We start from the raw sequence: 113,642 nt of genomic DNA, 5'->3' as shown, positions 1-113,642 counted from the left end.
TTATAATAATAAATCAGTAGACTCAATCAGTAGCACAAAAAGAGTTAAAAAATATCACGTTTATGACACATACTACTAAGTAAAGCGGCTACCAGAAGTAAAACTATTCACAGTAAAATTCAAATCATGTGTCCTCTATACGTGACTTAGATTTGCCACCGCATTATATGTATGCCGACAAGCTGATCAATGCGGTGAAGGAGTAAGTAGGCTGCTCGCTTGTGTTATTCCGAAAACGACAACCAACCCACCGCCCAAATGAATGGTAAACGTGTGAATAGCGTCAGTGGAAACCGCAACCTACTTTAGAACTGACTTTGAATAGCAACATGTTCACTGTATACGAGAACGTGTGTATGCCTTCTGAAACTCACTCACGCGCTGAAACATAAAACTAGTACACGTTACTTTTTAAAATAATTGATACAAACACTCCAATGCATATGAACATATATAGCATGCAATCATGTTTCGAAACTGCCTCTGTTTTCTACATTGTATACATACGGTACCCTTTCTTTTGATCATCGGTTTACACTGCACATAAAACATAGTTTATTGGTTTCAGTACAATCTATATTCTGTGTCTTATATACATACATACATACATACATACATACATATGTAGTTTTGTTGCATCTTCGACACACACATACACAAATACAAATATACGATCAGATAAAAGGCTTTTGTGATAACGAAGAAATTACTGAGTGACACGCAATCTTATTTGTGCCTTCAATATTCAAAGGAACTCTTAGTACAGTTGATTTATTATCATACAAAATATGCTATACATGCAACCAATATTGTCCTTTATCTCAAATCATTCATCCCCATGATCACAGCAGGGTATACCCGTCGTCAGTTTTTACGATGATCAATTATATAATGTCAATATATCAGGATATAAAACACAAATGAGTGCAGATAATTCAGGCTTGGTGTCCTGTCAACGTCGGTAAACATAAATGTATTAAACATATGCAGCATGCAAGAGCATTTTGGCACCCAATATGGAAGACATAGTGATCGTCAACACTTGATTAAAAATAGATTTATTGTAGATTTATCAAATCTAGTTCAGATTGATTCTTTCAGTAAGATATCCGGACAGACCACACTGGTCAACAGTAGATGTGGTAATAAACAGGGAATGAAATGGGCTGTGCTGTGATGTCAAACTCAGCCTTATCTCATCTCTCCCCGTCAGCAGCTGGTCAACGACATTGGCGCTTCCTGGTTCTGTTCCTATGTGTACAACATACAGAAGGCCAGCCTTGGGGGACGTAAACAGGTCCAGCCAAGACACGGTCAGTCGGTGTCCACTGCGGGTCACAGACAAGTGTCCAGTTCCTGTTACAGTAAGTAACGACGACACACGACATTGGAGCTATTTCTTCGCAACCTTTTAATAATCGATAACTATTGATCGACATGATTGATAAAATGAGCAACGATGACGTCAAGATACCAACCTCGCCACCGTTCCCTAACTATCCGATGCTGCTCGGGATCCCTTCCAGCCTGGAATCCCCAGTTTTCTTTAACAGTGGTCATCATTAGATAGATTGAATATCGTTTAAGTATATTTTAGACACAGCTTCATGACAAAATAAAGGCTCAATGTTTAACATATGCCGTCTTTTTAAACCCTCTTGCCACAACTTAAGTAATGTATATGCGAGTAATATTCATGGCGAAAAGGGAAGACACAGTCACATTGTGCTACATTTAACCAATATGTAAATGAGCCTTAGGAAATTTGGTTGAGCGCTGTTTGCTCGGGATTTCAATTGCATCATGGTATGGCAGCATATTATGAGATGAAAGCCTAAACTGTATATGCTGGGTATAAGGCTAATATAACCAATGATGATAGTCGAGACGAATCTGGCATTCGAACCTATGGAGATCGGATCCTGGCATTGCTAAGGGAGGCAACCCTGCTCATTGATAAGCAACGACGTACCAAATTAGGCACTCGATCGTCCCCTTTTATAGATACACTTTACGAAGGAAGCAGCAAAATAAGTAGACCCCAGAAACACTTTTTGACTATTTGACAGTTTGAGTGCTTGTTGAATACTCACCTGATGCTGCTGGTGGTTTGCCATGTACTGTGAAGTTTAAAGTTGTTGTTTTTCCCAACGGTATCAAGTTCGTCCACTGGGAAACCGATAACCTGATAGGACAAACCCATTTATAGGCTTAAACCTGCCAAGGTAACAAAGCTGTAGTCCAGATGAGCGGGAACAGCACTCATTCTTGCAAAATTCTCTCCTTCGACACCAACCTGAAATGTGAACGAAAATATATTTATTTATTTATTTTGTATTGTTGTTACAAAATAGCACACATGCATAGTAGCAACATTTACCATTATGGTACAAGTATTCTTTGTCAGAGCAGAAATGTTTGACTTACTACAATCAACTTTACTCTGCTGCCTGCTTCACCCCACCGTAGCCTGACTTTCTCCTGACTCTGGTGACACACATCCCGCTCACTGTACACCGACTGACTTTCTCTCAGGATACTGAAGCCTGGAACTGATGTCTGGTTCCTCGCCTGGATCACCTCAACTCCATCTGACGTCATGGCCGCCACCAGTCCTGCCTTGTTGAAGCACCGGACTGTTGTGTAGACTGTCATGGACGATGTGTGGAGCATAGAGCTGATGTCATGTTGACGTGTGGACTGACCTGTGGATACCCTCTCAAACTGTTTTATGTCACTGCTGCCTCGTGTTCTCCCTTTAACATACGAAGAAAGTATAGTTTGACGCCTTAATTAATAGTCCAGTAATATGACGACTGGGACACCAAAAATGGGTTTTACACATTGTACCAATGCGGGTAATCGAGCCCAGGTCTTCGGCCTGGCGAGCGAACGCTTTAACCACTGGACTACCCTGAACATCTATGATTATAATGATAATAACTGAAGAAGGATGATTTTGGAATCAAAGAAACATATCTACTTATCCCGTTTTTTTAATCGTCCTGTTATAGAAACAGTATAGTGGTACATACCAATGGCCCATTCACAGTGTTCAACACCAGACTCCCCATCAGCGAGACGCCAGTTGACCATCACAACATGTGATGTCTGATAGTCTTCATCTGAACCTGAGCACAATGCATACAACTTTCATGGTAAGAATAATATATAGAGAAATAAACACGCAAACAAAGCACTTACATAACGGAGATCAAATATATACTAAATTATACCTTCGCCATCCTTGACAAAACCAAACATTGGTGGAGTCATGTCGACAGTGATCGGATCCGAGTATGTGAGTCTTGTGAGATCAGCGGCATTCACTGCTTGGACAGTAATGTAAAGACTGTCCTTGTGGGTCAGTTGCAAACCAGTCACAGTGGATTAAAATTGCCTGCCTACATGTTGGTATGTTTGAAGCTGTGTTCCTCCGGGAACAGTGCCTGGACAATCGAAAGAAGTACACATATATAAACTATTATTGTTCGTATATGTTGGTAAGGATTGACATCCATCATAATGACTCAAACAGGTCACTGCGTATTGGGCTATGGGGTATGTTGTGGCTAGTAATTCATAACAACTGTATATTAATGACGTTAAATCGACAATTGTGTACTATACATATATATGAATTCAAATTATTTTCTAAATATCTCAGACGAGTCTTACCGATCACCCACTTGTACTGTGTAATTGGAGACTGTTGGTCCACAAAGTGCCAGGAAGCATGTAGAGATGACCAGTGAGACAGGAACACAGAGTGGACCACCAGATGCTCCTCTGTATCCACACTGTCCGGACCAGCAACATAGTCCACAGTCTGAACACTCACATGGTCCAGCACAAACTCCATCATCCTGGACGATGACGCTATGTTCAGTACTGCACTGGTATCTACGGCTGTGAACCTGTATGTGTGTTTGTTCCAGAGGACGACTGAGTGATCTCCGGCAATGCAGGTGCCTCTACAGAGGTTAGGGTCAAGTGTAAAGCTGAAGACTTCACTGCCTATTGTAACTATTGTATCAACCGACCTGTGGTTGTTGGAAACAGTTTCTGGGTATCCAGCATGCAGAGTCAGCTTGTACTGCCTCCCAGTCTCAAGACCAAAGATCCTTTGGTGAATTCTCCCACTTGATGGACACAAACATATGTCCGTCTTTAGGTAAAGGTGATTCGGGCGCAAGTACCTTGATACAGGACGTTGTGTCAGTTTCCCACGATGTCGGTATGACAAGGTTGCAGCGTGTGGTACGACCAGCAATATCGTCTACCTCGAATGATGGGTTCTTCACCAGGTTGTTTCCCAGATATGCAATAGCCTTAGGTTCGGGTGGAGAAGTGTCGATGACAACTCCATCAGACACAACTACATCAGAGGTATGACCAACCGCATCTACAGCATACACCTTGCTCCAAACTCTTGTACCTGTAAGGACATCAAATGCGATGATCATTACATTGTTAACCAAATAGAATTTTAACTTTCAGCCTCCAGCTGAACTTACTTTTCGAAATAAAACATAATATTAGTGTACTAACCGCCTGAGACTGGAGACGTCGGTGGCATCTTCATGAATGTATGCAGTCCAGTATCCAACCAGCCCATCACACTGCAGTCTGTTGTGTCGTTGACTGTTCCCACACACTAGAAATACTTGATAATTGTGGAGTCTTTGTCAGAGAAGCCGCACCAGGAGGCAGACACTTCAAAAGGCGAAGTATGGCAGTCCTTGTCGTTGATGTCTGCACAGAAAGACAAAATCCTCACTTACAAATCTGGATTTAGGGGAATCAAACGATTGTATTTAAATGCATTGATATGAAAAGTGCTTCTGTTCGACCTATAACTATCATACTTGCAAAACCGTACCTATTCCATCGTTAACTCTGCCTGTCACTGGAGGTAGGACGTCCACCTGTACACCATCAGAGTAGGCCCAGCTGACCAGTAACTGGTGGTGGTTAGGTCCCCTGAAGCGTCGATACTGTGACCTTGAATAGAAATATAACATGTAGCTGCGGAAAGAAATGAGCTTCACGAACACGACTCATCATGTCTGGTATTGGAAAGGACATTGCAAAGAACCTTATTCAGCAGCTAAACTATGCTAGTTGATAGTATCTATGTTACCCCCTGGCGTGGTGCTGATGTGGGATTTGTACTTCAAGATACCATCCTGATTCTCAAGGAACTTGTTAATCCAGCTGATGGAAACTTTGTCTCTCCGTTTCTGGATTATGTTACCTCAATTATGTTACCTGAGATATAACAATAATGTGGATGCTTATTTAAACATATATGCATGAACATATATATAAACATGATTAATTGTGACCTTTTCTCAATTATAGAACATGTTACTTACAGCGATTCCTGTCTTGTGTGTCACAGTAGGAGGCGATGTATCGATAGTTAGGCCATCTGACCTGAAGATGTTGTATGTTTCATCATCATACCAGACTCTCACAAAGAAGGAATAGTTCATCCCAGGCACCAGAAATCTACCTGCAATGACTTCGTAGCTAGTGTATTGTTTAAACACAAATTATACTGCATTGGACAAATGAGTGTATGGGCTAATACAAACGTGTTTTAAGATAATAAAGAAGGCTGCCTACCTGATTCTAAAGATAAAATAGCTGTTGTTTGTTGCCCTGCATCAAACCAAACTACCTCAGTTGTGACGTCAAATACTCCTTCCGGTGTGTGTTGATCACTTTCACCAATGCTGTATTCATATCTACGTGACAAAAGCAATGACCATTGAAAGAATGTTGAATGTTGTTTCATGGATAACACCTACATAGCAGCGGTCCGTAAATAACCATACCAGAGTCCATACCAGGCAGCTCAGCTGCTTGACCACAATCCACGATCAGGTCTCCTGGAGAACACAACAATCGAAATCGCATACCGCTACTCCGATTGTAGTAGGTGAGGTGAGGTGAAATGGGGTTTAACTTCGCGTCCAAGATTATTGCACTTATATAGCGACGTGCATGCACGTGTGTGTGTGTGTGGCTGCTTGTACTAGTCCGGACTGATGCCGATTTATAGTGCTAGCTATCTGAGATACCATGCCGCAGTTTAACATGAATACCCCACTCAGACACAGTAAACTGACTCCGAGCCGACCAGTCCTTGTTTTAGCCCCTTAATGGCGAGCGCCAGACAGAGTAACAACAAGTACCATTGTTTAACGTCTTTTGGCATGACGCGGTCGGGGATCGAACCCCGGACCTTCCGCTCTCCGGGCGGACACTCTACCACTAGACCACGGAGGCGGTCCCGATTGTAGTAAGCATGTTTGAGCATCATAGTATAAGAGGATCCACTCAGCTTGAAATTATTGCGATAAATCATATTATAATATTGCAAGTTTGATATTATATATTTACAAGTATCAAGGCAGATAAACAACAGACGACAGTGTACCGTGTAACAGGCAAACTCTGTGACGTGACAGACCAGGCCGCAGCCATGAAAGTGATGCACGGAGAAACGTCTACGTCAGTAGAGTCAGTTAGAAACGTGACGTCAGTGACGTCGATCACAGTGATGATACTGTTGTTTGACCCTGTTATAATATACATAGATACTAATTATATTCATATGACGTCAACATTACCCACATTTGAGTAATCGTTCAAAATATAGTAACTGTTACAGGTAGTCACAAAAAGGATGCATTTTTTGCGAGTATTATTAATTTGAATGTACTCACTAAATATATAAGTAGGAAAAGTTGAAAGATAGTGGTATATTTGACAAAATTTCCAAAAGATACACAACTCTGCTGGGTGTTGTTTACAAGCTTTACTGGGTGAACAAATACCACCCTGCACAGCACAGACACAGTGCCCCTCACAGTTGTAGGCCTGGCACCTCCTCACCAGCCACAGAGAAGAGTCCGCCTCCAGGACCAGTTCAGCGTGGTAGGCATCACTCTGTAGACCAACCTAGGAACAACATCAGAAGAACACTTAAATTCTTCATGATGATGTCTTCAATATATTTTGTATTGTTTATACTAAGTTTTAACTTGACAATACATTTGATATATTTGCGCTGGGTCACACTGATGAAGATGGTGTTGCAAGAAATAACTATCTGTACAGGTCGTGTATTTCAGATCACATCGAAAAAATATATATGTACAATTCATTGTATTTTACACACAACATAATACTTTGATAATACCTTGTATGTTTATTTCGATTATATAATGGTGTAATATCTGACAGGAAATTGTTGTGAATCCGATGCATCTTAATATACATTATCACACACTTCATAGAGGTACTCGTATCTAAGGATGGAAACACTGCAACAAACCTCACGTGAAATTCCTTTTAAAGTAATAATTTAATAATGACAATACACATGTCACATTTACTCATTCTCTAAAACATTACGTTCGATGGTATCATCCATCACTCACTGATGATATGGGTCTGTGTTAACAAACATTCATTACATGATTGCATCAACTACCCAATGTGTATTTGTGAGGAATCGCAGTGTCAGCACGTGGGAATAACATAGATAACAAATGCCGGTTAAAGCGCAATATATACAAATGTTAACAATGTTTCAGTTTCAGTCCATTGCAACACACCCCATTCACAGCCCAGATAGCTAAACACATTCCCGACACCTGGCATGTTCTCAGTAGATAGCGTGAAGTACTGGACAACTCCTTCGTCTCCTGTCTGTGCCTGATGTAGCGTGAGCAGTCTCTGCAGCAACGCCGCCCTGAAGTATACGAATGTTTGTGTCTTGTCACAGTTCGTCTGTGTGTGAGTGTATGTGTGTGTGTGTGTGTGTATGTGTGTGTGTATGTGTGTGTGTATGTGTGTGTGTGTGTGTGTGTGTATGTGTGTGTATGTGTGTATGTGTGTGTGTATGTGTATGTGTGTGTGTATGTGTGTGTGTATGTGTGAGTGTATGTGTGAGTGTATGTGTGAGTGTTTGTGTGTGTGTATGTGTGTGTATGTGTGTGTATGTGTGTGTATGTGTGTGTGTATGTGTGTGAGTGTATGTGTGTGTGTATGTGTGTGTGTATGTGTGTGTGTATGTGTGAGTGAATGTGTGTGTGTATGTGTGTGTGTATGTGTGTGTGTATGTGTGTGAGTGTATGTGTGTGTGTATGTGTGTGTGTATGTGTGTGAGTGTATGTATGTGTGTATGTGTGTGTGTGCGTGTGTGAGTGTGTGTATGTGTGTGTTTGTGTGTGAGTGTATGTGTGTGTGTATGTGTGTGTATGTGTGAGTGTATGTGTGTGTATGTGTGTGTGTGTGTGTATGTGTGTGTATGTGTGTGTGTATGTGTGTGTGTATGTGTGCAAGTGTTGATGCGTGCGTGTGTGTTTGTGTGCGTGTGTGAGTGTGTGTATGTGTGTGTTTGTGTGTGAGTGTGCGTGTGTGTGTTTGAGTATGTTTGTTTGTGTTTGAATGTGAGAGAGAGTGAGTGTGTATGAGTTCGTGCGTGCATTTGTGTGTGAAAGTGTGTTTGCACGTGTGTGTGCATGTGCGTGGTCATGTATGTGTATATGTTTTCGTTCATGCAACTGCTTTGCTTGTCTCTTCCAGTGTAGATAGAATTTTGGCAAGAGGTGGTAGAGAACGTACTATGAGCTACGGTATATCTGATGCATGTTAAACTCATATGGTTACTGTCACAACCATAAGCAAATACCTTATTGAGATCTGTCTTGAACTCCTGAGATCCTACTGATACAAGGTAATGGTCTATTCCAGAATGTAGATCAGAGAAGCCAATCCAGGCAAGGTTTAGACTGGAAGTGTTCCACGTCATCCAGCCAGACTCCTGACGCGACAGTCTCTCTGCATGGTCAGTCTCTATGGCAAAGGTGCCTATATTGTTTTGAAATAAATTAGTGATATTAAGTACATGTATATAGCAAAGGATCATATGACAAGACACAGTGGTAAAGTAACTGTACCTGTGCCTGGTTTAGAGCTGTCAACCAATATGTCGCCTGTGTCCGCCGATATGCAGAGGCCCGCCATATTGCAAGCAGTGACTACCACCTTGTATCTGCTCCCATCATGTAAAACAAGTCCAGTGTAAGTGTATTCTTCTATCGAACCTGGAAGCTGTGTGATGACAGGGAAAGGTACTGTGTTTCTATTGATGACTCTGTGCCGTTAAATTTCCAGTGTAAACTCAGGGCTGACTGTAGTGTTCAATACTGCCGACGCAAGGCTTACCTTCATCGTTGGAATAGTTACTACTGTCGGGCGCTGTCATCGACCACAAACCCATTAGACGTAACCTCCACATAAGATCCTTGAAATATTTTAAACCCAAATCAATTGGCATCGTGCTGCTGACGTACATAAACAATAGAAAGTTTTCAGAATATTTGGATATATAATTATCATCGGTACCTGCTTTGTTAAAAGCTTGGACAGTGCTAAATAGCTTCTGGCCCACTGGTAGCTGCTGATCAGGTGGCATAATGTGGAAGTTGGCCTCCTCCAGGCCTGCATTCCTTGTCGCGAGAATCTCGCCACCCCCTGGTGTTGTCCCTACACGCCATTCATAGTGGTCTAACCCAGACTCAGGATCTTGAAAGCCTCGCCACTTGCAACCGAGGAATGTCCTGAAACATATTGTTCTTGGCTGTTCTTTAATTATAGTTTAAATATCTACACCAGTCACATATCACCTTCCCATTGATCAAACATTATACTAAAATAATACACAATGATATTGTAAACACCCGTTGAATCAAGCCTCTTTCACCTGGCCGCCTGGAACTGTATGTCCACGTCACCTGAGCCATCCTGCACTGTGCCAGTAACTGTCGGGGAGGTGTCCAGGATGACACCGTCTGAGGTGGAGGAGCTGCTGCAGAGGCCTGCCGTGTTACAGGCTGTCACTGTGGTGAAGTACTTCACTCCGGGGGAGTGCTGTATGTGCTGGAGGCTGATGTCTGTGAACACGAAGATGTATTATTGGCTTCATTTAACAAAGCATCAAATGACGTTCGGAATAATAGTCCAGAGTGAAAACGATGTAAACATGGTTAAGTGAATATACTCTGCTTACTGGGAGTTAATCCATATTCCATCTCCTCCAGGATATCATCGCATCCTGCACAGGTCCCGACCTTCACCTTGCACACAGCTACCGGGGGGTGTGGGTCATCAAAGCCTTCCCAGTAGGCCCCCATCTCCGAGGTACTGGTGATGCAATCCTTGTCTTTGTCACCAGGTGTGGCAGCTCACTGTACTCCGTCAAAGACGTGGCCAGTAGATGGAGGCGTGGTGTCCACAACCAAAGGCCGTGACGAGGACAGTGTGTACAGACCTGCACCGTTGAAGGCCTTGATAAAGGAAGATAGATATGTAATATGTGCATATGGCACACAGACATCGTCTATGCAAGTGAAACACATTAACATAAAGAATCTACCGTTTCATGTACAGGGGGTTAACTATTATAAATATCATTGTTATCATTTCAACAACTGATCATTCTACTCTAAAAACACTATCAATGTTCATTAATCATGCTATGTTAATTAGAATAAGGACTTTAAGACATATATGCAAGCATAGCAAATATGAAAATAGAATTGTACTATGGGCCTGTGGCTTTTGGGTTTGGAATAAAACATATCCTAATATCCTTATTCAGGATGTAATATAACAATCTTAGGCACCCACCATTTATTATTCTGAGATGTGGGGAATAGAGACAGTGTGTTTGTGGTCACGTAATGACTTTGCTGTGAAAGGAAAAGCCGAAGACCATATTTTTCACAGCCCATTTCTTCGGGCTATCCATCAGATCCATCGAACAGTGAATTTATGGATTAAAAACTGAGGACAATTTATTCTCTCCAATTGTTTGTGGAACACATTCTTTTCAAATAAATCAGTGTACCCCTTAAGTTAATAGATTACCCATGTACAAGGATATTTACAATTTTATAGCTAACCACTGTGTTACATTATGTATAAATGTTACAACATGGGTAACAAACAAATGCTGCATTTAAATGAACACCTTAACAGATACATAGTATGAGTGTCCGTCCTCGACGTTGTGGGACGTATCAACTCCCAAACATTGCTGCTCTGTCAGCACAAAATCTGACACATCTGTGTATGCAGGTCTGGTACCCATAGCAACACGGTATTCTTTCACGCCACTTTCCTGGTCAGAGAACACATTCTTCCAGCTGTGTACATTAGAAATATACCAGCAACAATGCCTTTCAAAAATTTCACTGATGATTAGCTTTCATTAAGGAGATGAAGAAGCATACACATTTTCTTTAAACTATTATTTTCCAAAATAAGATGTTCAATAAAGACCTTGGGGATAACTGGGACACTTACAATCCAGATGCATTTTCTTCTTGTAGATTATTATTTCACTCAAGATCACGATTCTAAATAGTATGTGACTGCGTCATATGTAATTTACTTCTTTGGAAGTTGTGGATACATACATATATACACATATATTAACATGTTTTTGTAGCTTGTTCAAGTGTAATGTAATCAGTTATAGGTATAAGTTTCTGTTTAACATTCAAGATTAGTTTATGTTGTTTTCTTGGAAACATGTATACCACTGCCCTACTTCCAGAAACTTACGAATTTTGGGTAACTTTCGAATGACTTGTAGAATTATTCAGAACATTAAGATATGGTGCTGAACAAATGAAATATCACTTTTACCAGACATTTATAAAAGTGGATGTAATGTATCGTTCCTCCACTTGTATGTGTTGTCCAGTTAGTACTGGAGGTGTGGAGTCGACAAGGAAACCCTCTGATACAGCAACTGTTGTTTTGTTCACAAAATCTGTAGCTGAAAATAGATTAAATGTTAAACGACTGCACATGCCTTTAGCACAAACGTCAAAGCATGTTGAACGCACACAATAACTTATATAGCATGGTAAATCAGAGATCTGTTTGACCAATGGCATGATAAAATGACTAGCATAATATATAAGGACTTTACCTTTGACTGTCACATAGTATGTGCTTCCAGTGTTCAGGTGCAAACTGTGTAATGTAACGTGTTCTGCTGAACCAACATTCGTGAATACTTCAACATCCTCTCCCCTGGGCGTCGAGCCTGAAACACACGAACAATGTTAAGTTCCTCTTATTGCAGGATTGACGATGGAAATGAACATGACTTCAGGAGTAAATGATCAGGTTGAACTGTTCAAATTAAATATCTCTAAAAGAAGTAACCGGAACAGCTTTTCGGAGAAGCGTTTAGAACCTAAAGCAACTACATAATTTGAGATCCCTGTAGAATGCGGTGCCCTCCTTTCTTCTTTAACATCCGTGAACCCTGTCCACGTTGTCACGACCAGCAATGGACAAATGGAAGCCTACAATTGACAGTTAATTTAGCGCTGATAGTTGATAGCGATCGACAATTGTAAGCCAGGACTTACATTATTACTGATTAGCAATGGGCAGTGGACATAGAGCAAGCGGGGGGCCGGGGTTTATTAGCACTGATAAGTAATAGGATGGAAATCCATTAATTCTCTTTTTATGTGTATCCCTTCTAAATGCCATTGAAGGACTCGTATTGATATCCATTAAGTGAATAACACTTCCAATTGGAAGTGGAGTAAAAAAAGGGAAATGCGTTTAACTGAAGTTTCTTGTTAATGAAACCAGAGGCACGTGGCTTTCCCAAAACTAGACTGTGAAAATGCCTTTAGATTCCTACTATGTAAGCTGGAGGCAATGTATGTAGGCATTCATCAAACCGACGGTAACCGTTTCATGTTTAGTGGCATGTAATGACTTCATGAATGGGGGGTTAGGGGGAGCTACTGTTTTTCTAGTTGGTTTAGTTTCACGAAACAGAATTGATATATCGAACAGATAGTGCCGCACGTTGTCACCTGAACACAATCCCCGGCTCGTTCATGTGTTTGCATCTTAATGCTACGTACAAGGAAGTTGGCCAGTTATACAATAAGAGCCAAGACACTCCATGTGACTTCTTTTTTGAAGAACCATAGACGCGTAGGCATAAATGTGACCACATAAGTTACAACTGCCCTATTTTATCGTAGCGGGAGTTCGGGTACTTATAACAGATCCGTCATCTTTGTTTACTTTTCTAAAGGTAAAAAAAGAATAAATTGATCTTTGGCGTCGTGAAGCCCATTACTCCTGTCCCCGGCCGTGATATTGCTGGAATATTGTCAAAAGCGTCGTGAAACTACACTCACTTACTCACTCACTCACTCATGTTCTGGACATTACTGCAATGTAAAAGTACGACTGAACATGTTGTGTCGAGAGCAGAGTTTCAAACTCGTAGGCACATGCAGAGGTTGCGTCTGCGGAGAAATATGAGGTTCGGTTGTATTATTGATGCATAGGACGAACAAAATGTGATCACTACCCTCACCACCAGAATATAACTGGACTATCCTGCTTATTCATATTCATGGTCAATCGTCAGGTCGAGATTATTTCCCGTGCTTACCAGTAGAACTTCGGAGATATTAATGCCCCACCAGCTTTTACAAGTTTATTTGTTATATTATTGTCAGTTTATGGCCAGTAAACATAGTATTGACACAACCTAAAACATAGATAATTTCAGATTCAAACGTTATTTTTCCGAGTGATTCCTGAAATGATGCTTGCTTCTTCTCATCAAGATTTGTGTGACAGATATTTTTAACGGAATGGGTGTTAGCCGTGTTTGGAAGCAGGGTGATTCATGAGTCAACTCAAAACTTGATACTGGCAGTAAATAGCATGTAAATGCGTTTGTCAACGATGATAATACTGTACCAATTCCCTTTGGATCTCTTCAAACTTTCTTTCCTCCAATCGGCTATATATGGGATGATATGTTCCTAATTGGATCTATTCTCAAGACAAAGTTAAATATGTATATACAATATTTGCAAACACATTAACTAGCTTAATCAATTGTTCACAATTAGCTGGCAGAGTTATTTCAGTGTGGCCAGTATCTAGCATGTTCCAAACACGAACACCCTAACAGCGATTATATGAAACACTGGGGATACTGATGCCCTCCTCCAGCTAGGTCACAATTGCTGTACTCACTCAAGTTTACAGAAGACGATCACAAACATCCTTAATGTAATCAGCTATAATTATATAATGAAGAAATATTGATATGCATCCAACTTTCAACAGCCTTATCAGTGTGTCATGCCTTTACTGTAGAATATGTTTGGTGTCTTTACACCATGTAGTTACACGTTGCTAAACTGTTTCGTAAAGTAAACCAGTTATTTTTCTCGCTTATTGACACTTAGCATGTGTTGGACAAATGTTAGATGTTATAATTTTAGTAATCTCTTATGTGTTGTTCGTCAAACAACATAAAATGTTTCTTTACATTTGTTGTACGTATTTTGATCGTCTTCGTGCATGATAAAATGTGTCACGTTTCTACAGACATATCCTCGTCAGTAACTGAACTTATGTCTGCTACTTTTCCTTTAGCCTGGACATAACACCAAATGCTCTTTCTGCCAAAGGTGTCAGGTTACTATTAACCTTTCCAGCGGTACTGTTGACAATATCAGGTGAGGTCAGCATGACCTACACTGGTAACATGTGAAAACAGGGTCATCAAATATGTCGTGATCTGTATTGTTTTCAGTATATTTTATCTGAAATGAAACGTCAAGCTATATTATTTCCTCAAATTATGCTTTCGTTCTCGATGTCTCGCTTAATGTTAATGTTGAGTGCAGGGCAGGGCAGAATATATAGGGGAGTGTTATAATACCTTTAAATCTGTTGTCACATCAATGACGTCAGGTGATGACAGTACATTATCAGCAGGTGAAGACTTTGGGAACCTATTCTTCCTTTTACAAGAAATATGGAGTTGATCCCATAAACATCAAGGAAGCAATGATAATGGATCATCATCATGGTAACCTGTCCTGGTCCTACAGAATAACGTTGTAATGGTGTATCCATATGTATATAAGTATACCAATTCAGTGATATATGCTAGACATTCTTCTTTGACGGTATAGCCGCTTCCTTCAGATTAATAGTTGTAAAATAATATGGTTAAATATTTGTATAATACTTAAAATCTTAAACGATATTATATGTTAAGTAGTGCTACATCTAAACTAAACCATTCATTCATTCATTCATTCATTCATCTTTGTTCATGGATCTATATTTCCTATACAACGATTGATACAATATTCGTTGAGGCACCCACGCAACTGTGCATTGTCAAGAAAACCTTGCGATGAAGCTTGATCATGACACACGTGCAACATTCCACGTGACTCACACAATATAATTACAGACTACAAAGAGTTCTGGTTTATTTTTGCTTTCAAATATTTTCAAAAAGAGAATCTTTGTTAAGTATGAAAGTAGGGAGGTGTTTTAAGTAAGTGAGTGAGAGAGAGAATTAGTTTTACGCCGCTTTTAGCAATATTCCTGCAATATCACGGCGGGGGACACCAGAAATGGGCTTTACACAATGTACCCATGTCGGGAATCGAACCCGGGTCTTCGGCGTGACGAGCGAACGCTTTAACCACTAGGCAACCCGACCGCCCCGTTTTAAGTAAGGGACTATCCTCGTAACTATTCCTTAGAAATAATTGTTCTCGTCCTCTGAGGGGCCTCGGTTCAATTACTTGTAAGGAATGGTAGAGTTACTCGGAAATTCCCCCTGCAACATGTTTATCTGATCGTTACAATCATGTTTGTTTCACTGAGATGCACAAGTACATTTAGTGAAACATAGGGTATGTGTTTGGTGTCTTCCGTCATCATGAGTACATGAAGTGAGCGAATATGTGTATGGGATCGATACTGTAAACTGTAAACATCGAGCTTCAATGAAAGGAGTTTTATTGCAATAAAAATGTAATAGAATACAAATAACATGCCATGTAAGTATAGAAACATAATAATCCACCATAAATATCCACTGTTCATCAGCCCCCGTTTCTAGTCTCATTATGTGTCAGAATCTGCACGCGAAAGAAGCCAAGAAACGTTTCACCGGAGCGGCATATTATGTGTGTCATTTGCATCACACCAAATGAATATATGTGTTCGTATAAGCATAATTGTTTATTCAATGAAAAATACTATTCAAATTATATAATTGTAGTATGTGGAAGGCCATCAAAACGTCGGCGTCAGTTATAACATCAACCAAGGTTATCAATTGCAGCAGGGCAGCGGGTGTAGCTATATAGTGAAGCATTATTTCGAACAAAAAACAACCACTTGCATTCAGTTCAAACTTATTGTTTGTGTGTACTGAGTCGGTAGACCACATGTATCAATAGCGCTTAAAGTAACATATATAGCATCAAGTTTCCGATATTTGGAATTCAAAGTCAGAGTCATCTCGTCGTCTTCTGTTAACAGCCTGTCGACAATTTCGGCGCCCCCAAGAACTGTTCCAACGTGAACTTCATACTTGAGGTCGTCCCAGGGTGAGGCGAACACATTCCGCCAGGAGACGGTCAGTTGGACTCCAGTTTTGACCACAGACAAATGACCAGAAGCTGTTGGAATATGTAAAATATTGTATATATTGACAGTAACAACCCACAAAGCAAACTTGAAGTTATAGGGTATCAACTTATTAACAACATGTATTTTATTGAAGTCCTACAGCATTGATTTCAATTACTAATACGAACGAAATGTGATAAGCCATTTGGTCAGATGATGCGCCTCACGACGGTTTTCGAGAAATATAATGTGAGACAAGTTCACAAATGCAATTGTTTGAGACATGAGAAGATACTTTACAGCTCTACACACACACCTGCTACCAGTGGGGAAACCCCATGCATGGTGAAGTTCAACAAAGTTGTTTCTCCTTTTGTTTCAAGTACATCAACAGGAAAGCTGAGGACATGATATGTCGATCCACTCTTTAGAGTTACACCCGACAGTGTGGCAAAGGTGTAGTCCAGATGGACGGGGACAACACTCTGCTGTGTCCGCTTCTCTCCCTCAATACCAATCTGAAACATCAGCAACTTTGAACAGTTCTAATGGAGCAACTACACATGTACACAGAGGTGCCATTATTGACGGTTTTCGTTTTCATGTATTTCGATCTCGAGATGACATTTCACATACCACAACTGTTTTGAAATTGCTGCCTGCTGCATCCCACCGGAGCCTGACTTTCTCCTGACTCTGGTGACACACATCCCGCTCACTGTACACCGATTGACTTTCTCTCAGGATACTGAAGCCTGGAACTGATGTTTGGTTCCTCGCCTGGATCACCTCAACTCCATCTGACGTCATGGCCGCCACCAGTCCTGCATTGTTAAAGCACCGGACTGTTGTGTAGACTGTCATGGACGATGTGTGGAGCTTAGAGCTGATGTCATGTTGAGCTGTGGACTGACCTGTGGACACCCTCTCAAACTGCTTTATGTCACTGCTGCCTCGTGTTCTCCCTTTAACATACGAAGTAAGTATGGTTTGACGCCTTAATTAATAGTCCAGTAATATTACGATTGTGACACCAGAAGTGGTCTTCACACATTGTACCCTACAGGGGTTTCGCCGTGCCATCATCTATAATAATAGTACACTCTTCAAAAAAAGAAACGCATAGTTAAAAAATAAGGATATTTATTAAGCGGATGTAAAAGTATCTACACAGAATATGCGTGAACACAATCAAATGAAATTAGACACAGTGATCGACAAATGCATTGTCGTCATTATCAGCATTAATTCAGTTCAGTCATTGCACATGTGTAGCCACAAGGGGGCGTCATGGTCAGTACCTGGTCACACCACCTCTTGCAACCGTCTCTGCTCGACACCTCTTTGGCACAGATTGCACAAGTCGTCGGAATTCTTCGTGGGGAAATCTTCGACATTCCTCATGTAAGGCCTTGGCGAGTTGTGCCAGTGTGTGGGGACGCTGGTGACGTTGACGGACGCGTCGATCAAGTTCGTCCCACAAATGTTCAATCGGGTTGAGATCAGCCGATTTTGACGGCCATGGGAGGACAATGATGTTCTCATTAACGTGCTGTGTGGGGCCGAGCGTTGTCATGTTGGAACAGCTCCCTCTGGCGGTCCAAAGGAGGCGAGGACGCAGAATTTGGTCTATGTATCGGTTTGCTGTAAGGTTGCCCTGGACAACCACCAACAGTAATCTACCCGTGTAGGATATGGCTCCCCACACCATGACACTCCCTCCACCAAATCGGTCCACCAGTGGAACGTAGTTCGGCGCAAAACGTTCATGTCGACGTCGGTATGCACGTTGTCTTCCATCCCGTCGTTGAAGAAGAAAACGTGTATCATCGCTGTACCAAACGCGTCGCAAGTTCCTGAGATCCCATGCCTGTATACTGTTGCACCACCGGAAACGTCGTTGACGGTGTAGACGTCGCAAGACAGGTCCAACTTTTGGTCGTCTTGCTCGAATTCCCACTTCCCTCAGACGATTTCTGATGGTTTGGTCGGAAATTCTTCGCATACCAGGCACTTGTCCTGCAGTGTCCGTTGCTTTAGCAAATCGATTCCGAAGGTGACGCAACCGGATGTACCGACCCTCAGCAGGGGTGGTCTCTCTTAAGTCTTCCACTTCTGGGTTGATCTTGAGTCGAATTAGTGCGGGTATATCGATCCCATAGTCGAGATATGGTGCTTTGGTGAACGTTGAAGTGTCTTGCAACGGCAGACTGGGACTCCCCTGCTTCCAAACGTCCAATGGCGATATTTCGGTCAGCTGCTCTTAATCTTGGCATTTTTCGATCTCCGTTCACGTCAGAAAACTCGTAATGAACTGATGAATTTTGTACCGTCTTTTATAGTCAATGTCTCTACTCTTGTTTCGGGTAGCCTAGTGGTTAAAGCGTGCGCTCGTCAAGCCGAAGACCCGGGTTCGAATCCAGACATGGGTACAATGTGTGAAGCCCATTTCTGGTGTCCCCCGCCGTGTTATTGCTGGAATATTGCTAAAAACGGCGTAAAATCAAACTCACTCACTCACTCTGACACTTTGCACGTGTATTGTGCTGAAAACTTGTTTCTGAAAGCAATTTCCGTGCATCCTTTGCATTTTTGCTGATAAACGTTTACAAAAAACATTTTGAGATGTGTTTGCGCACAATGCACAACAAACATGATATGATTAACGGGAATCAAACATAAGAAATGTGTCTACGATTGCTGGGAAAAAATAATCTAATTGGAGTTCTGAAAACACCTATGCGTTTCTTTTTCTGAAGAGTGTATAACGATAATAACCGAAGAAGGGTGATTTTGGAATCAAAGAAACATATCTACTATCTCACAGCTGCTTCGTGTTCTCCCTTGTTCGTAAACAAGAGTCGTATCATACATACAAAATGCAATTTGTTTTGATATAAATGAATATAACATTGAAATGACGACATTACAATATATACAATGTTCAATTGTCTCCCTTTAAATCAGATCCAAATCACAAATTGTGATTTTGTAAAGTTTTTGGGATCTGAATACACGATAGATCTATGAAGTACAATGTAAATTTAACCGGTGATACTGGTTGGTGCAAAACACCTGCTTATTATCATTGTGATCTGCAAATATCAGGGTTACGGTCAAATATTTATCCCAGGATATAGCAGTCGTAATAAACGTTATATTGTCTGCATTGTGACAACATGATGTTTTCTATCAGAAACTGACCTGTCGAAATGCCAGTGCATGAGCCACTACCAAGGATCTTTCATTCCATCCTCCACGCGTCAAACAAAACAGAAAAACGCAAACTTTTAATTTGTTGCCATTGACATTAACTACATACCGATAGCCCAGTCGCAGTGTTCTACACCTGATTCTTCATCTCTTGCTTGCCAGTAGACACCTACCACAGCTGATGTCTGATAGTCTTCATCTGATCCTACAGAAAGCAAACCGATAACACTCATGACAATGCGTTTTACCATGAAGTAGTTGAATTACTATATCATCATATACTATAAAATCGTCTAATTATTGCATTTAATGCAACTTCAATACCTCAAGAGAGGATGTAAACCTGCAGGTTATTTTTAATTCAACTACGATTTCAAGTTTACCATCAAGCCCATCACTGATGAAGTCGAACTGTGGTGCGGTCATGTCTACTGTGATGGCATCAGAGAATGTAACTGTGGACAGCCCCGCGGCATTCGTTGCCATGACAGTAATGTAAACAGTAGCACCATGGGACAGTTGCAAGTTAGATAGTGTTCCCTGGGTTTCTCTCCCTACGTCCGTGTAGCCCTGTACATGTGTACCACCTGGAACTGTGCCTGAAAGATCATGACCTTTCGACTCGACGAACGCACAAATGAATTTAGAATGTGATATGATAAGTATATATATATATGTAATGATATATATGATGCTATGATGTCAAATACACTTCTATATATGGGAAGAATGTTCTCTCCTTTTAGATCATCAGCGCATAACTATTATGATGTGACATCATTATTTATTAATTATTATTCCCATTCTAGTTATTACACACCAAGGAAACATATAAGCTAAGCTGAAAGACAGTTCCCGTGCATCACTGACAGTGTCAACATGTTATCATGTTATCATGTCATCATTACACGGTGGTACATATTATATTTCAAAATCTATAGACGTAAGGAAAAGAACTCTAATTACCGATCGCCCACTTGTATTGTGTGATTGGAGACTGTTGGTCCACAAAGTGCCAGGAAGCATGTAGAGATGACCAGTGAGACAGGAACACAGAGTGGACCACCAGATGTTCCTCCGTATCCACACTGTCCGGACCAGCAACATAGTCCACAGTCTGAACACTCACATGGTCCAATACAAACTCCATCATCCTGGACGATGACGCTATCTTCAGTACTGCACTTGTATCTACGGCTGTGAACCTGTATGTGTGTTTGTTCCAGAGGACGACTGAGTGATCTCCGACACTGCAGGTGCCTCTACAGAGGTTAGGGTCAAGTGTAAAGCTGAAGACTTCACTGCCTATTGTAACTATTGCATCAACCGACCTGTGGTTGTTGGAAACAGTTTCTGGGTATCCAGCATGTAGAGTCAGCTTGTACTGCCTCCCAGTCTCAAGACCAGAGATCCTTTGGTGAATTCTCCCACTGATGGACACAAACATATGTCCGTCTTTAGCTAAAGGTGATCCGGGCGCCAGAACCTTTACACAGGACGTTGTGTCAGTTTCCCACGTTGTCGGTATAACAAGGTTGCAGCGTGTGGAATTACCAGGAATATCCTCAAGCTCGAATGATGGGTTCTTCACCAGGTTGTCACCCAGATACGCCAGAGCCTGACGTTCAGGTGGAGATGCATCAATAACGACTCCATCAGATACAACTATATCCGAGGTGTAACCTACAGCATCCACAGCATACACCTTGTTCCATAATCTTGTACCTGAAAATATAGATGATGTGATCAGTATTACCGTATATCTAACATAAGTGGCATTTAAATATAATGTTCCTATGCATATTCACTAACCATTTACGAATAGAGAAGAAAGCGACCTCCTAGAAGATGTGTGCAGTCCAACATCAATCCAGTCCATCACACTGCAGTCTGTAGTGTCGTTGACTGTTCCCACACACCAGAAATACTTGGCAATGGAGGAGTCTGTGTCAGAGAATCCGTACCAGGAGGCGGAGATTTCATCAGGAGATCTCTGGTAGTCCAAGTCATGAACATCTACATCAATATAATGTAATATTTCTTGTAAATGATACAATTTATATCATGCATTAATAACATACTTGGAGAGAGGGGGCACAGGTGGCCCAGTCGCCCAAGGCGCCGTGATTCGCTGTGCAGAGTTGCGTCCCTTGGGCACGCCGATTATGTTTCTAGGTTTGTCAGCACTATACCCGTGCACGTGGGTTTCCCCGAAATGGTAAGCGTCTGAGACTCCTCGGGCTTTCCTCCCACATTAAGCTGACACGCCGTGATATAACTGGAATGATGTTAAAAGCGGCGTTAAACCCAACTCATTCACTCACTGAACTGAACAAATGTTTTCTCATATTACGAACCTGGTCCATCTTTCACTCTGCCTGTCACTGGAGGCAGAACGTCCACCTGTACTCCATCAGAGTAGGCCCAGCTGACCAGACCAGCCTTGTTGTAAGCTAGGACACTGGAGTAATAGACTGTGTTTGGATGTAGACTGAGACCTGTTGCTGTGTAACTGGTGGTGGTCAGGTCCCCTGAAGCGTGGATACTGTGACCTGAATTGTATAGTTCATAACAATATGTTATTCATCTTGTAAGAATAAAGCCTTTCTCTTCGTTCAATTCAATTTCACTATTAAATCAGTTGAATACAATTATACGAACAAATCAATAATGTGGAAAATGTAATGATCCAATACCTCCCGGTACTGTGCTGATGAAGATTCTGTATCTGTTGATGCCGCTCTGGCCCTGAAGGAACTTGCCACTCCACTGGATAAATAGAGTTCCATTCTGTGTCTGGAAGTCTGTGTCTTTGGTCTCAGTTGGATGTACAAGCTCCTTTACCTGTGGTAAACAAAGCAGTGTTCAACCGACATACATCCATTCACTCACTCCAAAGTTATAGCCGAGCCCAACTGTAGATATAAAAGAATAAAACAATTACTTACAGCGTTCCCCGTTTTATCTGTTACTGTAGGTGGTGCTATTTGGATGAGGACGCCATCCGATTTGAAGATGATGTAGGTTTCGTTATACCACGCCCTCACAAAGAAGGAATATTTCACTCCAGATGTCAGAAACCTGCCTGCAAATCATTGTTTATTATACATTGTTTTAATTCAATTTGCCTGTTGAAATGATATAATAAATGATGTATTAAATACATTGATACACACTTGAATGCCAATATACCTTAAACACGAGCACGTCTTTGTCGCGTAAATAACTACCAAAATAAATATACGATGCATTCTCACCTGTAGGTAATGGCAAAATAGTAGATGTTTGTTGACCTGCATCGAACCAAACTCTTTCTGTCGCGGTATAAAACACACCGCCTGGCAACGAACCACCACTCTCTCCTATACTGTATTCATATCTGTACAAAAGGAACATTATATAAAATATATTATATCTATTAGGATGTATTTTCTGATCCACATATTTATTTACTTTACACAGTATGCATCATGTATGTCTGGAAACACCAATTACCGCGTAACAGGCGATCCTCGTGACGAGTCAGACCAGGTGGCGGCCATCACAGTGTTGAACAGACTGACGTCGACGTCATTAGAACCCCCCGGGGACATGAGGTCAACAACGTCGTTGATAGTGATGTTTATCTTTGCTCCACCTACATGCAAAAAGGATTAAATTCCATTCATATCCTAACAAAAGAGGTTGATGAAGAACATGTAGGATTTTAGCAGTTAACCCATTTATTTCTTCCCCCATCCTCCTGTTTCTGTAAACATGTTACGTGTTGTGTACACTCGTCACTGGACATATAGCTACTAGAGCCCTGAATACAATGGAACAGTGTGAAATGTGATAGTTCTACTACCAAATGAGTAAAGTGAAACATTAAGGCTCATCATCAGTCCAATTGCTGTTGACAAACCTGTTTTGTGTTGTGTACATGCTTTACTGGGTGAACAAGTACCACCCTGCACAGCACAGACACAGTGCCCCTCACAGTTGTAGGCCTGGCACCTCCTCACCAGCCACAGAGAAGAGTCCGCCTCCAGGACCAGTTCAGCGTGGTAGGCATCACTCTGTAGACCAACCTAGGAACAACATCAGAAGAACACTTAAATTCTTCATGATGATGTCTTAACTATATTTTGTATTGTTTATACTAAGTTTTAACTTGACAATACATTTGATATATTTGCGCTGGGTCACACTGATGAAGATGGTGTTGCAAGAAATAACTATCTGTACAGGTCGTGTATTTCAGATCACATCGAAAAAATATATATGTATATATATATGAGCAACAGTGGATACAATCATGCATTGATTACGGCATATCTTCACTTCAAAAATGTCTTAGGATAGTGTCAAAGTACCTACCCCATTTACACCCCAGATAGCTAAAAACACAGATCCTGACGACGGCAGGTTCAGAGTGGGTATTGTAAAACTTTGAAGAATTCCTTCATCGCCCCTGTCCACGCCCGTGGTACTGTGGAAGACCTTTTCTGGTAGTTTGCCCTACAATAAATACACGTTTATGCATGTACAAGGCATATCAATTCTTTTCACCTTGAACAATGGCACCGTACGACACTGTGTGTGTGAACTACCAACTTCTATTTATGCATCATGCAATCATAGTTTTAGTTTTAAGAAGTATCTCACGGTATTGAAGTCTGTTCCGAATGCTTGAGATCCTACTGATACAAGGTAATGGTCTATTCCAGAATGTAGATCAGAGAAGCCAAGCCAGGCAAGCTTTAGACTGGTCCTGTTCCATGTCATCCAATCTGGATGATGACGTGAGAGTTTCACTGCGTGGTCAGTTTCTGTGGCAAATGTACCTGCAGAGGAAATAATAGCTACACTTTCATCATCATCACCAGCAGCATCATTATACAATTTTACGACCGCCTCCGTGCTCCTGTGGTAGAGCGTCTGCCCGGGGAGCGGAAGGTCGGGGCTTCGATCACCAAAGGACGTTTACATATGGTACCTGTTGAACCCCTGTCTGGCGCTCGGCATTAAGGGGCAAGAACAAGGACTGGTCGGCTCGGAGTCAGTGTACTACTGTGAGTGAGGTATTTATGTTTAAATACGGCATGGTATTTCAATGGGCGAGCGCTATGAAATTGGCATTTGTCCGGACTAGCACAAGCAGCCACACAAGTGCAATAATCTGAATCGTGATGTTAAACCACATTTCACCTTACCTATACGATTTCTCATTGCAATAAGATTAGCGATCTGTTCATTGTGTCCGTAACACAGTCATACCTGTTTTTGGTTTAGAGCTGTCAACCAAAATGTTATTTGTATTTGCTGATGCACAGAGACCCGCCATGTTGCATGCAGTAACCTTCACCGTGTATCTACTGCCATCATGCAAGTCCAGGTTCACGATGGTGTATTCTCGAAGTAAACCTGGTACCTGGATTAAAACGAACATGGATGAATATATAAACATGTAGTATTTCTGTGTTGAAAGACATTATGTACTGGTCACCACTCAACTTGGCATTCCCACAGGACGTGATGATTAGCTATAGACGGCACACTGTATACCGATAGCTGAATGGCAAATATGTTCATGACAAATACAGCGTTATGTTTATACTAATGTGTTATTTATGTGTCTAATGATATCAAGCACACTGAAAATAGTTTTCTGTTTTCAATTGCTTCCAAATATCAACAAACATGTGCAATTTGCATCATGTTTCAAATTATATCTCTATGTTCTTTTTCCATAAATGTCTTCATCTCACAAGCAATTCATATACAAACGCTGTGTATATAGAACATGTTTTCTCAAGAACATAAAACATCCGATCCAAGAGTCTTATCTTCCCAAGTCAAATTGAAAAAAAACAGAGCGAGAAATCAGAAACATCACTGGATGGCATTTTTGTCAAATCAGTTAATAATGTGTAGAAGATAACCTTACCTCTAAATTATAACTATTTATCTCTCCCAGCTGGTGCGATGATAAGGAGAGGTAATGGCGCTTCATGAAGGAATCAGCATCCTGGAACTCCCAGTGTAAACCCAGAACTGTCCGACTGACTGTCGTGTTCGGAACAAGGGACATTAAACTTTTCACTGCCGGTCGCGTGACTACAATGGGGGCACTGTCATCCACTAGTACCCCATTAGACGTCGCCTCTGAGTACAGTCCTGAAACATGATGTATTATAATTATGTGTGCCAAGATTCTAAGACACCCTGCAACAACTACAGAATCGACTGCTTATTTGAAACTAAATCATCATACCTCCTTTGTTGAACGCCCGGACAGTGTTGTACAATGTCAGTCCTACGGGCAGCTGTTGATTATGTGGTATGGTGTGAAAGATGACCTCGCCCAAGGCTGCATTCCTGGCTGCAAGAATATCGTCAGCTCCGGGTTCTGTCCCTACAAGCCATTCGTAGTGGTCTAATCCTGATTCAGGGTCGCTAAAGCCTCGCCACTTGCACCCGATGAATGTCCTTCAATGCATAACAACTTTCTGCAGACACTGCATAGCTCAGTGAAAATCATTGATATGACCGGGCAATGCAGAACTAGATCATCTACAGTAATCTGGAAAAGATGCTTTATTCTAAAAAACAAATGTTCCTTCTCACCTGGCCGCCTGAAACTGTATGTCCACGTCGCCTGTGCCATCCTGCACTGTGCCAGTAACTGGCGGGGAGCTGTCCAGGATGACACCGTCTGAGGTGGAGGAGCTGCTGCAGAGGCCTGCCGTGTTACAGGCTGTCACTGTGGTGAAGTACTTCACTCCGGGGGAGAGCAGGATGTGCTGGAGGCTGATGTCTGAAATTGAATCATGGCGATATATATTCCTCAGATTTCAAAATACCCATAATTTAACAGGAATTATGAACAGCCCTCACATTGCTTTAATCCTGTCTTGGACTCATTCATTGTGTCATCACAGCCTGCGCAGGTCCCGACCTTGACCGTGTACGTGGCAACACTTGAATGTGGGTCATCAAAGCCTTCCCAGTAGGCCCCCATCTCTGAGACACTGGTGATGTAGTCCTTGTCTTTGTCACCAGGTGTGGCAGCTGATTGTACTCCGTCAAAGACATGGCCAGTAGATGGAGGCGTGGTGTCCACAACCAAAGGCCGTGACGAGGACATTGTGTACAGACCTGCACCGTTGAAGGCCTGGGAGGAGGAAATAAGTGAATAAATTAGTGGTTGAGGCCTTCCGATCATTTCTTATTTAAGATTAACAAGTTTTCACTTGTACTTTAATCAAAGAAGAATGTCTAGATCTGTTCTTAAATGAGACAGATGATGAAGCTACAATCCGGCAAAGGATTTATCTCGTAGTTTTTTATTTATATATTCGACTTCGATATGCATGCTTCATAGAGAATAGAAACGTTCAAAAGCTACCTTCACAGTGATATAATAAGAGTGACCATCCTCTATTTTGTTAAGTGTGTTAATGTCCAAACACTCCTGATCGGTCGTTATGTACTCGGAAACATCTGCATACGCATGCCTGGTACCCATAGCAACAGTGTATGCCTCAGTTCCACTTTCTTCGTCTGAGAAAACGTTGTTCCAACTGTGGGATATAAATAACGCTATACAAGTTTCAGGAAATAGATGTCCAATGTCAAAGATTACTGCAATCGATCAGTATTTTCCTCGTACTGGATGTGAAAGGCAAAACTTGCGTCATCTTTATTGCATGCTTTGTCCTTCATTAAAGTTAAATTAGAATCTGATTGTTTTCAATTTAATGTTGATTGGTCTTATACATAATTATCGGTGAATATATATTATGCCAAAAAGGAAGTTGAAATGTTTTGTAAAATTATTATTCTGAACTTTATGTTTTTACAAATCAAGAGTTATGCATGTAAGGCAAATGTTTTTATGTATATACAAGCATAGTTATTCTTATGTCTTGTGTTCATTAACAATGTACGTATCCAAGATTGAAAAAGAAAAGACACTTGCAGTGAGGATTTCACATCAATGTTATTGCATTGATCTGGTCAAACACTCATGTAATATGTTTATTAAATGTTAATCATGTCTGTACGATCATGTTGCCATAGTAGTATCAAAACGACGGCCTTCTTAACTAATGCAAAGTTGTAGAAAATGGCAGTTGTACCTCAATCCTTAGTAGTTCAGAGACATTGTAGTTTCTGTTAATTTAGGTAATGTTAAACAAATCCAAATAGACCTATCAAGAACACATGCAACTTATATATGTAGTGTACGAATATATTACAAATGTAATTCTTGACAATTAGAGAAAACAATTATTAGACATATCCTCATAAATGAAGATAATTTTCTTATAAAACAACATGATACTATCAACTGATCCTGTTTTCCTTCTATGTGTTCATTGAAAATACTTTTAGTTTACTCTGTCAACAGTACCAAACATGTATAAGATGTGATGTAATGTATCGTTCCTCCACTTGTATGTGTTGTCCAGTTAGTGCTGGAGGTGTGGAGTCGACAAGGAAAGCCCCTGATACAGCAACTGTTGTTTTGTTCACAAAATCTGTTGCTGAAAGAAATATTGTAAACAGATAAGACAGCATCTTTCACACACAGAATTCACTCAATGTATTCCCAACATTGGTTATTGATAGGTCATCCCATGAGTGAAGGTGACACGTATTGATTCACTGGTGTCACCCATGTTAGAGTTTGAGTGATAGTTGTCAATATTGTCACAATAACCACATATTCATTTTTTTTCAAACCAGATAAACAAGGTTATACTTTGTCTACTGTCAACATACCTCTCACAGAGGCATAGTGTGTACTTCCGGTCTGCAGATTAAGTCTGTGTAGAATATACTTGTTCACAGATCCAACAATAGTGTGGGTAACCACATCTTGTCCACCAGAGATGGTACCTGGAGATAGAGAATGAAAGACATTTATCTACTCTATCAGGAATGTAATCCCTGGTAGTTAAGATAGTTTGGGAATATATATATATATGTGTGTGTGTGTGTGTGTGTGTGTGTGTGTGTGTGTGTGTGTGTGTGTGTGTGTGTGTATTTGATGTTGGAGGCATTAATAAAACGGAAATGAGTTCACTGAATTGGTTGGTTTATTACCTATAGCAACTTCGTAATAGGCAATCCCAGTAGTGTGAGCAGAGAAACTGTCCTCTTCCACATCAGTAAAACGTGTCCATCTGATCGCAACTTCTGTCCGGCTGACCTGAACATGTTAAATGCTATTGAATACCAGTACTATGTCAGAGTAAAGGTGCGGGTAGAACGCCTGGATGTCCGCTCAGTGGGGTTTAAATGATCATCACCATTTAGCCGAGTAGTTTAACCAGGGGTCCCAAGCACCTGACTCTTTTGAACTACATCTTTTTAATAAAAAACATTAGCACATCGCTCTTTGGCGATAAGGGTAATGAAATGTATGTATTCAAATTCCAGCAAATATATAATTTAATTACGATTTGCCTTTATCGATTGCCCTATTTCTCGAGAAAAGAGTAATTGTAACTGCCAAATTACTTTCAATTTACAAAAAAAACCCGCTCATAACCGGATTAACTGTTAATCTTGTTGGTAACTCTGCCATTGATTCTTCCATGTACCTCCATATAATTTCTGCTCTATGTCCCCATGGGAGAAGAATACATTCGTTCTCAAGTTCTCGGTGATGTTTTCGAATCCTGCTGGCGACAGGTGTTTTCCGTGAAATTGTTCTGGTATCACGGCATTTGGTAGAAAGATGTTCCAATATTGCCAAGTGGTCTCACACTAACAATTCAGTTTGCTAACGCACAGTCAAAATGAAAGGCACCATGGCTTATAAGAACCTAACATACCTGGAAAGTCCCCTCTGTAAGGTTTTCAACCTTCACTGTCCCCGGTGTAGGTGGAGTAAGATCGACTGTGATGCCGTTACTGCAGGCGTTCACTTCAGTCAGATATGACGTCCACTTCTCGAAACGAGAGTTCTTCTCATCGGCGTGGATGCACACATAAAATCTCTTGCCATGTTTGAGGTAGGACAGCTCTGCAAACTCGACGTTGATGAACTCGTTGACTGGTAAAAAGCGAACGACAAAGGTTTGAGTGAAAAACAGAATCATCTTAAACATCAACACTGCCCGTGTATGAATAATCGTTAATACACACACTCACCTGTGTGTCCACACCTGATGACATCTGGCATGCTACAGGGATCAGTGACGGTCATCAGACTCTCTCTCTTGTAGTGAGATGAGGGGTCCACCTGGTCACCTGACACCACTGCCCACGTGTAGTTCCTGTGACGTAGAGTCGGCCACACAGCAGACAGGATGTTCTTGTATGGGGTGTAGTCAGCATCATGCCAGTGACTATTCTGTTCTAGGCTTATTCCATGACCGACATCTTCTTTGAGCTCCCCTGTAATCAATAATTAAGGTACTCATGCGATGTTACACTGACCGAATATACAATTTATTGGCCATAAATTATATATTTAATGAAGTACTACTATTTTCTGGAAACTCAGCATAACTACTTACCGATAACATCTAGGACAATTGCGGACACGATATTTGGAGGATCATATGCTGTACAGTCTTTGACATCCGCTGACACGATCGTGTATAAGCCAGCTTGGTTGTAGCCCCTCACTGACACTCTTCTGCACTTGGTAAAGTCGAGATGCTGGGGTAGGGTTATCTGGAACTTGATCTGAGGAAAACAAATCAAATGAAGATGCATGTTCATAAAAAGATAATTAGTTAATTTCAAGTGATGAAATACTGTCCACACAAATTGAAAATCAGTGTGTACCTTATCAATGCCTCCGCTGAAAATGGTTTGTTCATCCACCTCCTGCCAGTTGATGAACATGTTGTTGTTGTGGCTGTTATCTGTCAGTCCCCACTCGTATCTGTCCATGACGTCATAGGCTTCTGATAGAACCGGTATGTCCGGATCACGGAACCGAGACATCATCACCTGGATCTAAAAACGGATCAAATATACAGCATATTAAAATAGCACTTTCAGGGTTGAAAGAAACGGAACGCTAGTAGCATGTGTAACTTGCCTGTGCTTGTCCATCTACAGATTCACGGTACGTCAGAGATATATTGCCTGGTGTTGGGGGATGCGGTATGACAGTCACGCCGTCACTGTAGATGGTTTTAGAACATACGTTAACAACACAGAACTTGAGAGCAGCTCTGTATGTATTCCCTGCTTCTAGAGATAAACCGCCAATTACAACCATCTCAGATGATCCAAGAGGCTCAAAGGCTCGTTCAGTGTCCCATAAGTCTTCTGTGAGAATAAAAACGGAATGGTATAAGGATAATGGTATGTACTATTCAGATATTCGTTATGCGTGTACTTGAAAATCATAACATTAATCACCATATTTTATAAGATGCATGCACTGAATGTTTAATGGCTGTTCACTTACAATAAGTCTGTTTTGACATTTACAATGTTGATTTGCAAGCTCTCCGGTGTAGAAGAAAGTAAATCATACATAAACAATGTCCATTTCAATACTGCCGACATTTGATACAGTTTAAAGCGTTATTCGGGTAAATCAAGAAGTGAAACTGTTTTTTATAGTAATAGACCTAATGTCAACCGCGACAGTGTATGAGATGCCATAGTTATGTTGCGATCATTATTTACCAGTTCGAGCAACTTTCTTTTGCAAACTCCACTTGGCATCAGGATAACTGAGCCAGTTGCTTCCATTCCAGCGGGCCGCATATGTTGATGTGGACACTTGATATATATCATCTCGTGAACAATTCTGTGTAAACAACATGGATACATTTGTCATGTCACAAATAATATCACAAGTGTGGTGACGACGGGGATGAGAGGCTTTCAGTTTTATATATCATCAGCAATATTTATATCAGCTATATAGCTATCAAGCTATCCAAACAATATTTTGAACAACGACATAATTACATGAGTGTGAAAAACGCACCAGTTTGCATTTTCAAAGAGACCGGGGGAAATACGCAAAGTTAATACTGACTGAAGTTCCGTAAAATCAGTATTAGCCACATATCACAATACCTTCTGTAGTGACACTGTTCGTTGGTGCTTTTCGCGAACACCTGGTATCATCGCTATTTCATAGTAATTCATATACGCATACTCGTGATATAGTCGGAGTTGTACAATCGACTCTGCTTTTGGTAGATATTTCTTATGAATGCGAAAAGGGTTTTATCGCTTTTATTCGGAGGGATACAGTGCCTTCAACATTTAGTGTCGTGTTGATAAGCTAACGTGTTGACATAACGTCAAAGGATGATAGACTGTGGCGTGTTAAAAAAAATGTGGCGCATAAAATCTTTAATCACATATGCGATTGGTATGGAATCTTGCATATTTCACCTCGCTTACATCGAGTCATAGGCATAGTAACATCATTTTTAGCAGCTAAGCTCGGGCACTGCAAGCTCTGTCCTGTCCTATGTAGATTTTACACACAACAGAATCAGTAAAGAGAATATCACCGTGCACGCACCGTCTGGTTCACTGCACTTCGCAAAGCAACCGTAACTGAAATGAAAGAAGACAAAATGCTATGTGTGTGTGGTTAGTTAAGTACCCTTATACATGTATGTAAACTGTTACCTGCCTTGCAATCATTATACAAGGGTGTTAAGTGCAGTGTTCGAGTGAATGGTTTCTTTACTTCCTGGTTCACGGTAAACCGTGGCTTAATTAAAACAGGGGTGTTTGTTATCTCCCTTGCTTTTTAACTTGTTCATAAATGATTTATTATATACTCTCAACAGTCTTAATATTGGTGTTACTGTAGACAATTTTAATATTGCAGCATTAGCATATGCAGATGATTTAGCATTGCCAGCTGAGAATGAAGCTGATCTCAGTCTACTGTTAGATGTTTTACATACTTGGTGTTGCACAAATAAGATAGAGATCAATAAGGAAAAGTCTAAAATTGTCCATTTTAGAAATCCGTCTGTCATACAGACGAAGCATGTTTTTAATGTCGGAAATATGATTTTAGACATTGCTGCTAAGTATAATTATCTTGGTCTACTGTTCACAGACCACTTAGATTTTACTGCAATGGCACGTTCAGCAGGGAAGTCTGCTAATAGGGCTTTGGGCCTGTTGATATCCAAAGTTAAGACAATAGGCGGTATGCATTTCCAAACCTATTCCAAATTGTACGATAGTATGGTGTGGTCTGTTCTTGACTACGGGGCGGCTATCTGGGGTAATTATGATGTGTCAGCAATAAATGCTGTACACCATAGAGCCATTAGATTTTATTTGGGAATCGGCAAATACGCCCCTAACGTCGCTATAAATGGGGACATGGGATGGATACCGCCTGTTATCAGACAGTGGAAAAGTGTAGCACGACAATGGTGTCGCCTTAAGAATATGTCTAGTAGGTTAAACAAACACGTGTTTAACTGGGCTGATAGATACGCTCTAAATGGTTGTAAAATTTGGAATGGTAGAGTAAGAAAGAAGTTTACTAATATGGATTCAGGACATCTATTAAACGCTACAGGTTTTATTGATAAATTTTCTGTTTATACACAGGCTGAACAATGGTGTAAACATGAATATGTTACCCGTTGGAGTGATATGTTAAGAAAGGAAGAGGGGCGAAATGGGCTTAATAAATTGAGAATGTATCGATGTTACAAACAAGTATATGGGACAGAATACTATGTTTCAAATAAGATGCCCAGAAACTATAGATCGGCACTAGCCAAGTTTAGATGTGGCGTGGCTCCTATTCGAGGTGAAACCGGTAGATACGAAGGTGTACCTGTCAACAACAGGAAATGTTTTCACTGTAATGACAGCGTAGAAGACGAGGTCCATGTTTTGTTTCACTGCGTATTATATGATGATATCAGGGCAACTCTTTTTAATGAATGTATTGCTAAATCTTATAATGTTTTAGATATACCTGATATCGACAAACTTTGTTTAATTTTCAGTGACTCCAGTGTGTGTTTTATACTTGCCAAAGTCTGCTTTTTAATTCTTAATCGTAGAAAACATCTTTTATATGGATAACTTTTTACTATATCATCTTTATATCATTTATGTATAAATTCTGTGATAATTCGTCTCTCATAATTCTATTGAATGGTTCTGTACATTTTATCTATGTCAAGTTGTACAAAGCTGTTTTATGTATGTACAGAATTGAGACGTTAATAAACTATTGTCTGTCTGTCTGTCTGTCTGTCTGTATTTGCAAATTCAACTGATAGAGAACCGTGTGCAAAGCTTGAGGTTCCAGTGGATTTTATCTCCCAAAATATTCGAGATCTGTAAAACATCATGCGTTTTTCACTATTTTATAAATGTATCATTCTTGATATACATTAAAATGAACTTATAAAGTGACTATTGCTAATTATAAAGTTAACAACACTTATCTTTAGAAGAGACTTTTCTGCAGCTTACAAACAGTCATGGCTTTATTCATTTCTCCTCGAAAAGGTTAGAATTACATATTAAATGTATGTTATTAGTTTTGACTTCATATTCCTGATCATTATCATGATGTTAATGCATTAGAAGTAACACAAACTACAATACTACATTTCAGAATTATGTACATGCGACATTTTGAACACAACTTTTCGTAATTCATGATAACGACAACTAATACCAGAATCACCGCATCCTGGCCCGTCTCTGACAGTCACATCTGTGACATCAACATCTGGCCTGATGATCGTCACGCCGTCAGAGGACACCGTCATCTCTCCTCCACCTCCAGCCGCCACGACAGTCACAAAATACTTCTGAAATTTTCCAGATGCACCATTTTCACGTACATATATTACAGTCAATGTACAAAAATCAGTCAATGTAAAACATGACTAACATTTTCACTTATTCAATCAACACAAACGCAATTGTCAGTTTACAATTATTTTCCCGTCAAAATGACTAAAAGTTATTAAGGAAATCAAATGGGCTTTAAACACATCACAATAGATTAGTTATGGTAGGGGAAGAAGCCAAATAAAATATAAATATACATTGACTTACGTTTTATTTTAATCCTATCAGCTTCGTTCACTGGGTGATGAAATAGTGCTTAAAATGTTTGGAATGTACTAAAATAATATAACACAAGAACAAAGAAATGTAAAATGACTGAAATATTTTGTCGTTTTAAAAATTGCCTAAGGTTTCAGTCAGTTTACACATTGACTGTAACACATGTACATGTTGCAATCCTGTATAAAATAGAAAAAGCAATGTGCAGGTGTTTCAATGAAATACTTCATATTGATATTGTGACTTTACCAACCTTTTTTTCATGTAGGCCCAAGCCAGTGAAAGAATGAAAGGTTGTGTTTCCAACGTCCACATGTTCCTGAATGTCTGTTGCAAAAGGTTGAGACCCAATTCCAAGTTTGTACGTGATGGCAGTTATTCCATTGTCGAATCCATACCATCTAGCTCTTAAAGTTTGTGTTGATATTTGGTAGTCAGTGTCGTCCATACCCTGAAAGCAAAGATATATATATGCCATGGCACACAAACATGATACACTGATGTTTTCAAGAGAATATAAAACAAACATCAAAAAGTTGCAGCCATTTTCTTACAACAATAAATCTAAGTGACATACGTCTATTCTAAAATCGTCTCAGCTAAAGTTTTCGCCAGTTCCACAAAGCGAACTTAGGGAGATTACAACTTTACTAGTTCTTAAGTAGCGGATCTTAACTAAGATCGGAATCTTCAACAACTGAAGATACGAAAGTTGCCACTGGAGTGGCCTCTCTTCATCAAGTTTAGTCGACGACGCATTATCGAAAATGCCCGAATCGCAGACCTGTGTCGGCGTCAAACGTGTTCGTCGCAGCAACTTCCTAGCATGCGAGATCGCTGTCCTGGTTGATGAGGTGGCTGTTCATCACACTAACAGAGCTTCATCGGCTCTACCGTAACTATAAGCTGAAAGGCAGCGTATGGGTCAACGCAGTCCCGTAAACGTCACCCAACTCAACGGAAAACCGCCCTTGCCTTACTGGTGACGGTTCATTGCTGGCTGGTGTCTCCTGATGCTAGTGGCCCCTTGTAGTTTTCTTTGTGGCCTGTGGTAGACAGGACTTTGGTGGCTTCCCACATGATGTTATGGTCTTGATTCTTGAGAAAAAGCAGATTTCAGGTCTAGTTTCAACGAGATTGTTTATCGGTAAATGAAACTCACGGCCAATTCTCAAACAAGGGCGTTCGCCTGAGTTTACTTGCAATTGCCACATTCGGGTGCATCAATATTACAATCTTAAAATTATGAATGTTATCCGATTTGGTTACACTGTGTGCAGAAATAAGAACGTTGTAACACTTTGCATACACTGTCTACGTTTTTGAAACCGTGACATCATCACAGTGCGGCATTGCGCGGTAAACAAAGCCAGCTGACGACCAGGCACCATGAGGGTTAAGATCGATTTTAGCGATCCTAAGTTGGTCCGGATAAACTTACCATTTTGATTTTAACTTAAACTCTCTTCGTTAAGATTACTTTGTGGGACGGGCGTCCGATCGTAATAAACAATTTAAGATCGCGTACGTAGTTACAATGAGCTAGGCCCAAAGATCGCTTTGTGGAACGGGGCCGCTGCTTAGCATAACACAAAACATACATCAGTCAAAGTTGTACTTTTGATACATTTTCGTCTTTGTATTTGACGTATTGAACAATCTCCAAATTTGTATAAATATGGGAAATACAAAATATGCAAACGGAAAATAATGGAATTTTAAATATATGTACTTATATGTAATCAAGATACAGTGCCCTTTCGTCAGTAAAATAATCCCACAAAACAACCAATTAGTGGAGTACACAGTGTTGTGTCCAAGGCTTTTGTTACACAAGCTTACAATCAGGCCTCTCGTGAAATGACTTCTCCATAGCTGTAATCACTGACGTTATACATAAAATGTCCATCATCGATACAATGAAAGCTGTAAGTATTTTCCACATATTATTTAGATTATGGATCCATGCATACTATTTAAAATCATGTATTAACAACACATAGTATCAACCTGGTTTTTCCGAAACAGATTAAAAGGACTTAACAAGTTCATTAAAGGACACCTTTACGTTTGGCATAATCTAATATGTAAACTCACACCCACGTTCGTTCATCCTGTATGTAACCAATAACGTGTAAATAGATACACATACGTTTATTTCAAACAAGGATTCTTCTCCAACTGGAATGACGTCTTCAACTACACCACGTAACGGCAGCATGACGTCGTGGACGTAGGGCTCAGACACTGCCACTGTGGACAGCCCTACTATGTTGGTGACTCTGACCGACACAAAGTAGGTGTGGCTGTGGTGGAGATCCCAGTGGAGGTCTGTGAGGGCTACAGCTGTACACGTGGGTGGAGACGTCAGTGTACAGCCTCCTCCCGACTGCAGCGCCGTGAAGGGGATAAGCGTCGACTGACCGTCCTTAGATCCTGACATACATAATAGAAGTTTAATGGCAGCTTAATAGAAAGGTTTACATAAGATGAATGATACTGGAGAGATAATGACAGACCTACATACCTACTGCAACCTCATATTGTAGATACTCAGTATCGGTGAAGGCTGTCACTGGCCAACGTGCTATCAAGTAGTTGTGTCTCAACGTCATCGTCATTGATCCAGAAAACAGAGGGTATGTTGTATGTACAATTACGGGGCCCACAACCTTTAACGGAACAAGAAATACATGTATTAGATTATTCCGTGAAGATCCGGGATAGAAAAGGTCTTCAGCGACCCATGCTTGCCCTAAAAGGCGACTATGCCTGTCGTAGGAGGCGACTAACGGGATCGGGTGTTCAGGCTCGCTGACTTGGTTGATGCATGTCATCGTATCCCAATTGTGTCGATCGATGCTCATGATATCAATCACTGGATTGTCTGGTCCAGACTCGATTATTTACAGATCGCCCTCATACAGCTTGAATATTGCTGAGTGCGGCGTAAAACAACAAACCAACCATCCAACCATTTTAACATATATATTTACACTTGACGGCATAAGCTTAAAGAACATAGAAAGTATATATTCTTTATAAAACAATATTTATTCTTTATGAACAATACCATGGATGACATGTGTGTGTCCTTACTCTGATGGTTGAGGCACCAGCTTTGTTGATGGCCTTGATGGCTATATAGAACTGCTGCCCCTCACTGAGACGAGGATGGTAGCCCTGATACTGAGGATGATGATGAGTGGACGTGTAGGGCAGGATATCGGGAGCTGCTTCACCAGAAGGATCTGACATCAGCCCCAGCTCGTAGTCATAGATACCGCTCTCTGTGTCACTGCCAGTCCAGTTTACAAAGAGCTGGCAAAGAAACAAATACTGAAGTGCAATGCGATGCGGAGGAAAATATTGTTACTGCACAGATATAATGAAATACCTAACCATTTCTGCTGAATGCAAATAATGAAATACTTAAGTGAGAAGCGCAGGAAAACACTTTTACTGTATACAACAAATCAGCCTCAAGATAAATAAGTGTACCGTGTGTGCACGAACTTCATGACTGCTCACCTGATGACATAAGGTACTCACATGGTGTTCTCTGTAGACGTAGAGTGAGTTGATGAAGGTGGCGGGCAAAGCGGGGAGAGATTCACAGTCAGTGTTGTAGAGTTGCATCCCACTTCCGTTGTTGTAGCGATGTATTGGAAACAGGGAAAGCTTCCCGTCATCTACTGGCGTGGCCTTGGCACTGTGGAGATACCAACATTGAAACACATTCTCGAATATATAACAAATCACCTTGTGCCAGCCAAACAGTAAACAGTATATATGTACCTGCAGCTCTTATTTAGAGTGACTATCAGGGTACGTCTTCTGTGGGTGTCGATCAACCACACATCCCCAGCTGATGACTTGACGAGGCCCTCCACCACTCTGGAGTCTCTCACTGCCACCTCACTGACACTGGGTGGGGTTGTGTCTACGGTCACTCCGTCAGAACACACAGGGTCGGATGCTTCCAGTGCTCGGTTGTAGGCCACCACTGTCACGTGATACTTGCCGACAGAGGGCGCTGTCCAGGAGGCGGATGTGGAATAGGTTTCAGTAACCTGCATACAAAGGTTATATGAACATAATTCGAAGCATTCATTATTCCAAAAATGCGATATTTACAAGCAAGGGCAATGCTATTTCATTGTTTACCTCCAATGAAGATTTATTTAATCCAAAGTCGCTTTCTTGGAAACAGTTTGGGCTAAATCTATATTGATAGAACTTGACTCCACTCTCTGTATCAAAGAATCCGTCCCAGTGTGCATGGAATTCAAGGTTGTGCTGGTAGTCCACCTCTGGGTTCCCCGAGTGACCATCGTGAACAGTGCCAGGGTTAGGGGGACTTGCGTCTATGGTCACCTGGACAAGAACGTGAAGGAGGATGATAGGAGCTAGATGATGGACATTGTGATCAAAAGCAAATGCTATACAGTTTATACATAACTGATACGTATGAGTCATCCAAACCTTCCACTTACTTTAAACTCCATCTTTGTTGTAAGTTTGGCGTGGTTTGTTACAGTGACCTCTAGATGGTAGTCAGAGTCGTGAGACCCCTTGCTCTTGTCACTAAATATTCCTCCATGTGAGAGACTTCTGTCTACTATGGTGGGCTTCACTTGGAAGTGACGATGGTAGCAGCCTTTGGCTGGCGTGCAGTAACAGTTAGCTCCCCTGGCGGCACCAGCGTAGGTGTTCTTGCAGTCAGAAACTGACTGATTGATAAAATAATGATATCAATAATACGTTTGTAATTATCATTTTGACACCTATAGATGTGTATGTTTCAAAATTCAAGTTAGCCTGCAATGTTAAATATGAGTTAACAACTATATGCAGTACTCGGGCGACACAGCTAGATTGACACAAATTGCCTTACGCTTGTGTTCCCTTGCGCCGTGATGTGCTGCACTCCATGCACGATGTCTCGACCCCGGTATTTATCTACAATCCGCCATGACACTGCCTCCAGGCCGCTGTGCTCATCGTATGCAACCCACTCCATTCTGTAATTGTATGGACCCATTACCATGAAAACACTTCATGATTGTTCTGATATAATTGTGCAGTGCACGAGTGAGTTGGAAGCATGTTTACCATGTTGAATATTAATTTATTGATACCATAACATGCCAGATTGATGAGGGAGGGGACTTGTGTCCCCGATACTTTTATATGTAAAAAATAAGACGACATTAAACAGCGAATGCTGTAATAATAAGAAAAGAAACATGCGTCATTTCGGTGAATTCCTCTACGCTGTGAACACTAATGTTGAGTCTGTCTCCTCTGGTGAGCCACAGGTTCTCTATGACTGGAGGTGATGTGTCGATGTGGACTGTCACATTCTCTTCTTTCAAGTCCGACTTGATGTCATAGGCTCGAATCCAGAAGCGCACAGTGTCACCATCGGCAAGTGAGGGTGTTATAGTTTGTGACTGACTCAGACCTTGACTGACGAACTCCTTATTAACTGGGGGACTGGTGATGGACCATCCTCCTTTATGGTCAACTTTGTATGACGACAAGAACCGTGTTACACCTGTTGAATAAAACTGTGACTTGTTTTACCATTAAATGTAAACTGACAGAATCAGCATGAATTCATGATTGACAGTATAATAATGACATAATGCATAAGATAAACCTCTAGGGACAAATATAGGGTACCATAGCTGTGTTGGATACATTTCAATAGAACCCATCTGTTCTATATTTACAAGCTTGTAATATGAACTTACCCTGAACATTGTTGATGGCAGCCACACTTCTGACACCCTCGTTGTCATCATAGTCCGAGCCGACGCCACCACTGGAAGCCACCCCATGGAGCCACTTGTTGCTGTGATGTACTGTGTTGATGTATCTGTTGGTCCAGTCCACTGTCACTGCTGATGATGTCGTTTGCCACTCTGACGTTGCTGAAGATGCAGTCGTCACACGGAGTTGTTTATTTGACTGAGTTGTGACAATCGACGAACTATCATATATCAGTATCCGTCTGGCACTTCTGTGATTACCTGCCTTGTCATAGGCAGACAGGACAACTGAGTACACGCCCGCCGTCGTTAGTGTGTAGTTGTTTGCCGTCTGAAACATAAACATGTGAAACATATATCTGTAACTTCAACAAGTAAACACCATACAACGACGTTCAACTTTCAAGTGAACAATATCTTTGATATCATGTTGGTGTTAAGTTAATGAGTTTCGAAATCGAATTATGCAGCTGAAAAGTCATGCTACTTATCATCCCCAAGACAGGTCCTGGAAACACAGGAACACCCACACGAACACATATTCACACGCACGCGACCATATGCTTGGATTTACATTGCGAATGTAACTTATCACCCATGATTTAAACTGATCTACAACAATGAATCTCTCACCGATGAGCTGGTCAAAGTGGTAGTGTCAACCCGACGTTTATCTCTGAGTTCATCCCCAACAGCGTGGAGTTCATACACCTCCCTCACAAAGTGGTCAACACCTGCATCATCATCTACCCAGCCACTCCAGCGGAGGTTCACAGTTGGCTGAAACAATTCATTGAGTCTTTCTCGGTTGTATAAGGAACTTGGGTAGTACAATGTGATCATATACAGAATAAAGTCTCTTTTTTTGTCATAAAATTATACTTACAGACTTGATGGCATTGGGAGCAGTCAGCATGCTGCCAACACAGGCAGTAGAACCAGTACAGTGATAGGGTTCCACCAGGTCAATGGTCATAGTAAAGGTGTGGGTCTGTGTAGCACCGCTGTAGTAGTGGGTTGCCAGGGTCTTAGTCTCCTTGTTCCGGACATTAACATACCCGCCATTACTTGTTGCATAAGAGAATTCGATACTGAAATACAAAATCCCAGTTATTATATGGGTCTGTGTAGCACCGCTGTAGTGGTGGGTTGCTAGTGTGCTACTCTCCTTATTCCCGAGTTTCACATACACTCCTTTACTTGTTGCGTAAGAGATGTCAATGCTGAAATGTTTTATAACACACTGGTTTGAAAAAGCTAATGATGCTGAAAACTTAATTAAGGTCTAGCTATCCCGTGGGGATCTCGGGCAGAACGTAGGTCCAGAGCACCATTAATAACACTTATATCAGGATCAGGATCCTCATGGAAACTGTAAGGCATGTGTTGAAATAGGTGTACACAAAAGTCAAGGTAAAAATGTCTGAATGCCCATTCGATGGATCACAGTCTAAGCTGTATGTAGTCACGTACAAATGTTTTCTAATCAAATGGGGGGCACGGGTGGTCCAGTCGTCTAAGGCGCTGCGATTCGCTGTGCAGAGTTGCATCGCTTAGTCACGCAAGAAACCTATGAGTCGCCCCGATTATGTTCCTAGGTTTGTCAGCACCACACCAGTGCTCGTGGGTTTCTCCAAAATGGTAAACGTCTGAGACCTGCATCACTTCGGGCTTTCCTCCCACATTAAGCTGACACCCCGCGATATAACTGGAATAATGTTAAAAGCATCGCTAAACCCAACTCACTCACTCACTCACTGTAACAACATGTATCTCTCCCTACTCACGCGTCTCTGTGTTGGAAGGGTAGAGGTAGTACAGACGCCCCTGGTGAGGTTCCTTCACAGGTGTACAGGTCTGTGTCCGGGCTGCTTCTGCTGACTCCTCCACAGGTTACTACTTTAGTGGAGACAACACCTCCACCTAGGTACACCAACAGATGAGTCAGATGAGGGAATAATACAAGTCAGAAATGTGTGCGTTGGCACTTATCAGAGCAGGAGATAAACCCAAAAACATATCGGGAGGGGAAAGTGGGAGGACGGTGAGAGCTGGACGAAGTGAGGGGGCAGCTGAAACAGTGGTCAGTGACGTCACTTTATTCATCGGGAAAGACGTCCAATAGCAACATGTTTCTTACAGATTTTCATTACTGTTCAAATTCATAAGCAGTTACATATTTTCCATTGCATAGTCTCTATTGTAAGACAAGTACTAGTTAATCTACGAATGAACAGATGTTTTCACTCTGTAATGAATATTGGAGAGAAATGATCCTATGTTTTGTGATCTCCGACAAACCTGTCTTTAGTTTGAATGTAGCAGAAGCACTGACAATGCCCACTCTAAAGCCTTCAATGAAACGATGTCCGGCAGGAGGAACTGTTCTGTACGCGGCTGTGAACTTGTAGTACATGCTGGAAGGGGAGTTGATGTTGGACCAGCTGGTGGACTGAGATGGACCACTGTTGATGTTGGGAGGTGCCTCGGCCACGTCTCCGTTGCTGGCGGTCAGTCGCAGGAGGTTGGAGTTTATTGTCGGCTTCGCTGTAACTGTAACATACGTGTACAAATATACGAACATATATCCACGTCTATAACAGCAATTATATCATAAGCTATGTTGCTCTTAATTTACAATGTCTTTGATATTTACAGGGTCAATGCTCGGTGGCAAAACGCCAGAGACAAAATCGCGTGAAACCACATTAGTCAATCCATGAAGTGTCAGATAGATCTCACTTGTCTGGCAGTGTCTTCCTGTGAAACCACTGGAGCAGGCACAGTTGCTGGCGTACTCGTTCCTGCAGGTCCCGGGATAACACCAGGTGCTGTCACTCCGCCAGGAACATGCCTCTGCGCAAACAAATGCAGGATTTATGATAGACTTTGGCATTTTTCATATATATCTCAACAGCTTCGTGAACGTGAATGGTGGGATGTATTAAGGCAAGTCATAGAATTTACTCACTGAAACAGGATTTCTGGTAAGAGGAAAACAAATATGTCCGATATCAAGCGGCGTAAAACTACGTTTTTTCACTCACTAGTGTTAATTGGGTAGGATTGTGTTTGTTTGAAAGTCTATGCGCATTAAATGATATGAAAGTGCTCAGGTAAAAGTGTATGCAAGTTTTACAGAATGACTTTAGATGATCCCCGAGAAGATTCCTACAGGTTGCGAGTATGTTTCATTGAAACGACAAATATTAACAGTAGATCCAAAATTGCAATGCAACCTCTTAAATATGTTTCCCAACAGGTTCTCGTATTTACTCACGTATGCATGATCTCCTGTCAGAAGATGCCACATATGCCCTGTGTCCTGCCTGCTCCGACACGAACCCCTCACAGCGACTACACACCTGGTTGCTGCTGCTGGTGCACGTCTCTAGGTCGCAGTTGCTGATGGCGGTGCATACTAGAGATAGGAAGAGTATCGTTATCACGTGCGTGATGAGAATTAGACAATGGTAAAGGCGACATGCAATAATTTTATTTTGGGGAAATATGATTCATGAATTTCATGATTCATGAACACATACTTACTTCTGCATCTTTCATTGCTTGGGAAAAAGCCTTCATAACAGTTGGTACAGATCCCCGGGGAAGTACAGCTCCCCCCACTCTTGTACTGTGTCCTGCCATTGTTGTATACGATGTGCGAAGTCCTGTAGTCGATGTTGCAAGCATCGGGGTTGATCTGATTGTCACATATAGCTGCAATATGAAATTTAAAAGATTTATTGTTGCATTATTTGTCATTGAACATGAAACCAGATGTATCCTTTATGGTAATATGTGCTTATCTAGGATTTGAATAAGTGAAAGGTTGTAACTTGAGCAAATTGCATTAGTGAATTTAGTGAGTCTTAGGACAAACAATTGTAAATAACAATTGACATTTTGTGTTTAAAATACGTTCGACGATCTGTCCAAATTTAATTGCCAAGGTATACATATCATCATTTAGATAACAATTGCAGTGAGGTCAGACGTTGCTTATTCAAAATAGCATAATTCGCTTACAATGGGGGCAACTTCTGTCATCTGTTGTTTTGTACCCTGTTTTGCACTCAAATCTCTTGTCTGTCCGACGCCTGGTCGTAAAAACATGTTATCTTTAGATGAGTGTTGATGCTACTGTCAACATACATATGCACATCATATCTATACAATTAGTGTCTAAGTATTAACAGTGTTAACATCATATTGTTTAACATTCTAATTAATATTTCTGCAAAAGATTACTGTTAAAGATCATTTATCAAGGAGGCCTAGTAAGATCCGGAAGATATAAATCAAACATATATTCAACCAAAAAAAACATTATGAATAATACCAATTGTGTTTAAGTAATGTAGTTGTTTACCTGTATCTTGTGCACCGACCCCACTTCCAAAAACCACACTTCACTGTGTAACGCGATGACCTGTACGTTGTAATCGTTTCTACATTTTCACTGAAAGGAAAGTACAAAGACGATATGACATGAACACGAATAAAATGTTCCATTTATCACCGAAGAAGATGTCTACAAACATAGACGAATTTTAGTGTTTACCTATAAGGACAGCAAGTCGTAACAGCAGCGGGATCTCAATTTGTCGAATGACGTCAACAATTGTCAGCTATGACGCCGTTTCTAGTGTGACCTCACGTTACAATAAGATTCGAATGACGTCAACATTTCCGTCCGGGTGACGGAAACAATACACTGTAATCTCGTGTGACGTGATAACCCTCGGGCACATATCATTTTTATGAACCGTAATATGTTTGCCCTCGTAGGTAATATAACTTGGTATTATCTTAAAATCCTGCCTCAAACATAGATTTAATATCTTTATGGTGAAATACCCACTTATACAATAAGGAGTGAGTATGGTTATACGCCGTTTTTCGCAATATTCCAGCAATATCACGGCGGGGGACACCAGAAATGGGCTTCACACATTGTGCCCATGTCGGGAATCGAAGCCGAGTCTTCGGCGTGACGAGCGAACGCTTAAACCACTAGGCTACCCGACCGCCCCTACCTATACAAGAGCAATCTAGTAAATGGTTTGACTCGTCATAAGACCAAGGTTCCTCAAGATCTCCAAAGTAAAAAATGTCCTGATAATGAATCCAAGTGAACCCGGACTTTTCTTTACACCTTTTGGTTAGTCGTTGGTTTCGTTGATTTTTGTTATTGTTTGGTTATTGCCGCACTCAACAATAGTCCAGTCTAGACCAGATCATCCTGTGACTAGCATTATGCGCATGGATGTACGCAATTTGAATACGATGACATTCATCAACGAAGGCAGCAAGAACGACACACCAGATCCCGTTAGTCGACAAGCAGGCGTTGCTGAAGACTAATTCTGAACGGGATTTTCACGGGGTTCTATAGTGAGTGAGTGAGTGAGTATGGTTTTACGCTGCTTTTAGCAATGTTCCAGCAATATCACGGCGGGGGACACCAGAAATGGGCTTCAAACATTGTACCTATGTCGGAGATCGAACCCGGGTTTTCGGCGTGACGAGCTAACGCTTTAACCACTAGGCTACCCGACCGCCCTCACGGGTGTCTATACGAAATGCATATATATTCATGTTCGTTAACCAAATCTATACTTTAGATGTCGCAAATATGATGGACAACGCCTTCACCAATATGAATTAATTATTTCGTGACTTCGAACAAATAGTTATTTTTTGTCAGTGATTGAATAATTACGTCAACATGGTTTTCTGCAACAGTGTGACGAGTAAAATTATGTTGTCAGCATGTTCATCAACACAATTACTAACTATATACTTTGAAATCTTGTCAAATACAGAAGTGTCTTCCTACTATCTGAATCATTATAAAGGTACTTTCATTGAAGTTACATGTGCACATATTTGTTTTAAATGTTCACAAACAGGTAAGTGAAAATGCATTGCAAGTAATTAATGTTCTTTTCCTAAAGTTGTATTATCAGGTTACAGTTTTTCGAAGCAATGTCGACTGGTAGTCACTTTTATGGACTGGTATGGCTAGTTGCTGCCGCAAACGTACCTTTCACTTCCGATGCATACTTCTGTATATAATATATAATCTTTGCTTGTAAACATATTTAACACAGGTTATGCCTTTATGAGACAACACAAATATGGTGAGTGTTATGTAATATACGTCAATCTAGGTTTTCCAACAGGCATACGATTGAGAACAAAACAAACATTAAAGTATCTAATAGAATTAGCATAAATAAGGGCATGAAATCCAGGTCTAATCCAACAATGCCCAACTCTTTTAAATATACTTCAATGGCATAACAATATATTTCGACCGACCCGATGCTACGTGTTATGAGAAAATATAAACAATGTTCATTTTCTGTAAATTCATTTTTCAGTTTTGATTCATTCTGGTAACAGGACAGACATTTTTTGTGTACAAGTGTTTCTTACCAGAGACAGATATAAGTAAAAGTGTGAATCTTCAAAAATCATTTTATTCCATTGGTTAGAAAGGTAAAGTACAATATGTAAAAGAATGTTCATATTTTTTTTCTTTAGCAACATGAAACAATAATTGTGAACAATCCAAATATAATATAATGAATGTGTGGCCTGCGTACTGTCTGTTGTCGTTCTCATACGTTGTAGTGATGACATGAACATACATGAACACTTTCTCAAACATGTGTGACGAGTTGGGACTTAACATATTTCTTTCGTATCTTTGTCACCTGTCGCGATTCCCAAATTGAAACATTATGTTAACCAATAATTCTGTACGTAAAGGAACGTAGTGTGCAACCAACAAACAACCAACAAATGGTATACAATTAACAATGGTATTACAAATAACCACGAATTACTGCACAACAATGACAATGGCAGTAAACAATAGAATGGTCGAACAATGTTCAGTGACAATATATAATATGATGGCAGTGGTCAGTGTCAAATACAAAAATAGACCAGAAACAAGACTGATGATCTCAACGCTGAAGAATACAGGGATCAATTGCAATTTCTCCATCCAGTTGCTTTGGAATATGGATACACCGAAAGGTTACATATATATCAACATACACCACTGCCGGGAACTGATGTAATAAACTGACGTCCAAAAGAAACTTTACCAACTGAAAATATAAATTTCAGACAAAGTATAAAAAAGTTTTCGATGAAGTCTATCTAAAACACATAACCTAGATACAACAATAGTGTATGCAGACAATATTAATCGTCTGTTACATGTTTGCGAAATAACACGACTCACAGTAGAACAACGTGAACGAGCCTTGGGTATGGTACAGATGGTAGCCACCCACGCCCATATTGCACGAACCTTCGGTTGCTCCCGTGTTGCCGTTACCAACTTGATGCAACGTTACAGACAGACAGGGCGGACCGCTGACAGGCCACGAACAGGCAGACCAAGGTTGACCACGCCCAATGATGTCCGGTACTTGCGTACCTTGCACCTCCGAAATCGCTTCCTGGCAGTGACGTCATCGGCGACAAATGCCTCAGGCCACAGGGTTAGTCGACAGACAGTGGCCAGGAGACTCAGGGCTCATGGAATCAGGGCTTTTAGACCATACAAAGGACAGCTATTGACAGCGCAACATCGTCGTCTGCGATTGAGATGGGCCCGGACTGTACGACGTTGGCAACGACGTGACTGGCAGAGGGTTGTCTTCACTGACGAAAGTCGATTCTGTATGTTTAGGGCTGATGAAAGACAACGTGTGTACCGCCGAAGAGGTGAACGAACGGCGGCGTGTTGCGTGCAGGAGGTCGTACCATATGGTGGAGGGAGTGTCATAGTGTGGGGAGGGATCTGTGGGCAGGTAAGGACACCGCTGGTCATCGTTGACGGAAACTTGACAGCTCAGCGTTACATGGATAGCATTCTTCGTCCAGTCGTCCTACCATTTCTCAAACAGCAGCCACGTGCTGTCATTTATCAGTATGACAACGCTAGGGCCCATGCAGCCAGAATTGTCACTAACTTCCTCGCAGCCAACAACATCAACGTCCTGCCGTGGCCTGCACGCTCACCCGACATGTCCCCAATAGAACACCTCTGGGACTTGATGGATCGTCGTGTTCGACAACGACCACACTCTCCAGCCAACCGGCAAGAACTGATCTTGGCCCTCCAAGAAGAATGGCGTCAAATCCCACGTGACCTCATCAGACGACTGACTTTTTCTGTGCGTAGAAGAGTTTTTGCGTGTATTGAGGCATTTGGTGGTCACACACGCTACTAATGACTTGTTATTGAACGTGAGCGATTGTTTATGAAAGCTCGAGTTTTGTACCACACCAAACTTTGGGGGGCTCTGACGTCATTCACGGTCGCAGTATGATTGTCAGTTTCAGTGTTGATTATGTTGATATATTGATCTCAATACACTTTACTTCATGCATGTATGTTTTGTTTTTGAGCAAGAGTGATTTCAGACTCAGTTTCTTTTGGACGTCAGTTTAGCAAGTGCGTTTGGACGATGACTGACGCAAAATTAATATCGGGCGTGAAGATCAATATCTGGTGTGTCATACATGCACGACGCCTTGATGTCATACTTTTTATTTACATGTGTATAGTTGCTCTTAGTATTGCTGGCCATTCCTCCTGAAGAGCTGGGCCACGTTGGCGGGTGCTGGGTTTTTGGCATACCCTCTCCGCACGAGAACATCCAAACTATGCACAAAGGTTAGGGGACTTAGCGGACCAATGTCCATATGCCTTTGGAGATACGACCTAGGCACTATGTGGTCTGGCATTGTCACCTTGCAGTTCAAAATGTCTGCCTAAATTTCCAGCGAATGGAACAACGACATTCCGCAAAATGTAAACATATCGTTGGCCAGTCGAATTCACAATAACCAAATCAGTTCGCCTGTCATGTGTGATACCGTCCTCAACCTTGATATTACCGCCCCCATACCGATCATGGTCAAGAGTCACCGCTACGTCGCCAACGACGTTTTCTGCCATTTGTGTATCGGAGGAAAAACCTTATTTGTCTGTAAGCATGGTGCACAACCTATCCTTGGTGTTGCCTAGCCCATCCCGATATTTGCCGCCAATGGTAAACTTACCCTTCACAGGACGTCTTGCATTCGGGCGGGCTACATAGAGCCGTGTTTAAACGGTAGATGTCGCCTTCGTGTTATAATATATTGTAGAGAAGTGTCAATTGATAACAGGGGGAGATTTGAAACTATTGCGTAGTGCAATTAATGTAATGAGAAGATATTGGACAGGTGTCGTTTTTTAGGCCTGCCACGTCCAGGTTTCATTGTAACCCCACCCATTTGACGGTACTTTGCCCACAGTTGAGACATTACTCTTTTTGATTGCCAAACATTCTGGGCAACTTGCGATAATCACGTCCCCTCATTCATCGTACTCACAATTCGCCATTTTGTCTTCTCATTGAGATACTGTCTCAGAGGATTAGCTTAACTGCATTAGCGATGTTGGGTTCCTCTAAAGGCGCACACACTAAAACTAGGCTTCTGTGTGCACGTGCGTCACATGCTGTTCATGCATGATGTAAAGGTTTAGTGTGGTTTGATGTTCAGATGCAACGATACGGTAAATGTACACCTCAACGATAGTTTCATTCAAATCATCAGTTCCCATATTTTTGTCAGTAGTGTATATATCAATTAGATAATAGCATATGAATCACAGTCGTTTACTACTTTGCCATTTCTACCGACACCGATTTACAAGGTTTGAGAGGCACAACTGACTACCGTAAAAAAGCACTGATTTACAAACCTGTTTCCACAATAACAAAACCATAACATTCACATTTTCAGAATTGGCTAGTATACTGACCCACTTTCCACAAGACCTTTTGTTGTGTTGATGAGCATCAGGGAGATCACAATCATTACTGTAAATCCTGGCATTTCGTATATAGAACCCAGGACAAATAGGACATATACCGGTGAACTCCACCGTGCAACTGTGTGTAGCTTACCAACGTATCCGGAGAAGTTGAGCAGCTATCCAATAAGATCAAAGATAGCCCATGTGATTTCTTATTTAAAGAATCATAGAGGCGTAGGCGTACGTGTCTGTCCGCGAGTGTTGTATTTAAAATATGAATTTGTTTACAATAGTTACGACTACCCTTTTCAAACGTCCTAGGCGTTCGGGCATTCTTATAACACATGTGTAACCTATGTTTACCTTTCTAATGGTAAACAATCATTTGATCTTTAGCGCCGCCTCCTTTTCAGCGCTTGTTGCGATCTTTTATCCATGTCATGTATTTTAAATACATGTACAATCTAAGTACATTCAGTTTGAATTGTGTTGGATTAATAATTGTCACCGTGTCTCGAATCAGCTCGAGTCATGGTCTTGTCACCTCTCCGTCCTCCTAGCTTTATTTCCGACACCTCTCGGCAAAGTCCGGCCGTCGTCGTTGAACAGTGTCAATGCATTGCAAATCAGAGATTTAGTGGCCCGACTCTTTCATTCTCTTTTGATTCAATGGCAATCTCATACCATGCATTCACTTGATGTGTGTTATCTCCTATATGTTCGCTGCCTTATTCTTGTATTAGAAATGTTTATGTAACTATGATTTTCAAACTTTAGGGGACATTTTTGAACGCTCAGATATTTCTCTAGTATTTATGGTCATTTTTTCCTTCTCAATAAATATACATAGCTTGTTGTATATTTTTAATAATGCCGTTGGATAGCTTATGTTCATCGCTTTAATTTGATAGTTACATCTTCAGTATGGATATAACAGTTAGCTTGCTATTCATGTGGAAACGCCTCAGACTATCGTCCAGGAGAGATTTTCCACTCTGAGGACCGCGCAGTATGTATGTATTTTTGTAAGATCTTGTGTCCCGTTAGGCCGTAATTATAATTACTCTGGTTGTATTGAGCTAAGCGTAGTAGCTAGGATTTGTAATACTAATTTTTTTGCTAGAAATCCGTGGATAACCAACCTTCCCGTGATTGTCTTGCTTTTGGGACATTTAAGTATTTTCTTGTACAGTCAAAGTAACTGAATCTTCAGTTTATAAGACTAGTTTGATATTCAGACGTACTCGTCTATTTTATAGTCTAAGTGACTTATTTTAGGGATATGCCCTTTGTGCTTATTTCCCGTTATTTTACCCAACCGAGGTCATTCACTCATTTGAGTGTTGAGTTGATTAACTCAGGTGTTACAGAGTTCGCTCATACCTCAGGCTCGGTTTCGATTCCCAAAATGGGTACAGTGTGTGATGCCCATTTCTTACACACCCGTGGGTTACAAACCCTTTTGAGATAACTGGTATCAAACATATGTATGAGATCGAATTCCAGGCCCGTGATTTGCTACTCCATGGTGATTACCTGAGGTCAGATGATGACGGACTACTTTCCTGAGTGTAAGTCATTCATAAGTTGCTCGTGCTTCAGTCAAATGTTCACTTACGTCTGTATTGAACCACAGGACCGTTTAATTAATAATAAAAATAAATAAACTCGTCCTCGTCTGCGAGTTTGCTTGTTATTATTATCAGTTACATTATCTGTTGTAATGTTAACGTTGTCGTTTTTCAGAGTGTAAACCCCCTGGATGCCACAGCGACACATACATGTATGTCCCTACTCTCCAACCCTCACTTCGAAGTCAAATAAAATTCAAAATCCATCACGCACACTAATACACTTCTCAGTTTTGAATTCCCCCTTCTGTCATTTTAGGCGAAGCAAAATTATTGAAAGTGACTTTTGAAAATTAGGTACATTGTAAATCTCTCCAAATCACAATTCACTGCGTTTTTTTATCACTAATGATAATTCTGAAACGTCGCTGATAAGCCTTGAATCGTTTAGAATGTTTTGGAAAATACGCATTCACAAACGCCGAAGTATACGTTCCGCCATATTGGATTGTGTTTACAAATTGACGGTTATGAGACGCCTATTCGATCAGGTATATTTCAAACTATGCTGCTTTGCACGCATCTCTGAATTCCTCATACATTTTAGAAACAAATGACAAATGGTCTTTGTCACCAATGCAAATTATCTAGATGAAATCATGCGAAATAAATTAGGTATGGAAACGAAAACTGTGCTCGAAAAACTACTTGCTGAAATGTAAACAAAGCAAAATTCAAATTTTACACGGTGTAGCATTTTTAGAGGTACTTTCGTCTTATTGTTGCATACATTGGCTCAAGCACGCGTTTGAGAATATTCATGGGAAGAGTATCGTTGCACTAAGTATGGAATTAAACTTATATACATTACAATGATGTGGTCAATTCAACAGAAGCCGTAAATGTTTTCGTCCTTTGCGACGCCATGATGACGACGGTAGTTATCGGCATTTCTGACTTATTCTCTTTGTTACATTGGAAAACATTGTAAACAAATAGCAGTTCGCAGATTGTCAGAATGTTTTTGATTACTTACATGACACATTTATGTATAAACGATCCCTCAATCAACTAAAATACTCCTCTGGAAATCCCGCGTACTGTTGTCAGTGAACACGCTATTTTGTAAAAGTCAGTCACTGGTAGTGATGTCATACGGAAGTAAACATTGTTGTACATATTTGGTAACTAACATAAAGTTAGTTTATGGGTTTATTATTGATCTGCGTGAACAATCTTTATTTACGTTATATATTGATATTGAGTTTGACAAACTTATTCAAAAAAAAATAACATATGGTTTCTCACCTATTATAGGAACTACCTGCATATATAATTTCAACTGGAAATTTTACCACAGCTAAGTACAGCGTTTGTGATGTTCAATACGTGTTGATAATATCAGGATTTTGTTGTAGCATACATAACCAGTAGAGCCTATATTCAACGTGTATCTTGCAATCATGTGTAACACTGCAGTGTTGTTATATATTCCGCCAAATGCTCTGATACAGAACCCAAGTGAACCCGGAATATTCTTTTCACCTTCTGGTTATTCGTTGGTATTTGTTGCTGATCGCCGCACTCAGTAATAATCCAATCCGTTAAAAACTAGTCTGTACATGTCAATCCAGTGGTTCGCATCATGAGCATAGAATTACGCAATTGGGATAAGATGATATGCATAAACGAGACTTACCACTCGACCCATTTAGTCCCCCTTTACGACAAGCAGGAGTTGCTGAAGACCAGTCCTTTCAAGGAATTTCAAGGGGTTCTATACATGTAGACTTATGCTGCACAGATGGTGCATCGATGGTGCATAGATGATGCAGATCGTCTTCACTATTATGACTTAACTATAGCACGTAAGTAATTTGTCAAACGTACAAGTGGCAATTTGTTGTGAGCGATTGAGTCAAAATTTACGTGAGCATAATTTCATCTATTGATTGACAAGTGAATTATTTTGTCCGCTTTTTGAGCTACCCATTTATTTTACTTTACATTGTGTATTTTGTACTATCACATGTTCTTGACTGTTATCAAATACTGAACTGTCACCTGAATAGATTATCATTAATAAGTTTGCATCAACAGACGTGGAAGCTGATACTAGACTCGAGTAACATAATAAAATACAGCCAAATCTCCTACAAATACTCATTGCTAGACTGATTCGGAATAAATACATGTTTGACCAATCGAGGGGACACGATCCATTATTGATCAAACCATCTCAAACGTTTAATTTCTTACTGCACAGCCCTGTCTGCTTTCCTGGTAGATTTAATCTTTACAATACCCCGCCAGCATGTTCTGTTGATTATCATGTTCCATCTCATCATTTCTCTGTCTTCAACGAGGGGCGCAGCTTCCTAATTCCACGGATGGCAGAACTTTGTTTTGGAGGGGAGTTATGAATATGATGTTAAAACCTAATGCCAAACCTTTGTGCACTGTCTAAAAAGAATCGATTTGTGAATCCCTAAATATTTAGCTTCACTAAGGACAGTAAGTCAAATTAGATGGTTTATGGGGAATTTGGAAGGCAATCCTTTCGTAATTCCTGAATTGAAGTTCAAGAACTATATGTTTCTGAAAGAGACTTGACAGTGATTAACGCTTTAAGTATCCTTAATTCATTAAAATGACTGTAGAACCACCACCAGTTTCAGGCATGGGGGCCCCAGTCATTTAGATGTTTAATGCCTACGTTGTGCAGAACTTATATTAGCCTGCCAGGAAGCTGTTATCTTTGGTTCTTAATTCCAGATCGATGATTTTGTTTCCAGGTTTGTCAGCTTAATATCCACGCTCGTTGTTTTAACCGAAGTTGTACATAACGAACAATTGTATCACTGTAGGCTTTCCTCCCACATAGTTATATTACCATCAAAACTATTTGAAATAGCCTTACACTCACTCACTTACTTACTCGTCCAGTTTGGCTATTTCAATAAAAATGAATAAATAGACAATTGAATCATTCCACCCCCACCCCATTACCCACATCTCCCCACCAGATAACAACCCCACCACCAAACCTGTCATAACAGAGTACAGTTCATTACTCATTGAACATATAAGTCCGCTAACTACCAAAGTGCTATTTCACCATGTCAGATGAATGTAGCATTAATGCGCCGGCCTGATCGGACAGGTGATCCGAACAGCTCATGGAACCGATACACGAGGCAGGACCATAGTCCAGTATTAAACACCGAATCAACTACATCCTGTTATGAAGGTTCTGCTACAAGTTCTAGTGGTAGGTCATAATGTTGAAAATTGTCAGTTGTGTAGGGATGAATCTATTGATTTTTTATCAAGCAGGAGAAGAGGAGGCAATTACTTCAATTAAGAAGTTAAAAGCTGATAAAGTCCCAGGTATAGATGGTATTCCAGCTGAGTTTCTAAAGAATGCCAAAATATTGGTATCAGATTTTGTTTTATTATTCAATGTAGTCTTAGATAGTGGAGTTTTCCCCGAAACTTGGAATATTGGTGCAATTATTCCCTTGTATAAGAAGGGGAGCCGTCGAGACCCAAGCAACATTAGAGGTATTTCGTTGTAAGTTGTTATAGGGACAGCTTTTACAAATATTGTTGAATCAAGAATTAGGAAATGGGTAGAATTATTTGATAAAGTTGATGAATCACAGGTCGGTTTTAGAAAGGGATATGCAACTGTGGATAATATGTTTGTTTTTCAGTCACTATGGCAAAAGTACCTTAGTAAAGCAAATCACAGATTTTATGCAGTTTTCATTGATTTCAAAAAGGCATTTGATTTAGTTGATAGAGAAAAGTTATTATATAGGTTAGTATTAAAATGGATTTCATGGTAAAATTATATAATGTTCTACAAAGTATGTATAGCAGTGTAATGGCATGTGTTAAAGTCGGTAGTAAGTATACTGAAACATTTTGTATTACATCTGGTGTTCGACAAGGGTGCATGATAAGTCCCATATTGTTTATACTTTTTATAAACCAGTTGATTGATGATATAAAGGAAGATTCAGACAGGGGAATATTTGTAAATCAGCATATTGAAGACATTTTGCTGCTTTTATTTGCAGATGATGTGGTGTTGGTAGCGGATTCAGTTATTAATCTTCAAAAGCGGCTAAATAGTTCACTAAGAAATGGAGGTTGGAAGTTAATTTAGGTAAGTCAAATGCTGTTGTGTTTAGAAATGGAGGCACTCTCAGAGCTTGTGAAAAATGGTTCTATAAAGGAATTCAGTTATTGGCTGTTACATATTATAATTATTTAGGAATTGTTTTCTCTTCTCGTTTAGTTTGGTCAAAGGCATGTGAAACATTGGCTAGAAAAGCTGATTTTTCTGTCATTCGAGTATTTTATAAGTTTCCAAAGATTTCATTTTCTGTTGCATGTAGAATTGTCGATACTAAAATATTACCGATTTTTAAATATGGTTCCGAGATTTGGGGATTCAAATATAACGATAAAATAGAAAAGGTTCAAAGTTGTATTTTTAAAAATGCATAGGTTTATCTAAATATTCTTCCAGAAATGCGGTTCTCGGAGACTGTGGAAGAAATTATATATATGTTGAGTGTTTCACAAAAGTTATTAAATATTGGTGTAAACGTTTAACCTTAGATTGTGGTAGATATCCCAGGGCTTGTTATGCCATGTTGAAATCACATGATGAGTTAGGAAGAGTAAACTGGGTCAGTCACGTTTAGGGACTTTTGTTCAATACAGGTTTTTCATATGTTTGGATTATGCAATCGTATGGGGTCGTGGATGCATTTCTGCAGCAGTTCAAACAACGGTGTAAGGATATTGGAATTCAAAATTGGCATAGTAAAGTAGAAAATTATCTTTTTTTTAGAAAATTATTCTAGTTTTAAGACACTGTTAACTCCCAAATCCTATATTCTACATTTAGAACACAAGGGTTTGATTAGAATTTTGTGTAAATTTAGATGCTCTTCTTACCACTTGAATATTTAAAAATTACGATCCTCAAATGATTTTATTTCCTCAAATGTATCAGAAAGTTTATGTGAAAAATGTGATTTTGCAGTTAAAGAAGATGAGTATAATATTTTAATGGTATGCCTGGCATACAGAAATAGTCGCCAACAATTTATTCCATCATAGTTTCATAAATTTCCTTCAGAGGATAAGTTTAAATTGTTAATGGCAATTAGTGATGTACATGTACAAAAAAAGAATTGCTCTGTTCCTTAAGAGAAATTTAATTTCTTTATAGTTTGAAACTGAACAAACAAATCTTTGCATGACATTTTGTTCCACGCATGCATGCATGTTGTAATGGATGAAATTTCACATTTGTTCTATAAAATATGAATGGATCCTTTGTACTGTAGGCCATGAGGCCTATTAGACAGAAATTAAGAAACACTGTTACAAGTTCTGGTAAAAGCTCTTCCATAGATGGACAGAACAAATAATTTGTGGCAGCAATATTTTCAGTCGATCACATTTATTTGAGCTGATAACTAATGAAAAGAATAATTGATATTGAGACCGGGACGCTTACAAGAGGTGCTTATAATTAAATGGAGGTTCTTTTTATTTTCCTGCGCCTGTGTACATTCTATCTTTGCGATAAATGATTGGTTTACTGAATGTACACACATGAAAAAGTGATTAATCCATTTGCGATTAAAATGGCTGATCTGATTAATTGGCTTTAAACCAGTGACTAATACATTCAATTTTGAAGGAATCGTGAATTGATTATATGAGTGACATCACTTATTCACTCACTCACCCACTCACACATGCCGCTTATGAAACTATTTAACACGCGTTATGGCTTTATAAGACGATACAAACACGGGGAGTTTTATTAAATATTTGTCGATAGTCTCAGTTTACTAAACAGGCAGATGATTGTAAACAAAAGAACTTTAAATTTTCAAATACATTGACATTCTAATGTACAAAAGCCCAACTCTTTTCAAGCATATTTCAATGGCACTAAAGTTTGTGTTTTTCTATTTTGGAAACGCTAAAAGCAATTCTTAACAAGCCCAACATAATAAAATGCGTGGCCTGTGTATCGTGTGTTGTGATCATTCATTGTATTGAAAATCTGCACGTGCACACGTTTAGACAGGTACTCAAATACAGAGTTTGTTATTAAATATTAGATAGTCTCGGTTTACTAAGCAGGCATGGAATTTTTACATTTGCTATTGGCATTGGAATATGTTTGAAAAGAGTTGGGCTTTGTGGTAAATTGGTATTATATGCCGTAATTTCAATTCTAAATTTACACAAAGCCCAACTCTTTTCAAACATATTCCAATGGCAATTAATTCTATTTCGATCGTACCGCTACTACGTGGTGTACATGTGGTGAGTGAGTGAGTGAGTGAGTTAATATTTAACGTCACATCGGCAGTATGTCAGCCATATCGTGACGAGAACTTATACATTAATGATACATATATTTAGACTAAATAAAAAACCTGTCGACGATGGACAGTACAATAACTAGAATATCACAGATTTGTTTTAAAACTAGTTGAGAATATTAAAGAGCAGTTAGTATTAATGAACAACACAATATAAAAATGGGCTAGAGATCGTCAGTCACTGAAGGGAGATCACCATACTAGGGACGTACATGTGGTGAGAAAATATATACAATGTAGACGTTTTCGTATTTTGGGGGCGTAATATATAAAAGAATTCTGAACAAGTCTAACATAATACGTGGCATGTGTATTGTCTGTTGTGATCATGTGTTGTGTCGATGATATGTACATGTATGAAAACTGTCACCAACACGAGAGTGTTTAGAGTTGGGAATTCACATTTTTCTGTTGGATCTCTTTTTAATATGTTATACTGGGAGAACCATTGATATGCATAAATATCTCTTAAATACTTCCGCGTGTTTATTCATTAAAAGATAGCTTAAATATTAGAAAATAATGTTGCATTTACTATTTTTGATTATCAATATAGACATACAAGAAACTTTGTTCCGGAGGCAGGTCATTCAAACACTATTCAGTGGCTACCTGTCACTATCATGCCAATGATTAAAGAGATTTTAATCCAGAATTAGACAATAGGAACTGGAATATATATATAGGTTTAAATATTACTGAAAGGAAATGCCGTATTTGTTTAGATGTTGAAGATAAGTTTCATTTTAATGAAATATCATTTACATTTGGAATTTAAAAAAACATATATAAGATCATATATATTGGAAAGAACCTTTTGTATTCAAACATGTTCATTTGCTTATATTGCAGAATGTAAAACAGCTACGTAAATTACTGTATCATATTCCATATTTCGTGCACATTCTCTGTCCATGTTATTTTTATATGAATGTGCTCTCGGAAAAATAGCACTTAAGAGCTAATGTTGTATTTGTTTACCCCATAATCGATGTTGAATAAATATTATATTTCGGTGTAAATGACCGAGGGTTTTTTTAAGTTGTGAAAAGAGTTATTTTCATGGCAGTGAACATAACACTTGATACTTCATTGCAGTCAACATAACACTTTGACTGAACTATTGTCTTACAAAAGTTATAATTACCTTCCCGCAAACTGTCTCCCCTTTATCTAAGTGTCTAGCGCCTACGTTAGTTCCAAACTGACAGGGCAAAATGATGACAGATGGTCATTGATGGAGTTTATATCGATTCTTGCTGTTTGTCAACCTCTTTAATATTTTTCGTAATAATATAAAATATATGTCCCATTTAACTCGTCAACCGAGAATGTTTTGTTACTTGACCAACGTGTATTCTTTCGCTTTCAACAACAGTCTCATATATTTCAAGAATATGTTTTGTTAAATGTTTTAGTGACATATATTTTTGGCTACTTTTGTTTATATTTTTTTGAGATTGCAGACATAAAACTTAAGTTGCAATTACAAGGGGTGGTGAAACGTCTGTGAGTGATGGGTAGAGATAATTTGCGTTTCAAGGTTTTACATTTGTAACGAATTATCATAATGTTCCGGCAGACAACTACACAAAGAGTATATTCTCGTGAAAGCAATCACTTTTCTCTCCTCTCGAGACGGGAGAAAGGAGATATGTTCACGAGTGACTACGCCACTCGTAAAAATATATCCTTCCCCCTCGTCATTCAATGAGAAAAACAGGATATTTCACTCGACACATGGAATATCCTCTATATCTTGTATCTTGTATCTTGTGTAACTGATACATATCGAGTTCTTGATATATCTGATTCCGGTTTGTCATGGAGGGCAGAGTATGGCTCAACCAAGTGGATGACACATTTGGAATACTAAACTCTCTCCGGTGTAATACCAATGTTATGAAACACGTAAATAGTTTCACGAGTTCCATAAAATTGGTATTACACGATGGCGAGTTCAGTATTTTATTTATTACTTGCCTGTAAAAAGGCTGACGTCAACGCCGTCCGCAGCATAATCCAATTGAGTGCAACAGATTAAACACGTTAATAGTAAACATGTATTAATTTAATTCAATAAAACGGCCTACTTTCAGAATTCAAGGGTCAGTTCCAGAAAGCTGTCGTAGCGCTAAGAGTTATCTTAACTCCCATACTTTAACCTAGACTTAAGACTGTCGTTGCTACGATCTGGCACTATCACACGCATCTGTAGTGTGACACAGGATGTACAGTTCAACAAGTGGGAGATAGCTTGATTGGCATTGTTTGAAAACAACCAATACGTTTGCAAACCAACAAATATAATCTCCCTGTACACATAACAATCAAAACTGCCGAAGTAGATATTAAGTATATTTTATGACTTTTCAAAAGTCAACTTTTATCTATCTACATTTGAAAAAGTAGTTAAGATGCAGGCACAGCATGTGCTGATTAATATATTTTAACGAGGTTACAGTGATGAAAAAAGAATCAAATTTGTATACTTACGCATTTTCCTGTAATCCTGTGCTCAAATCCCACACAGCAAATGTACAGACCAGGAGCATGATACTGCATTGTACAGACATCGCGGCTCTGTTCGGCCAACTTCCACTGAAAGAAAACAAAACAGCGTTCGTGTTCATATACCCACATGGTAGAAACATAACAAAATGTCTCTCCACACAACCTAGAGACTGTTTATTGAACAAAGCAATCAAGTGAGAAAACTTAGACTGTTGTCAAAATTGGACAATTGTTTTACTTTTGAAACCATTCTAAACGTGTTTTAACATATAAGGAATACCATATTAATATACTAGTATATAATAATATCGCAAATATTAAAGAATATATTCCCATGTTATTACTGAGTCGAAATCTTTGGTACATAGTCCAAATATACTCTTAAAACAGATGGGGGTACTCGGAAATAACTTCAGATGTCCAGAGATTTTAGTTTCTACTAATAAATTTAGTTGTATGATAATAATGAACCAGTTGGAAACACATTACAATAGTAGAGGTTTTAATCGCCAACGATCTTGGAGGACGATAGGGGTAAGATGGGAAATTTGACGTGTTTGGATCAGTAGTGCGTAATACCGCCACGGTTTGTAAAATGTGGTTCATTCACTCGACGAGGCATAATGTGTTTGAATCTCACAAGGTCTTGAGGTCTAAGGTTGACATTGGCTTGACGTTCATTTTGACGTCGCCAGACAAGACCACGCCTATCAAGGAAGTACAAAGCGATTCGGGACTCATCTGAAAACAATGACACGTGAGCAGCGACGATTACCACTGTTCCGGCGTTGTTTACCTCTGTTGACAATATAACGCTGAGTTTAGGGTGGCACAAAATGTAGCCGTCAAGCATGGAGATGGGTAGCATGATGACGATTTCTAATAAATCGTCAGACCCGTAACTCGTTCTCCAGTAGCTGATGAAGGTTTGCAGCAAATTGATTCGCCGTTTGAGCTAGGTTCGTGGAACCCGGTTTCGGATCAATCGATCCTGTACTCCTGTCGGTGACCTTGGACGCCCTGGACGGGGTTGAACGTCAACATGTTGGAACCTGTGCATTGTCTGCTAATCACAGACTGTGTAACTTTGAACATATGGTCCACAGAGATTAATCAACCATCCGTGAAAGTGTTAAAATCAGGATTGACACCCTACACACGTGTTTTGGTACGTGAAAACAGTCGGATGTGTTTTGGTGTTTTGTTTTACAGACGTAAAGATTCTTGCATAGGATCGATGTTTGTCGTCAACACTTATCTTTGTTCTAATACTTGGTATCAACATATATAATTCATGATCCCGTGAGCGGGCTACATGGAAAATATTTGCCGCATCCTTAATCAGACAGAAGCTAGTGTTTTAATATGAAGTAAGATAAAAAGTGATTCACCCCAGTCTGCAGAATGCCCGATATTTTTGTTTCTGATCAAAGGGCAAGTCCGTGTTAAAGCAAGCGAGAAGCTATTGATTTCACCACCAGCGCGGGAGAACAGCGCGACCGAAGGAGCCCTGACGCAGCGATTGGTGGAAAGTTTAGACAATTGTTATTCCTTTGACATGGATTTTATCATTGCTGAAACGTTTATTTTCCTGTGTGAGCATATACAACATTAGATCTGATTCGTTAACGTGTTTTCGTGGAAGCGGTGATAAAAGAAGCATAACCATTGATTTCCCCGATTCACAATTATTAGCCAAACAGAATCAAGAATTCTTCAATGACTTGGTAGAATACATATATGAAGATATGAGAACAACCCCAAAGCCTTTCCGTTATACGTTACCGAAACCTTCTTCATATGGGAAGTTATTTAAGTTCGCTAAGAAGTCATCTACCAAGTTTTGTGATCAAAACATCAATAACAGAAGTCAAAATGTAACCAGATATACTAGCCACATAAAGAAACTGTGCACGGAGAAAATATAGATATAAGGGCACACCGTCCATATATGAAATATCGGTTTGAACACAGCAATTATTGGAGACATTCAAACGCTCATGCACGTGCCATGCGATATGACGTCATTGATGGGGGCCTATGGACGTGCAATGTGTTACTGCACGTGCAACCTGTGCAGCTGTACACAGCATGTGCAACTCAAAATTCGCTGTCACTTTGGAAAGCATGATCTGTGGTTATTCAAAAATTCAAAACTTCTCAGGCGCAGACACAAGCATATCACAAGCAAATCATGCCAAGATTGACAGCTGCACAGCGTCATGAAGCCATTGGAATGATCCGAGCGGGAATGAGGCAACAACAGGTGGCAACACATTTCCAATGCCATCGTAACACGATATCGGCATTGGTGAGGCGTTATCAGAACACAAATGACGTTGCCGACCACCCACGTTCAGGACGTCCCCGAGTAACGACGCCAAGACAGGACAGATGGATTCGAGTGACACATCTCCGACACAGGTTCCAAACGGCAGTAACGACGTCCCAGACAATTCCTGGACTGCGCCGTATCCATCCCAACACTGTCAGGAATCGTCTACGTCAGTACGGGATTCGACCACGACGCCCTGCCATACGTCCCATCCTGACACACCGTCATCGAGTCAACCGTCTAAGATGGTGTCGAAATCATGTTCGCCAACCTCGAATATGGTGGAGAAATGTTGTCTTTACAGATGAATCGAGGTTCAACATTTCCCACAGTGACGGGCGCCAACGTGTCTACCGGCGTTTGGGAGAACGTTATGCACGCAACTGTATTGTGGAGAGGAATCGTTTAAGAGGTGGCTCTGTGATGATTTGGGGTGGGATAACAGCACGGCACCGAACCCCTTTGGTGGTTGTTCAGGGCAATCTCACCGGAGATCAGATTCTGAGGCCTGTGGTCATTCCTTTCCTGCAACGCCATGGCCCGGGATTGACATTTCAACAGGACAACGCTCGTCCTCACACGGCTATGTCGCAATGGATTTCCTTCACCATAACAATGTCATGTTACTGCCATGGCGTGCAATTTCTCCAGATCTCTCCCCAATAGAGCATGTGTGGGATGAAATGGAGCGCCGTCTGCGTCGTCTTCCACATCCTCCAGATAACGTCCGTGACTTGGCACAGGATTTGAGGAGGATATGGCAGGCCATTCCCCAGGCCTTCCATGCCCATTTCGTGGACTCCATGCGTCGCCGATGCACTGCTGTGATTCACACACAGGATGGTCATACCCGTTATTGACTTTGTGACTTTGTCGTTTGACCCCCTACTCCATTTTGATCTTCTGACGTCATCGTTACAGATGTTGTTCAGGTCCCGTTGACATTTTCTTATGGTCCGATCATTCAGCTGCTACAGCGTCTGCATCATTTTGTTCTTGCTGTGTTGTATTTCAATCCAGAATATATTTTCTCCGTGCACAGTTTCTTTATGTGGCTAGTATACTTTAGTGAGCAGATTCTATCTAGTTACCTCGACCTCTGAACTAATGGCATTATTAAGCGTCCTTATCATTGACATAATGTTTACATTCTCTTGTCTATATTCCTTCTGAAAGCAATTTATTGAATACAACTTTATTGTTTTATATTAAGTCAACTCTATTACAGTGATAAACATCAACACTCAACAAATGTAGAGCAGTACATGAAAGGAAAAACATAAATTACAATTCCGTCTTCTGTTTGAGAACGTGTGATGCAATACATTCTGCCCAAAAGAAGAAAACACTGTTATGGCTACTGCTGATTCACATGTCTTCAACCCATTTCAATTTATGTTGATCTGGACTATAAAATACAATGATTTGAATAACATATGGAGTCATATATCATTAGAAGGGATATCCATGTCAAATTTCAGCTTTGTCAGTAAAGAAGTTTCGTATGGGAGGATGCGTCAAGAATGCCTTTTTGAGTAGTAAGGGCGTGGTAAAATGTGAAGGTCGCATTCAAAAGATCTTTCGCAAAAGACGGAATATATACTCTTCAAAAAAGAAACTTGACATAGATGTAAAACCACTTTTTACCAAATATCTAACATAATTACATTAAATGAGAACCAAATAAGTCAAACAGAAAGATGATGTGTCTATACTTCGCGAAAACACATGCAAAGCACATAAACGTAGCGTTTGGGGATCAATTTTACAGCTTCATCCAAACGCAACCGCCTGTAAGAAACGTGCAGCACAGGATCCTGCATTAGGCATGCAGGCCCCCCCTGCTGAATGGGTATAAAAATCCACATCGACGGCTGTTCATACAGTCCTTATAACGGCAGTAGAGGCGGTGACAGAATGCCAAGACTGAATGCAGCACAACGGTACAACGCCATTGGGAGATTACAAGCTGGAGCAACTCAGCAAGATGTGGCCATGCAGGCACTTTGGCGTATCCAGACAGACAATCTCCGCACTGCGGACCCGATACAACAACACCAACAGAGTCGACGACAGACCAAGGGTGACAACCCAAGCACAAGATGGATACATCCGGCTGCGACACCTCCGAGACCGCACTACCACAGCCACGTCTACAACCACACAGATCCCTGGGGTACGCAGAATATCAGATCAAACGGTACGCAACAGACTGAGGGAGGCTGGACTTTTTGCACGAAGGCCTGTTCGACGTCATGTATTGACCCCACGTCATCTGGTGGACCGTCTGCTTTGGTGCCAACAGAGGGTTAGATGGGCACGTGCAAGGTGTAGAAATGTACTGTTTACTGACGAGTCCCGTTTCCTACTCACACGTGCTGATGGGCGCGCACGTGTCTACAGACGTCGGGGTGAACGTTACGCCCCCAACTGTGTGCAGCAGGTTGTCCCATTTGGCGGCGGGAGTGTCATGGTATTGGCCGAAATTTATCACGGTGGTAGGATGCCTCTCGTGCATGTGGCAGGTGCATTGACAGGTGTGCGTTACAGAGACTTGATCCTAGAGCCTTACGTTCTTCCTCACGTCAACGTTCATGGTGGACAGCAGGACAGCAGGACAACGCTCGACCGCATATTGCACGTGTCTGTCAGGACTTCTTACAGCACAACAACATCCAGACATTACCTTGTCCTGCCCGGTCACCAGATTTGTCCCCGATTGAGCATCTGTGGGACGAGTTAGATCGATGCGTTCGCAGAAACACCAAACACTTCCGGCGCATCTTGATGCACCTCAGCATGAATGGCAGCACGTCCAAAAGCGTGTTATTGACAACTTGATTGCATCTATGGGTCGTCGGTGTCAAGCGGTGATTGATGCACGTGGTTGGCACAACCGATACTGACATTTTCTGTACCCCTGTGACATTAACTGTATCGTGTACGTATGTCTGTCTAGGTGACACGATTAATGTTTTGAGCATTGTGTACATTGATCTTCAAACAGTGTTTCAATTATGGTTTCCGTGTCCTATTTTGAAACAATCGCATTATATTACATTGTGAAAGTCAGTGTCAAGGATATTTTTTTTAAGAGTATATATAAACTGACGTTCGAAAGAAACTTTACCTACCGAAAATATAAATTTCAGAAAAAGTATACTTTTGTTCGATAAAGTCTATCTAAAACGCATAACCTAAATACAACAAGAGTGTATGCAGAAAAATGTTAATCGTCTGTTACATGTTTGCGAGATAACACGCGAAAAAGTGAAAAACACGTGCACCACGGACAACTGCAAATTCACGTGCGGGTAAGGGTATAAAACGATTGCAACAGCAAGTCAGACGTCCACAGTGATAAAAAAACACAAAAGAAATGCCACGACTCACAGTCGAACAACGTGAACGAGCCTTGGGTATGGTACAGATGGTAGCCACCCACGCCCATATTGCACGAACCTTCGGTTGCTCCCGTGTTGCCGTTACCAACTTGATGCAACGTTACAGACAGACAGGGCGGACCGCTGACAGGCCAAGAACAGGCAGACCCAGGGTGACCACGCCCCATGATGACCGGTACTTGCGTACCTTGCACCTCCGAAATCGCTTCCTGACAGTGACGTCATCGGCGACAAATGCCTTAGGTCACAGGGTTAGTCGACAGACAGTGGTCAGGAGACTCAGGGCTCATGGAATCATGGCTTTTAGATCATACAGAGGACAGCTATTGACAGCGCAACATCGTCGTCTGCGATTGAGATGGGCCCGGACTGTACGGCGTTGGCAACGACGTGACTGGCAGAGGGTTGTCTTCACTGACGAAAGTCGATTCTGTATGTTTAGGGCTGATGAAAGACAACGTGTGTACCGCCGAAGGGGTGAACGAACGGCGGCGTGTTGCGTGCAGGAGATCGTACCATATGTTGGAGGGAGTGTCATGGCGTGGGGAGGGATCTGTGGGCAGGAGAGGACACCGCTGGTCATCGTTGACGGAAACTTGACAGCTTAGCGTTACATGAATAACATTCTTCGTCCAGTTGTCCTACCATTTCTCCAACAGCAGCCACGTGGTGTCATTTATCAGCATGACAACGCCAGAGCCCATACAGCCAGAATTGTCACTAACTTCCTCGCAGCCAACAACGTCAACGTCCTGCCATGGCCTGCACGCTCACCCGACATGTCCCCAATAGAACACCTCTGGGACTTGATGGATCGTCGTGTTCGACAACGACCACACTCTCCAGCCAACCGGCAAGAACTGATCTTGGCCCTCCAAAAAGAATGGCGTCAAATCCCACGTGACCTCATCAAACGACTGACTTTTTCTGTGCGTCGAAGAGTTTTTGCGTGTATTGAGGCATTTGGTGGTCACACACGCTACTAGTGACATGTTATTGAACGTCCATAATTCTGAAAGCTCGAGTTTTGTACCATACCCAACTTTGGGGGTCTCTGACGTCATTCTCGGTCGCGACTTGGCCCGGGCTCACAAAATCAACTTAAATCTCACATATGTATCATCAAATGGATTCACATCTCTTGACTGGTATTATTATATCTAACTATATACCACTTAATAGTGTCTCAGATCGCGGTATTTAAAGAAAACAAGGTGCTCGAAAGTGAAGCCCTTTTCCCACTACATTCTCAACACAGCCTCTCTCAGAAGTGTTTGGCTTGTGTTCGGTCCTACTTGGCCCGGGCTTTCAAAATCAAATGTGTTTACATCTATAGACTAGTATTAAATCTACCTATATACCACTTTATAGTGTCACGGTACGTCGTATTGTACGCTTCTAATTGTGACACTGTTAGTGAAGATCCGGGTTAGGATCGATGGTCTTAATGTCAGTCAGTGGATGGTCTGGCCCAGACTCAATTATTTACAGACCGTCGTGACATAGCTGGAATATTGCTGAGTGTGGCGTTGATCAGCAAACAAACAAACAAAGCATACATACTTACGTTTCCATCTGTAATTGTATCGTTCGTGTCCTTTATATACATCCAAATACTGTCAGGGACGAGACAGTCTTATCCCACCTGTGGACTGTGTCCCTACGACGGGAGTGTTCTATTCAGGGTAACGATACCCTGGGTATAAACAGGTCTTTCCACCGATGAGGCTCCCTATGCAAATGAGCTGTACCAGGAAGTGTTTGGCAAATGCATGACAAACGACCGTTAACAGATGTTATGTGAGGATGCCGACAACACATACTAGCATCTACCCGTATACTTTCTCTCATTCAACCCATAGATAAAAAAGGGCTTCATGTCTACATACTATAAAGACATCTAATCTAAAAGGGTTATGTTAGAAAGGGAATTTAACGGGGTCTCATATTCTAAAATACACAATCTGTGAAAACATTTAAATTCTGGAAACCCATTTGTGAAGAAACTCTCAACTTATATGGTAGTCATTGGGACACAGTCGAACTTATCTGGCAGTCACTTGGACACAGTCGCACTTATCTGGCAGTCACTGGGACACAGTCGCATTTGTCTGGTAGTCACTGTGACACAGTTGCACTTATCTGGTTGTCACCTGGATACAGTTGCATTTATCTGGTTGTCACTGGGACACAGTTGCACTTATCTGGTTGTCACTGGGACACAGTCGCACTTATCTGGTAGTCACTTGGACACAGTTGCACTTATCTGGCAGTCACTTGGACACAGTCGCACTTATCTGGTAGTCACTTGGACACAGTTGCACTTATCTGGCAGTCACTGGGACACAGTCGCACTTATCTGTCATTCACTGTGGCACAGTCGCACTTATCTGGCAGTCACTGTGGCACAGTCGCACTTATCTGGCAGTCACTTGGACACAGTTGCACTTATCTGGCAGTCACTTGGACACAGTCGCACTTATCTGGTAGTCACTTGGACACAGTTGCACTTATCTGGCAGTCACTGGGACACAGTCGCACTTATCTGTCATTCACTGGGACACAGTCGCACTTATCTGGTTGTCACTGGGACACAGTCGCACTTATCTGGTAGTCACTTGGACACAGTCGCATTATCTAATATAAGTGATTCATCATTTTAATTGTACAGGGTATATTGCAGGATATAATGGCATATCCGTATTTTTCAACACAAGCGGTAACACTCACATTTTGTAACAGCAAACTGAGATGTCTGCACCCAAATACCCAAAGTGGAAGAAAACTTCGATTTTTCAAAGAAGCGTGAGGGACACCCAAACACATCACGCAAGACGCTGTTAATACACTGGTTAAAATGTCAGCTCCGTCATTCCGCAACGATCAACCATTGTGCGATGGCCATAAAAGATTCAGTATCGCTGTCAGTGAAATCTTTCCTCGAGAATTCGTCAAAGCCAAAGAGCACCATCAAGGAAGTTAAGAGAAATGCGTGAAGGGTGAATTACTTGCTTCGCTGATTTCTTGAACATGATCAGATAAATATGTTGCAGGTGCACTGCGACCGCTATTGTTATCTTCTGGAGAAAGATTTGGATTTACGAAAAGATATATATGTACATAATTTAATGAATAAATCATTTCTTTGAAAATCGAAGCAGTATTGAAAGTCTAATTATTTAACATTTTCAACACTTCAGGGTAAGTTGGCGAATATGCACTGGACCAGAGATGGTGACCATGCCTACATGCAACTGTACATACATGTCATCTCTTGCTGTGGGAGAATGTATGTTTGAGTAGTACTGCATGTTCACCAATGAATAACACGATCTAGAGGCCCCATCAAAATGAATCAACACTCATTATGCTGAGCGGTTTGTATCAATGGATGGGTCCTGGATTCACCACTATCAACCAGAGGCTAAACAATGAAAACATCTAATGTTTCATCCTCCGAGGAGATCAAATACTTTTTCTAAAGCGTCGTTGGATAATAACAAAAGGTGTGTTGCACTTAAGGACAATGCATTTCTGCACACGTCTGTTGTCGTCATGGCTGCGGTGCATGACTGGTTTTGAACTCCTTATTAACCAGAGTCGCTACAGTCCTATTTCCACTTCTTCCAGCACTTGAATAAAGTACTCTCTGGGAAGCAGTATGCAAATGACGATGACGTCATTTCTGCTGTTTATGTTTTTTTCACCACCAGAAGGAAGCATTCTACACCAGTGGGATTCAGGCACTCAAGCATCGTTGGCAGAAGAATGTGGACTTCAGAGGGGACGCACGTCGATGCAGACTATGATGGCGGATACCAAGCCTTCCAGAATCCGGGTATTCCGTAGTTATCAGCTAGCGAATACTCGGATACATCTCTGGTAAGAAAACACCATTGTTGGTTCTGTGATTACAACTGCTACAGGAAGATACAATGTACCGCACAGAAATAAACTGTTTTCGTGAGTGAGTGAGTTGGGTTTACCGGTGCTTTAAACAACATTCAAGTTATATCACGACGTGTCAGCCTAATGTGGGAGGAAAGGCCGAAATGATGCAGGCCGTAGACGTTTACCACTTCGGTGAAACCCACGAGCACGGGTATGGTGCTTACAAACCTAGAAAGATAATCGGAGCGTACCGGTATTCGAACCCACAATCATAGCTCTCAAGGGACGTAGCTCTGGACATTGAATACTGTTTTAGTGAACATGATGGATGCAGGCTTTGGTTACTAGTAAAATCTGTGTAATGTCCATAGTTTTCTTATTTAAGATATATTTGAACACTTACAGAAGTCTTTTATCCGTTGCAAACCGATATTGTTTCAGATTTGGTAAAAAACATAACTTTGCATTAAATCTTATTCAATGTCATGGGAACCTTTGTTGTTCAGTATATATACCGCGTCGGGGTACGTTCACATACCATCGACCTCGTTCCCGAGCATCCTTATGGTTATCTCTGACGACCAGCCTATGTTCCTGGGGACCTATTCTAACCCGAGGTATAGCATGATTGACATATGCTTATCGCTAGAGGAGACATAATTATACGGGTGGTGAAGCCCGGTGCTTTGAATCATTGTGTGTCTTCCTATCCCGACAGCGTGGGGCGTTGCACATTTTATAATTGTCTGGTTTTCTAGCTCCAACTGTTTCATAGCAGCAGGTTATGCTGCTTACTGCGGTCTTCAGGTTGCCCATAAATTTACTGTACAACATAATTATAATACCTTTTACAAGTGTCGTTGTCGGGAAGTGAAAGATAACAGAACAAAGGATGCTTAGAGTTCATATCGACGTCTTGACACGCCATGTCACTGGTTCAGTGCTTCTCAATAGCGCAAACCAAGTAGGAAGTTAAAAGAATGTGACTCAAGTTGTTTTTGAGAGTTGTATAACCGTTCAAATGAAAAACGTTTTCTGAACGAAAATAGAATCTCATTATGTGCATGCTTCGTTGAAATTGAAAATACATTCGTCATTTTTCTGAAGAAGGAGGTGAGTCATTTTCGTTCACTGAATAAATATAAAAGTCCCCTTTCTCAATATTGCCAACGATTCGCTACACATGCTCTGAATAAAACCGCAAAGCCAGATTTGTGTGAGGAGGGAAAATACATTTATACGAGTAACCGTACAAGGTATTGAGGCAAAATGTTCGGAGAGAACACTGATTGTTGTCATCTCAGTTATCGGTGCATAGGAAAAGTCCAAGGTGAAGGTCAGCTTCCATCAATAACGCGTATGTCCCCCGTTGGAATCGATGGGGGCCTGACATCTCCTGCCCATGGAAGACACGAGAATGCGAATCACATCCTGGGGAATGGTAGCCCACTCGGCCTGCAACGCAAAAGCCAACTGCTGCAACGTCTTGGGTTTTTATTGACGTCGGCGTAGCCGTCTTTCTAATTCATCCCACAAGTGCTCTATCAGGTTCAAATTCGGGGATCTGGAAGGCCAGGGGAGTTCATATCGACCGTCTGACATACGAAAGCGTAGTAGGGCCACGGTGAAATTTTGTTTTGTCTAAGAAGCTCCTTCGTAGGACTTATTACATGTATCTCCAACGTAGTACTTACTATCTCTTACGTAGGACTTATTATCTCCTACTTAGAAGATACCAAGACCTACGTAGGAGATAATAAGCCCTACGTTTCTGTACTGACACGCCATGTTACTGGTTAAGTGCTTCTCAATAGCGCCCATAAACTCGGAAGTAAAAAGAATGTGACTCAAGTGAGGTTGTATAACCGTGCAAATGAATAAAATATTCTGAAACGAAAATAGATCTTGTACATGCTTCGTTGAAAATTTAAAATACATTCGTCATTTTCCTGAAGAAAGAAATGAAATCCAATGGCAATTCGTAATCAATGAGTCATTTTCTTTCATTGAATATAATATAAAAGTCCCCTTTCACAATCATTTTGATCCGGGAAATTTGTCACTGACACTATAACACATTACACCTATACATTTTGCACCTCTTGGTCCGCTAATTTTGCTCTTATTGCCAAAAGTATCTTTATTACATTTCTTTTTTTTTGAAGATTATATAATGTGAATGGTCATGTGAGCAATGTAGGAGCATGGAGAGATATTAATACACGCTGACAATACACGTTTCATGATATCTTTTGTCATGTGTAGGACAAAGTAACTAGTGCCTTAAATATAAAATACAGATGAATGCGTTCATCATTTTGAAACGTAACGATATCAATAATACCGATGGTTCGGAAGTAATGAGATGATAAAAAAGGAAAATATCACTCCACCTCTGTTGGATTTTCTCGATTTCTCTCGTATATTATCTGTCTCCCATCTAGGTATACGTGGTTGAGCGATCATGCATGTTTTGGTTTGGTTTGTTTGTTGTTTAACACCGCACTCTTACGACAAGCATAATCGCCTTTTACGGCAAGCATGGGTTGCTGACGACCTATTCTACCCCGGATCTTCACGGGTCGATCATGCATGTACAACACAGACACAAACCTAGATCGACAATATGTACATAATATCCGACGATCAGGCATACATTTAAGTATGTAGTCACATATATCAATTCAACAGAATGGAAGCCTCATTTTAGCAACGAACACACGAACACTTATACACAAACACAAGCACATTAAAACTCCTTTTAGAGTGTCGCCATACCTCCAACAGTACGACGTTTGTTGTCATAATATGACGATTTTGTCTAATACATTATCACTCAGAGCATGCATCATGCAGTGTTGTTGGACACGAAACATCTCAGTTTCTCGATAAACTCGTTGATGTATTATTTGAGGTTTGGGGCCCTTGTACTAAGATGATCAATAGATTTGGGTTTTTTTTAATACAGATCCTTATTGCATTATGTTCGAAAAATCGACCACATTCTAAATCATGCAGAAGGAATGTGCCAGATATTAACTTTTCACCAAACCCTGCCTCGTAATACTTATGCACGTATCATGCATCGTCCAGACGATCCCACTTTCAGGACACCATGTAGAATAATGCGATGCTCTGAAATTATCTTTGATATTTATCAAAGAAATGTAGACGATCTGACTGTGAGCTAACACTATGTAAAACATACCGATACTTACTTTGTATGTGCTTATTATATTGACAGTAATCATAGCAAGTGAACTCATTGCCTTATATATTCATATGAAAACGGTCGATATCGGTGGTCTGTAATTATATAGATTATTCAGATAAAAGCAATTTGGGCTTATGTCAAAACAATCTCATATGAAGTGAAACAATACCTTCTTCTGCTTGGTTCATAGTGTGTTTGCAATCACTATAAGGTTGTTTTAGTAATGGAAATTACATATATAACCCCTCGTGTTGTCCATGGTCATTGTATAGGACTGCAAAGCTCTTTAATCGATTCACGAGTTCAGTTTCTTTCATGCTGAAACCTCTTTGCCCGGGTATACTTGAGCATGAATCTGAAAGCCATTAGCTGCAAGCGGTAGATCAGTTCAAACATCCTGGTAGGGACCAATAATGATCAATACAAATAACTGCTTCGAGCACAACCCTCTGTGTATGTATCTCATGTATGTTCTCACGGTGTGGACATGTCAGCAACAATGGTGTGACTTGAAAGATGGAAACTATTTTACTTTTTTCAATACTGGTTATATTCAAACTTACAGGTAAGTCCATAAAAGGTAAATATAATAGTAGCAATGATGACTAGTTTATTATGATGACAAGTGAAAATAGCTTTTAAATGGGTTGACAAAGCTGCTAAAAGGCTACTATGGCCAGTAGTAAAATATATTTTGACTGAGGCAAGATGCCACGTTGAAGATGTAAGGAAAACATAGATGAACAAGGGAGATCAATTGGTTTTACAGAATATTTCATTAAATTAGATGGTACAGTTATCTGACCGCTCTCAGGCAGAAGTCGATAGGTCACAAGTCTATGTGTATAGCGCCACTGGTACCGCGGACAAAGGTACGACCTAAGTTCACTGTTATACTGTTACGCTATCAATTAAATTCCAGTGATATACTAATATCATATCAAATATCACAACATCTTTGGTCTCAAACACCGGATTAGAAGATGCGGTGTACAGGGCATAAATAACTGCTTCGAGATACGGGTAGCCGTTTCCAATAGTAGAACAGCCATCTGACGTATGTTAGTATATTGCAGGAATGAGATAACATAACACAACTGATGATGTGTTTCCATCCATTTGATATGTAATTATTAGCGCGCACGCACACGCACACACACACACACACACTAACACTAAAACACACACTCACACACACACACATACTCACACACACACACACACACACTCACAAACACATTCTCAGACACATACACACTAACACTAACACACACTCACACACACACATACTCACTCACACACACACACACTCACACACAAACATTCTCAGACACATACACACACACACTAACACACACTCACACACACACATACTCACACACACACACACATCCTTTGTCACGCTCATGTTCATAACATTAAAGTGGTAACCCTTTAAGACATATGTAACATTGTTCCTTCCTAACGCATTAAGTAAACGCATGCAGCTAAAATATTGCTTTCAGAGGCGTGTAACGCACACACAGAAGAATAGTTCTTACGTACCTGTTGAAACGCTCTGTGATGAAAGATGTAGGGGTTAAATGCATCCAAGTGGATTAAACAAATGAAACTATTCTTCCCCGTGTCTAATTGACTCTGTGTTTGGCTCCATGACAGGTGTGTACTGCGTGGAATGTCGTGAAACCTCGCTTACTTCTGGCTCTCGGTCCTTCTCGTGTTTGTACGGATGTTGTGGGGAAATATATCAGCGATATTGCTGTCCAAGTGACGAAGAGTAAGTCGCTCAATGTCCATTACAAACTTCATGTACATGTATAACGCATTGTCAACTTTGGTTCATGAAACAGCTTAGGGTCAGCGTTTGTCCAATCGCTTTGCAGACGTACGTCCTTTTTGACGTTTCTGAATCCAAGGATCGACGAGGGTTCGAATATAGTATTTAACCTGATTATCATTCTAGTTTTACCAGTGCCATACACATGCCTGTGGGATGCACTGAAGTCGTGAACGTCTCATCATGAGATTATCATCACTTCGGTCTTCCCCCAAAAATGATAAGTACATGTGATATAACGTAAATAATGTTACACGCAACTCATGTAAGTATTATGTAGCAAGTACAGATGCCACTCATCGTTATGGCAATAATATACTTTCTACATCTGGTTGTGTACATGTGAACAATCACGTGGAAGTCATTTCACGCGTTAAGTTCTAGTTAAGTGATGTATATGTTTGCGAAAATAAATTAATTTCTTCTATGTCCTCGTGACAGAATTGGTCACCAGGACCCCGTCCAGCAAAGCGATCATGGCGCTACGACTATCGTAAGCCTGTGTTAAAGTATGGGAATTCACCTTAGAGGAACGGATCCCAGTACCGCATGTTTGTCGCAAGAGGGAACTAAGTGGAGATTACATGATCAGGTTCTGTGGCTTTGTTGATTGTATGACGTCGTGGAATGGGATGCGCATCCGACAATGGTTTACTTGTCGTGGCCTGATTATCTACACAAGGATGATGTATCTGGAATACTGCTGACTTCAATTTAACACAAACAACTGTTTTAATGTTTCTTCAATGTATGAACATACATGTACTATAATTCTGATATTATTAGACCAATCAATCTTGTTTTGTTCAAGGGCGTTCCCTATAGAGGTTGTCAAGGCAGGGATTGGAGTAGTCGTCGTCGTGGTTGTAGTTGTCATAGTACTTATCGTCGTCTTTATGTGTAAGAAGAAGACGCCACGAACGAGGGCGCTGGTCGTTCCTCAGAATGCAAACGTGAGAACTTCAACCATTCCTCTGTCAGGTGAGTAAAGTTCTGTAACTCCAATATCAACATGCGTTGTTACTATTCCATTGCTACCACATACCTGTTTAGTAGTCGGTATTCTTACACACCTGTAGGTGAGAAACCCATTAGAGGTAACTGGTATCAAACATATGTGTGAGATCGAATTCCAGCTACTCCATCTAGATGACCTAATGACGGACTATTCCTGATCGTAAGTCATTGATAAGTTACTCATGCTTCAGACGAATTCACCTACGTCTGTGTTGAACGTCATGATTCTACCCCCCTGGATGCCATAGTGACATATATGTGCCTACTCATCAACCCTCACTTCGAAGTCGAATAAAATTCAAAATAGATTACGCATAGTAATACAGTTCACAGTTTTGAATTCTGTGGGAAATTCCCTGTTCTGTGTTATATCCCCAGCTGTCTTTTTAGACACAGTGACCTTTGAAAATTAGGTACATCGCAAATCTCGACATTTTGGTATTGTCGTAACTGCTTTCGGGCGTCCAGTGCGACCCTGCTACAGTTACTAAATGTATTGCCGTTCCTGGTCCTTGTGGTCAATTAAGCCATGACATTGCGACTCGCCTTGTCCATCACGGCTCGTCTCCGTCCAGGAGTGATTGGTCTAATGACCCTTACTCCAAGTTGTCTCTATCAGCATTCACACCCGCATAATAAAGAAACGCAACACCAGTTTATACTCACATAGTTTTACTTACTCTCAGCCCATCTATCACTACAGAACAGGATCAGACTGGCCAGGCTCGTCACTAGCTGGTGGAAACTTAGAACGATCGGGATTCGACTCGATCGACTGCAAACCGCGCTCTCCTCTCCTAATGTTGAGGGTATCATAGTGTTCGAGCCTGACCTGTCCTTGTCACATGTCACAATACCTCCATTTGATTCGTTACAAGTTAGATCTGACCATGAACTCATGTGTGTCGCCATCGGAAAAATACTAAAGCCTACGTGCCAGATTGCTTATCTCTCTATTGATTTTGTGACTCGCTCCGAAGCTCCAACTGGATTATGCCTTGTAATTCCCCATTTGTTTCATTAACAAATGGACGATAGCCAGAGACCAATCCAATGATAAATGTGAAATGTCCAGAATACACTTGTGATAAATGTGAAATGTCTTTTCTCTATTGATTCCTTTCCAATTACAAGTTCTGTCACGAACTATATCTAATGCAACTCCTCATTGCAGCTATAATGGTTCTATTTATTATCATTAGTTTCTGAGATGCATTTTTAACCTTATAACAGTATACATGACTAAATTATAAATCACCATTCACGGCGTCACAAATACATGTTTTTTTTACCTTATCTGGTATGCATTATTGCATTTGATAATTGGATTACTAAGATGTGTCGGAAATCATTTTGTGTAGTATCTGTGAGTAGTATAAGCAGTAGGTCGGATGACGTCACTCATGACCGTCCTGATAAGTATTAATCATAATGCGTCACTGCGACCATGAGAATACACAAAAGGCATTGATTCGATACTAAAGTGATGCGGTATTAGGGTGTGTAAGAAAACAGATTACTCCAATCGTGCCTGTCAGATACCATTCACATGTATCTTACAGCAGTTCCTCTTTGTTTCGTTTTCGATACGTTTTCGAGTTGTAAGATAAATGGTATCTGACAGACACTCGTTTAGTAATCTCTATAGCACAAACTTTATGGCACAATCATCTTCCGATGTCACTATGCAAATTTCAACCGATGCACTTCCATACAGAAGTATACATGTATACATGTATCTTACAGCAGTTCCTCTTTGTTTCGTTTTCGATACGTTTTCGAGTTGTAAGATAAATGGTTTCTGACAGACACTCGTTTAGTAATCTCTATAGCACAAACTTTATGGCACAATTATCTTCCGATGTCATTATGCAAATTTAACTGATGCACTTCCATTCACTGCCAAGAAAATATATTTGACGTCAGTTTGAGACTTATATGTCCTGACACATGAATATATACCAAGACTACTTCGTGATTCAACTAAATGCTAAACTTATAAGATATAAGAGACTTAAATGAGATGTTCATACCTTTGTATCATAAATAATAGTAATGTCCAATTTTATGTGAAATATCTTACTTCGTAGTATACACTATATAACAAGTGATATATTTGAGATAACACTTTCTTAGTAAAGTACAGAATATAGTACTTTTGAGGGGATTGAGTACACACATGGACATTAATTAATCAGTATGTACATTCCTGATAACAGATATGTATATAGTTAGGTTACAGATAGAGAATAGACAGCCTTGTTAGCTGCCATGAGCTTATAATTATATCTTTGCTGACTTTGCTTATGAATTGAGCCCATGTGTCTAGTGTCATCTCCAAGTTGTGTCGAAACTCTCATGATCACTTCGTTGTCTGTACAATCTTCTATTTTAAGATATTGGTTAAGGCACAGTATGTAGCGTTAAATGTGATACAAATAGATATATTCATGTATTGTTTAAGATTCCAATAGACCGTTCTTGCTAGGCTCAGACATGTTATTGTAACCGGCAGTAAAACACGGTTTCCGTAACATCGAATATATCGTCACTTTTATTCCTGGCAGCTTTCACATTAAGATTTTGTTACTTCCGCTAATGGGAAGTGATCAGACTATGTATTGATAAAACGATCGATTCGGGCGTCGGTAAAACTTGAAGTCTGGTTCAGTATTGGATTCAATGTATTGAGGTATTTTTTATATATAGCGTAATAAAGCGTAGCCGATACAATGCTAGGGCAACTTACAAGCTACGAGGAATTAAAAACGATCTGTCCCGATAATTATTAATATTCTAAGACTTGGCTAGTGGTTATCTGTTTAATATCCATCCATTATTTCGGGGTGTATATGCAAAAAAGCTGTTGATAACCACAAGAAGTTACATGGGTGTTTCGACCGTAGCATATTTGTGACGTCATGGACGATGAGTGACGCCATTTTCTAATATTTGTGACAAGGCTGTGATATAACGTCAGGATGGTCAAGCAGAATTGTCAAACACATATCTCATCAAATCAAATAAAAACTAGGCGGTAACTAACAAATGAGCAAGACACAAAAGGTATTATTCCCAGGAGACAATGCTTATGTTTGAGACGTTGACTTGTCGCTCGAGAAATATAAATAATTATGTACTTGCACGATGCACACACGTGTATTAAGCTCATTGGTAGCCACACACTACCTCGTGGTATCTACAGTTTATAGGGTCACCTTGACAACAATGATGCGTTGTGACTTCATTAAGCATTACCTTTACAATTGTGTTGGCATCAGGCCAACATTGGTATTCGTAGTACGTTACAATTGTGTAGAGTTCAGTGACATCACGAAGGTGACAATATATCATTACATTTCAGATACTGAGTACACCTTGAAGCCACAGACTGGCCAAGCCGAGTATCAGCCCCCTCTATCCTACCCCGGGGGTGGCGTTCACACTGGGCCTGTAGTCCCCGCCTACACACGATCCTACAACGCACTCCCTCCGCCATATAATGTCTCTACAGCCTATAATAACACTGCTATTGTGCCAGTTAACTGATGACCAGACAAGACACCCTTTATTTCATAGACCACAGGTCCAGGACTATACACAACAGTATCTATCAGCTTGTATATGCTGCGGGAGGTTGAGGTAGCCTACTGGTCAGAGAGAATCAAGGTTCGATTCCCACATGGTTACCATGTCAGCACCCGATGTACAAGCTGTGTAAGCGACGGGATTATCCACTCTTCTAACCTGTTCTAATGATAGATTGAGACGTTTGAGAGTCGTTATAATTACACGTTAGTATTGTTAGGTGTCTGGCTCTGTCTGAAATCTCCTAAAATATCTAGTGTAGTTTTTTTTCTGTACGGGGAAGCTTTGACGGATCTTTAAATCAAAGTAGTTTGGTATAATATTGGGTTTATGTCAATTTGAAAAAGAATTATAATTACCAGTTGAATAGTTATGAAGTCCAAGCCCAACCAACGACATCAGACTTTATTTCATCTGCAATAAACGTTTATCCTCAAATTTGTGTTCATTTTATAATTAGGATAATGTGTTCCGTTAATTAACTACAATTATCGTGTTCTCTGTTGAAACAATCGCTTGGACACCAACGGAAAGTTTCTACACTATGGTTTTAGTGAAGGCGCTTCTGCGATTCTGATCAAGTACTGTTGAATGTTAGCTCGTAGTATCAGTGACACAGATAGCTGTGTACGCAATGATCTCTATCTCTGCCCGACATAATCATATAAGAAAAGTAAGGTTGTGATGGGTTGCCCTGCTACAATAGACTGACCACTCTAATACATCGTCTAACTAGGATTAGTCCATCATTTAAGATTGGCTGTACTTTTATTGTAGACAACACAAAGGGTTGGATATAATGCATCACCAGTATTGGCAGTGCATCCTTGAAACCATTTGGTATAAGGCATATATTCCAGTATACGGTCGATTATGTTTTAGGCTTGTAAATTGTGAGGAGTATTGATTCATTCAAGTATTAAAAAAATTCTAGAATATGTGGAGTCACGTAAGTATACGTCGGTGCTCTTAGGTATAACAGAGGTCACGTATTTTTTAACTCATGTGAGCAATTACACAAACGTATGCGTAGGAAGACGTACACGTACGTATAATCGCGTAGGTACACACAGGTTCACGTCGGGTGGAGCAGATAATACTTCGGTAACTGTAAATATACGGAAGTGCAGCTACAGTCGTAAATCTAATCACAAGATTAGCAAGTCTACAAATGTACACCAAGATACCAGTAGGTACACGTGGAATGCTAGGGATACGAATGTATTAGAATAGCGTGGTATTACTCGTACATATACAGTAACTACACGACGGTACAGGCATACATATATGTGGGTGTGTGAGTTGGGTTTAACGCCGCTTTTAACACTATTCAAGTTATATCACGGCGTGTCAGCTTAATGTGGGAGATTTATAAGTATATATATATAGGAAGTAAGATATATAAGTACACGTAAGTCTATGAAAGTACACGCAGATAGATATGAGTACACGTAGATCCATAAACGCATACGGAGATAGATATAAGTACATGTAGATACATATAAGTACATGTAGATAGATATATAAGTACACGTAGATCCATAATAGTACACGTAGAAAGATATATATACATGTAAGTACACGTAGATCCATTAAAGTATACGTAGAAAGATATATAAGTACACGTAGATCCATAAAATTACACGTAGAAAAATATATAAGCACACGTAGATCCATAAAACTACACGTAGAAAGATATATAAGCACACGTAGATCCATAAAAGTACGTATAGATAGATATAAATTCGCATAGATACATATAAGTAGACGCAGATACATATAAGTAGACGCAGATAGATATAAGTACACTTAGGTACATACAAGTACACGCCAATCCATATAAGTACACTTAGATCGAAAAAGTACACAACACGTCTCATCTTAATTCTGGGTACCCATTTGTCCAGAAACTCTCCCTACCATGGCCAGTCTCGGTCAAAGGCATTTCCATGATTCAACATGCTGTTTTCATACTTTTAGGTACATACGGGGCGTTCAATAAATTTTGCAACTTCAATATAAGACCAAGTCGCACTTTTATTTTTCAATATAATCTCCGTTCACCTCAATACACTTATTCCATTTGTCCTTACAGCTTTTTATACCACTTTTATAGAAATCCGCAGATTGGCCCTCTAACGACAACTCTGTGGCAGCCTTTATGTCCTCGTCATCCTGGAAGCGTCTTCCACGTAGGGCAGATCCCATTTGCCGGAACAGGAATTTGTCACTGGGGGCTAAGTCTGAGCTGTAGGGTGGCAGATTTAACTGTTTGAATCCACATTCACATATGGCGGCCTGGGCAATTCTCGACTTGTGAACCGGAGCGTTGTCATGCAAAAGTAGAATACCACGTGTTAACATCCCACGGCGTTTCTGGCGAATAGATTTTCGCAATTCTTTCATTACATTAGCAAAATACTGTCCATTGATTGTAGATTTTGGTGGCATGTAATCTATCAGTAATATGCCTCTTGCATCCCAAAATATGGTGGCCATTACCTTGCCAGCCGATGGTTGAGTGCGAAACTTCCTCGGAGGTGCTTCCATTGCATGGATTCCAGTTTAGTTTCTGGGTCCCAGTGGTGGATCCATGTTTCATCAGCTGTCACTAGACGAGAAAGAAATCCGGCTTCATCAGCAGTATAGAGATCCAGGAGGTCTCGACAACTTTCAATTCTCTGATGGCGACCATGAGCTCTGAGGTTTCTAGGTACCCATCTTGCATATACCTTGGACATACCAAGATGAATAATGGTTCCAACAGTTCCAACTGATAATTGGAATTCCCGTGAAAGTTCAGATACTTTCACTCGTCGGTCAGACAAAATTCTTCTTTCTATAGCGGCAATGGTTTCCGATATGGGTGGCATCTGAAGACCTCCCTGACTTTGGGTCATCGTCTATGGACTCCTAACCCTTTTAAACTGTAGAGACCAACGACAAACTGTGGAATAGTCAGAAGCATCCTTACCCATCACTTTACACATGCGATCATGGATCTTTTTGCTTTGCATCCCTCCTTGGTAAGGAACTTTATTACAGCTTGAGTTCATTTTTGAGAGCATCCATGATTGTGACCACCCTAAGGTGAATGAAGCCATCACATCTAATTTATTGTTGTGTCTGGAACTTGTTATGACACGTGTCAACCTGATGTTATGACTAGTGTCACACCTGCCACAAGCTGACTTTGTTTGTGTAAACCCAAGTTGCAAAACTTATTGAACGCCATCGTACTGAAGAAGAAAAAATGAAAAAACAATGTTTCGAAAACTCAAAATTTAAACTATGTTGCCCATGGTCGAGAATATTTTCCTTTCCTCAAAACTCATGTTTTTGATAGATAGATATAAGTACACGTTAAAAGATATACATACACGTAGATCCATAAACGTACACGTTGGTAGATATAAGTGCAAGTATATATATATACGCACACGGAGATGCATATAAGTTTCAAGTAGATGTATATAAGCACACGTAGATATATATAAGTACGCGTTGATAGAAAATAGCACGCGTAGATCCATATACGTACACGTTGATAGAAATAAGTACACGTAAATATATACGACGCACACGGAAATGCATAAATGTACAGGTAGATCCATAAAAGTACACGCAGATAGATATATGTAATCGTAGATATATTTAAGTCACTGTAAATCTCGCAGATAGAAATAAGTACGCGTAGATGCACATCTGTACACGTAGCTAAGTAGAGGTATCCGTATATAGATATAAGTATACCAAGATACACATGTACATAAACACACGTACGTACACGAAAGTCCGAGTAGATTATTACTGAATTATTCCTTGTTATTGACGAACTAGTCATGATGGCATTATTGATGCTGCTGATAAGCCCTCTTTCAATCAGAGCAATATCGCGAGGCGCTGGGCATTGTGAAGTGTTATTACTTTTTCTGCCAGAAGTATGTTTATCTCATGGACTGCAACACTGTCAATTGGTATATCGATTGTTTCTTCATAGCCTCGTGGGGAATCAAACCTTGTTCACAACCAAACACTTAGATTGTCGTATTTCTCGCCAGTGAGACTGAAAGGAACCGGCATTATCAACCCTCGTCAGCATATATAAGTGGACCTCTCAATTCGTGAACCATTTTACATACCCACTCTAAGAGAATGTACATCCCAATGGAGTGCCGCTTTGTTCAGACAATTAGGTCACACTAATTCAAATCAAAATGAGTCTAAACCAGCATAAAGTTTGTGTGACATCACTATAATTCTAAGGATAATACATCATTTTCACCAATAAATACACAGTTCCAAGTGTTAATTGTTTATAAAATAAGATTCAGACTTCTAATTGGTCATGTAAAAGTGTTCCAGAGTACATGACAGTAAGTGCATGGGCTTCCTGGGAATGTGTGTCTCTTTAAAAAATACAATATACTTAATACAGTGTGTCAGGTAACTATGGGAAAAGGTTAACCACCTTGGTGAAACCAAGAGTACTAAGCAGGTGATTCTAACCTAGAATCCACGGATCCTGACTTGCCTAAGTTACACAACCTGCGACTGGATCCAGCCGCAAGGTTTGAGAATATTACCATTATCACCAAGGTTTATTTTAATTTTTGTTATAGTTTAGGACTAGATCAGAAATATTTCGCTGAGGCGAACTTGTTGAGGCGACTTGTGACTAAGTTAAACTGATTCTGACAAACTAGTGGTTCGTATTACGAGCAACGTCCCACGCCAGGCGTACGATAGCACGTCATGGAGGAGAGTCACTCCATCCAAATTAGTCGATTCTTGCGGCAAGCAATCGAGTGAATCTAGCCTTTCTAACAAATATCAAGGAACACATCTGGCTGGACCGCTGAGGTGGGATGAAATGGGGTTTAATCACGTCGTGGCCAAGATTATTGTACTTATATATAATGACATTCGTGCTTGTGTGTGTATGTGTATGTGTGTATGTGTATATTGTGTGTGTGGCTGATTGTACAAGTCCGGACTTATCTCAATTTTACACCTTGCCGCAGTTTAACATGAATACCCTGCTCACACACAGAATACTGACTCCGCGCAGTCCTTGTTTTAGCCCCTTAATGCCGAGCGACAGGCAGGGTAACAACAAGCACCATCTTTAAACGTCTTTTGGAATGACGCGGCCGGAGTTCGAACCCAGGATCTTCCGCCCCCCTGGGCGGACGCTCTACCATTAGACCATGGAGGGCGGTCAGTTGGGCCACTAAAGTATACAAATATATATAATAGGAAAGCTCCATCAACCATCTAGTAGATACCGTACCGTGTGTGCTTGTACACGGAGCAATGGTATTTGCCAACGGCACTTACAACAAAGAAACTTAGACACATTCATGAATAGACGCATACAATATGTGACAATCTCTCAAACAGGTTCAGTCTCTGTCACAAATGACTATTTCAAAATACATTTGATAATAACTCACCATATGATGGTATACTTTTGTAAAATGAACTTTGCATTTATGAAGACATATTGATTTTTCTGATGACCGTGTTGTGTTGAGGATACGCCTTTTGACCAATTGTTGCCTACGTGTGCCTAATGATAGCATCTATTAGCAAGGATTTTAAGTTGTGAAACGAGCAAACTCCCGTACAGTCCAGCGCCTAAACCATGTGACAGTGAAACAGTGCAATGTGGCATTGTCCCTAAATATAGGGCAACGAATAACCATCATTTATGAATTGATTATAGTCAAGCGTGGAGCAACATCGAGATATTGATACGATATGGTTTGTCAAAATTAGATCAATTATATGATAGAAAAAGGTTAAATAAGGTACAAACAAAACCATACTCATGGCTAATCAAGACAATCAGTTCAATGTTATGTGTTGTTTAACGCCACAATTACATCCATCAGTATTCCAGCTATATGACTGTGGTCTGTAAACAATCGAGTCTGGACCAGACAATCCAATGATTGACATCATGAGCATCGATCTACGCAACTGGGAAACGATGACATGCATCCACCAAGTTAGTGAGCCTGACCATCCTATCCCATTGGTTCGCCTTTTACGACAAAGTTGCCTCCTAAGACAAACATGGGTTGCTGAAGATCAATTCTAACCTGGATCTTCGGGGGTCCAGGAGAATATTAACCAACAAGCGCGTAAGCTGAAACACGCAACGTTTTGGTTTTATTTTGAGTGAATGATTTTTGTCTCTTTCTTCAGGAAATTTGACTCATTTATTGTGTGTAGTTTTTTTCAACAAGAAATTACAAAAAATTTACTTGAATTTCTCGTTGAAGATATTCTAAACTGAAGATAATGGATAATAAAACGTTTACGGAATTGTCTGACACAAACTTCACAGATTAGATTATTGCCTATTCACATGATCTTGATTTTTTCAACGAATTTGAGATAAAAACGATCTGCATTTAACATCACTTATCCCATCATATAAAATTACAGATGAAATAAACATGGTGCTGTGTTAATGTCTCAGATAATAGGAAAATACTTCTTAATCTGAAATCCTATTCAATAAAGCTCTTCTATTCGTTAAAGTCTCTATGGGCGCGACTTCATTTCTCTTTACTATCCACTTAAAGCAATATAAAAAACAATCGACTGCATTTAAAATGGGGTATCTGCTACATACGTGTAATTTCATCAGGCAAAATGCGAATTGACCATTTTTAACAGAAAGTAAAGTTAAAAGGATCAAGGCCCCGGATGAAATAATCCTTTGAGAACATAAAGATCAGAGTGACGGGCGTATGTTCAAGCTGACCAACATGGTTCCACGTATGTGCTTAAAGATGGTTCATCTGCTTATTTTGTTGAATTACGTTGATAATGCTGTACTGTCTTCGGCAACGCATCGAACATATGAGCCATACGGCTATTAGATGTGTGTCCCGCGGTGCTCAAGTTTAGGTGAGGGGCGATGTATGCGTTACATGCCGTCCAAGTTAAGATGTGAATGTCCTGGAGACTGCGGCCACAGTAACTGGAACAGCACTGATCTACATGGATCACAAGTAAGTATGTGACAAAGATGTGATAGGTGCAGGTGAGGCAGTGAGGATGATGGGAATGGGGGTGGGGGATGCGGGGGGGAGGGGGTGATAGGTGTAGGTGAGGCGGGTTTGGGAGATGGTAATGGGGGGAATGTGACAGGTATAGGTGAGGCGGTTGGGGGAGATGGGAATGGGGGAATATGATGGGTATAGGTGAGGCGGGTGGAGGAGATGGGAATGGTGGAATGTGATAGGTGCAGGTAAGGTGAGTGAGTGAGTGAGTGAGTTGGGTTTAACGCCGCTTTTAACAGTATTCCAGTTATATCACGGCGTGTCAGCTTAATGTGGGAGGAAAGCCCAAAGTGATGCAGGTCTCAGACGTTTACCACTTCGGTGAAACCCACGAGCACGGGTATGGTGCTGACAAACCTAGAAACATAATCGGGGCGAACCGGGATTCGAACCCACAATCATAGGTTTCTGGCGTGTCCAGGGACGCAACTCTGCACAGCGAATCGCGGCGCCTTAGAGACTGGGCCACCCGTGCCCCCGGTGCAGGTAAGGCATGTGAGGGAGATGGGAATGGGGGCATTGTGACAGGTGCAGGCGAGGCGGGTGGGAAAGATGGGAATGGGGGCATTGTGACAGGTGCAGGCGAGGCATGTGAGGAAGATTGGAATGGGGGCATTGTGAGAGGTGCAGGTGAGGCGGGTGGGGAAGATGGGAATGGGGGCATTGTCACAGGTGCAGGTGAGGCGGGTGGGGAAGATGGGAATGGGGGGATGTGGCAGGTGAGGCGGGTGGGGGAGATGGGAATGGGGGCATTGTGACAGGTGCGGGTGAGGCGGGTGGGGAAGATGGGAATGGGGGGATGTGGCAGGTGAGGCGGGTGGGGGAGATGGGAATGGGGGCATTGTGGCAGGTGCAGGTGAGACGGGTGGGGGAGATGGGAATGGGGGCATTGTAACAGGTGCAGGTGAGGCGGGTGGGGAAGATGGGAATGGGGGGATATGGCAGGTGAGGCGGGTGGGGGAGATGGGAATGGGGGCATTGTGGCAGGTGCAGGTGAGGCGGGTGGGGAAGATGGGAATGGGGCATTGTCACAGGTGCAGGGGAGGCGGGTGGGGAAGATGGGAATGGGGGCATTGTGGCAGGTGAGGCGGGTGGGGGAGATGGGAATGGGGGCATTGTGACAGGTGCAGGTGAGGCGGGTGGGGAAGATGGGAATTGGGGGATGTGGCAGGCGAGGCGGGTGGGGGAGATGGGAATGGGGGCATTGTGACAGGTGCAGGTGAGGCGGGTAGGGAAGATGGGAATGGGGGGATGTGGCAGGCGAGGCGGGTGGGGGAGATGGAAATTGGGGCATTTTGACAGGTGCAGGTGAGGTGGGTGGGGGAGATGGGAATGGGGGCATTGTGGCAGATGCAGGTGAGGCGGGTGGGGAAGATGGGAATGAGGGGATGTTGCAGGTGTGGCGGGTGGTGGAGATGGGAATGGGGGCATTGTGGCAGGTGCAGGTGAGATGGGTGGGGGCGATGGGAATGGGGGCATTGTGGCAGGTGCAGGTGAGGCGGGTGGGGAAGATGGGAATGAGGGGATGTTGCAGGTGTGGCGGGTGGTGGAGATGGGAATGGGGGCATTGTGGCAGGTGCAGGTGAGGCGGGTGGGGGAGATGGGAATGGGGGCATTGTGACAGGTGCAGGTGAGGCGGGTGGGGAAGATGGGAATGGGGGGATGTGGCAGGTGAGGCTTGTGGGGGAGATGGAAATGGGGGCATTGTGGCAGGTGCAGGTGTGGCGGGTGGGGGAGATGAGAATGGGGACATTGAGGCAGGTGCAGGTTAGGCGGGTCGGGAAGTTGGGAATGGGGGGATGTGGCAGGTGAGGTGGGTGGGGGAGATGGGAATGGGGGTATTGTGGCAGGTGCAGGTGAGTCGGGTGGGGAAGATGGAAATGATGGGGTGTGGCAGGTGAGGCGGGTGGGGAATATGGGAATGGTCGGGTGTGGCAGGTGAGGCGGGTGGGGGAGAGGGGAATGGGGGCATTGTGACAGGTGCAGGTGAGTCGGGTGGGGAAGATGGAAATGATGGGGTGTGGCAGGTGAGGCGGGTGGGGAATATGGGAATGGTCGGGTGTGGCAGGTGAGGCGGGTGGGGGAGAGGGGAATGGGGGCATTGTGACAGGTGCAGGTGAGGCGGGTGGGGGAGAGGGGAATGGGGGCATTGTGACAGGTGCAGGTGAGGCGGGTGGGGGAGAGGGGAATGGGGGCATTGTGACAGGTGCAGGTGAGGCGGGTGGGGGAGAGGGGAATGGGGGCATTGTGACAGGTGCAGGTGAGGCGGGTGGGGGAGAGGGGAATGGGGGCATTGTGACAGGTGCAGGTGAGGCGGGTGGGGGAGAGGGGAATGGGGGCATTGTGACAGGTGCAGGTGAGGCGGGTGGGGGAGAGGGGAATGGGGGCATTGTGACAGGTGCAGGTGAGGCGGGTGGGGGAGAGGGGAATGGGGGCATTGTGACAGGTGCAGGTGAGGCGGGTGGTGGAGATGGGAATGGGGGCATTGTGACAGGTGCAGGTGAGGCGGGTGGGGGAGAGGGGAATGGGGGCATTGTGACAGGTGCAGGTGGGGCGGGTGGGGGAGAGGGGAATGGGGGCATTGTGACAGGTGCAGGTGAGGCGGGTGGGGGAGATGGGAATGGGAATGTTAAGTGCATTGAGGTTTTCAATACGAAGTAGCTTGAACGGCGTAATTGCGTCCTTACAGGTAATACAAGTACACAGAGATACAGTCTGTTTGGAACAGGAAGTTTCTGTGATGACAAGAAAAGGGATTTGGCGCTGTATCCCTGCTGATCATTTATGGCGCGGACATAGACTTCCCCAAGCAATGGAGTCCAAGGTGGTGACGCTGTCCCTTTCGTGTGGAAAAGTTAACATCAGACGTAAGTATGCTGTCATTACCGTGCACGGGTAAACACACGTGGTGGATGATCTGAAAGTCTCAATAGACACATAGAATTCCTATTAATCAATTGTTTCAAAACTTAGTTTTGTTGTGTATACTAGATATCAACTAAGTTTGGGAAACCGATATGAACCGAATATATGTCAAAATTATACAGACTTTATTCTACTGAAATGAATAATTTACTAAATTGCACTTGATTTAATAAAAGAGCGGTTTTGAGGAAAGGAAACAGAACGTCACATAATTGAATGTTATTTGTTCATAACCCTAATAATATGCGAACTTCGAGAACCTCCGCGTTGTAGAAAGCATTAGGTGTATTTCTGGCTGCGGTGGAATGCTTTTCCCTCGTATCTGCCGTGTGCAGTGCAGCGAGATATGCTGATAAGTCACTTAAAATCTGTCATTGGAATTCAAGTACGCCAAACCGTGTTTATTGAGATCAGATATACATCCACGGGTAAGCACAGTTACCTCTGTCAGACAATCGGTTGTGTATTATTTGGTTACAACAGTAAATGAAAGTAAATCTTAAGAACACGCAAGAAATTACGGGTCTTCAGCAATCAATTACCATTAAATGCTACTATGCTTATGGTAAGAGGTGACTGACGGGATCCGTTGGTCAGACTCGCTTACTTTGTTGATCCTGTCACCGGGTGGTTAATCGACACTTTTCACGGTCAAGTGACCTCACCGCTCCCCCGCTGTATTTCCGACACCGCTTGGCAAAGTCCGGCGGTCGTCGTTGTTCAATGTCATTGCATTCAAATTTAGAGAATTAATGACCGGACTATTTCATCCTCTTGTGATTTAATGACACGCTCATACCATGTATTGATTTGATGTTTGTTGTTTTCTATATGTTTGCCACCTTATTCGTGTATTGAAAATGTTTTTGTAACATTCATTTTCTAACATTAGGGGAGTTTATATGGACAGTCAGATATTTTTCATGTATTAAGTATCATTTTTGACTCTTCAATAATTATACATAGCTTGCTGTAAACTTTAATGGGTGATCTTTGTCAGCTCAGATTGAGCTTATTTGATCTTTTTATTGTCATCTATTGGTACATTAGTTGTTATTAATAAACCTGTGAAACTATTACCACGTTTTCATAATTATTTCATTCTTTTTTTAATGACACCCCTGATCATTGAAGCACAGCTTCCTGACAATGCATCGTGTCCCTGAGTGGATTGATGATCATGATGTCAATCGCTGGATTGTCTGGTCAAGATTCGATTATTTACAGACCACCGTCATGGAGCTGAAATAATGCTGTGAGGTGTTAAACAACAAGCAAACAAAAATCCTAAGAAATATGAGATTTGGCTAACAGCCATAACGATGGACTATTATTAATTGAGTCTTAAAGATACGTAAGCTCAACATTCTATGTGTTATTGTTTGCAATTGTAATTATCTGTCTTCAAGATCAAATATGTCATAATAACCTGAATTATTCGCATGCCATATGGCAGAATGAGCACAAAAGAATTTCAAAGTGAAAGTACGAGCTGTATGTCTTCTTTTCTTTTAATGTCCCATTATCTGTAATGACACAGCAATGCCTTCTGTTTAAGGTTTGCCCGTGGCGTTTGACAGAACATCTATGTCTGGACAATGCTCTGTGAATTCAAACGGTCGTTTAAGGAGAAGAAAAGTCTCAGATAGGAAGAGACTTAGGTAGGTCACAACGCAAGTTTATAAAAGACAATGGGGCAATGACAACGAAGCCCATAACTAAAAGGAACCAAACTTGTGTCTTGACACTTCGTTTCAAGATTCAAGAAAGCAAATGGTTTGTTCCGATGTTGGGATTTGCTTTGTGTAAGAATAGAAAAATAGCCTACACTAAAGACGATATAATGCAAAGCGAATACTGCATTGGAATTGAATTTTTCCAAACGGGTAAACGTTTAAACAAATTCCGATATTCAAGGCAAAAGCAATTCCGTTTTAAGGATTCCTATAAGTTAAGGGGTATTATAAAAGTTTCTATTTTGGTTGATATAAATGGAAATATATACATCTATGAACAAAACACTCAAATTAAAATCGCTACCTTCCGAAGCTTGAAGTTTAGGCAGTTATGGCCGATCGTGCTTGTTGGGTCAGATGATTATGTTAGTGTGACAGTCGACATTGTGATGTTATCAAAGGCAGATATGGTGGATCTCACAGAAAAGACCTTATGTTGATCACTGTAGTCAGCACTTATAGTACTGTATTCAGTGTCCAGTTGCAAAGTATCACATTGCTGAGAGACAAAGGAACTGTACCAATGAGCATTGCCGGTTTACTGCGCTGGTTATCTGGATGCAACACACGAAGTATCACACGATGCATCAGCACTACCCATGACTACTGTGATCAACTCTGGTTCTTGTATACATGTAATCGTGTGTATGTGAGATTGCAGTTGAAATAAAGTATTCATGTTTCACAATGTATCAACAGTTCACATAAAACTGAATCGTGCACAATCTGATTAGTGGGAGGGAAGGGGAAAGTGAAACTTGTTGTAAGAAGAAAGGCGGAATGGGGTTATCATTTCTTTCGAAAATATTTATCAAACATTTCAGATTCATGTAAACTCACCAATTTCACGGAATGTGTGAAACTGACAAGAGTGCTGTTATCGAAACAGTCTTACATTAATCCTTTACAAATAAAGAAAACGTTTTACAATTTAACGGAAATGTAGTAAATCTAGAGAACCGAATATTGATCATCCGCCGAAATAGATTCCAATGTACGTAAAGGGCAATTTAGTGGTGAAATTGATAGGAATAGATCACTGCAAGTCAGCATGTCCTACCCTACCAGGCATCCGCCACCCACACAATTTGCTTAAACAAGTTAGTGTTACTTTGTTTCTTGCCTGAACTCGCACCGCAGTGAGTGAGTGAGTGAGTGAGTGAGTGAGTGAGTGAGTTGGGTTTAACGCCGCTTTTTTCAGTATTCCAGTTATATCGCGGCGTGTCAGCTTAATGTGGGAGGAAAGCCCAAAGTGATGCAGGTCTCAGACGTTTACCACTTCGGTGAAACCCACGAGCACGGGTATGGTGCTGACAAACCTAGAAACATAATCGGGGCGAACCGGGATTCGAACCCACAATCATAGGTTTCTGGCGTGCCCAAGGGACGCAACTCTGCACAGCGAATCGCGGCGCCTTAGACGACTGGGCCACCCGTGCCCCCCGCACCGCAGTACTCCTACCATTCGACGACGGCATGTAAACAAACCAGTCCATCAACTGATGAAACGATTGCGCATTTACTGATTTTCTAACTAAAAACGATATGTTATTATTTTGAATTACGTCTGATGTGTACACGTGCAATGATTCTACTGCTTAAGTGAGAAAGGTTTGCTTTGCAACACAGTTCGGGACAGTTTTAACGTCTCGGCCAAACATTCCTATTGTAGTTGATTTAGTGTAATGCTTCTCGTGGCTTATGATGAAAGGTAAATGCTGTGGCCAAAATCTAAATACTCCACAAACAATACCGTGTGCTATTCCAGATACTAACTGGTGTCAGATAGTAAAGTTATATACACTGAACCGCAAAAGAAACGTCACCATGGCTAGATATATGAGAAACCTTATTTGTCCAAACACTGTAACATATTTTCAGACATGTTAAAGAGATGAAACTTGAAAAAACTTATCATCAAGGTTGAAATTAAGGTGTCAAATGTTCTTAAAGTAAAACACAACACTAGTCTCTGAGAAAATGGCATCACAAGTCAGTATCTCGTGTGTCCGCCATGTGCATTGATGACTGCCGTGCACGATCATCGGACAACCCCACGAGTCTCTCTCAACAACACAAGCATCCGAATAACGTTCCCCACGGTGTCGCCAGACTCTATCTCTCTGCCATCTGCTGTTGCGATACAGTAACGGGTCTCTTCCGAGAAGAAGAGTCTTCTCCACTGCTGGTTGCGCCAATGCTGGTGCTGTGTTGCCCACTGAAGACAGTCCCGGCGATGACGTGGTGTCAGAATAGGTCCTCGGTGTGGCCTGTGACATACGAGGTGTCTGCTCGTCAATCGTCGACGCACGGTGTCCGCATTAATGTGTCGCTGGTGTGTCCCGTGGTCTGTTGAGCAGTTTTAGCAGTAATTGAGCGATCTTGAAGATGCTGTCGCACAATCTGACGTCGGGTTGTGACCCTTGGTCTTCCACTACGTGTTCGGTCATCTGTAGTGTTAGTGGTCTGTTACCGTTGCGGGAGCCTGTATATGGTCCTTACGTGGACTTGAAATGTATTGGCTACTTGCCGGGCGGTTTGTCCAGCTTGCAATCGTCCAATTGCTTGGTGTCGCTGATTTCTTGTCAATCTTGGCATGTGGTAGCAATTCAATAACGAATGAATGTTATCCGATCTTGGTGGATTTTTATAGGGCAAGAAATGGAGGAACGCACGTGCATTTCAATTTGCAGGGAACTCGCGTGCATCGGGTTACCATGACCGTTGCCGTGATGCGTTTAGGCGATCGGTTTTATTGTCATCTGCTTTGTTTTTTTATCTTCAAATTTCATTTTTTCCGGACAAGGTAATGTTAAATTTTAGAAATTTTGACAAAAATTACCCAGATATTGAATTGATTTTTTCATGCAATGTTACTTGGGGTGACATTTCTTTTGCGGTTCGGTATATATACATATATTCGGGGATACAAAACGCCCAGTAACGCCCAGAAATCCGAAAACACTTACTTTAAAATATGTTTATGTCCTAACTGTTTAACATATACTTACTACAGTCTAAGAGGTGCGTAAACGATTGCATTGAGACCTGTTAAGGACCTTTGCTGATACATGTGACATCAAAAGGCATCGATACTCAACAACAAAAGTTCCTGTGCTTCCAATATTGTAGTGTATTTTCAAACAAGTAAAGTTTGGTTTTCAATATTGTAGTATGGAATCAAGTCACAAAAACGCAACTGCTACAGAAAAGCATGCATTCCATGCAAAAGTTGACTTTTATGCAAGCCCCATGCATTTCACTACCCAAGAATGGGTATAAAAACATGTGCGTTAACGGGATTCCATATGCATTGTTTAGCATCGTGCTGACAACAACCACTCAGATAAACAACCAAATTCCGCTATTATTCAAAATTACGAAATGCCACGCCTGTCCGAAAATGTGCGTCTGGTATGCTTGAAGCAGGATCGAGTCAACGTGATGTTGCAAGACAATTTAACGTCCACAGACACACCATTTGGTGTTAATGCAACGTTTGCAACAGACGAATGCAGTCAGAGACCATCCTCGGAATGGCAGGCCACGCGTAACCAATAATCGACAAAACAACTGGATTCGAACAACACACCTACGAAATCGATTCCAGCCAGCAACAGTGACTGCAAGAAGCATTTCTGGCCTTGGACGAATATCTTCCAAAACCGTACGTAGTCGCCTCAAATGTGCAGGGATTGTCGCCAGAAGACCTGCCAGACGTCTCATTTTAATATTAAACCACCGTCAAGCACGTCTACAGTGGTGCAGACAGCGTCTACGCTGGACGGGCATGCAGTGGGGACAAGTTCTATTCACTTACGGGTCTCGTTTTCACCTCAGGCACAGCGATGGACGGATTCGAGTGTACCGACGTCGAGGTGAACGTTACGTCAATCATTGTGTCATGGAAGAAGATCGGATCGGGGGCGGCAGCGTTATGGTGTTGGGTGGGATGACAGCAAGACAGAGGACCCGTTTGATAGTGGTAGAGGGAAATATCAATGAACAGCGCTACCGCGACGAGATCATCGGCCCTGTTGTTCTACCGTTTTTGCGTCGTCATGGCCGAGGCATTAACTTTCAACATGACAACGCCCGGCCTCATATTGCTCGACTTGTTCAGAATTCTCTTCAACAAAACAACGTAAATGTGATCTCCTGGCCGGCTCGCTCCCCTGATCTCTCACCAATCGAGCACATGTGGGATGAGATGGATCGGCGCCTTCGACGTCAACCACGTGTTCCACAGACACTCCACTAACTTCGAAACATGCTCCAGCAGATATGGACAGATATCCCACATGACTTTGTGCGACGCCTGGTCCATTCCATGAGACGAAGATGTGTTGCTTGCATCGCAACCAGAGGTGGACACACACGCTATTGATTTGTAAATTGACATTTTGGTATGTTCATGTTTTGTTTTTTTATGAAATCACGCATTTTCGGAAGTCAGTATGGCAAATTAAACCATTTGAACACTTACAGGAGTCTTTTATCTGTTGCAAACAGAAATTGTTTCAGATTTTGTAAAAAACATAACTTTGCATTAAATGTTATTCAATGTCACAGGAACTTTTGTTGTTCAGTATATTAATAATTAAATGTTTATATATGTATATACTTGTACATTTCCAAAGAGAGATAAACACAAATATTATGTTGTAAACATCTTTGTTATATGAGATGTATACGTAGGTTCCAGGGTATAACAGTGGTAGCCTACGATTGTTGTTTGAAACTGGGACTTGAATAAAGCCAGACGATAAAACTTTAGTTACGTGTAAGATTAAACTACAACAAACTAATCTTCAAATACAAGGATCAAAGGCAAAACATAGATCAACCATGTACCTCATAAATATCCCTACGATACTGAGTACACAATATTTTATGAGCGCTTTGCTCCGAACACAGATTTGAACAGTTTCTTTTTTTGATTGGACCTTGATTGTCCTCACAGAAGATGCGTTTTCATTATTTAGATGCTCTTGCAACGACTACAGGTGTTACGCGTATTGTCACTAAAAGGCACCATTCACAAGCGTGCATCAACATAACAATGAGGCGGTGGTTGCTGCTCTGCATGTAAAATATGTATTGTAAATTTGCAAATCATGCATAATTCATCGACACTGTAGAGATAACGTGACATCCCTTGTCCACTCTTTTTTACTGTTACCCTTCTGGTCGCCTCTATGACATGTCACCTTGATAACTTCTCAATACGTATTAACCTTTCAGCTGCTCTAGCATCCATTATCATACCCTACCCTCCCCTACAATTTTTTACTCCACTTCCATATTCCTTACCCCCCGATGACACATCCTCATCTCTTTTAACTATTCCCTTACTCCAACTCTCACCATCGCACCATACTCTACGTCCGTCTACCCACCCGCTCACCCCAACAACGCGATAGATTCTTATCTCATCTAACTATTCCCGTACTTCAAACTCGCATCCCCACATCACACTCTACGTCCGTCTACCCACCCGCTCACCCCAACAACGCGATAGATTCTTATCTCATCTAACTATTCCCTTACTTCAAACTCGCATCCCCACATCACACTCTACGTCCGTCTACCCACCCGCTCACCCCAACAACGCGATAGATTCTTATCTCATCTAACTATTCCCGTACTTCAAACTCGCATCCCCACATCACACTCTACGTCCGTCTACCCACCCGCTCACCCCAACAACGCGATAGATTCTTATCTCATCTAACTATTCCCGTACTTCAAACTTGCATCCCCACATCACACTCTACGTCCGTCTACCCACCCGCTCACCCCAACAACGCGATAGATTCTTATCTCATCTAACTATTCCCGTACTTCAAACTCGCATCCCCACATCACACTCTACGTCCGTCTACCCACCCGCTCACCCCAACAACGCGATAGATTCTTATCTCATCTAACTATTCCCTTACTTCAAACTCGCATCCCCACATCACACTCTACGTCCGTCTACCCACCCGCTCACCCCAACAACGCGATAGATTCTTATCTCATCTAACTATTCCCGTACTTCAAACTCGCATCCCCACATCACACTCTACGTCCGTCTACCCACCCGCTCACCCCAAAAACGCGATAGACCGTAATCTCACCAAAATGTAACATGTTTATCGTTTAAACGTGCTTGAATATAGTGCATATTTTAGGGCATTAAGTCATATATGGAAAAGAATAAGTATAATGTCCATTGCAACTAGATGTGCCAAATCAAATTCATAGGCACTTGCATAACACGTATGCATTTAGGTTTGTGTTTAGGATAGAAACACGTTTTTGTACAGTGTAGTTAGGTCCATTACTGCACCCACACACTTACTAATTACTCGTACTTGCTCTCCTTCACCCCATCACAACGACACATGTCCATATTTCCAAAATTGTATTGATGTTAATTCGGGGGTGTCAGTGACAAGCTGACCTGCATCTGTTTGTTTTTTTATTTCACTGTTGGAAATAGCTTCGCTCTTTAATGTAGGTTAGCCATTCCCAGTTTGTTCAGTGATTTTGTGTTTTGCTTGTTGACATCGCTCATTTTGGAAATTTGATTGAATCGAAAAGTGAGACGTCATAATCTTTGCGTTTTAGGTGACGGACGAAACTGCCCCTGAAGCTTGTACTCGGGACCATGTTTCCTAACGTCAATGAAACCCTTACATGTTAAGTTCAGTGGGAAGGATAACTTCAGTTGGGAGTTGTACATTCATTTTTTCTGAAAGAAACGTTTTTACAACTCGTATGTTGAGCATAGGTATTTCTATTGTGTTTGCATTAACATTTTTTTTCCAAACAAATCGTCAATGTCTCCATCATGTACATGAAGAAAACTTTCTGCTTGTTTTTTAACCTTATATTATGGATGCTTTTCGGGACATACAGTCAAGATATCATCATCCATCAAATCATCCAAAAACTGATTGATTGATTTTGGCAGACCAGGAAGTCACAGTTTCAGAGGTCAGGTGGTCTAGAACGAGGGACTTTGTCTGTTGTCACCTCAAAGGCGTTAACATTGTTCAATGTTTGAATTGTGTTCATTCTTCCAACTTTCCGTCCAGATCGTTTAATATTATCGGGGACAATACTGTCATCAGTGTCGCTTAAATTGAGTCACAACAGACTATTTATTCAATCAAATGTAATGTACTTAATTAGTTTTAATGTTCCTTTATTCCATTATCGTAAACAACATGTGTAGACAATATTATATTCGGATTAATACAAATTATCGTTTTTTGAACGCTTTATGTTGAAAATTTTAAGTCTCGTATGGCGGAGATGTGTTTGTGGATAAGATTAAAAGCATAATAGTGTAAAAAGGCAGTTCCGGCAATGCGTCATTAGCCAGTGAAATTTAAGGATTTCGACAACGGTCAACCGGCATTAAGTGACTGCTATAACTTCTAATGCTAACCCGCATCTCCGTTCCCATATGGGTAATAAACACATGCATCCTACTCCCCACCGCTTTCCCCTAACCATATCCCGCACTCTTTTCACTCACCTAAACCACTTTCATTTTTTTCCATTATGCCATTTCTTCTATCTGCTCCTACCCCCTTCAATCACACGCCGCACACACCCTCTCGCCACCCCTCAAGTTCCCCAACTGTACACACTCAACCTTTATCTTCACTATAGCCACTATAGCCAGGATGTCATCTGAATCTTGGAGAAAGGGCAACAATAAATACGGTCTCGTTTTAGGCCAAGTGGTATTTGTCAACAATCTATAGATATGAATGAGTGGATGGAGTGTTTTAAACCCCGCCTTTAACAGTATTCGGTTAAATCGTAGCCCCTCGTGGTTTATTCTTCCTGCGGTGTTATATTGTGGTTTTTATTGTGGTTAAATATTCCTGTAGTGTTATATTGTGATTTGTTTTGTGGTTTATCCTTCCTGCAGTGTTATATTGTGATTTATATTGTAGTTTATTCTTCCTGAAGTGTTATATTGTGATTTATATTGTAGTTTATTCTTCCTGTAGTGTTATATTGTGATTTATATTGTGGTATATCCTTCCTGCAGTGTTATATTGTGATTTATATTGTAGTTTATTCTTCCTGAAGTGTTATATTGTGATTTATATTGTAGTTTATTCTTCCTGTAGTGTTATATTGTGATTTATATTGTGGTATATCCTTCCTGCAGTGTTATATTGTGATTTATATTTTGGTTTATTCTTCCTACAGTGTTATAATGTGATTTATATTGCAGTTTATTCTTCCTGTAGTGTTATATTGTGGTGAATATTGTGGTTTATCATTCCTGCAGTATTATATTGTGATTTATATTTTGGTTTATTCTTTCTGCAGTGTTATATTGTGGTTTATATTGCAGTTTATTCTTCCTACAGTGTTATATTTTGGTTTATTCTTTCTGAAGTGTTATATTTTGGTTTATTCTTTCTGCAGTGTTACATTGTGGTTTATATTGCAGTTTATTCTTCCTACAGTGTTATATTTTGGTTTATTCTTTCTGCAGTGTTATATTGTGGTTTATATTGCAGTTTATTCTTCCTACAGTGTTATATTTTGGTTTATTCTTTCTGCAGTGTTATATTGCAGTTTATTCTTCCTACAGTGTTATATTGTTGTTTATTCTTTCTGCAGTGTTATATTGTGGTTTAAATTGCAGTTTATTCTTCCTACAGTGTTATATTTTGGTTTATTCTTTCTGCAGTGTTATATTTTGGTTTACATTACAGTTTATTCTTCCTACAGTGTTATATTTTGGTTTATTCTTTCTGCAGTGTTATATTGTGGTTTATTCTTTCAGCAGTGTTATATTGTGGTTTATTCTTTCTGCAGTGTTATCTTGTGGTTTATTCTTTCTGCAGTGTTATATTGTGGTTTATATTGCAGTTTATTCTACCTACAGTGTTATATTTTGGTTTATTCTTTCTGCAGTGTTATATTGTGGTTTATATTGCAGTTTATTCTTCCTGTAGTGTTATATTGTGGTTTATTCTTTCTGCAGTGTTATATTGTGGTTTATTCTTTCTGCAGTGTTATATTGTGGTTTATTCTTTCTGCAGTGTTATATTGTGGTTTATATTGTGGCTCAGTCTTCCTGCAGTGATATGGTGTACGATAAACAACTATTACGTGTCGTTTATTTCTTTTCCAGGCTACATTTATGGGGAACAACTCACAAGGCACTTCCCCCTAAAAATATCGTCGTCCAATTTACAACGTCAGCAAGTTGCGAGCGCATGTTCGAATCTCAAGAAATGACGTCGTGATAGAACAACGTTTTATCGTGAACTAAACCACGCTTCGTTCTTCATTGTTCTTTGCGATTTATCGCGTAGCTATCTTATATACATCGTTTAAACACAACATCCACAAATAGGAAGGCTGTCATCCTTTCACGGAGTCGATCCAACACATATCACAAACAGTTACGTTAGCTTCTCCACGGCGTTTTGCTTCACATCCTTGATAAACCACTCACCTTAGTCATTAAAGGACTACATCAGCTAGGGAAGGTACAGAAAGGGACTTTTACCCACAGTGCAGTGGCAAAGACACATGTTTCTGACAAAAGGATATGGGTAAAATAACTAATTACGTACTCACTTCGGAATAACGGAGTATCTGTCCTCATGAATTAGTGTTTGAAATTCCTCGCCATGACTTTGGACTTATATAATTACAATATCATTCACTAGGGAAAGATAACTGATAATGTCTCGTAGTTCGTAGGTCTCAACATAACAAAGGCACAATTACAGGCCGCCTAAGCCACATTTCGAAAATAGATAGCCAAAATTGATGTGGCTCGCGGGGCAATGGTTGCGGTTGCGAGATTGCGGAATATGGCTCTCGTGGCTATGCTGTCAAAACATGCTTTGTGATTCTAACAGGTAAACGTATCAAACAAAACAAGTCTTGTTTTCTCATTTTTTATTCAGATCATAACAGGGATAATATATTCATCAAAACATTACATTGATGGATATCATGACAGGTCACGGCATTGTGAGCTGTACGTTCAAAGCCCAACTGAATTGTAAGTGGGGCAAACTCTAGGCATCAACCTCAAACTCGAATGGTAGTGGGTCGTGGGAGTGACCCATGATCTCAATGGCGTGGAGCAACTCACCCAGAGTTGTGACCCTTGCAGTGCACTCCTTGGCAATACAGGACCAGTATCTTCTTTCACCACGACTGCTCTTACACCGAAACTTAAAGCCACCATAGGACAAAATGACGCCTCCTCTGCCACTTTCAATGAACTTAATTTGAATTTGTGCATTTGCCATGGTTCTGACATGGAGTGCTTACTTACTTACTTACTTTGGAGATTTAACGTGCGCTTTCCGACTGATGCGTATTTCGCACACGGGCCCGGCCAGGCCATTTAATGTGTTTCCGAAAGGGGCGAAGGTGGTCTGTGCAACCCAAGAGGGGGGTTTTAGGGGTTGCTTATATAGAATTTGGGAATTTTGAGATTTGGAATAGATGCCGATGGGATTGGGGAGGAGAACTAAGGGAGCTGGGTATGGTGGATGTTTGTTTGTTTATGTGATTTTGATTTGGTGAGTTATTGTGTTTTTAGATGCGTTTTATTAGTTCCGTTTTGATTAAGAATACGCCTAAGGCCTTGAAGTTTTCTAGTTTATTTTGTGGGTTTAGTATTGCTTCTAGAGTTAGAGCCTTGTTTAGATTGAGGGTGGTTTGTAATGCGGTTCGATGTGTTAGGTAGTGTGTGCAGTGGATGAGTGCGTGTTCTGGGGTTTCTGGTTGTTTGCAGTGTGGGCAGTTACCTGTAGTGTGTTTTTTACATTTTTTTAGGTGGTTATTTAGGTTGGTGTGTCCTGTTTGGAGTTTAGTGATTACTCTGTCGATTTTTTTGGATGGATGGAGAATTTTTGGTTTGGTTAGTGGTTTGCTGAGCACTTTTTTGATTTGGCTATTTGAGTTTAGATATAGGTTATGCCATTTTTTGGTGAGTTTTTGCTTGTTTACACTTTTAATTTCTGATTTTGAGATGGGTAAGTTTAAGCTTATTTCTGGGATTTTGAGGGATAGTTTAGCTGCTTTATCGGCGTTTTCATTACCGTATATTCCTACGTGGGCGGGTATCCACAAGAAGGTTATTTGTTTGCCTGCCTTAGTTAGGTCGTTGGAGCTTTTAAGTATTTGATTTATTAATTTAGGTCGGTTTTTGGTATTTTTGTTTTGGAGGGCTTGCAGTCCACTTAGGGAGTCGGTAAGTATTAGGATTTTTTTGTGGTTTTTGGATTCTTGATTATGGAGGGCTGAGGCCATGCCCATTAGTTCTGCCGTGAATATTGATTGGTTGTTTGGGAGTCGGAAGGATTGTGTGGTTTTAGTTGGTTGTGTGGTATGGACTCCGAAACCTGTGTGAAACATGGAGTGAACAGGACGTCACTTAAATATGTTATGAATAACAGCATTAACTCAATGTCAATTAAGGCCGCCATTGATCTCTAAAGAACACCACGCTCAGTAATCTCTACAAGCTAATTGGGGTGAGTTTACTCAATTTAAATGTGGGACACTCATTTAAAGGTATCGGTAATCTGATTAACTAATTACCGGCTAGAGTGGGTGAAATGCACACAGCTGAAAATGTGGCGCATTCGGCAATAGTCATTATCAGTCATGTCATAATAACTAATCTGAACTCTCAAAACTCATGTACCTATAGTCCTATACACTATACTCCGATACAGATTTGCACACCATCCCAATCAATATTGCTGTTCACCCGGTATTGATTGTACCAATGGCAACGGGCAGTTCACGCAAACACAGAACAATCGAAGCCCACGGATGAAGAGGAGACGGAGTTTCTACTGAGTCATGGAATACATCTCATACCAATTACTACTGCTAATTTTCAACGTGTCAGGTAAGGGTTGACTACAACGTAAAGTCTGGTCAATCTATCCGTTCAAAATGCGTCTGACAAAAGTATCAGGATAGTGACAAAATGCTTCAGTTTCATTGCAACACTTCCTCTACGAAAATGGTGGATGTGTCGATCAATATCGCACTGTCACCACACAGTCGTTAGAATGAGGTCAGTTATACATGATTCTTGCATTGTTGGTGATGCGTATTATGTGTAGGAATGTTACATGGTGTGGTTTTACACCGTGAGGACGTTGTGTTAACAAATTCGAAGAAGCCAATTGTTTACACCCAAAATAACATACAGCACTGGCATAGATCTGTCAATGTACCAGAGCAAAATGCTACAAATACGACATAATATATTTATTTTCTTACTGACATATACATACCCTATTTTTCCTCATAGGCATGTGTATGTAACCTGTCGTTTCGTGTATGCATCCTATTCCATGTCAGTAAACTGTCACCATCATTCAAGATGTCTTTCAATTGTAGATTTAGGATTATCCAAGTGTTTGTTATAGATTAAGGCTGATACATCTTCATTTTTGAAACAAAATAGAGAGCGTTTGGGGAGTCGTGTCAAATGTGAATATCTTATACATACTGCTCCCTGTTCTGAGATATATATTATAAAGTAACTGAGCTTTAAATAGAAATCGGACAAAATAAAGGTGTGTGTGTGTTTGGGGGGGGGGGGGGGGGGTTACAGGTATGTGTGTGTGTGTGTGTGTGGGGGGGGGGGGGGGGGGGTACAGGTATGTGTGTGTCTACCAATGGTGTCATTCCTCTTCTTCTGATGAATGTCACCATACATGATTCTGTAGATTACTGTGTACTTTGCTATCGTGAACATTACGGTGTATCAAGGGACCGCTATTATTGTACATAATGCATAGCGCCGTATGTGGACATGCGTCCCAACTACATGTTTACTTATGACGGCAGACCACTCACTGTATATACGTCCTACATATTTGAATATGATAGTTTGTGGAACGCCATGAGCTCATGAAATAACAATTAATTCGTTTCACAGGAATTTGGCTGAATGATTAATTTAAGGGAAACACTTGATATATGTTTATAGTAATGTAAAAATTCGCTTTATATTTAACATTGACGATTCCGATTGATATAATTCAGTACAAGCTGGCGGTTGGTGCCTTTGAATTGGTTTTACTCGATACCCATATGCGGGGTATGATATACATTACTCGCTTCTTTGGAACGCTCTGCCAATATTCTTCAGGGTTCTCTATCTTTTTATTAGCTTATCTACTTTTTTTGTGGTTCATTCTAACCCAGGACCTATGTATCCGGCCAATTTGAAAATAATACACTTAAATGTGCGTAGCATTAAGGATAAGATAGGTTTGATTTACACAGAACTATGATCGTATGATATTAGTTGTATAACAGAAACCTGGTTACATACCGGAAAGACACATGTCTCCAAGGTTACCATTTACCTTTTAGGAAAGATACGACAACAAGAGCCGGGGGTGTTGCCATATATGCGAAAAATTAGCTTCGTGTTGAGGATCTTGACCAGCTACATTCAACTGGGCTTGAGGCGATATGGGAACAGGTTAAATGTAAAATAATACAGTTCTTATCTGATTGGAGACCTTTATAGATCTGACAAACGTGACGCTTATGTTAATGCGATTAAACAATTTATTAGAGATGCTATTGGTCTGAACATGGCAACTATCATTGTTCATAACATCGATTATCTGAGTACAAATTGTCGACAGACGAGACATCTAGAAACCCTTTTTGGACTTAAACAAATCATCCCTGAACCAACTAGAATCACGCAAACATCCAGTACATTATACTACTTGATGTGATATTGGTGTCTAACGTTGATTTGGTACGTGAATCAGGTGTGCTGGATCTCATTTGCAGTGATCACTGTCCTGTATATGTAACGATCAAAGAAAATATTCCCCCGATTTTATCGTATGAAGAAAAGTATATTACTACGCTTTAGCCAATGTTGAAAGTATAAATAGAAGCATTTCTAATGTAGACTGGGTCGAAAAGATTGTTTCTTTAGATTTTGATGTTATTGCAAATGCTATTGTAAGGGCTCTTGTAAATATAGGTGATATTTTCATACCGAATAAGTCAGTAAAAATAAATCAACTGATGGAGCATAGATTACTTCCAACATCCGTAGACTTATTCGGCAGAGAAATCGCCAGAATAAAAAGGCTAAAAAGAGAATTCAGTTCAGGTTACTAAGAAACGAGTTACTACAGCAGTAAGAAAGGCAAAAACAGGTTTTTCATCTGTTCATAAATAAACAACAACTGCAATCCTTAAACTTGGTGGCGGTTTGTTACAAATTATATGAAAACTAACTTTCCATATATTACAATGGTATACTTCATAATGAAGCTGGCTCAATAGCTAATGTACTTTTTGACTATTGTATAGAACAGTCACAAGTTCTACATCCAGACAGAGAGCAACCTCACAATGTTATCTATAATAATGTTACTCTAAGTGATATAAAATTAACTTGGAAGGAAGTCCAAGATGTTCTGATGTCAATAGATACTACTAAAGCTGCTGGACCAGATGGAATTAGCAATAGATTATTAAAACTACTTGCAACCTCCATATCGGACCCTCTTGCGCTACTTTATAATCTGTTCTTAAGTAATTCAGATTTTCCACTTGTATGGAAGGAAGCTTTTGTAATACCAATTTATAAGAAGGTGAGTGTTAATGGATGTTCAATCTATCGACCGGTTGCTCTCTCTAGATGTTTGGCGAAAGTCTTCGAAAAGTGTGTTCTTAAGTACGTGTTCATTTTTTCAGTTATGATAATATGTTGACTAATTTACAATCTGGATTTGTACCTGGAGACAGTACCGTTTATCAGCTAACACATGTATATGATTTTATTACTAATGCTTTGGATAGTGGTTATGACGTTAGAGCTGTCTTTTGTGACGTTATATAATTAGCAAGGCTTTCGATAAAGTGTGCAATAAAGGTATATTATTGAAATTGAAATCATGTGGTAGCGATGGAATTCTATTAATGTGGTTTAGCAGCTACCTTGAAAACAGACAACAGAGAGTAATTATTCAGGGCAATAGATCTGGATCAAAATCTATAATGGCTGCTTTCCTTCAAGGGTCAGTTTTAGGACCATTTCTATTCCTGGTGTACATTAATGATAAAGGTGATGGTACAGATAGCTATGTTCGTCTTTTAGCTATATATAATAGTAGAAGATCCATATACTACTGCAAATGTACTTATCAATGACCTAGATACTATTTTTCAAACGGCTGATAAATGGCAAGTTACTTTTAATCCACAAGTAACGGAAACTATACAGTTTTCGCGTAAAACATTTCCAACCAGTAAGCATTGATTTCACATGAGAAGAATTGATAATGATATAAAGTTGTTATGCATAATCACTTAGGATTAATGACACAACACGATTGCTTATGGAATTTCCATATTGATAGTATTGTTAGAAAAGTAAATCCTATGGTGAATTGTCTATATGGTCTCAAATACCGCCTTTCACGCAAATTGCTAGAGATTATGTACAAGTCTTACATCGTACCAGTCTACCAGAACTCAAAACAAACTCTTTGCTATAAAATGATCATTCGCTTCACGCCTGAATAGCTCTCTTGCCTAATACCTCGAAATGCCTCTGCTAACAGTAGGTATAGATTGATAGGCAAATTTTACAGAATATGAGATGTAGGACAAATTATTATGCTAAATCGTTTTTCCCATGCACTATTACGCGTTGGAACCATTTGTCTGATGACGCCATTAATGCATAAACTGTTGGTGAATTTAAGATATTTTTAAAATAGAATAAAAACCAATTTGTATATTGATCAAAATTTTGGAAGCAGATTTAGGTCTCAGACGTTTACCACTTCGGTGAAACCCACAAGCACGGGTATGGTGCTGACAAACCTAGAAACCTAGAACCGGGATTCGAACCCACAATCAGAGGTTTCTGGCGTGCCCAAGGGACGCAACTCTGCACAGCGAATCGCGGCGCCTCAGACGACTGGGCCACCCGTGCACCCTCGTTCCAATTAAAACTTTCATTGTTGATATGTCGATGTGCATAAATATGCGTTGTGATATTTACAATTTAAAACTAATAAATCTTCTATTGTACATGAGATAGTGTTCAGAAATGTGAGGTAATGTGTAATGGGATTTAACGTGGCGTCCAAGATTATTACATTAATAGAGCGACGTGCATGCACGTGTGTGTGTCTGATTGTACTAGTCCGGACTATTGCCAATTTTATAGTGGTCGCTAACATGAATACCCTACTCAGACACAGTATACTCCGAGCCGACCAGTCCTTGCTTTTAGCCCCTTAATGTCGAGTGCCAGACAGTGTAGCGTCTTTAATATGACGTGCCCGGGAGTCGAACCCCGGACCTTCTGCTCCTCCGGGCGAACGCTTTACCCCTAGGCCACGCTAGCTTTTTCCCGCTTAGATCACGGTGATGAGACTGACACGGTGCTGATTGTACAATAACATATGTAGGGATAATGTTGGTCGTGAACCCATGATCAGCAGGTCCTAACATTATCTCGAGAGCTTGCCCAACCTAACCTCATGTGTACAATGAAAGTAGATGAGCTTGCACTCCCCGTCACACTATGGCATGCGTAGGCTGATGGTTGTGTCACTCTGCTTCCAGACGTGCTGAGTGTGCTGTGCAGCAGAACCACCTACACCTACTACTCCAGCACCACCTACTTCCCCTGCAACTATGGCTGCTGCGGCTCCTCCAGGACCAGATACTGCTGCTCCAGGTAACACAGGGGAGACACGTTCTGTGTGTGTGTGTGTGTGTGTGTGTGTGTGTGTGTGTGTGTGTGTGTGTGTGTGTGTGTGTGTGTGTGTGTGTGTGTGTGTGTGTGTGTGTGTGTGTTTAAATAAAGAAACATGTCAGCTAATCGCTACTCTAAACAACACTTTGAGTATGGTGGCTAGTCTGTCACCCAAGCCCAAGAGAGTACATTAATAAATTAATATCTCAAGTCCTGATTGCCTCAGCTGAAATTGAGTATTGTTCGGGGTTCCATTAGGAATTTATTTTGTAGATTTTTACATAAGATACCTTTATTTCGGGGGCTATATGTTAATCTATACGATGGCATGCAATGACTTCATCTGTGACAAGTTGTGATGTGCCAATAATAATAGTGTACATGTAACATTTTACAACACATTCAGTTTCAGATCGATAAAGACTGAATGGACCATCTGGCACAGTTGTCGAATGCTACAATGTATATTGACATATAGAATAAATATCATATATATTCATGTACATGTCAACTCAACAATGTCTAATACCCTGTTCACATGGCCAGAAATACATATATAAGTATATTTGGATGTGGATTAAATCTACTCATGTATGTGAAAGTAAAGATACTTTGCGTTCACAATTATATATTAATGTCGAGTGCACGTCCATGTTTTGCTCCACTTAAAACAAGAGAATCGATCATTTCTGCCTGCAGGATATTTAGACATGATGCACAACACAGCTATATTTGGATAAGATGCCATTACTTTACACGCTAGGCAAACCTGGCCGTTGACATGGCCAAATTTGCTCCCCATGTAAAGTTACCCATATGTAAATATCGTTTTACATGACATCATTTGTTCGTGTAAATATACTCCTCGTGCAACGTTACATACATGACTCATTTGCTTACTGTAACTAACTTTCGTGTGTATAAATATTCATGTACGAATCAGTGTCCACATGAACGGGGTGTAAGTGAGATATATTCGTTATGCTGCAGTTCTACTGTCAACGCTCGGTTCAGCGGTGGCAGCACAGCTGGCATCGTAATAGGCATCCTCTTCGTCATCTTCTGCCTCATCATCATCACCTACTTGTGTAAGAGGAAGCGGTACTATGGACGCGTGATGAGGCCAGGTGCAGTTGCACCCCAGCAAGTGCAAACTGTACACGTATCGCATACATCAGGTAGTTCATATTACTTGCCAAATGTAAACTGAAACCCAGGAGTGCAATATCATGCCATACACTTCACGAATTCCCTCCATTTGGAGAACTGAAGACGCATTGTCGTCACTCCTTAATACACAATTGCAATTGAATTGGAGGCACACGATTTACAATCGCATAAGGCGCAGTAATTTGTTGTGCAGAGTTGCCTCCCTTATGTGTGTCAGAAAAAGGTGATTGCGGGTTCGAATCCCCGATTCCCTCTTATGTTTTTTTCTAGGTCTTATCATTACCATATCCGTGATCTAGGCTTCATCAACTTCTAAACCGTGCATCACTTCCGGCTTTCCACTCACATTCAGCTGTAACATAACGGAACTATTGTTAAAAGCGGCGTTAAAGCAAATGCATCTGAACATGATATGCCCAATGTATATTCTTCGTCCAGAGTTCATGTTTTCTGTAGAAATGTTAATAGAAACATATTCACCACGTAACAATACCAATTGCTCGTTTCAGGAACAATGATGGGCCAGCCTCGTCAGGCCTACCCGCCCATGTATCAGCCTCCTGCCTACGGACAGACACCAATGTCATACCCCCAGCCTCCACAACCTATGCGCCAACAACAACAACAACCCATCCATTCTGCACCCTTGGACCCAGGCTATGTGCCCCCACCCCCGTCCTACAGCGCCCCACCCCCAGGGTACAATGCACCCCCACCAGCCTACAATCAGATACAAGGTTATCCCCCTGGGTACTACCCTCCAACAAAACAATAGAACATCGCTGGCATTTCCATAAAAAAAAATATACTTTGTGATAGCAAGAGGCCTAAGTATTGTGGCTAAGGTATTATTTCGATTCAAGGCTTTTTACCAAGTACAAAATAACGTTTTTACAAGAGAATATTTATATTTTTCATGCACATAAAAAACGATATAAACATAACGATTGAAAAGTCTGTTAATATGGTTGTGTGTTCACTGCGTACCAAGGACTATCATATAACAGGACGCTATGTAATCACATATGTTAACTCCATTTATCGTCGTTGTGCAGCGGAGCTAGTGATAATCATCACAGACTTAAAGTCACATCGTGAAATACACCGCGCTATATAACAAACAACCAGTGAATAAAGTTCACTCCTGCGACAGAACGCGCATCGTTCACAGCGACGGTAGTGGTCGCATCGGGTTTCTAAGTATAACGTTATTGCATAATAACCTTTCCTGCTGAAATGACACAGTGACTGTACAGTAAACTGTGTGGAAATATTATGTAAATACGCACGTTTTTCTATCGATAATATAGAAAACACCTAAGCACACTAAGCACACAAAGGAAAATATACATTTTTTTACAGATGAACGCTGAGTTTGTACGTGGTTGATATATTTTGAAACGTTGAATACTAAAACTTACAGTTTTGTGCAAAATTATGATGAGGGGTTCTCCATATCTTGATTTATTAAAGTGTTAATTTGCCAAAGAATGCAGAGCGATCCCTTACTACTTTTCATTATAAAAATACCTAATACCTTAAAAATGTAAGTGTTTCTTAATACAGACCGGTGGACATCTGTAGCAATGCTAACAACCATCCTCGTCCCTTCTCGATAGTTACCTGGTTTACCGTGTGGGGTAAAGTCGTTCACTTTGTACATACAACACGCCACACCAAAGCACCATGTAGGTAAGGGCTTCATGTATGTCCCCATGTGTTTATAGTTTCGATACGTCTGTCAAATACCTGTTGTACAGTGTATGTCCGACTTGTGTACGCTATTATCCGTGATGGAATGCCCCATGGGGATTCAGGGCTGGGACTGGGTCCCCGCAACCTATGGGGGTCGTAAGACACAACAGGTCTGACTCGGTCACGTGGTTGACTGCATGTCATCGTACCATGACGATGTGGAGGGATGTTTATCACATTACACTGGGGGTATCTTGTCCACACTCGATTGTTTACAGGCAACAGTCACACAGTTGGAATACTGCTGAGTGCGGCGTTAAACAAGAAACAGACAAGAAGTTAATGATCATTCCGTATCATTGACAAGTGATGCTAAGGAGTTCCTGAGTGTAATTTATATAGTTACGGCCATAATAATATTACGGTAAATATATCAGTGAATGCATATACATATTTCATCCAACTTACATTGTGTAATTTGTAGTCATGTAATATAAATGGAAAATAATAGACAATTGTTTTTTACATTTTCTAAACTTTCCCTAATACTACTGTGCCTTACAGCAGTGTCTAACGCTCAGTACAACCAGTGCACTTGTATATAGTTTCCACCACAATATTCTTCACATCCGGTGATTTATCTTTGTACACAGTTGTACATTAGTTTGTTATCACAAGTCGTATACAGATACTGATGTCATAGTGTGTCCATAGGGAGTTACCTGTCATTGCATTGCACACTGATTCACGAAATCGGGCAACTATTGTCTTCACACAAGAGTATAGTAGGTTAATGTGCATAATATGTTTTCGTACAGAGAATCAACATTCAGACGAAACAATATTCAAAGGAACTTTTAATTTTAGCCTTTGAAACAACACTTTACCTGTTTCAATATTTACGTTTAATCATAAATTCACCATTGTTATAAACTGTTTGACTGTCATTTGTAGAAGTTGAGTTGGAAAGTAACAGTAAAGGAAGGATATTTTACGGACGACAAGTTCCATATTCTATTATAATGCGACGTTTCGGCACAGATCCTTATACCGCTGTCAAGCAAGACAACGATATAAGCATACCTATAGAAGTTGCCATCGATAAAATATCCTGACTTTACCATTGTAATAACTGGATATATTTACCTGTGGAGACAATGTACGAAGTGCACACGTGCGAATACCATTACATGTTGGTTAATATATGAAGAATTACTCATATTTAAGAGATATCAGATTGGTTCGATGCACAAATGAACATACTGGTATGTTATGTGTACCGACGCTCTTGAAACGCAACCATATGTGACGTCATAGATCCATGACTCGAGATGCACCATTTGTCTCGCGCAAGATTAGCGTGTAAAGTTTAGAAATCACATGCAGCATATCGTGATAAAAATGAAGAGACTCTGTGGTAACACTTGACTGGTTGTCAGTTTTGTCATTGATTGTTACACACTGATTACATCTCTTCTTAACGTACATACTTCTCTATATGTTTCTATGGTTCGCGTTTCTTTTGGCGGTGAGTATAAAATTCCTACCCACAGACGTCACCTCCCCTACTCCGAATACAATCATCGCACCAGTGAAAGACATTGCCTTCCACAGGTGTATATAGTGTATGTGTTCGGATGATATAGGGTTTGTATATGCACACATGCTTGATTGAACCAGACTGTGATATTTGTCAAGCATGACAAACTATATGATATCAAGTTTACAGAAGCTTGACTATTACGTTGAACTGTTGATTGAACGTTGTAAATAAAGTTTTGAAAGGTACAAATAATGATATTGTCTGATGTGTTCAGTTGAAAGAACTCTGGTTTTCCGGTTTGGAAGTGGTTCCCAGCAACCAAGGTTGGTCGTAAGAGTGCGTCATCGTATCCCGGCGGGGGGTCTTGTTGCTCACAATATCAAACATTTATTTGACTTGTCCGCCGTCATATTACGAGAATATTGCTGAACAACAACACAGACACGCACAGGCACACGGACACACAGACACACACACTCACACAAACACATACACATACATACATGTACGCACGCACATTG

The 113,642-nt window shown here is 40.8% G+C and overlaps 4 protein-coding genes across 7 annotated transcripts; 2 read left to right on the top strand and 2 right to left on the bottom strand.

The window, feature by feature from the left end:
• Nucleotides 1–15,898: 15,898 nt before the first annotated feature.
• LOC124141844 lies at nucleotides 15,899–69,498 on the bottom strand. 4 transcript variants are annotated; one of them, XM_048387357.1, is made up of 54 exons: nucleotides 69,389–69,498; nucleotides 60,902–61,006; nucleotides 44,944–45,033; nucleotides 44,601–44,671; nucleotides 44,121–44,291; nucleotides 43,852–43,992; nucleotides 43,314–43,427; nucleotides 42,873–43,124; nucleotides 42,359–42,494; nucleotides 41,458–41,662; nucleotides 41,205–41,351; nucleotides 40,554–40,902; nucleotides 40,048–40,354; nucleotides 39,692–39,818; nucleotides 39,291–39,527; nucleotides 38,962–39,171; nucleotides 38,593–38,867; nucleotides 38,347–38,506; nucleotides 37,894–38,115; nucleotides 37,322–37,466; nucleotides 36,947–37,230; nucleotides 35,048–35,245; nucleotides 34,397–34,532; nucleotides 32,249–32,283; nucleotides 31,393–31,516; nucleotides 30,794–31,026; nucleotides 30,535–30,708; nucleotides 30,261–30,432; nucleotides 29,893–30,138; nucleotides 29,574–29,794; nucleotides 28,840–28,945; nucleotides 28,516–28,632; nucleotides 28,145–28,277; nucleotides 27,137–27,311; nucleotides 26,626–26,902; nucleotides 26,356–26,545; nucleotides 26,003–26,217; nucleotides 25,676–25,905; nucleotides 25,006–25,159; nucleotides 24,394–24,572; nucleotides 24,106–24,246; nucleotides 23,651–23,816; nucleotides 23,242–23,383; nucleotides 23,004–23,125; nucleotides 22,695–22,831; nucleotides 22,443–22,590; nucleotides 22,104–22,298; nucleotides 21,559–21,762; nucleotides 20,713–21,471; nucleotides 20,130–20,345; nucleotides 19,856–19,951; nucleotides 17,170–17,498; nucleotides 16,850–17,066; nucleotides 15,899–16,583 (listed from the first exon to the last, which is right to left on the bottom strand). In XM_048387357.1, the coding sequence occupies exons 2-54, from the start codon at nucleotides 60,979–60,981 to the stop codon at nucleotides 16,306–16,308; spliced, it is 10,188 nt and encodes a 3,395-aa protein (XP_048243314.1). In that variant the 5' UTR covers nucleotides 60,982–61,006; nucleotides 69,389–69,498; the 3' UTR covers nucleotides 15,899–16,305. The 4 variants fall into 4 exon arrangements, with proteins under 4 accessions (XP_048243314.1, XP_048243311.1, XP_048243313.1 ...); XM_048387354.1 differs by lacking the exon at nucleotides 69,389–69,498 and adding an exon at nucleotides 68,226–68,385; XM_048387356.1 differs by lacking the exon at nucleotides 69,389–69,498 and adding an exon at nucleotides 68,222–68,384.
• A 4,701-nt stretch (nucleotides 69,499–74,199) lies between these two features.
• LOC124128885 (protein shisa-4-like) lies at nucleotides 74,200–80,624 on the top strand. The gene is made up of 4 exons (XM_046492391.2): nucleotides 74,200–74,328; nucleotides 75,423–75,540; nucleotides 76,412–76,581; nucleotides 79,982–80,624. The coding sequence occupies exons 1-4, from the start codon at nucleotides 74,280–74,282 to the stop codon at nucleotides 80,164–80,166; spliced, it is 522 nt and encodes a 173-aa protein (XP_046348347.2). The 5' UTR covers nucleotides 74,200–74,279; the 3' UTR covers nucleotides 80,167–80,624.
• A 7,326-nt stretch (nucleotides 80,625–87,950) lies between these two features.
• Nucleotides 87,951–102,240, bottom strand: LOC125376106 (proline-rich extensin-like protein EPR1). The gene is made up of 2 exons (XM_048387726.1): nucleotides 102,016–102,240; nucleotides 87,951–89,966 (listed from the first exon to the last, which is right to left on the bottom strand). The coding sequence occupies exons 1-2, from the start codon at nucleotides 102,238–102,240 to the stop codon at nucleotides 87,951–87,953; spliced, it is 2,241 nt and encodes a 746-aa protein (XP_048243683.1).
• Nucleotides 102,241–103,729: 1,489 nt separating this feature from the next.
• On the top strand, nucleotides 103,730–113,366 carry LOC124141845 (protein shisa-5-like). Its single transcript, XM_046509999.2, has 4 exons — nucleotides 103,730–103,856; nucleotides 108,581–108,695; nucleotides 109,704–109,891; nucleotides 110,393–113,366. Exons 1-4 carry the CDS (start codon nucleotides 103,808–103,810, stop codon nucleotides 110,656–110,658), a joined length of 618 nt encoding a protein of 205 aa, XP_046365955.1. The 5' UTR covers nucleotides 103,730–103,807; the 3' UTR covers nucleotides 110,659–113,366.
• The last annotated feature ends 276 nt before the right edge of the window (nucleotides 113,367–113,642 follow it).

The sequence above is a fragment of the Haliotis rufescens genome, unplaced genomic scaffold (genome assembly GCF_023055435.1).
Source record: "Haliotis rufescens isolate VD_foot unplaced genomic scaffold, xgHalRufe1.0.p SCAF_7, whole genome shotgun sequence".
In the NCBI taxonomy this organism is placed as follows: Eukaryota; Metazoa; Mollusca; class Gastropoda; order Lepetellida; family Haliotidae; genus Haliotis; species Haliotis rufescens.
The sequence above is the reverse complement of the archived record's forward strand: the minus strand, read 5'-3'. Positions and strand labels throughout refer to the sequence as shown.

Bases quoted from the DNA above. Each gene is read 5' to 3' on its own strand.
- LOC124141844 (XM_048387354.1), bottom strand. The intron at 31,027-31,392 runs GTAAATAATGAT...TTATTCTCACAG, and splicing joins AAAGAAAGTTGCTCGAACTG to AAGACTTATGGGACACTGAA. The intron at 28,633-28,839 runs GTAATAAACCAA...CTCTATCTCCAG, and splicing joins CTATTACGAAGTTGCTATAG to GTACCATCTCTGGTGGACAA.
- LOC125376106 (XM_048387726.1), bottom strand. From the start codon at position 102,240: ATGGCAAATGCACAAATTCAAATTAAGTTCATTGAAAGTGGCAGAGGA. The intron at 89,967-102,015 runs GTTGATGCCTAG...ATTACCTGTAAG, and splicing joins CACTACCATTCGAGTTTGAG to GACGCAATTACGCCGTTCAA.
- LOC124128885 (XM_046492391.2), top strand. From the start codon at position 74,280: ATGGAAACTATTTTACTTTTTTCAATACTGGTTATATTCAAACTTACA. The intron at 74,329-75,422 runs GTAAGTCCATAA...GCTCCATGACAG, and splicing joins GGTTATATTCAAACTTACAG to GTGTGTACTGCGTGGAATGT. The intron at 75,541-76,411 runs GTAAGTCGCTCA...GTTTTGTTCAAG, and splicing joins TGCTGTCCAAGTGACGAAGA to GGCGTTCCCTATAGAGGTTG.
- LOC124141845 (XM_046509999.2), top strand. From the start codon at position 103,808: ATGGAATACATCTCATACCAATTACTACTGCTAATTTTCAACGTGTCA. The intron at 108,696-109,703 runs GTAACACAGGGG...GTTATGCTGCAG, and splicing joins ACCAGATACTGCTGCTCCAG to TTCTACTGTCAACGCTCGGT. The intron at 109,892-110,392 runs GTAGTTCATATT...TGCTCGTTTCAG, and splicing joins ACACGTATCGCATACATCAG to GAACAATGATGGGCCAGCCT.